Source organism: Artemia sp. Qi Xiang Cuo, chromosome 7 (assembly GCF_049724085.1).
Source record: "Artemia sp. Qi Xiang Cuo chromosome 7, ASM4972408v1, whole genome shotgun sequence".
Classification (NCBI taxonomy): Eukaryota; Metazoa; Arthropoda; class Branchiopoda; order Anostraca; family Artemiidae; genus Artemia; species Artemia sp. Qi Xiang Cuo.
This window is the reverse complement of record NC_142800.1, coordinates 36,728,618-36,872,796: the sequence shown is the minus strand read 5'-3', so window position 1 is coordinate 36,872,796 and position 144,179 is coordinate 36,728,618. Positions and strand designations below refer to the sequence as shown.

Here is a 144,179-nt window from a genome sequence, read left to right as displayed (position 1 = left end):
CAGGACTGTTACTGGTGAGGGCAGAAGACCCTAGCGAGTGGAAGGAGGGGACGAAAATTCAGCAGATTCAACTCATTTGCAAGTAGATATATAATGTAAAATGTGTTTGTGGTTTTCTGTATGTACTGAAACATTAAAATGTATGCAAAATGACGGCTATAGACTCTAAAAATATGAAAAATTTGGACCAAAAAGATAGAATCAGGATACCAGGCATGGAAAAGCTGCTCGTCTGAGCATCCAAATAAAGCAAGGGTTGATGGTCTGAGCTAGCCATAAGTATTATGTATGAGAGGTTTCTTTACTTTATGGTTGAAGGATTTTAGCTCTTAAACTGTCCAGAAGCTATTTAATAATGGAGAATAAAATAAATCATATACGATGTTTACCTTTTACCAATCACATTAGAACTGGAGTAATACAATTAAAGTAAAGAAGTGACCAAACATAAAAAAAAGCGTTAAAAATAACTTGTTAGTAAGAAAAATTGTCATTTATAGCTGATTCAGAAATAGTAATTATTATCCCGATTACTTTTAATAGTAAAATGCTATCTCGAAAAAACATTAATGGGATTTTCAAGACATAGCCTGAAACCCCAAAAAATGGCATTGGATTGTAACAAAAATTAAAGCATTTATCAGAGGCAAAGCTATAGCGTTGCCTATAGTAAAGGTCATGCGGCTCCAATTTATTATTATTATTTTTTTTTCCCAGAGGCAATTCATATGGAAGGGGTCGTCGTAAAACTTCAAAGGGGGCTCATTCAATTGGAAGTCGAAAGTTCTAGTGCCTTTTTTAAGGGTCAAAAGTAATTGGAAGGCAACGAACACCCATTCCACGCCCACCATTTCCCCAAACATATCCAATCAAAATTTTGAGATAGCCATTTTGTTCTACGCAGTTGATTTCCAGATAGAAATTATGTTTTTGAGGAGAAAACTCCCCCCTCAGCCCTCAAGGCAAGAGTTGTAAGTTATGCCCTGGGGGCACATGAGCTTTTTATACAAAGCTTGTCGTAGAAACTTCAAAAAGGGCTCATTCGATTGGAAATTGAAAGGGCTAGTGCCCTTTTTAATACTCGTAAGTGATTGGAGGGCAACTAACCTCCCTCTCACGCCCACCATTTCCCTGAACACATCCAATCAAAATTTTGAGATAGACATTTTGTTCAAAGGTTTTTATTGTTCTATGTAGTTGATTTTCAGATAGAAATTATGTTTTGAGAAGGACACTCCTCCCACAGTCCTCAGGGCAAGGGTTGTAAGTTATGCCCTGGGGGCATATAAGCTTTTTATAAAAAGCTTTGTCGTAGAAACTTCAAAAAGGGCTCATTCGATTGGAAATTCAAAGGGCTAGTGCCCTTTTTAATGGTCGAAAGTGATTGGAAGGCAACTAACACCCCTTCAACTCCCCCCATTTCCCAAAACACATCCAATCAAAATTTGAAATAGCCATTTTATTCAACGTAGTTGAAAGTTCTGGAAATTATATCTTTGAGCATGACACTCCCCCCAAGGTCTTCAGGGCAAGGGTTATAAGTTATGCCCTGGGGACATATAGGGTCTTATGGAAGGAAAGCTCGTATAAACTTCAGAGAGGGCTCATTTGATTGGAAACTGAAAGTTCTAGTTCACTTTTAATAGTCAAAAGAGATCCCATGGCAACTAGTCCCCCCCCACGGATTCTTTTTCCAAATCCATCCGATGAAAATTTTGGGGTAGATATTTTGTTAAAAAAAATAGTTCAAAGGTTGTATAAAAAAAAACTCCGGTGTTAATAGAGCCCCCCATGGCCCGGGGGATGGCGTTCTAAGTTATGCCCTGAGGGCATGTATCGCTCTTTTGAAAAGGATGCTCGTATAAACTTCATAGAGGGCTCACTTGATTGGAAATTGAAAGTTCTAGTTCACTTTTTAAGAGTCAAGAGATTTAAGGGAAACTATCCCCCCCACGCCCTTTTTCCCCAATTTTATCCACTACAAATTTTGAGATAACCAGTTTTTAAAAAGCTGTTAAAAAATAAGATAACAAAACTCCGGTGTCAACACAACTCCCCAGGGCCCAGGGGGTAGGCGTTCTAAGTGTTGACCTGGGGGCGTGTATGGTTCTTATGAAAAGAATTCTCGTATAAACTTCAGAGAGGGATCATTTGATTGGAAATTTAAAGTTCTAGTTCACTTTTTAAGAGTCAAAAGATATATGAGGGCAACTAGCCCCCCCCCCCCGACACACACACCGTTTTTTCCCCAAGCCTATCCGATAAAATTCTTAAAACAGCCATTTCATTAAAAATAATTCAAAACTATGGTAAGAAAAACTCCTGTGTCGACGCAACCCCCCAGGGCCCGGAGGCAGGCGTTGCAAGTAATGCTCTGGGGGCATATATGGTTTTTATGCAAGGGATGCTCGTATAAACTTCGGAGAGGGTTCATTTGATTGGAAATTGAAAGTTCTCGCTCACTTTTTAAAAGTCCAAAGAGATCGGAGGGCAACTAGCCACCCCACCCTCCACGCCCTAATTGCATCAGATAAAAATTCTGAGATGGACATTTTGTTAAAAATAGTTGAAAGTTCTTATAACAAACACTCCGGTGTCGATACAGGTGTCGCCTACCCTCAGACCCCACATGGCCCAAGGGCAGGCGTTGTAAGTTATGCCCTGGGGGCATATATGGGTGTTATGGAAGGGACGCTCGATTAAACTTCATAGAGGGCTCATTTGATTTGAAATTGAAAGCTCTAGTTCATTTTTTAAGAATAAAAAGTGATCGGAGGGCAGCTAGCCCTCCCCCCCCCAAAAAAAAAAAACTTGATTAATTTTTTTCCCAGAGGCACTTCATATAAAAGGAGTCGTCGTATAAAATTCAAAGGGGGCAAACTTTTTTCAATTTGATATTGTTACTTTGATACCAGTTTTGATACTTTGATGAAAATTTGATTTTTTTTTAAAGTTTGATTTTGAAAAAAGGAATTTTTAAAAACTTAAAACTTTTTGCAATCAAAAACGAACAAAAATTAATTTAAGAAAAACTTTCCGAAAAATAAGTTTTTTCAAAAAAAAGTAAAGGTCATTTTAAACTGAAGCTCAGCAGATACAAATACCTTTCAAAATTCAAACTCAAAACGACCAGAAATTACTATTAAAGAATAAAAGAGACCCAAAACGAACAGAAATTAAATAAACAATCATAGGGAAAAACATACAACAAGTAATAATATAAATAAATAAATAGATCTTAAAGCGAGTAATGCTTAGATTGAATATAAGAATTTCAAAATGGCCATTTCATAAAAATAATTCAAAGGTCAGATATGAAAAACTCCTGTGTCGACGCAACCCCCCAGTGCCCGGAGGCAGGCGTTGTAAGTAATGCTCTGGGGGCATATATCGTTTTTATGTAAGGGATACTCGCATAAAATTCGGAGAGGGTTCATTTGATTGGAAATTGAAGGTTGTCGTTCACTTTTAAGAGTCAAAAGAGATCGGAGGGCAACTAGCGCCCCCCCTCCATGCCCTAAATGCATCAGATAAAAATTGTGCGATAGACATTTTGTTAAAAATAGTTCAAAGTTCAGATAACGAAAACTCCGGTGTCGACACAGCCCCTCGGGCCCCAGGGTAGGCGCTGTAAGTTATGCCCTGGGAGCATATATGGTTGTTATGGTAGGGATACTCGTAGAAACTTCATAGTGGGCTCATTTGATTGGAAATTGAAAGTTGTAATTCATTTTTTAAGAGTAAAAAGTGATCGGAGGGCAGCTAGCCTCCCCCCCCCACATTCCATTTATCTTTTCCCAGATGCACTTCCTATAGAAGGGGTCGTCGTATAAACTTCAAAGGGAGCTCATTTCAAAGAGGGCAAAGTTTTTTAACTTTGATATTGTTACTTTGATACCAGTTTTGATACTTTGGTGAACATTTGATTTTTTTTTAAGTTTGATTTTAAAATAAGGAATTTTTAAAAGCTTTAAACTTTTGCAATAAAAAACGAACCAAAATTAATTAAAAAACTTTCCGAAAATAAGTTCTTCAAAGAAAAGTAAAGGCTATTTTAAACTGAAGCTCAGCAGATACTAATAACTGTTAAAATTCAAACTCAAAATGACCAGAAATTACTGTTAAAGAATAACTGAAACCCAAAATGAACAGAAATTAAATAAACAATCACAGGAAAAAACTTACAACAAGTAATAACATAAATGAATAAATAGATCTTAAAGCGAGTAATGCTTATATTGAATATGAAAATCAAGCTTAAAAGGAATGGGGGGCAACTAGGCCCCCTCCCGAGCTCATTTTTTTCCCAAAGTCACCCGACCAAAATTTGGAGATAGCCATTTTGTTCAGCATGGTCAAAAATATGATATTTATGTCTTTTAGGATGACTTAATCCCCGAAGTCCCCGGGGGAGGGCTGAAAGTTACGAACTTTACCCAATGTTAACATATAGTATTGGTTATTGGGAAGTATACAGACATTTTAAGGGGGAATTTTTCTGGTAGTGGGGGGGGTATGTTGGAGGATCTTTCCATGGAGGAAGTTTTCATGTAGGAAGGGACATTGCTGTGAAGGGGGCGCCAGATTTCCCAGCATTATTTAAAAAAAAGATCAGAAATTATATAAAAAAACAAGTTTTTCAACTGAAAGTAAGAAGCAACATCAAAACTTAAAACGAACAGAAAATGTAACGCATATGAGTAGGGTCGCTCCCTAGTCAATACCTTACTCTTTAAGCCAAAGATTTTCTAGTACTTTCATAAAAGCTATTTATTCTAATTAACGGCCTTTGTGATTAAGAGGTCATTTTTGAAGAATTGGAACAAAATTCGAACTTTAGAGTAAAGAGCAAGGTATTGACTAGGGGACAAACCCCCTAATATACGTATTAAAATATATGGATATAGAAGTTCGTTACGTAAGTTAATTCGTAAGTTACGTATATTTATTACTAATAAAAACGTTCGTAAATAAAATTAAACAATTTTGAGAAAGCCATTTAACCAAATAAAAGTAAAATTAATATACCAATTTTGTTTTAATTATTCATGTACGGTGAGCCAAAATCAAAACCTGCATTAATTCAAATTTTCAAAAATTAATTAAAAAGACAAGTTTTTTTAACTGAAAGTAAGGAGCGAAGTTAAAACTTAAAACGAACATAAATTATTCCGTATATGAAAGGGGCTGTGCCCTCCTCAACGCCTCGCTCTTTACGCTAAAGTTTGGACTTTCTCACAAATCTGTTTTCTTCTAAAATTATAAAAAAAACTTTAGCGTAAACAGCGAGGCGTTGAGGAGGGCACAGCCCCTTTCATATACGGAATAATTTCTGTTTGGTTTAAGTTTTAACATTCCTCCTTACTTTCAGTTTAAAAAAAAATTGTTTTTTATTTAATCGTTATTAAGTACAAAAGAAAATATTTGTAATAAAATTGGTTTCCAGTAAAACGCCAATGACGCAGTAGGTTTTAGACTTTTACAGTGAGAAAAGGAGGCTATACCCAAACTCTTGTTCATAGTGATTTTTGTTCGTTTGAAGCTTGATTTGCATATTCAATTTAAGTTTCAATCGGTTTAAGATTTATTTTTTCATTTACATTAATATCTATTGTATGTTTGTTTACATTGATTGTTTGTTTAGTTTCTGTTAGTTTTAAATTTTATTTATCCTTCAATAGGTAAACATTTTTTTTCGTTTTAAGCTTGATTTTCATTTTCAAGTATGTTTTTTCCTATGATTGTTTATTTAATTTCTGTTCGTTTTGGGTTTCATTTATTCTTTAATAGTAATTTCTGGTCGTTTTAAGTTTGAATTTTAACAGGTATTTGTATCTTCTGAGCTTAAGTTTAAAATTGCCTTTACTTTTCTTTTAAAAACTTATTTTTCAGAATGTTTCTTTAATTAATATATTAAAAGAACCTACTCATCATGATGATTCTAAATATGTCAAATGTATTAAGATAATAAACAATTTAATTTATTAAACTTTGAAAGGTGATAAGCCTGGGAATATTGGCATGATAGGGATGAAACACCCTCAAAAAAGAGAGAAGTCTTGTGAAAATTACATCATCAAGTTAATAATATCAGGAAACCATCCAAAAAAGGTTATGGGTCATGGTCTGAAAAATAGAAATTTCATATTTTTCCCGAGACGTATGATTGTGGGTGCTTGTTCATTAGTTTTTTTTTTTTTTTTTTTTTTTTTTTTTTTTTTTAGAAAAGTAAACGGGGCTCGTGATAACCCATTATGTAAGTCTTTCATCATAAATCAGTAATTATTTGGAAAAAATCTAACAGATTCAGTGATTTTAATACTATTTCTTCTATATCCTTAACCATTGAAAATGAAACGAATTTGTAGGAAATTGACAGTGAAGGATTTTTTTTTTGCCAGTTAACAGTCCCTAATGTCTGGCACTTAAAATTTTACGCCCCGTTCTATTGGGTCTAGTCAAGTGGTAGGGGTAATATTCTCCATAGAAAATACTCAAAATAAAGCCAAGACCCTTTTTTGACCTGAAGAAGTAGCCCCCCCTCTTATATTACCAGTTTTGCCCTCGCCCAAAAAGTTTCTTGTTGGAACCTTAGGTGTGTCAAATATACCAGTGGCACCAGTAGGGGGCTTCGGGATATAGATTATTCCTTCCCGAAATGTGAAATTCATACTAACTTTTTTGTATTAATAAACTGGTTGTGGAAATACCTCACACGTGTCTAGAACCCACAACCCCTTTCCCCCTCTCTGAGACCCTTTCAAATGTAATTTGAATCCTATGTTCTCCCTGTCACAGCTGCGAGGTCCTTTGAGAAGTTAATTTTATTATTGTGTTGACTTTATTCACGTGATTAATTTTTCTATTGTCAACAGCTCGGTAGTAGCTTAAAGAGTCTTAATATTTTTTCAGTCTTGAAGAAAATGAAGCAGATGCCCTCCAAGAAACCGTGGAAAGCGTAATTTATTCGGCCGAAAAAAACAACTGCTCAATTTTTCATTGTGACGATGACGAAAGGCAGACCAACCAACAAGTAATATCCCCTCGGTGATAATCGCCACCTCAAGTCCATTATATTGTTTATATTTATTTATCTCTCGTATATAATTAACTTAAATATAATATAAAGCCATTAGTTTTCCGTAATCTGGCTAATTTCTTCATGCTCAGGTAAAAATTATTAAAAAAAGGAAAGCCAGTGATATGGAGGTGAGGAAGTAATTGAAAAGCTTAAATTACCAAGGACAGTGAAAATGAAGATTGACTGTTTGAATTGGCTATTTGTAAATTTACACAGCCATATATACATTAAAATAGAAAAAATTAGGGGTTTATTTTTTAATTGAAAAGACCTCCATATGCAGTTATACAGGTTTGATAGTAGCGGATGCCAATTTAAAAAACAGAAACAAGGATGAAAAAACCGTAAAAAATAAGCTAAAAACATATTGCATCGAACAGCTTAAGAAGGTATAGCTTTCTTTTAAAAGTGTAGTTGATTTTGGGAATCAACTTATTGTTGATGTTTGAATTTTTAAAGACACAAGACTTTGTCAGATTTAACCAATTAATTTTGATTTTTTGTTACAATGGTTTAAGTGGCAACTCTGATAAAAGAGTGGTACTGTCCTAAAAATTTCATAGTATTGGAAACAACCAGAAGAAAAACCTGAAAAAACTTAAAAATTAAGAAGAGAAAAGCGTAGAAAATACTTTTATTTCTATATCCTTTCCCCTTTAAAATTGCGCCTGTCAACTTTGCTGTCAATTTTGATGTAATGTAAATTTTGTAAATTTTAAATGTAAATTTTGGAATTTTGGTGGCCGCAGCAAAGATTGAATCAGGGCCCATAGTGATGAAAAACATTATAAATATGTTGTGGCAGAAAGTTTTTAGCTTTATAAAATTGTCACTTTAATACTTTTTCAAGTGTGACAACTACCACTCGGATACAAATTCTTAATGATCTCTGAAACTCATTTCCCAGGGTTAAGAAACATGAAATTAGGGGATATAGAGTTTATCTATTCAGGCAGGAAGGATGGGGTGTACAGACAGGGCATAGAGGTCATGATAAAAAAGAAGTCTTAGGAAGCTATAGTTGCTTACTTTATGACCAAATGTCATAGGTATCAGTCATAGTAGTATAGACATCTGTAGAACTGAGTGATGGACAGATTAGTCCTCAGGTAAATTTTAAATACAGAATCAGGAACAAATAGACAGGATCTCAGGTAGAAATATATTTTTGCTTTTTTCATAGGGGACTTTAATGCCCAAACTGGTACAAATAAGGATACATGGTGTCCTAGCCCTAACGAATTTGGTGTAGGGATGGAAAATCGTAACGGTAATAGACCCTGTAATTTGGTAGGCACAAAAGTTATGATATATGCTCATTAAGTAACGAATAAGTAAACATGGCACGCTGATGATGGTAACATGGTGAAGCATAATGATCACGCTATTACATAATATATATAATACATAATATATATGTATTATATATATATATATATATATATATATATATATATATATATATATATATATATATATAATATATATATATATATATATATATATATATATATATATATATATATATATATGCATATATATATATATATATATATATATATATATATATATATATATATATATATATATATATATATATATATATATATATATATATATATATATATATATATATATATATATATATATATATATATATATGCGGTCCAGAATCTTGGAAATCGCATGTTTGAAAATGAGAGGACTAAGAACGCTCCCTTGCCCCACCCCTCTTTTGATTTTGGCGGGATCTGATGTTCTATCTTTCCATTTGGCAGAAACTATTGAATTTTCGTACCAGAATTTCAATGTTTTCACTATGCTCGTACTTACACCACTCAGCAGTAGAGCATTCATGGCTTGCAAATGGTTGACGCTGTCGAACACTTTTGAAATATCTATAGTACACATATAGAGAGGCGACTTGTTTCTCTCATGAGTCCATAAGTATGTTAGCAAGAAGGCGATGAGCCTCTGGACAACCGAGACCTTTCTGGAATCCAAGTTGATTATCCCCGAAATCTCCAGTATCCAGCTCGGAGAAGATCACATACTCAAACACTTTCCTCAGGATGCAAAAGACTGTTATGGGTCTGTAAGATCTACAGTCATTGGGATCTTTTCCTTTCTTGGCGATAGAAGTGATGACTCCTTTCAGGAAACTATTTGGTACAAAACCCCTGGTGATGCACATCTGGAAGATAAGCTGAAGGTGCCATATGTCCCATTATTTCCTTTGGAAAGTGCCTTTTTGACCGCGATTTTGATCTTTTTCAGGGATATGGGAACAACACAGCGCTGTCCCGAGAAGCGCGCAAGCCAGCTTGTGATTTCCTTTTCATACTGGTTGGTTATGGCAAGATTCTCGTCTCCGTATACCGAAGTATAGTAAGAGTGCCAGTCATGCAGTGTCAGAGAAGTATTAGGTGCACGGTCGTCCGGTCTAATTATACTTCGCCATGATTTCTTGTTCTCAGTGAACTGTTGCCCGATAATACGGTATTTTTTCATCTCAGCTTTGTATTTGCGTTTTGTACTCCGTTTTAGCTCGAATACAGTCCTGCGTAACGGTCTTCCGCAAGCAATCCAAATGTTTAGCCACATTTTAGCACGTCGTTTAGCCGTCTGGAGTTCGATGGATTCGGACCACATCGGTTTCTCTGTCCCAATTTTGACTCTTCTTGTAGGAACCGCTTTCGATTCGGCAGCTTTCAGAGCGTGTATAACTTGATGATAGTAAGTGTTGAGTTCAATAGAGGCTGCCATGTTGGAAGGACCAGTACAGAGTAGATGAAACAGAACTTTTATGCAACTAAGGACCGAAGCAACAGTGGCAATATATAGGGCAATATTACACTTGTGCCAGTTTTGCTTGTAGACCCACCTTCTGGAACAGGCGTTATTAGTGCTCTGTGCTGAATGAAAGTGGAAAGAAATTCCGGCATGGTCACTAATCGGATCGTCAGTACATACTGTAACTGGGAGACCAGGGATGGATGTGGACGAAAGCACATGGTCAATATTTGACGTATGACCACTAGTATGGGTGTACGTAAAATCCAGTGACTTCGGTCAGATATTGTAAGAGGTTTGGAGGCAGTTTAGATAGATATCAGACAGGATATGGTCCTTGGTAGGGTCGCAGTTGAGGTCCCCAGCTATTAGCCACTTACTCCCACTACGCTCAAGAGACTCCAAATGTCGTTCGAGGGCATCTGCTGCTTTTGCGAATTTCGCTAGAGAAACAGCATTATTGTAGTTAGAAAGCATGTTTACTTTGATGAACTCGATTCCCTCAGCAGAGACACATAATGGATTACTGCTTCTAATCGAAGGCTTACCCAATAGTTCCTTCCTAGCGTATATTGCCAGGCCTCCGGACGGACGCCCTGCCGTAGATCTTGCTTGTTGTATGAAGACATCGTGAGACCGGGATCTGTTTAAGAAGTTTGTATTCAGTCCAGAAAGCATATGCTCCTGAATAAACATTACGTCATAAATCTGGAGAAAATCGTCTGTGGCCTTTTCTTTATTGCGACAACCATTGATATTCAGACTAAGAGCTTTAAGAGACCTATTCATTGCTTACTCTTGTTTTTCAGAATCTCTCTTAATTTAGGGCATGTTAGGCTGAAGCAGACATGAGATCCTTCGCAAGAAATGCATTTGGGTCTTCGTTGCATGGCGTGTCTTTGTTACTAGTGTGAAGTCCAGCACATCTAGAGCATCTGGGACTGTTCTTGCAGTTTTAAATGAGATGGTCGTAGCTTTGACATCTGAAACATCTTCTTGGGGTTTCCTTGTACTTCTTTACGCGAAAAAAGTTGTGTCCAAGCTTAATTCCATTAGAGATGGCAAAGTACAGGGTAAGTTTATTTTTGAGTCATTCTTACCGTTTCCCTTTGTCGGAAACGGAGAGCTTCCTCTACAAGGCCTAGATTATACTTTTCAAGTTCATTAGCATCCACATCAATAGAAAGTCCTCTTATTGCGCCAAACGATTTTTCTTCCCTCAGTTTGCACTTTATGCTGTTTTGGCTGCCATTTGGCAATTTTGCAAAAAGGACGCTAGGGGCCTCACTACAAAAAGCTTTGGCTTTTACAACGTCACTGAATTTGACTTGAAGCTTATTATTTCTCAGTTGCCTGACCCCTTGTATGCCATCTTCAGACTGCAGTTGACCAAATGTTTGTAGTCTAGTCAGGGGGTCCATACATGGAGCGTCTTCGACGATTACAGTACAAATCGGTTGCTCGTTGTTTGTTGCTGCAGTAGCGCCAATGTCTGGGGAGGCAGTCAATTTAACACCAATCGTATACTGCTTGACCACAGACATAGAGCTCTTCAGCTTCCGTATTTCTCCTAGCAGGATAGAGAAATTGCTCTCGGGGACCTGTGCGACTTGGGAAGGATGAGTGATGACAAAAGTTGGAAGTCGGATGTTGTTCCGGTCGCATTCAGGTAGCAAATCCAGGATTTCTGAAGTCGCTGAATCTTTTGTTCGGCTTTTCGTAGCTTGAGAGGCTCTTGCAGGGAATGTTATCTGAATTAGATCCAATTTAGCGTCACGTAATGCTGTTAACTCGAAGAAATCGCAAGTCATTTTCAACAGCAACGCTAGATCCAGCTTTCTGTTTGACTGGGGAAAGTTCAGAATTTGGTTGAGATGTAAATTCGTCTGTGTCATTTTCAGCGCCGATAAGGAAGGAAAGCGTAGGTTTTTGCTACCTATTTCCAATATTTTAAGGGAGACCCCACTCCCGGCAGGTACGACGGCACTTGCAACAAGAAACCTCCCCTCTTCTGCTTGCTTATTCGGGAAATCGGCACTGTCGTCTTTTACTTTTGGGCTTTGGACTTTTGTACATTCACTACAGCACGTGGCAACACTGCACTGTAAAATTCGGGCACACCTTCAAAAGTTTAAAAATCAGCTCTGACAACACTGCTCAGTGGAGTAGCCATTTTGTTTGAAATGAAAAATCCAGGAATGAGACGAGATGGAGGTTTGCAGTCGGGATTTTTATCACAGTCGATTCACTGAATTTTAGGGATTCGATTGGTATCTGATTCATGCGAAATCGGTAGCTTTTGCCGTTGAAACAATATTATTTCGCAAGGCTAAGTGTAAATGTTTGATGAGGATAATGCCTTCTGCTTATTTAGAAATATTTCCTTTTTTTGAAAGGCAAAAATACTTGAATGCGTCTTCTTTCCTGAAACATTGTTATGCGAGATTTAAACTTAAGTATGGAGTGAAGGATTGAAAGAGCAACAGTTCTCTTTGTTCTTACCCCTCCCAGGAAGTTCCAACGGGCTTTACGTTCTTTATTATTATCTTTTTCTACTCCGTTCGTGGAAGGCCTGCATTTCTTTTGCAGTGTTTCAGATCTATATTTGACCAATGTCAATACAGTGAATTCCAACATTTTAGCCTTAGTTCGCATTCTTACCTATCATCATATTCTTTCAAACCGTTTTTAACTGCGAGAAACACCATGTGTCTTCACTATTTTACTTTTTATATCTTTACTGCACCCACAATCTTCACTAAAATATTGCTCCCCACGTATGTGGAGCTATGCACTTGATCAATTTTCCTGTTACCTAACATCAGCTCTTCACCATCATTTATTCTTAATCTAAAGGGTTTGTTCTTCAAAACATTAATTTTCAACCTATTCTTACACCTTTGACTCTCAAAACCTCCAGAAATTTATTTGTTTCGCAATCATTTTTATGTAAGTCACTCAGATGCATAGTCTAAATCTACGTGAGTTTTAACTTCCCATTTGATGTCACGGATCTCCCAAAACCTTCATTGGGTTCAATAGGACTAAGTCCGACAAAATAATCAGAATGAACAGAGAAAGGATAATTAATAACTAATAAGAGGATAACAAACTAGAAAACGACAGGCATGTTTTTTCGCAATAAAAGAGAAATGATCAAAACTAGCGAGGGTTTAATTAAAAAAAAATAATGCATAAGGGGTCATATTTTCCAGAAAGTGGCCTTTTTTACACATTAAAGTGTCCCAATGTTACCCAAGGTAAAGAAAAAAAGAGTAAAAAAAAAACGCTTAAAGTGTTCCCTTGCCAATTCTGCACCTAACCGATTCATACCTAAACACTGAAGGAGTGCTTGAAAAACTCTGAAACCTTGCAATAATAATCAACGTAAGCTTAGTTGCAACGGAGTTTCAGCTTCAATTATTAATTTCATTCACAAACTGAAATGGAAATGGTTACCATTTGGTCACCTTAGGATAAAAAAGATTCATTTCACTTAATATGGAAGTTAATAAAATAGTTTTGGTCTCCATTCAGAGACAACCGTACCTTACATTTAACGCAGAGAATTCGCCTAGTTTCACCCCTTGCATATTTTTCGTACCGGCAGCGTTCCTTTTCGACTGTGCCGGGTATATGGCCGGGTATATGCGCTGTTAAAGCGCACCAATTCTGACGGCATGCCAGCTTTTGTAGTTTTGTTTTTCGCTTTGTAGAAGCACTGACAGACGGTCGACCAGCACAAGGACTATTGACTACTCTTGACACTATCAAGGATCTGCAAATATCCATCTTGAATTACATCAAGGATATATGCTGTCTACCCAGGTCTTTGCACTCTCGTCTATGTAGAAGCCATGCGTTGTTCACAGCTAAGTCACGGAAATAATAGACGATCCGCATGTACCATCTCTTATACCGTATGTCAGTGCGGTAGAGCTCCAGAAGCATATCAGACAAGTCTACGTCACCTATTATCTTGTTGTACTCACGGACAACATTTGGGCGATCTACCTCGATATGGCTACGAGTACATCCCAAACTTGACACTGGTTGACTGGAGCTACGGCACAGTACGATGAAGCCAGATGCATCGGTTTATTGTCAAACCACTTCACAATGGGCACTTCCGTTTGCATCTCAAGCCTATAATCATAGCTTCCAAACCCTTTCTTTTAAAATGATGCATCACTTTCCAAAATTGCACCTTTCATACGATTAATCCTTATCGTCCCACATGATTCAACCCCGTGATTAGTGCGAAAGGCGTGAATAAGGTCAACAGATGTGTTAACATTGTCAAAATACAGCTTGAAATTCATTCCCCGTGGCACATTGTCGATCAGTCGAAAGGCAACGTCAGCACCATTCCCAAAGGACTAGCCGGAACTGAGCCTTTTCTTTTGTAGATTTCTAGGTCATAGACAATCCCACTACCAACCGCTCTCGTAAACACATTTACATCCCAAGAATAAGGCTTGTCTTTCAAGTACTGTTTGAAACTTAGCGGACCCTTGAAGGGAATCATCCGTTCGTCTACACTTTGTCTCTCCTCAGGCGGTATACTTTTCAGATTTTCCCTGAGCTCGTCATACATTGGTCTGATTTTGTGCAGCTTATCATAACCAGTTTGACCAGATGGCACTGGAAAGCTACGGTCATTGATATGAAAAAAAAACCGCCGAATCGTCAAAAATCTATCACGGCTCATAGCCTCTGTGATTGGAGCGTATTTAAAAGCGCGCTCCCATTACATCCTCATAGCTGGTAGCTTTACAATACTCATAAGCTTCTGTACTCCAAGGAACCGGTTCATTTTATGCTGGGGCAATCAGCTGACTGCGTTTGTTTTCTTCGTTGCACGCAGATTGGTTTGGTCAACTAATCCAGCAACCAAGCTATCCATGATGAAAGTTCTGAATAAATCAATGGGTAAGTGAATTTCTGTCGCTTTTGGGAGGGAAGCTTTTCAGGCGATATCACAGGGCTCAATCTCCTTTATTAACCACATATATTCTTTTGTGGCATCTTGATTTTTCCTTGATGCGGTGGGAACGGTTGAAGAAGAATTAGGTGACGAGCTTGTCGATTGGATGGGAGACAAAAATCTACTCTGCTCACAGATCAACTGACGACTTACGGTGCCATCTAGGAGAGTTAAAGGTTTCGTAACACGATGGGCTGAACCTGTGCTATCTGACGGTCTTAAGTTCGAAAGCGGTATCTGAACTACAAGAGACACTAGGTACATGGAAAGAACGGTTACCATATGGTTACCTACGGCATGAAAGGGCTAAGGAACCTAGACCAGCCATTCTTGTCATTCTTGTCTACGATATTGCAAAGCCATTTGTCAAAAATGCTATGATAAGTACAATTTTTACGGCAACGTCCCAAAAAATAGTTGGTGGAATTTGAAGATTAAATTGGTTTTTGGGGAAAATGCTGATTTGAGAGGAGAGTTTAAAGATAAAGGAAACACAGTTTTCTTTCAGGGAAATTTTGACAATTTTTGAGAAAATCCCATGATCCTGAAAATTTTGGGATAGTTGAAACACTGGGTTTGACCCTCAAAAGAAGGTGCAGTCAAGTTTAATCCTTTATCTGACAAGAATTTTAGGACTATTTTCATATGCACAGATCTCAACAAGTTTCTTGAACATTGTGCCGGATACATTGCTGCTACACGGGAGTGTCCCTTATCATTTTCTAAATCAATGAATCTAGGGGACTGGAAAAATAGTTTTCACTAGTTCTTGTAGAGTTGTTAGTAATAGTAGTAGTAGTAGTATTTTTTTTTCCTAAGATTTGTCCTGGCAAACAAATTACAAATAAATTCTTTTTCTTTTTTTTCATCAGGGTGAAACGGGGTATTTTGGAGGGCTATGAGATTACAGACTTCCCCTATCCCAAGAAAAATGGTTGAAATTCTAGAAAAACAGAGAGAACACGACTAAATCATAAAAATCTAGAGTCTACGGGGGATACAGCCAAAGGATCCTGCTTCGACTATTTTCCTATTTCTTCCATTGTCTGATACTATACAATTTTGGTTATTCGGCTATGCAACACCCCGTACTAGCATTTACGACCAATTACAAAAATAATTACGTTCCCTATGGTGACACCATGCGTCCCTAATAATTACGTCGCCTATGTAATCACACTATGGTTTTAATTCTGTATAATCTGACTAAGTTAGAAGAAAAAGAAAAAAAAATCTAAACCTTCGTGGTAAGGAACTGTAAGTAAGGAGGGAATCGGGCCGATAGTAACCAAAACTTTGAAAAATTGAATTTTTAAAGCATTTGATGCCTCAAAATGATTTTTTTATGCTGATTGATCTCAAAAACTTTTTTCCAGGAATTACATTTTCAAAGAAAAGTAAAATGCTAAATTAAATCAAAAATAAGCAGAAATAAAGTCAAATAATTTTGCAGGCGTAAAACTACTAAAAACTAAGCTTAAATAAATCAATGAAACCCAGAATGAACAGAAATCAAACAGTTCTTGGTGACGAACTGTAAAAGTAAGGAGCGACCCGACTCAATTGTAACCGAAACTGCAAAAACGGGATTTTGATACCAATGGATACATCAAAAGAATCAAATTTTAATGCTGATTTCAAATATATAAGTTTCATCAAGTTTAGTCCTACCCATTAAAAGTTACGCGCCTGAAATTTTTTTGGTGATTTTCGAAAAAAGGGGGAAAGACCCCCTAAAATTTGTAGAACCTTAATGAAAATAACACCATTGGATTCAGCGGATTAGAGAACCCTATTGTAGATGTTTCAAGCTCCTATCTGCAAAAATGTAGGTATTTTTTTTGCCAGAAGAAAGATCACAGATGTGTGTTTATTTGTTTTTTGTTTGTTTTTTTCCCCAGGGGTGATCGTATCGACCCAATTGTCCTAGAATACCGAGGGAGGGCTTATTCGAGCCTAAATTAAAAGTTCTAGTGCTATTTTTAAGTGACCAAAAATGGAGGGCAACTAGGCCCCCTCCCACGGTCATTTTTTTCCCAAAGTCGCCCGATCAAAATTTTGAGATAGCCATTTTGTTCAGCATGGTCAAAAATATGATATTTATGTCTTTTAGGATCACTGAATCCTCCGAAGTCCCCGGGGGAGGGCTGAAATTTATGAACTTTACAATATGTTAACATATAATATTGGTTATTGGGAAGTATACAGACGTTTTCAGGGGGCATTTTTTATGGTAGGGGGGGAGGGATGGAATGGATCGGGGGTTCTGTGGGAGGATCTTTACATGAAGGAAGTTTTCATGGGGGAAGGGACATTGCTATGAAGGGGGTGCCGGATTTCCCAGCGTTATTTAAATAAAAGATCAGAAATTAAATTAAAAAAAAAGTTTTTCAACTGAAAGTATGGAGCAACATCAAAACTTAAAACAAACAGAAAATATTACGTATATGATTGGGTTCGCCCCCGAGTCAATACCTCGCTCTTTGAGCCAAACATTTTTTAGCGCTTTCATAGAAGCTATTTATTCTAATTAACGGCCTGTGTGATTAAGGGTCATTTTTACAGAATTGGAACAAAATTCAAACTTTAGTGTAAAGAGCGAGGTATTGACTAGGGGGCGAACCCCTAATATACGTATTAAAAATATATGAATATAGAAGTTCGTTACTTAGAAGTTAAATCGTAAATTAGTTAAATTTATTACAAATGAAAACGTTCGTAAATAAAATTAAACAACGTTTGAGAAAGCCATTTAACCAAATAAAAGTAAAATTAATCTGCAAATTTGGTGTTGATTATTCATGTACGGGTGATCCAAAATAAAAACCTGCATTAATTCAAAAACGTTCAAAAATTAAATAAAAAAAACAAGTTTTTTTTAAATGAAAGTTAGGAGCAACGTTAAAACTTAAAACAAACAGAGATTATTCCGTATATGAAAGGGGCTGTCCCCTCCTCAGCGCCTTGCTCTTTACGCTAAAGTTTGACTTTCCCACAACACTATTTTTTTAAACAATAAAAAACTTTAGCGTAAAGAGCGAAGCGTTGAGGAGAGGACAGCCTCTTTCATATACGGAATAATTTCTGTTCGTTTTAAGTTTTAACGTCGCTCCTTACTTTCAGTTAGAAAAACTTGTCTTTTTTATACAATTTTGCAATAAATAACCAAGTCAAACTCAAAACGAGTTGAAACTAAGATAAGTGGGGATGAGACAAAACAACCATCTCAAGATTTTTTTTTGATGTTTTGGAGAAATAATGGGCTTGTGTGGAGGGCTACTTAGGCTCAATTTTTTTTTTTACTCTTGAAGAGGGCACAAGAACTTCTCCTTTCCAATCGAATGAGCTTCTTTAAAAGTTTCTATGGTAGCACTGCACTGCCTATGAAATTGCTTATATGCTCTTTTGAAGACCTTGTTCATAGTTTTGCCAGTTTGTTTTTACCCTCCCCTCCAAGAAACGTTCACAAAGAGTTTCACCTTAATACCCTTAGTCCTAAGGTTAGAAGACCATGGGAAGAAAAGAAGGATAACAACATACGGAATTATCTCTTTTCGTTTTAAGTTTTACTGTTGCTCCTTACTTTCAGTTGAAAAAACTTTTATTTAGTCTAAATGCAGATATGAAAAAAAAAGCAAAATTAATGCAAATTTGAATGCCATAGTTACCTTTTTTTAAATATCTATTGCATCTTTCGAACAGAAGATTATTTTACCGACGGCTGCTTTATTAAGGAAACTATATGCCAAGCATTGATTTGGAGCGTAATATAGATAATTTATATTATGCTGATTTTTGTTCTATAGGGTCTCCTAATATATTTTCAAAAAGTTTACATAAAACAAAAAGATCTGAAAATAATGCACGGCTTTCCAAAGCATTACAGATGACAGTTTAAGAACAAAAATACAGGTTTGTTCTCCATGAATGACAGCAGCCCCCCCCCTCATTAAATGGGGGGAAATATATTACATAAGTTACTATTGAAAAATCAAATAAAAACATTATATGAAAACTAACCTTTCCAACTTAAAGTAAAGAATGACGGCATAACTTAAATGCGCCAAAAGTACTTTAAGTGATCCGAGCTTACTCAGCCCCTTGCTTGTAGCGTTACCTGTAGTTTAGTTAAAACCAACCCAAATCAACAAATGATAGACTGTTAAATGCAAATTCATCGATTTTCAAAACATATAACTGTTTTCGTGTTTTTCAGAGAACTAAGGACAAAATCCAATTTTTCTTTAAAGTGACGCGTTGACGCTACAATTTGGGATTGAGGTGGTAGCAGTCCCCTCCCTTTCGAGATCATTGCTGTTCCTTTCAGTGTTTCCGTCTATTTTCAATCTTGTTAGAAAAACTCATTGTTTTTCTGAGTTGACACTTTGGAATACTCCGAAATGGACACTTCGGAATAAGTCTGACCGAGGTTGGTAGTCTTTTAAGCCACTCACTCATAATTGTCGACACTGTTGTTTTTCAATTAAATAAAATATCATTCTGTTTCAAAATAATATTTGAAGTGGAATAAAAATCATAGAAAACATGGGTGTATCCAGTATTTTTCTTCGGGGTGGGGAGGGTTCCAAATATTTTAAAAAACGTATAAAAATATGTGTATATGCATATTCTTTGCGGCTTTACGAGTCGGACAAACATTTCAGAGAGGGGGGGGGGGTCGGTTCAAACCCGGAAAACCCCTCCCAATAGATACAGCCCTGATGGGGAGCATCACAAAATTTTTAAATGCCGTCGGTTTACCATATTGGCGTTTCCGGTAGCATCATTAAAATATGGATATTGACGTTGCTACACTCTTGGACAGCTGCTATCAAAGGCCAGATCTATGGAATGAAAATTGTGATACTACCCAAGCCTATTTGTTGTTTAAGCTTTAGTCGGTGAGCCAAAAACAATTGATTGACTTAATCTTTTCCATGGAATGACTATTGGATACTTTAATGAAACCTCTGAAACTATTATAGGACTTGTATCTTCATAGCCTAAAGATAGATTATATGTTTTCATACTTGCCGCAACTCAGCCTAAATGGGTTGTATCCATGACAGAGGTATCCAGTTCGAAAGCCCACCCCCTGTCTGGAAAATAGAAAATATACTTTTTTGGCAATGTAATGTACAAAAGTCTTTTGAATGCCTCTTTTAGTAGTTCCCTGACTTGCACTGATGAGACTTGTTGATTGTCTCGAGGCCGTAACAATTATGAGTATTTCAATTGCACAAAAGTGTTGACATAGAACGTCACGACGTTGAAAGACAACTATCTAATCATTATTATTTTTAGTATTCTGTTCTAGATGATTCCAACTTCTAATCCCCCTATGAAGCACAGAAAACGTCGACCGGGTCAAAACAATCATTGGAGTATTAATTTCTCCAGAGAATCAAGTGTTGTAATTGTTGATCATGGATTTCAAATTAACTTTACTGTCAGAACATGAAAGATTTGTACCATGTTGAAGTAAAAAACACAAATAAAAGTTTATATGACTCTTGTAGTCCAGAAGTTGGCAGTATCGTTACTTACTCGTAGACGTTCCGTACTGAAACCCGGGGTTGCAGGCCAACTAACAAACGAACAGCGTTATTTTGAAGAACTCGTACATGTCAGACAATGGAAGCAAATTTACCAAGCCAAACGCTACTACGATACAGAATATGTGGATAGACAAGGGAAAAATAAAGGAGGCGTAGGACATATCTAGGGAAAAGTTGCCTAAGTTTTCTCATTATACCTAGGTTACGAGACAAAATTTTACCCACAGACTGTGCCTGGCACTTGAATGATAGAATATCATCCACATAAACTCATAGTTCCTTATTCGATAAACATACTTTAAAATCCGACAATGCGTTGCAATTTCTTGAATCTAAGGCTAAAAAACAGGGAGATTAGGAAAAAATGACAAATTTGAAGTACCGAGATTAATCTTAAGCCTATTTACCCTCAACCAGATTCGAAGTTTCTGTGGGAATACACTATTTAAACAAATCATGAAACCATTGGATGAGATAACAAGAAATGAATTACCATCCATGGACCATGACTCTTCATGGCACGTGGCACTCTGTGGCTTGTGCGACTCCTTGCTCTATGGATCTCCTTACCCATGGATCATCAGTTCATCACAGTCCAGGGTAGTCCAAACCCATTGTGATAGCCCCATAGCAGTTTATGACTCCGTGGCACTCTGTGCCCGGCTCATGCATCCCTGTGGCACCTGTCATAATCACTTAAGCGTTTTCAGACATTTTTCATATAAATCATGCTTTAAATTATTGCTTTGTGCTTTTTACAAGTCAATTATATGACCCCCTAAGCATTTTCACACATTTTGTGAAACATAAAAACACTTTTAACTCCATTTTTTTAAGTTTTCACAAGCCAACGCCTCATGATATTCCATGGCAAATTTCCGGCCTGTGGCACTCTGTGGCTGGCCCATGTCAACCTGTGGCAACTATTATCATTCCTAAGGTATTTTCAGATATTTTTTTATAAAAAGGATACCTAAACTCCAATGTTCTGTTTTTGCAAGCCATCCCCTCAGGGGACTCCAAGGTAGTTCATGCCCCAGCTGCACTATGTGGCTGGCCTGTGGCACCGTTTGGAACTTGTCATGGAGACAGCTCTTTTTTTAACCAGGATTAGGCTTCCCTGATTGCATGGCACATATTTAAAAGAGACAGATGGTCAGACACACAGGCAAAAGGAGAAAGAGAGAGACAAACACACGCATATACAGAGACACAGAGAGACAGACACAGAGAAAGACGGTCAGACCCACAGGCACACACAAAGAGAGAGAGAAAGAAACACACGCATACATAGACACACAAAGGCAGGCGCAGAGACTGATGGTCAGACACACAGGCACAGAGAGAGAGAGAGAGACAAACACACGTACACAGAAACATGCAGAGACAGACATAGAGACAGAGCGTCAGACACAAAGGCACAAAGAGAGAGAGAGAGAGAGAGAGAGAGAGAGAAAGAGAGAGGGGAGAGAGAGAGAGAGAGACAGAGAAAAATACTGAAAGACAGACAGAAACACATTCACAAACACACAAAGACAGACAAACAGACGGTCAGACACACAGGTAAACACAGAGAGAGATGAGAGAGAGAGAGAGAGAGAGAGAGAGAGAGAGAGAGAGAGAGAGAGAGAGAGAAAACGACAACAAAAACACACAGAGACAGGCAAACAGATGGTCAGACACACAGGCACACTGGAAGAAAGAAAGAGAGGAAGAAAAACAAACAGAAAGAGACACACCCAGAGACAAACAAACAGATGGTCAGACCCACAGGCACAAAGAGAGAGTGAGAGAGAGAGGGGAAAAAAGAGAAAGAGACAGAGAAAGAGAGAGAGAGACAGAGAGAGACAGACAAACAGACGGTCAGACACACAGGCACAAAGAGAGAGAGAGAGAGAGAGAGAGAGAGAGAGAGAGAGAGAGAGAGAGAGAGAGAGAGAGAGGGAGAGAGACAGAGACAGACAGAGACAGACAAACAAACGATCAGACACACAGGCAAAGACACAGAGAGAAAGAGAGAGAGAGAGAGGGGGAGAGAGAGAAAGAAAGAGAGAGGGATATAGAGAGAAACAGAAACACAGAAACGCACACAGGGACAGACAGAGAGATACAAACAGACGGTCAGACACAAAGGTACACAGTGAGAGCGAGACAAAAACACACACATTGACACGGAGACAGACACAGATAAACAGACTGTCGGACACAAAGGCACACAAACGGATAGGGAGAGAGGGGGGGGGGAGAGAGAGAGAGAGAGAGAGAGAGAGAGAGAGAGAGAGAGAGAGAGAGAGAGAGAGAGAGAGAGAGAGAGAGTCAGAAACATAAACACCAAGAGACAGACAACACAGAGACAGGCAAAGAGACGGTCAGAAACACAAACACCAAGAGACAGACAACACAGAGACGGTCAGACACACAGGCATACATAGAGAGAGAGAGACAAAAATGCACAAAAACACACAGAGAGAGACAGCCAGACGCACAGGCACACACAGAGAGAGACATACATGCATGTACACACACACAAGCACAAACACACAGAGACACACACGTACACTACTACTACTACTACTACTACTAATAACTCACCGCAACCCCAAGCTGCCTCAGGCCAACACAGCTACGACCAGTCTTCCTCCGTCCCATTCTATTCAAAGCCTCCCTTTTTACACCCTCCCAGGAAGTTCCCATTTCCCTTAAATATTTCTTTATGGCGTCCTCCCACCCAAGACGAGGAGGACCTGCTTTCTGTTTAGCTTTCTGTTTGGCCGAAAAGGACAATCTTCGGCAATATGTGATCCTTCATCTGCAGAACGTGCCCTAGCCACTGCAACCTTTCTTTCACTATAACCCTAGAAAGCGGTATTGAACCACACTTTTCGTACAGCCTACTGTTTGAAATACGGTCAGTAAGCTGGGTACCCAGAACAATCCAAAATCAATTTCTCTTGAAAACATCTAACAAATCTCTGTTTTTCGGCGCGCCCATGCTTCAGAGCGATTTTTGACCACTGTCATCACTGCAGCTTCTAATATTCCAATCTTTGTTTGCAGCTTATCTTCCTATTCTTCCAAACTTTTTTAGGTGTAAAAAAACCCCCTGAGCATTGGCTATTCTACTTTTAACATCTTCATTGCTCCCATCGTCTTTACTAATAATACCATCAAGGTAAGTGAAGCTGTCCACCTGATCAATCTTTTCGTTACCCAATGTCACCTTTTCATCTTCACTTATTCCTAGCCTTAGTGACTTAATCTTTTGTCTACAACAATTTGTCTACAGCATCTCTTAGTCTAAAAAGTATCATATTACTAAATAATTTGCTACCTACAGAGACCAGACTAATGCCTCGATAATTACGACACTCACTCTTACTACCTTTCTTATAAATTGGCTTAATTAAGGTTTTCCTAAAATCGTTAGGTAATTCCCCTTTTTCAAAAATCATATTCATAATCTTCAGTAACTTATTTCTAACCTCAGAGCCACCATATTTAAGAAACTCATTTACCACACTATCGGGCACCTAGAACCTTATTATTCTTTGATGCTTTAGTACTGTCTGTAATTATTTCCAAAATTCTTCCAGTGAAGGTATCACAAACTGTTTCGCTTTCCTCTATATATTTTCCTGCAACTCTATCTTTGTTTGGCAAATTCTCAAAATGTTCTGCTCATCTCTCTTTAACTCTTTCCTTGTCACTAACTGTGTTCATATCTTTAACTGGGACAAGTCCGTATTAACTACTCCCTCTCAATTTATTAACATGCCAGTACAATATTTTACTATTATGCCGTCTAGCTGCATCTTCCAGATCCTTGGCAATTTTATCCATGGCCTCCACTTCACGCCTCCTTAGTTCATATTTTAATGCTTTCTCCACTTTCTTTACATTCCTTTTGTTTTCATATGATCTATCACTCAGATAATTTTGTACAAGCCCCTTCTCCTCTCTATTAAACATAAAGCTTTTTTACTAATATTCCTAGCTGCAGTCCAAGCTTTCTTCCCTGAGACACCTGCAGAAACTTCACAAATTATTTTTCTAAAATTATTCCAACCATCTTCCACATTGTCCAATTTTAAACTCTCAAGTTTAGTATTAAACTGTTTCTAGAAAGTTTCTCGCAAAAGCTCATTCTGGGGTCTACCAACATCATAACTTCCCGGGCTGTTGCTACCCTTCTGAAATTCCAGCTTTAAATTAACCCTTGACACTACTAGATGGTGGTCTTTACTTTTAACATCAATAACAACACTCCTATATAGCCTACCCTAGTATCTTGTGTTGTTCTTGCCGGTCTTCGGTTTACTATATTAAAATCAATAAGGTTTACTGCTTTACCATCACGTGAATACCATGTTAAATTATGGACCATTTTATGACCAAACACCGTATTGGCTATAACTAGATTGTTATACCTACAAAATTGCAAAAAGTCTGTATCCATTACTGTTTTCTTTTCCTACACCAAATTTACCTAGGCTAGGATACATTCTATCCCCAATTCTACAGACCTGGGCATTAAAATCTCCTAGTAAAAATATCATATTTCTACCTGGGACCCTGTCTATTTACTCCTATAGCTGTAAGTAAAATTCATCTGATCAGTACTATCTCCGTCAGTCGGCTCTACAGGGGCATATACTACTATAACTGATACCCTGAATTTTTAGTCGTAAAATGAGCTATTAGTATTCTATTATTAATACCTTCCCAGTCTAAGCAAGACTTGGCAGCTTTTTTATTCATCATGGGCCCTACTCCCTGTCTTTGTACCCCATCCTTCCTGCCTGAGTAAACAAATTCTATATCGCCTAATTTCATGCTTCCTACCCCTGGGATATGAGTTTCTGAAACTCCAAATAAGTCCAATTGGAATGGTCTGAATTCGTTAGTCAAAATGTCGATACAATAGTCATTTCTTAACATCGTAACATTCCAAGTTCCATTTTCATGTTCTTCCAACCATTGAAATTATTTTGGCTTCAGGAAAAGCAATGATCCCGGATACCAGTGCAGGACGGAGATCACATATCTTCTCAAGTCTACACCGAAGTGCTTAAGCCGGCTAGAACCGGACAGCAAGAAGTCCCTGGGACCTCCAGCATGAAAGGAGGCTTTGTGCAATCCTGAGCCCATATTGGTCACAATATGGTTTTCAGCACTTGGCGATTCTCTTCTATCAACAAGATTCGAAATCCTGCACAGACAGTCTCAAGCCTATTACCTCCGAATCATTATATATTCATGCCTACAAATATTATGCTGTTATGAGGAGGCAGCCCATAGTAGATAAACTAGCTAAGAAGAAGTTTTTTCATTCCGAAAACGCCCGTCAAAACAGACCAAGCCCAGAAGAATTGCCCATTAATCAGAATCCCATGTGAATGCTGTGTCGTTTACTAGGCTATACTTTCCTCGAGGGGCACTACTCCTCAAGTGAGATTAGAGTTGACCGCAAGGTCCCCAGTCTTGCAGGTACCCCTAAAGGGTCGAGGCAGCCCTTTGCAGAAGCCGTTGTTCATGGATCTGGATCTTACGCCTGCCGAAGTTGTCCTCCTATAGAGGATCCTCCCGTGATAGTGTTCTGCGTCACCATGCAATTTAACCCATTACTAAAAGAAAGTTTGTAACTCATCGGACATGTGGACAGGTCGGTGGATACTATTGAGTGTACATTTGAGGGGCCTTCTTCCTCCTCCACCTGTATTTATAGCCCTGGCGAGGTTGCCCAAGTTTCTATTATGGACCCCCAGGGACAAGGTCCCCCTTGGTCCTTGCCTCCTATGGAGGACCCTGCATATCGGTAGGGCGTTCCCCTATCGCCACCTGAGGACACACTGAGTGAGAGGCTCTGATCAGAGAAAGAGAGAGAGAGAGAGAGAGAGAGAGAGAGAGAGAGAGAGAGAGAGAGAGAGAAACACCCAGAGACAGACAAACAGACGGTCAAACACACAGGCACACACACAGAGATAGACAGATAGAGAGAGAGAGAGAGATAGAAACACACACAAAGAGACAGACAAAGAGACGGCCAGACACACAGGCACATAGAGAAAGAGAGACAGACAAAAACGTACACACATAATTTCAAACACACAGAGAGAAACACGCACAGACACACACACAAACATACAGTCAAACACACAGGTCCAGAGAGAGAGAGAGAGAGAGAGAGAGAGAGAGAGAGAGAGAGAGAGAGAGAGAGAGAGAGAGAGAGAGAGAGAGAGAGAGAGAGAAACACCCAGAGACAGACATACAGACGGTCAAACACACAGGCACACACACAGAGATAGACAGATAGAGAGAGAGAGAGATAGAGACAGAAACACACACAAAGAGACAGACACAGAGACAGACAAAGAGACGGTCAGACACACAGGCACATAGAGAAAGAGAGACGGACAAAAACGTACACACATAATTTCAAACACACAGAAACAAACACGCACAGACACACACACAAACATACAGTCAAACACACAGGTCCAGAGAGAGAGAGAGACAGAGAGAGAGAGAGGGGGAGAGAGAGAATGTGTTCGAGAGAGAGAGAGAGAGAGAGAGAGAGAGAGAGAGAGAGAGAGAGAGAGAGAGAGAGAGAAACACACAGAGACACACACACAGACGGTCAAACACACAGGCACACACACAGAGATAGACAGATAGAGAGAGAGAGAGAGAGAGAGAGAGAGAGAGAGAGAGAGAGAGAGAGAGAGAGAGAGAGAGAGAGAGAGAGAGAGAGAGAGACACAGAGAGAGAGAGAGAGAGTGAGAGAGAGAGACAGAAACACACACAAAGAGACAGACACAGAGACACACAAAGAGACGGCCAGACACACAGGCACATAGAGAAAGAGAGACAGACAAAAACGTACACACATAATTTCAAACACACAGAGACAAACACGCACAGACACACACACAAACATACAGTCAAACACACAGGCCCAGAGAGAGAGGGAGAGAGAGAATGTGTTCGAGAGAGAGAGAGACAGAGAGAGAGAGAGAGAGAGAGAGACAAAGAGAGAGAGAGAGAGAGAGAGAGAGAGAGAGAGAGAGAGAGAGAGAGAGAGAGAGAGAGAGATACACACACAAGCACACACAGAGACTGACAAAAAGACGGTCAGAAACACAGAGAGAGCGAGACATAAACACACACAAACAGACAGAGAGACAAACACAGTTACAGACACAAAGGCACAGAGAGAGAGAGAGAGAGATAGAGTGAGAGAGGGAGAGAGAGAGAGAGAGAGAGAGAGAGAGAGAGTGAGAGAGAGAGACAGAAACACACACAAAGAGACAGACACAGAGACACACAAAGAGACGGCCAGACACACAGGCACATAGAGAAAGAGAGACAGACAAAAACGTACACACATAATTTCAAACACACAGAGACAAACACGCACAGACACACACACAAACATACAGTCAAACACACAGGCCCAGAGAGAGAGACAGAGAGAGAGAGAGACAGAGAGAGAGAATGTGTTCGAGAGAGAGAGAGACAGAGAGAGAGAGAGAGAGACAGAGAGAGAGAGAGAGAAAGAGAGAGAGAGATACACACACAAGCACACACAGAGACTGACAAAAAGACGGTCAGAAACACAGAGAGAGCGAGACAGAAACACACACAAACAGACAGAGAGACAAACACAGTTACAGACACAAAGGCACAGAGAGAGAGAGAGAGAGAGAGAGAGAGAGAGAAAGATATATATATATATATATATATATATATATATATATATATATATATATATATATATATATATATATATATATATATATATATGTATATATATGCCAGGGCCCGGCACTTGGCTGCCATTTTGGACATGGCAGGCTTCTGTATATGGATTCTCAATGTCACTTGTCTTCTAACCGCAGACAATTTGAGACAATTTGCTGTTTTTTTATATTGCGGTCTTTCCAAAAGATATTTAATTATTAAAGCAAGTCCGATTTCTAACAACGATATCTACTTTGCTTCAAACTTTTGGTTTTGTTTTTAAGGTTTATGAATTGTTGTAGTCCCTTTTTAAAATACATACAAATATTTTTGCCATTACAAGCCGCCGGGCCCTGGCAATTGGCACGCTTCTATATTGTCGCTTGTCTTTTAACCGCAGACAGTTTGCTGTCTTTTGATACTGTACTTTTCAAAGATATTTGATTATTAAAGGAAGGCCGTTTTATAACAACGGTATCTACTAAGCTTCAAACTTTTGGTTTTCTTTTGAAGGTTTTTAAATTGTTGTAATCCACGTTAAAATATATACAAATAATTTTGCAATTACCAGCCACCGGGCCCCTGCACTTGGCACACTTCTATATATAGATTTTCACTGTCACTTGTTTTCTAACAGCAGACAATTTGCCGTCTTTTCATATTGTAGTCTTTTCAAAGATATTTGATCATTAAAGCAAATCTGATTTTTAACAGCGATATCTATTAAGCTTCAAACTTTTTTTTAAGGTTTTCGAATTTTTTTAACCCCTTGTTAAAATACATACAAATATTTTTGCAACAACCAGTTTTTTGCTCTTTACGCAATTTAATGTCTTTTCATTCTGAATCTTTTCAAAGATATTTGACTATTAAATATATCCAATTTCTAACAACGATTTCAACGAATCGTTGTGATTTCAACAACGATTTCAAACTTTTAATTTTTTTTTTTTAAGGTTTTTGAATTGTTGTAATCCCTTGTTAAAATATATACATGTCTATATACTTTTGCAATTACCATTTTTTTGCTCTTTATGCAATTTAATGTCTTTTCATACTGTTTTTTGTTCAAAGATGTTTGATTATTGAAGCTAGTCCGATTTCTAATAACAATATGTACTTAGCTTAAAACTTTTAGTTTTCGTTTTTAAGGTTTTTGAATTGTTGTAATATTTTGTCAAAATAGAGAATCGTCATTTGTAGGCCTAATAGTTGCAAATCAATAATTGCATCATTTTTTGTAATAATATATATTCCCTTTTAAACTTTCCCACTAGATACGTGCAACTTCGTCAAAGGGATATATTATCGTCAGTATCATTGAGTTTGTTTTTGTTCTCAAGAAAAAAAAATGATAATTTTTCAACTAGGGAAAATTTGAAAAAAAGGAAGGTTGTCATTTTGATTTCAAAACCAAATTTTGTAGTTTTCATTTACTAGAATGGCTGGGATTAAATATAGAAGAAAGGGGATTGTAGACCTCCGGCTAAGGGTATTTAACCATGAAGATTTTCGACCTTGATATGTTTCCCAACCTTTCCACTTCAGAAATTGCACTAAAAAGGGCGATATTTTTATGTCACAGGCAATTTAAGATGTATTTTTCAAGACAAATTTATAAAAAGCCCGTAAGTATAAGCAGAAGCTTTTAAAGGATCTATTAAACATTTGTCTACGATCTTAAAGTAGTAAGCTAGCAACGGCGGAAGCAAAAGAAAAAAGAGGAAACGTATCACTGCTACCCATGTAAAAAAGTCATTTCCTTGTTCTTCGTCAAAAGTCGTTTCATATGGCATTATGTCTTTTGTTTCCTAAAATGGTGCAAAAATACTTTTGTTAAATTTTTATGGAAGCCTCTACCAATGTCCTTTGACCACTAGTTCGATGTCGATGCCCTTGGGAAAAAAAAGGAGACGCAGCAAATGTGAATCTCCTTGCTCTTCAAGGTAGTGCACCGTAGGCCTTCATTTTAGTGGTTTCGAGAATGGCAATTCAATGGTGCACATTTTTACCTGAATTAGGCTGCAAATTTGATCGCTTTGAAGTTATCAAAAAAGCCTTCTCATAATTCATTATATACAGAAAAATGGTTGTTTACACACTTTGACTGCAATTCCACTATACTTTACCCCCCCCCCTCCTAATGTACAAATGTAGCCCAAATTATATGAACAATGTATGATTTGAACTACGTGTTTGCAAATTAGGGAGGGTTGGAGGCAAAGTGTACTGGAATGGCAGCCACAATGTGAAAACTACAATTTTTGTAGTAATGAATTGTATGAAGAAAGAAATGGGTACTTGTACGTTATATCCTACACACGAAAGAAGTTAAGTTTGATTAACGCTAATGAAATAAAATAATTTGAAAATATAATAGTTTAGAAACAAATTTGGGCTATTTGTTTGCACATTAGGGAGTTGGGTGGGGGGTAAAGCATAGCATATATTAAATACGTAACCTAACCTAACCTAGGTACTTTCCCCCACCCTACACCCCCCCAAAAAAAGTTTAAATATTTTAAACGCAATAATAAATCATGCTTTGCGATCCATTTATCCATTGCAAATACCCGTTTGACTGGTTTCCTGTAGTATTTCTTTGTAGAGTCTATAGCGCTGTTTAGGATATAAAGCACAAGTACCAAGAAATGTTTTCTTCACATTTTTACTTCTCAATAGCCCCAATTCCAGGCTTTAACCATTCTGTAGTAACCTTTTTTTGAATTTTAGCTACAATGGCTCGTGGATGCAATGGGTTGCAGCTACTACAGCAACCATGATCCGGAACACACGCTGGTTTGCAGCTGTTCCTAGCACTAAGTACTACTAAGAGATAGCAGATGGTTGAACAAGTGTATCACTCTTTAATGTCCTGGAGGAGTCTATTTCGAGCCATGAATGACCCAGCCAACGGCCATGACGACGAAATCAACTGAAAAGTCGGCTTTGATGGTATTAAGTCAAGACTTGATCTGAATCTCGATATTAGCAAATTCTCATTCTGAATGAACCTTTAACAAGCAATGCCAGAATTAAGTCAATCTATGGGTGGTCCGTGTGACTTCTGACATATTATTCAGTCTTCCCTTTCCATCCTCATCAAAATAGCAATGGTGACATGTCGATTTGATCAACCGTAAACTTGACCCTTAATTGAAATTGACAGGTTGACTTGCGAAGAAAGGCAGTTTATTCATAAGCTTTCTTCTGTTTCTCATATCTATCTACGGGCTGTTATACCGGTGTCCTTGACGCAACTATTTTCATATTAGCAGCCCTGATCAGGTTTTAGTTAATAGTCGATTTCTGAGTTGTATTCCGGAATGGGTCGGATTGAAAGTGTTCAGGCTTTTACTAGCTTACTTTTGGTAAGTCTATTTGATAAATTAATTCATTTGGTATCAAAACTTAGCTCAGTGTTTTAGATCATTTATCTAAAGTATGCACTATTGTAAATAGTCCAAAATAATCTAACAGTTTCAAACCATGTGCGTTTTTATAACAGATTAGAACACTTTTTTTTCCAGAAAAGTAAAAAAACAACTCAATGGAGTACAAACAATAATGACTACCACTCATTATTATTATTATTTTTTTGGTAGTACCTTGTAATTCAATTTTTCTCTCTTTCGCACAGCTACTTTTACAAAGTTTCTACTTCTGGCCTTTCAATACCATATATTCTTATTCTTTTTTGTTTTTGTTATTATTGATCCGAAGACGGTTTTTATTTGTATAAAAGAATAAGCAAAGTAGAACACAAATCTCAACGTGGATTAAATACCCAAGTGTTATATTGCAAAAGCTTCTGATGTTTAAATATTTATGGCAAACTTTTCTACTGATGCAATGCTTGTCTTGTTTGTTGAAAACTTTCAAAGGGAAAATCTTTACGAAGAATGCATAATTTGTTTAAAAAAAAGATATATTATTTTCTAAAAAAAAATATTGTTAAATATCTTTTTGGGAAATAACTATGCTACATATTCTTAACAGCAATACAGTGAGTTCACAGGTAGCCTATAAACTTAGCATATTCTTCAATTTGATTTTTTTTATGTTGGGGGGGGGGGTGGCATTTTCTGGTGTGCCAAATTTCAAAGATACAATTAACAAGCGAATTATGAAACGAAGTATAACTGGCAGAATAGTACCAGGGATTCGGGCCTAAAAACCCTCTATACTTTCTTGCCCGTTTCTGATTTGGATCAATTCCTGATGTATTTTTTTTATCATTTTTTTTATAGAAAGTCTTCTTTTAGTTTTTAACACTGCAGAACCATTGAATGATAATGGTTCGAACGAATGGTAATGGAACCTGTAATAAACGATACTTAAAGGATATTATTCACCCGTAATGTGTGATATGCTAAACAACAAAAATTATAAAATAATCAAGGAGGCACACTTGTGCCTCTATAAAGAGGCGACCCACCACAATGTTAAGCGATTTCATGTCCTAGAGGTCGCAGAGAGACGGCGGTTATCGCATTTTGTAGCCCAAGCTCAAACTAAGAAACTTGCAAAATTTCATTCTCCTCCGACTTTATCTTCATGGGGTAAACTGGGCCGGAAGTTTGGACCCTCCCACCACAGCCCCCCTTTAACGTTGTGCGATTGGGCTGAAATTTAGAGGTTAAGCTTTCCTAGGGCCCGGGAGCTTATCCTCGAAATTTCAGCTCAATCCGATCACTCCTTCCCTGTTTTCAAAAAACCAAATATAGCCACTTAAAATTCATTTCTTTTTTTTTTCTTAGCCGCGCCTACAGGCCACAGTTGGCAACGGTTCCGGTTGAATGAGGACTCATTCGAAGCAGAATTCGACCTGTTAGGGCCTTTTGATATTTTCAGACCGAAAAAATTATCCCCCGAATTTACATTTACGAAAAACCTTAGTTTTTTTCAAATAATACAGATAAACAGGTTAGACCTGCTTTGTTATGAAAATATCTGCGCGTCAATTTTCATAACAAAGCATGTCTAACCTGTTTATGTGTATTATTTGAAAAAAACTACGTTTTCTAAAGAGTTAAAGAGGCTGAGTTACAAGGTCAACCCTTAAAACGTATAGGAATTAGGAGGCACAGTTGGGGGGGCTGTTAAAGAGGCTGAGTCACAAGTTCGAACCTTAAAACGTACAGGGATTAGGAGGCACCCTGTACGACGTGATTTGAGTATTCAGGAATTAAAAGCCTTAACACAAGAATGTTCAAGAGCGGGGGGTTTGGGGGCGGCAGCCCCCCAACTTCAACTCCTGACACGATCAGCTAACAGTTAGTCAAGCAATAATAAGTAATAAACTGTACAAAAACGTGCAGAAATTATTTGAAAAAAACTACGTTTTCTAAAGAGTTAAAGAGGCTGAGTTACAAGGTCGAACCTTAAAACGTACAGGGATTAGGAGGCACAGTTGGGGGCTTCCGCCCCCAAACCCCCGCTTTCGCAGCCTTTGAATAAAAAAAGTTTTTTAAACTGAAAGTAAGGAGCGACATTAAATCTTAAAACGAACAGAAATTATTCCGTATATGAAAGAGGCTGTGCCCTCCTCAACGCCTCGCTCTTTACGCTAAAGTTTTTATTGTTTAAAAAAAGAGTTGTGAGAAAGTCAAACTTTAGCGTAAAGAGCGAGGCGTTGAGGAGGGCACAGCCTCTTTCATATACGGAATAATTTCTGTTCGTTTTAAGATTTAATGTCGCTCCTTACTTTCAGTTTAAAAAACTTTTTTTTGTATTTAAAGGCTGCGAAAGCGGGGGTTTGGGGGCGGCAGCCCCCCAACTGTGCCCCCTAATCCCTGTACGTTTTAAGGTTCGACCTTGTAACTCAGCCTCTTTAACTCTTTGGAAAACGTAGTTTTTTTTCAAATAATATATAAAATGGATTATAATAATGAACAGCGAATAAAGGACAACGGGTATAGCAGCCAAAACTCTGAGAACAGAAGTTTCAAAACTGTATATGCCATGTAAATCAGCTTTCTGTGCTGATTCCAAGTATATGACATTATTGAGTCTAGGTCTAGAGGTACCCATTCGAGGTGTTTGCATACAACAGAGAGGAGGAAGGGGAGGAGCCCAGGAGCAGTCCAGTTTCCTGGAACACACTGCTAGAAACACAAAAGTTTCACCCCAAACATGTTATCAGTAGGCTATGTATTAAATTAATATATTTTATTAATTTTCGAAAAAGAGGAAAACATCCAGAAAAATGAGTAATTTCCGGATGAAAGTTAAATCCTCGAATTCAATGTCTGGGAACTCTAAAAGAAATTCACCTTTCTATCAACAAAAAAGTGAAATCTCATATTTTTTTCCCGACAAAGATGGTTATATAGGCAAGCTTTGTTGTGCTTTTGTCGTTGTTGTTGTTATTTTTTATTTGGTAGAAAGAAAAAAGTGGTCCAGTGAGGTAATAGAAAGCAAGAAATGGACTATTTCGAACGAAATTTTGATATGCAATGTTACTATTCAGTAATATGAAAGATCGTAGCATATTAAAATGCCTTTTTTGGCGATATTTTGCCCCGAAATGGTGATTTTAGTCAAAATATAGCTAAACATAACCAAGTGGAATTCTGAATAGTCATGGCGTTATCATCATCTAAAGCGCTAAATAAAGTTCTCCGGTTTTCAAGTATATGCTATGAAAGAATCGTAAATTTGGTCTTTGGACTTTTGGGAAGTTCTTATAAATTGAACGGTGTTTATGCACAATGATTTGAAGACTTCATTAGTTCAATGGAATACGCAGTAGCGCAAACTTTCAAAAACACGCCGTTATCTTAAGGAGATGTTGAGATTATACGTGAAACACGAATTCAAAGATACGACCCCCTCGGTAGCCCTACAAGCACTCGTTGAGTCCAGGAAATTAGCCATCACTCGCTCATACATTTCCCCATCAATTTTGTTGAGAACCCGTTGAATTAGTCGTTTGAGGTCCAACAGATTACCGGGTCTGTTTTGGTAAACTCAAGGCTTAATGTAGTCAGAGGCAGCGCTATAGCGTTGCCTATAGTAAAGGCCATACGGCTCCAATGTTTTATTATTATTTTTCCCAGAGGCACTTCATATGGAATGGGTCGTCGTAGAAACTTCAAAGGGGGCTCAATCAATTGGAAATCGAGAGTTCTTGTGCCCTTTTTAATAGTCGAAAGTTGTTGGTGGGAAACAAGCCCCCCCCCCCACGCCCATCATTCCCCCAAACACATCCAATCAAAATTTTGAGATAACTATTTTTTTCAGCGTAGTTGTACAGTATATTTTTGAGGAGGACACTCCCCCACAACCCTCAGGGCAAGGGTTTTAAGTTATGCCCTGGGGGCATATAAGCTTTTCTATAGAGAGTGTTGTCGTAGAAACTTCAAAACAGGCTCATTCTACTGGAAATTCAAAGAGCTAGTGCCCTTTATACTAGTCGAAAGTTATTGGAGGGCAACTAACCCCCCCCCCACGCCCATCATTTCCCCAAACACAGCCAATCAAAATTTTGAGATAGCCATTTTGTTCAGCGTAGTTGATTTCCACGTAGAAAATATGTTTTTGAGGAGGACACTCCCCCGCAACCGTCCGGGCAAGGGTTTTAGGTTATGCTCTAGGGGCATATAAGGTTTTTTATAGAACGCGTTGGCGTAGAATCTTCAAAAAAGGCTTATTCGATTGGAAATTCAATGGGCTAGTGCCCTTTTTAATAGTCGAAATTGATTGGAGGGCAATTAACCACCCCCCCCACGCCCATCATTCCCTCAAACACATCCAATCAAAATTTTGAGATAGCCATTTTGTTCAGCGTAGTTGATTTCCAGATAGAAAATATGTTTTTGAGGAGGACATTCCCCCACAACCCTCAAGGCAAGGGTTTTAAGTTATACCCTGGAGGCATATAAGGTTTTTATAGAAAGCGGTCACTCCCCGGAGGACGCTCCCCCACAACCCTCAGGGCAAGGGTTTTAAGTTATGCTCTGGGGGCATATAAGGTTTTTATAGAACGCGTTGGCGTAGAATCTTCAAAAAAGGCTTATTCGATTGGAAATTCAATGGGCTAGTGCCCTTTTTAATAGTCGAAAGTGATTGGAGGGCGACTAGCCCCCCCCCCCACGCCCATCATTTCCTCAAACACATCCAATCGAAATTTTGAGATAGCCATTTTGTTCAGCGTAGTTGATTTCCAGTTAGAAAATGTGTTTTTGAGGAGGACAGTCCCCCACAACCCTCAAGGCAAGGGTTTTAAGTTATACCCTGGAGGCATATAAGGTTTTTATAGAACGCGGTGTTGTAGAAACTTCAAAAAAGGTTCATTCGACTGGAAATTCAAAGGGCTAGTGCCCTTTTTAATAGTCGAAAGTGATTTGAGGGCAATTAACCACCCTCTCACGCCCACCTTTTCCCCAAACACATCCAATCCAAATTTTGAGACAACCATTTCATTAAACGTAGTTTTAAGTTCTGGAAATTAGGTCTTTGAGGAAATTAGGGCAAGGGTTATAAGTTATGCCCTGGGGGATTATAAGGTTTTGTATAGACAACGTTGTCGTAGAAACTTCAGAAAGGGCTCATTCGATTGGAAATTTAAATGGCTAGTTCCCTTTTTAATACTAGAAAGTGATTCTAAGGCAACTGACACCCCCTCGACTCCCAGCCCTAGCATGTCCCCAAACACATCCTATCAAAATTTTGGTATAGCCATTTTTTTCAACGTAGTTGAAAGTTCTGGAAATTATATTTTTGAGCAGGACACTCCCCCCCCCCCACAGTCTTCAGGGGCAAGGGTTATAAGTTATGTCCTGGGGGCATATATGCTTCTTATGGAAGGAATGCTCGTATAAACTTCAAAGAGGGCTCATTTGATTGGAAATTGAAAGTTCTAGCTCACTTTTATGCGTCCAAAGATATTTGAGGGTAACCAGCTCCCCCTCCCCCCAAAACCCTTTTTTCCCAAATGCATCCAATAAAAATTATAAGATATCTATCTTGTTAAAAATAGCTCCAAGATCCCGTAACAAAAATGCCCGTATCGAAACAATCCAGCAGGGCCCTAGGACATGCGTTGCAAGTTATTCCATGGGTGAATATACAATTCTTATGGGAGGGATGCTTATATTAACTTCAGAGAGGGCTCTTTTGATTGGAAATTGAAAGTTCTAGTTCAGTTTTTTAAGAGTTAAAAGAGATTGGAGGGCACCTAGCCCCCCCCCCCCCTCCACGCCCTTTTTTCCTCAAACCCATACGACAAAAACTTTGAGATAGCTTTTTTTAAAAATAGTTCAAAGACCATATAACGGGAAACTCAGGGGTCAACACAGCCCCCCCGGGCCTGAGGGCAGGTGTTGTAAGTTATGCCCTTGGGGAATATATGATTCTTATTGAAGGGATGCTCGTAAAAAATTCAGAGATGGCTTATTTGGTTGGAAATTGAAAATTCTAGTTAAGTTTTTTCGATTCAATAGAGATTGAAGGGCAACTATCCCCCCCCACGTCCCCTTTTCCTCAAATGCATGCAATAAAAAATTTGAGATAGGCATTAAGTTAAAATTTCTCAAAAATCGGATAACAAAAACTCAGGTGTCATCACAACCCCCCAGGGCCCTTGGGCCGGTGTTGTAAGTTATGCCTCTGGGGCATATATTGTTCGTATGAAAGGGATGCTCGTATAAACTTCAGAGAGGGCTCATTTGATTGGATATTGAAAGTTCGAGCTCACTTTTTAATGGTCAAAAGAGATCCGAGGGCAGCTATCCCCCAACCCATCTGATGAAAATTTTGAGATAAGCATCTTGTTAAAAATAGTTCAAAGGTCAGATAAGAAAAAATCCGGTGTCAATAGAACTCCCCCAGGGTACAGGCGAACGCGTTCTAAGTCATGCCCTAAGAACATGCATGGTTCTTATGAAAGGGATGCTCGTATAAACTTCATAGTGGGCTCATTTAATTGGAAATTGAGAGTTCTAGTACACTTTTTAAGAGTCAAGAGAGTTAAACTAGCCCCCGCCCACGCTCTTTTCCCCCCAAACCCGTCCCCTACAAATTTTGAGATAGCCAGTGTTTTGGAAATTGTTCAAAAATAAGATAACAAAAACACCCGCCAGAGCCCAGGGGATAGGCGTTGTAAGTGTTGTCCTGGGGGCGTATATGCTTCTTATGAAAGGGATGTTCGTATAAACTTCAGGGGGGGGACTCACTTGATTGGAAATTGAAAGTTCTAGTTCAATTTTTAAGAGTCAAAAGATATCCGAGTGCAACTGGCCCCCCCCCACACCCTTTTTCCCAAGCCCATCTGATAAAGTTTTTATAATAGCTATTTCATTAAAAATAGTTCAAAAGTCAGGTAAGAAAAATTCCTGTGTCGACGGAACCCGCCAGGGCCCGGAGGCAGGCGTTATCAGTAATGTTCTAGGGGCATATATGGTTCTTATGGAAGGGATACTCGTATAAACTTCAGAGAGGGCTCATTTGATTTAAAATTGAAAGTTCTTGTTCAATTTTTAAGAGTCAAAAGAGATCAGAGGGGAACTAGCCCCCCCTCCTCCACGCCCTAAATGCATCAGATAAAAATTTTGAGATAGATATTCTGTTTAAAACTGTTCAATGGTTAGATAAAAAAAAACTCAAGTGTCAACGCAGCCCCCCAGGGCCCGGGGGTCGGCGTTGTAAGTTATGCCCTGGGGGCATATATGGTTGTTATGGAAGGGATACTCGTATAAAATTCCTAGAGGGCTCATTTGATTGGAAATTGAAAGTTGTAATTCACTTTTTAAGAGTAAAAACTAATCGGACGACAGCTAGCCTCCCCCACACTCCATTTATTTTTTTCCCATAGGCACTTCATATAGAAGGGGTCGTCATATAAACTTCAAATGGGGATCATTTGATTGGAAATCGAGAGTTCTAGTGCCATTTTTATGAGTCAAAAGTGATCAGAGAGCAACTAGCCCCCCAAGCCCTTTTTCCCAAATACATCTGATAAGAAATTTGAGGTTGCCTTTTGTGACAAATAGTTGAAAGATTATATAACAAAAATACTTTTATGTATAGTAATATTATTAAAAACAGTTCAAAGATCAGATAATAAAAACTCCTTTGTCAACACACCCCCCCAGGGCCGGGGAAGGCGTTATAAGTATTGCTCTGGGGGCAAATATGGGTCTTATGGAAAGTATGCTCGTATAAACTTCAGAGAGGGTTCATTTGAATGGAAATTAAAAGTTTTAGTTCGTTTTCTCAGAGCGAAAAAAGATCAGAGGGCGATTAGCCCCTCCCGTATACGATGGATAAACCCATCCGATAAAAATTTCAGGTGACCATTTTGTTAAAAATAGTTCAACCATTGGATATTAAAACTCCAGGGTCGACACAACCCCCCCCCCCCTCTCCCCCGTGGCCCAGGGATAGGCGTTGTAAGTTATACTCTGGGGATATATATGGTTCTTATAGAAGGGATACTCGTATAAACTTCAGAGAGGGCTCATTTGATTGAAAATAGAAAGTTCTAGTTCACTTTTAAAGATTAAAAAAAGACCGAAGCTTAATATAGTCCCCCATCCTCTTTATCCCCAAACCCATCCGATAAAAATTTTGAGATAGCAATTTTGTTAAAAATATTTCAAACACCAGATAATAAAAACTCAAAAGCTCCGAGGTTGACACAAACCCATTTTTTCACTCTGATACCATTTTTGACTCTGATGAACATTTGATTTTTTTTAAAGTTTGATATTAAAATAGTGAATTTTCAAAAACCTGAATTTTATTCAATAAAAAACGACCAAAAATTAATTAAAAAACTTTCCGAGAAAATGGCTTTCTAATAATAGTAGTGGCAATTTTAAGCCTAACCTCTGCGGGCGCAAATAAACTTTAAGACACGCATTCGACATGGTCTTACGTCGCTATTAGAAGCCACCTTAGACCCAATCCGAACAGAAATTAAATAAAAAGCCAAATCAAAAGCATACGAAAAGCAGCAAGATAAATGAAAAAATAGATCATAAAGCGAGTAATGCTTAGATTGAATATGAGTGTCAAGCTTAAAATGAAAAAAAATATTTTCTTATTGAGTATAAATGAAACTTCAAACGAACAGAAATTAATTAAACAATCAATGCAAGCAAACATACAATAAATATTAACCTAAATTAATAAATAAATCTTAAAACGAGTGAAACTTAAATTGAATATGCAAATCAAGCTTGAAACGAATAAAAATCACCACAAACAAGAGTTTGGGTATGACCTCGTTCTCTCACTGTAAAAGTCTAAAACCTGCTGCGTCATTGGCGCTTTACTGAAAACTATATGTGCCTTGAACAGTCTTGGAAAGTATAAACAACATCAAATTGAATATTTGATGTATAATGATACTAATTGTTGAAAGATCCATCAGTTGTAGAATTTGTTTCACTGTAATTGTATTTTTATTTTCAATACTGTAAGAACTGGAAAAGAAAATATTCGTAATATAATCCGTTTTCAGTTAAGCGCCAATGACGCAGTAGGCTTTTGGTTTTTATTTACAGTTATGAAAGGAGGCAGTATCCAAACACTTGTCTGTAGGAAAACTATCTTCGTCTTTAACAACTTTGAAAAGAGCTAATAAACTAAACTGAATATTTGATGTATAATAATATTAATTGCTGAAAGCTCGTCAGTTCAAAATTTTACTATAATTTTAATGTTTATTTTCAATATTAAGCACAAAAGATGATATTTGTAATAAAATTGGTTTTCAGTAAAGCACCAAGGACGCAGCAGGTTTTAGACTTTTACAGTGAGAGGAGGTCATACCTAAACTCTTGTTTGTGGTGATTTTTATTCGTTTCAAGCTTGTTTTGCATATTCAATATAAGTTTCACTCGTTTTAAGATTTATTTATTAATTTACACTAATATCTATTGTATATTTGTTTGCATTGATTGTTTATTTAATTTCTGTTCGTTTTAAGTTTCATTTATACTTCAATAGGACTTTTTTTTCATTTTAAGCTTGATACTCATATTCAATCTAAGTATTACTCGCTTTAAGATCTATTTTATTCATTTATATTATTACTTGTTGTATGTTTTTGCTATGATTGATTAGTTAATTTCTGTTCGTTTTGGGTTTAATTTATTCTTTAATAGTAATTTCTGGTGATTTTGAGTTTGAGTTTTAAAAGGAATTTGTATCTGCTGAGCTTAAGTTTAAAAAGGCCTTTACTTTTCTTTGAAAAACTTATTTTTCGGAAAGTTTTTTTTTTAATTAATGCCATAGGAAAAAGTCACATTCGATGCTTTGAAGCTGTCTCCAGCACCTCCACACCTTCATTCCCCTGAAACACGCCACTTGATACTTAATCATACAAGGATTTGCATTCTGTAGGATTAGAGAACAACAATGGCCCCTCAAAAACCCCACCAACAGATTATGAGTGGCAAGGCAGGCAAGCTGTATCTTATTTGAACCAAATCGTACAAGAGTTCAAGCTGTATGATCTTTGAACCAAAGTAGATCCATTATCCGGCTTTTCAAGTCGGTTTTCTTTTTCAGGCCCCCTTTGTATATTGAGCATTATACTGTGGTTCGGCATTCTTCAGGGATCGATTTATATGATCATTGAACCAAAGTCGATCAAAGATCCGGCTTTTCAAGTCGTTGTTCTTTTTTAGGCACCCTTTGTATATTGATCATTATACTGTGGTTCGGTATTCTTCAGGGATCGATTTGTATGATCGTTGAACCAAAGTAGATCCATGATCCGGCTTTTCAAGTCGTTGTTCTTTTTTAGGCACCCTTTGTATATTGATCATTATACTGTGGTTCGGTATTCTTCAGGGATCGATTTGTACGATCGTTGAACCAAAGTAGATCCATGATCAGGCTTTTCAAGTCGCTGTTCTTTTTTAGGCACCCATTGTATATTGATCATTATACTGTGGTTCGGTATTCTTCAGGGATCGATTTGTATGATCGTTGAACCAAAGTAGATCCATGATCTGGCTTTTCAAGTCGCTGTTCTTTTTTAGGCACCCTTTGTATATTGATCATTATACTGTGGTTCGGTATTCTTCAGGGATCGATTTGTATGATCGTTGAACCAAAGTAGATCAAAGATCTGGCTTTTCAAGTCGGTGTTCTTTTTTAGGCACCCTTTGTATATTGATCAATATACTGTGGTTCGGTATTCTTCAGGGATCGATTTGTATGATCGTTGAACCAAAGTCGATCAAAGATCCGGCTTTTCAAGTCGGTGTTCTTTTTTAGGCACCCTTTATATTGAGCATTATACTGTGGTTGGGCATTCTTCAGGGATCGATTTGTATGATCGTTGAACCAAAGTAGATCCATGATCCGGCTTTTCAAGTCGCTGTTATTTTTTAGGCACCCTTTGTATATTGATCATTATAATGTGGTTCGGGATTCTTCAGGGATCGATTTGTACGATCGTTGAACCAAAGTAGATCCATGATCCGGCTTTTCAAGTCGCTGTTATTTTTTAGGCACCCGTTGTATATTGATCATTATAATGTGGTTCGGTATTCTTCAGGGATCAATTTGTAGGATCGTTGAACTAAAGTCGATCAAAGATCCGACTTTTTAAGTCGGTGTTCTTTTTTAGGCACCCTTTATATTGAGCATTATACTGTGGTTGGGCATTTTTCAGGGATCGATTTTTCTTGCATGCCGAAGCTTCTGTATCAGAGAAAGAAGGTACTCTTCTTTAGGTTTTACTTTTTCCCTATTGTACCTAACTCAACCCCTCCTCTAATAACGATGGCCCTACCCTAACATGGCACCGAGTTTGGCCTTAACTTCATAATATCGGGTGCCTAGCAGAGTGCTAGACATTCTAACATTGGGATGAAGCATGTATAATTCTAATAGTACCCATCAAAAAACTTATTACCATGAACTGCTTGATGTAAAAGGTAAGTCCAGTGATTCTTAAGATTTGATTCTTAGGTAAGTCAATTGATTCTTAAGAATCACACAAGATTAATAAATTCTGCAAGAAAAATTCAACCTAAGTAAAAGTTTGTCTCGTTTAAGCTCTCCCTAGAAAATGTAAAACGAAGAAATAAAATAATAAGCCAAATGGAATTTCAAACCCGAAATTGAATATCGGTCAAGAGAGTCCAAAAGAGTTCAGCTCTGATGATTGATTAACACTGGTTACGACTCATAAATATCCAAGAGAAAAAAAAATAAAAAAATCAAACAGTTCGTGGTAACGAACTGTAAGTAAGGAGTGACCCGGCTCAATGGTAACCGAAACTCTAGAAAACGGTATTTTGATACAAATAGATACATCAAAAGAATTAGATTTTAATGCTGATTTCAAATATATAAGTTTCATCACGTTTAGTCCTACCCATCAAAAGTTACGCGCTTGAGAATATTTGGCTGATTTTCGAAAAAAGGGGAAAAGTTCCCATAAAACTTATAGAACTTTAATGAAAATCACACCATCGTATTCAGCGTATCAGAGAACCCTACTGTAGAGGTTTCAAACTTCTATCTACAAAAATGTGGAATTTTGCATTTTTTGCCAGAAGAAAGATCACGGGTGCGTGTTTATTTGTTTTTTTTGTTGTTTTTTTTCCAGGGGTGATCGTATCCACCCAGTACTCCTAGAATATCATGGGAGGGCTCATTAGAATGACAATTAAAAGTTATAGTGCCCTTTTTAAGCGACCAAAAAAGGGGGGGGCAACTAGGCCCCCTCCCGCGCTCATTTCTTCCCCAAAGTCACCCGATCAAAATTTTGAGATAGCCATTTTGTTCAACATGCTCGAAAATATTATAAGTATGTCTTTTAGGATGACTTAATACCCCGAAGCTCCCGGGGGGAGGGCTGAAACTTATGAACTTTACCCAATGTTAAAATATAGTATTGGTTATTTGGAAGTATACAGACGTTTTCAGGGGAGGTTTTTTCTGGTAGTGGGGGGGGTTGATCGGGGGTTATGTGGGAGGGTCTTTACATGAAGGAAGTTTTGCATGGAGGAAGGGACATTGCTATGAAGGGGATGCCGGACATCCCAGCATTATTTAAAAAAAGATCAGAAATTAAATATAAAAAAACAAGTTTTTCAACTGCAACAGCAGCTACATCAAAACTTTAAACGAATATTAAATATTACATATATGATTTGGTTCGCCCCCTAGTCAATTTTTTAGTACTTTCATAAGAGTTATTTATTCTAATTAACGGCCTTTGTGATTAAGCGGTAATTTTTAAAGAATTGGAACAAAATTCGAACTTAAGCTTAAAGAGCAAGGCATTGACTAGGGGGCGAACCCCCTAATATATACGTATTAAAAATATATGAATATAGAAGTTCGTTACTTAAATTAATTCGTAAGTTGAGTATATTTACTACTAATATAAACGTTCGTAAATAAAATAAATCAAATTTATAGAAAGCCAATTAACCAAATAAAAGTAAAATTGATATTCAAATTTTGTTTTAATTATTCATATACGGTTAACCAAAATCCAAAGCTGCATCAATTAAAAAATGTTCAAAAATTAAATTAAAAAAAAAAGTTTTTTTAACTGAAAGTAAGGAACGACGTTAAAACTTAAAACGAACAGAAATTATTCCTTATATGAAAGGGGCTGTCCCCTCCTCAACTCCTCGCTCTTTACGCTAAAGTTTGACTTTCTCACAGCTCTATTTTTTTAAACAATAAAAACTTTAGCGTAAAGAGCGAGGCGTTAAGGAGGGGACAGCCCCTTTCCTATAAGAAATAATTTCTGTTCGTTTTAAGTTTTAACGTCATTCCTTACTTTCAGTTAAAAAAAACCTTCTTTTTTTTATTTAATACTTAAAGGTTCGGATCAAATCCTATAGATTTTTACTGGATTTGAACTTGGGTCTAGTTTTTGATTGCTAAATTGTTTTTACTTATGCGATTTTCGTGGGGGTTGAGGATTTTGGTGTCTGACATAGTATAGATTTTTTTATGATAGTTGATATTTTTTAGTTAAAATTTGCCTCGGCTAGATTGGGTTTTTCTCGGTAGAATTTTCCTCGGTCCAAGTTTTTGCCGAACTGTATAACGCAGATCGGAGTTTTATGCCAATTTAGTTTGTGTAAAACAGTAGATTGGAATGAAGATTGAAATGGCATTTATTAATATTTTGATCAAATTTTTCTCAGCAGGTTATGCCATTCCCACTGAGCTGCCGTGCATTAGGAAGCCCGGCGTTAACACAAATTTCGTCTCACGGTGGTGGAGAAGCAGTTGACCGCCAAAAGCTAAAAATATATAACATATCTTTCGGATTTTTTTTTTTTTTTTACCGAATTTCGAGGCAATGTTTTCTGTCTTCAACCGACACCGCGCCCATGCCAATAGATTCGAAATTGCTGTATAAGCTTCAAAAAAAAAACATTCTAAACATTTTCAGGCCCATTGAGGTGATGGTTTATACCCTAAGAGCTGGCAAATCCTGCCCAAAATTTACCTTGCAGAGCATTGTCATAAACATCGCAAGGGTTGCAGAACTCTTAAAATAAATGAATTGTACTCAAGAAACGGCTGCACAATACATGAAAAATCGCCGTAAATATTTGATCATCGTACTCCAGATGCTTCCATAATACTTCTATATTTTTCATGAAACTTTTTACCGAGCACAAGGGCTATGAGGATCCGCAGTTACGAGCAGGATTCGTCAAATTCCCCTCCCCCCTACGTTTGAAAATGCCCTTATCGTTTTTTATTGGAAAATGCCCGTTTTCGATATTTACATAAAGAAATAAAAAAATTACACCCTCTCAGATTTAAAGAAATACAGAGGCCTACCCTCCCTACATTTTTGGTAATTGATGCCCTGGATTGCGATTGTCTTAGCTAATGGACTACAATCAATAAAAGCTGTAGTCAATAAAAGCAATCAAAGAAGCGTGTTGCTTAACCATGCCTACCTCTGAAATTAAATTGGATTATACGCTTATTGTATGCCTGTCTGCTTCAAATTCCTAATGACACCTTATCAGTAGCCTACAATAAAACCCCGCCGCTTAAGACTACTTATGTTTGAAAAATGGACTTGAGATCCTGTCAAAACTGCCAGTAGGTTGTAACTTTAGTTTTAAAACAGTGTATTACTTATGCAATATTATATTCATTTTAGCTTTAAAATGTCATGACTCCAATTTTTATTCAAAATTCTTTTTTATTTCTTTTTGCTACAACCCAAATAAAAAGCAACCCAAGAAACCCAGTTATTCATACGGGGTGCTGCCATAGATTTATAATTTTAAAATTATAATACGTATAATTTTAATAATACGTCTGTGGGTGCTGCAATAACTTAGTGACGTATGGAAATATCTATATGGCAAAGTCCTTCCATGAGAAAATTGATACGAGGAAGCGTTTCGAAAGTCTATCAAATATTATTTATTTTGATACCAGACTTTATAGATATATGTATTTCAGGCATGAAGGGAGAGGTCTTAGTGCCCATGTCTCTCCATCAGTGGCGGATCCAGGGGGGTGCTTCCCCCCAACGTAGTTTAAAGTGGTTTAATGCACTTATTTAATGCAAGTTTGCGTTAATTAAACTTGCTCATAACGCAAGTCTATTGGATCAATTTTTCCCCCCTCCCTAAAAAAGTCCTGGATCCACCCCTGCTCTCCAAGAATCTCAAAGGTTTTCTTTTTAGTGTCTTATATTGTCCATTAAGTATGTTGTTGTTATGATTTTTTCAAGTTGTCCCCGTTCCCGCCCCTCCCTCAAAACAGAAATTTGCTTTTGTGCTTACTATATTTTTTTATCGTGCTATATTAAAAGAGAAGAAAATGAAAAAATGGAAAAAAAGCAAATCAGAAAATGAAAAAATTAAGATTAAAGTCCCTTTAAGATTCCAGCTGATTTTTGAGATGTGAATTTTTAGGTAGGTAGTGTTTTGTGGTACTTATCTGTTATAGCGCCTATATTAAATTCTTCATCTAAGTAGAACCTGTTTCTCTGATTAATCCTAGTAAAATATCACAAAATATGATGAAAATATAATACTTTAGAAACAAATTTGGGCTATATATTTGCACATTAGGGGGGTGGGGGTAAAGTTTAGCGGGTCTGCTTTCAAAATGCGTTAGGTATAATTATCCTGCATATTATGAAGTAACAATTGTTTTCTTACTTCACGCTGCCCAAATACTTTACCCCCCCCCCCTAATGTGTAAATATATAGCCCAAATTATATATTTCCCGTCTGTTCTGTCACTTCTTTTTGTCTTGTCTCAAGCTAAGCTGAAAGAAGTTAACGAAGAAACCGGTTCTACAGTGTGTCAATGGATGAAGAACTCAACATAGGCGCTATAACAGATAATTACCTTTTTAGTTTTCAGTAATATTTTAGAAGGACTATCTATAATCACTGGTGCTTACGCATTATCCAGAACAGACTGAAGGAGTTGAGTTAGTTTAATCATGATGAGATATACCAAAATATAATGAAAATAAAATACTTCAGTAACAAAATTATGGAAACTACAACAAAGAATTATGGAAAGCAGGTTGCCTAAAACGCATTCATTAAACACCTAACCTAACCACCTCTATATATTAAATATTTAATTAAGATATACCTGCATCGTAGTATATTTCACGAAAGGTAAGCTAATTATAATCAAATACGAGGGAAAATCCGGTTTACTCATATCAATAAAAGCAAACTGCCCGAGTGTGTTCTGGATAATACGTAAGTGCCTAATCATTTAATTTTTGTACAGGACTTTGTTTCCTGGATTTCTAGCATTTAGTTTTGATCTCTCTGGCAATAGTATTATTGCATACAAATTAAAACAGCACGATCGCAAATGATCACGCATGCAACAATACATTATAAGAAGTTTTCATATATGCAATATTAAATTAACTTAAGCGGCAGATTAATTATGGACTAATTATATGGTGAAATTACGCCACACTACGATAATGCTAATCTTATTTGACTGCTAAAAGCTGGCCTATATAGACTTATTTTTTTAGAACAACAGAAGTATAGATATGGATGCAGTGATGCACTAGTCAATCCAACAAACTAGTTTACAAATTAAGAAATTAACTCCACTAAAAATCGACTTTTCTTTAACAATCAGAGTAGTTTCATCATAATTATTGCTAGAAAGGATTTGCTCTTTGAGTGTACGGTTCTACTGGTCAGGATTATTGTGACTTAAATAGGAACGAAAAGTCCGCAAATATTTTAGCTAAGAAAATTCTATTTTACAAAGTCTCAAATAAAAAAAACAAGTTTTTCAACTGAAAGTAAGGAGAAACATTCAAGCATAGAACAAAGAGAAATTATAATTAGAATTAATTAAAAAAAATTTCCACAAAACAAGTTTTTCAAAGAAAAGTAAAGAGCTCTATTAAGCCAAGTATAGGCAAAAATAAATTCAAATAATTTTCCAAGCGTAACACTGCCACAAATCACAATCGATAAATAAATGAAACTGAAAACGAACAAAAACTACAATAAATAGCAGTCAAACTCAAAACGAGCAAAAATTAACATGAGTAGGGCTGTTAACCCCCGTCCCTTTTCAAAACCAGAACACAATTTGCGCTTTACTGAAAAACCTGACCAAGGATTGTCGGTTTAATGGGCATAGGCTATACTGATATTTATTCCTTAAATTTTTGATAATTTTTTATTTATGAAAGTAAGAAAAGTGAAAACTTTTCAAACATATTTTGTTTTCAGTAAAGCGCAAATTGGGTTCTGGTCTTGAGAAGACATGTGGGTTATCAGCCCTACTCATGTCAATTTTTGCTCGTTTTGAATTTGACTCGGCTATTTATTGTAATTTCTGTTCGTTTTGCCTAAATATTCCTTAAAAGCCTCAAGTAACTACCCTTAACTCGTGCAGTAGCAATAGTTGTAGTAGCATTAGTAGCAGTATGCGCATAGCAACTTTGGTTTCTTCAACATTCTGATGCGTCTGCTTGACAACTTGTGTGAGCATAGTGTGTTTTAATTTAGTTCCATCCAGTTTTTATGTATCCCAAATTTTTCGTCTCAATATCCTTAGTTTTAATAGTAGTAGTAGATGTATAATTAATTGTATTAGCCTAAGCTTTAGTGGCAGTTGTAGTAGTAGAGCAGCAGCATTAGGTTGCAAATATTTTCTTTTGGTTAGTTCAACATCCCTCACAACAAGCCCTGTTAGTTTCAACTTCACACACCAAATTGTTCCTAAGATATTGCTGTTACACCCTTTTGACAACCTGTATGCAGAGGGTGTTCTGATTCAGTTCATCTTCCCCCTCAAAATGTCTTGAAAATTTCACCTTCATGCCTTTAGGCATAGTTGTAATAGTAGTCACAGTAGTAGTACTGATATTACTAGCAATAGCATTGAATAGCGGTAGTAGGCCTACTACTAGCAGCAGCAGTATTACTCTATTTCGTTGTGGTCGGTTGAACATCCCTCTCATCAAGTCCTGGAAGTTTCAGTTTAATACTATTAACCATTGCTATGACATTACCGATATGGCCTTTTGATAACCTTTATGTCCATAGACTTCTTGAAATTTTCAGCTCAATGCTCTTAGCCCTATAAGCAGTTGCAATAGAAGTAGTAGTAGTAGTAGTAAATGTAGCAGTAACAGTAGCATTATCAGTAGTGTGCACTTATTGCTTCTAGGTCACATGATGTTCCCCTTTAAGTATTCTGATGAAGTTTCAGCTTAAGACCTAAATCAATTTTTGGGATGCACTCTTTTTACAATGTGCATGCACAAAGCGTCTTTTGATTTAGTTCAAATTTACCCTTAATACTGTAAATGGAGTATTGTGATACTGTAGTAGTAGTGGTGGTATATCATTTCCTGAATTTTCCAAATTAATATACTCAGTTATTCCTGTGTTGTACCCTTTTGACAATTCATATACACATAACATGTTTTGATTTAGTTCAACACTCCCCTCAACATTCTCTGAAATGCTCACCGGAATACCCTTCATCTTCTTGTAAAGATCAAACATGCATACCTTTCTCAATAACATTTACTATGTCTAAACAATGAGTGAATTGCCGAACTTAAAGCCCGTGTCCTGAGGACTTTGGAGGGTTGTCATCCCCAAAAACATAATTACTGGACCTTTCAACAATGCTGAACAAAATATCTCTCTTAAAATTACGATCGGATATGTTTTGGGGAATGATAGGCTTGAGGGGGGTTGACGTCCCTCCATTCACTAATGACTCTTAAAAAAGGCGGGAGATTCTGTCCAACCCAGAGACCTTATTAAATGAGCTTTGGACTATTTTTGAACAAATCGCCATTTCAAAATGTTTATCGTATGCATTTGTAAAAAATAAAACGTAGGGGGGGGGGCTACCCCCGATCACTTTGATTCTTAAAAAGGGAACAAGAACATCTGATTTCCAACCAAATGATTCTTCTCCGGAGTTTATACGACCATCCTATCCATAATAACCTTATATGCCCTCGGGGAATAACTTATAACCCTTACGTTGAGGGCTCTGAGGGGAGGGGGGTCACCCTCAAAGACATAATTTCTAGACCTTGTAACTACGCTGAACAAAATGGCCATCTTAAAATTTTGATTAGATGTATTTTGGGAATTGATGGGCACTGGGGGGCTTGTTGCCCTCCAATCAATTTTGAGTATTAAAAAGGCCCTTTCAATTTCCAATCGAATGAGCCTGTTTTGAAGTTTCTACGACAACAAATGACCATCTCAAGATTTCTATCAGAAGCATTTTGGGAAAATATGAGCTGTGGGGGGGTTATCCGCCCTCCGATCACTTTGAATCTTAAAAAGGGTACTAAAACTTCTGATTACCAATCCAGTGAGCCCCTCCGATGTTTATACGACCACCCTTTCTATAAAAATCGTATATGCCCCAGGGCAAAACTTACAAGTCTTGCCTAGACGGTGGTGGATGGGGGCGGGGGGTTGTCATCCTCAAAGACATCATTTCCGGATCTTTAACTACGCTGAGCAAAATGGTTATCTCAAAATTTTGATTGGAGGTGCTTGGGGAAATGGTAGGCGTGCGAGGGGGGTTATTTCCCCTCCAATCACTTTTGACTATTAAAAGGGGCACTAGCTCTTCAATTTCCAATGGGCCTTTTTCGAAGTTTCTACGAAAACAAATAGTTTTACTTCTGATGGCGGTCACTGTATATGTGACCAAAATATCTGGTGTTTTTTGTGAATTTCTATACACTGTCTATTAAAAAGGATTTTATCCCTATTTTGAACTTTTATTTTATGGTCATTACAATATTTCTATAAGTTTTATTTCTTTAAAATACGAGGTGTGGGGGGGTATCCACCCTAAGATCACTCTGAATCTTAAAAAGGGCACTAGAACTTCTGATTACTAATCCTATGAGCCCCCTCCGAAGTTTATACGATCACCTTTTCTATATAAACCTTATATGCACCCAGGGCATAACTTACAACCCATGCCCTGAGGGCTGTGTGAGGGGTAATTGGTAGTCGTCCACAAAGATATAATTTTCGAACCTTTCAACTGCGTTGAACAAAATGGCTATCTCAAAATTTTGATTAGATGTGTTTGGGGAAATGGTGGGCGTGAGAGCGGTGTTAGTTGCCCTCCAATCACCTTCGGCTATTAAAAACCGCACTAGCCCTTTCTATTTCCAATCGAATGAGGCTTTTTTGAAGTTTCCACGACAACTCTTTCGATACGAAGTGTCTTGGTCTAAACCCCCTCCCCCCCCAAAAAAAAACAAAACAAACAATAATGATAATACATTGTGCCCACATCGCTCATTACTTAGGAAGCTCTATTGCGCTGTCTATTATAAAAAGCTTTTTTTAAGATTCTAGGAAAAAACCTTAGCGGAAAGAGCCTTTGTATTGAGGAGGGAGCAACACCCCTAGTATACCTAATAATGTCTGTTCGTTTAAAAAAAAATTATGTTACTCCTTACTTTCAGTTGAAAAAACTTGTTGTTTTTTAAATTTAATTTCTGATCATTTTTTAAATAATGCCGGCAGCTCCCTCTCTATAGAAAATCCCCTTCCCCGCTAAAACTATCGAAATATTCTCTCACATAACCCCCCCCTCACATTACAACCCCCCCCCCCCACATAAATCTCCCCCCAAAAATGTCTGTATATTTCCCAATAGTCAATACTACGAGCATATGTAAAAAATGACAAAGTCCATAGCCTGCGACCCTTCCCACGCAGACTGTGGGGGATCAAATCACCCTCAAAGACATAGTTATGTCATCTTTCGACTACGCTGAACAAAATGAGTTTCACAAAATTTTGATCAGACGACTTTGGCGAAAAGGGGGATGGGAGGGGGGCTGGTTGTCCTCAAAAATATTTTTGGTAACTGAAAAAGGGCACTAAAATTTTTGATTTGCGATTAAATGAGCCCTCTCCTGATCTTCTATGATCACTGGCGCGAGATGATGACCCCTGGGAAAAAAAAGATAAATAAGCACATCCGTGATCTTGCTTCTCGCAAAAAAAAGAAGCAAAATTCCACATTTTTGTATCTAGGATCTTCAAACCTCTACGGCAGGGTTCTCTGACATGATGAATCTGATGGTATGATTTTCATTAGGATCACTTGATGTTTTGGGAGTGTTTCCCCCTTTTTCAAAAATTTTCCCAGGGTAACAGTAAACTTGATGAATTTTATATATTCTCAGTAAGCATTAAAATTCGATCCTTCTTCAAACAGTTTGTTCCCACGAACTGTTTGATAGGATATATTTTGAAAAAAATGATTCTGTGTGCCCAGGGGCGGATCTAGGATTCTTTTAGGGGGGAGGGGCGCAAAATAGGTTGATCCGAAAAAAAATTTAAGGGGGGGGTGCAAAATAGATTGATCCGATAAACTTGCGTTTGGAGCAAGTTTAGTTAACGCGAACTGGAGTTAATTAAGTAAATTACACTACTTTAGACTACGCTAGGGGGCGCACCCCCTCCCCCCTGGATCAGCCACTGTGTGTGCCTGCCCCTTGCTTGAGGTCCCAGAAAATAGTAGGCATACTAAATAATGTATTACCTCTTAAAATACGCATTGACATATCTTTGTCCAGCAGCAATTTGAATTTACCGCTTAATTTTAATGAGGTTACGTGAACTCCTTTTCTAAAAGGGTTTTATGTTGTTTTAACATTTTGCGCCTTGTATATCAGTTCTAGATTTCAAACAAAAACGAGTTCTGAAGGAAGATTTAAAAAGTGAGATAGGAGAGCAAACAAAAACTTGAACAACTATTAAATGATCTAGAAGTGAGATACTAAAAAGTGAGATTCGAAGAGCAAAAAAGCTTGAACACTATTAAATATTCTAGAATTACTTTTGAATTATCCATTGAAACTAAAATGGGGAAAATACAGCAAATTAAAGTTATATAACGACAATTGATATTATATTATGCGTATAACTAGCGTAACTAATATGTATTGTTTATTGAAATTTTGTAAAGGAATAATGTAGGTTTTTCTTTTCCTTTTGTTTCCCTTTTATTTGAGAATTATGATTTCATTAATACATAACTGGCACGTTCGTAGGAACTTATTTCGGGGAAGCACATCTTCAAATAAGTCAGAAGAAGTAGATGATTTGTACAGAAAATTAATAAAATCGTAGAATATTGAGATTATTTGGGAACAGGGGTGTCGTTTGGGGGTGGCAAGGGGGAGGCAGTTGCTCCCCCAATAATGGGGAGAAAAAATCTTATACATCCCATGCCCTTTGACTATCCATATATGGACCCCTCTTGACCATCCCCCAATAAAAATTCTGGAGATTTGCCTCTGTTTGGGAATACCGACCGGAAGTCTCTTCCCCTCTCCTCCAGCGAAGTACCTCCTTGATAATCACATTTTATATATGTAGAAATTGATGAATTAATAATATAAGGAAGGGGAGAAAGCGCTGGCATAGAATATAAGGAAGAGGCGAGTTAATATTTCTATTAACCCGTTCAGACCTGAACCAAAAAGGAGTTGCGTAAAAATTCTGAAAATAGCAGAGAGTGATCCTGGAGGTTCAGCTAGAACATATTTATTAAAAAAAAAAATTATTTCATTCCAAATCCAAACTGTGAATGGTTACCATATGGTCACGTCAGGTATATACAGATACTATTTTAGGTGAAAATTTGTGAAACAGTTGCGATCTGAGTTCAAACACAGTCGAATTTTACACTTTGAACACATGATTCGACTGGTTCCACCCCTAACGCACTTCTCATAGCGACACCTTCCCTTTTCAGTCAGATCCGGAAAATGCGAGGTCTGGTCAAACCTCATTGATTCCGAAGGCATCCCGTCTCGCGAGGTAGACGTATTGCGCTTCGTCACTAATAAGGATGGTCTTCCAACTCGAGGACTTTGAGATACGCCAGTAAGAACCAGCCCACGAGCAATTTCCATTTTAAAGTACAGTAGAGACATATGCTGAACATTGGTCTGCTTACACTGCCGGCGGTGTATCAGCCAAGCGTCGTTCACAGCCATGTCAAAGAAGTAGTACACAATCCTCATATATCATTTCTTCCAGCAAATGTCTGTCCTGTAAAGCTCTAGGAACAGGTCAGCAAGATCCACACCCCCCATGGATTTGTTGTAGTCAAGGACGATTTGGTGGTGATCAACTTCGACGTATTTCCGTGTTGTGCCATCCCACTTCTGGCACTTATCAATTGAGGTGACTGCACAGTATGACGAAGTTAAATGGACTGGTTTGTTGTCATACCATTTTACTACCGATACTTCTGAATGTCTTTCAAAACGGAAGTCCACTGACCCTCGTCCATTCTTCTTCATGTTGGCGTCGGTATCTAGAACAGCGCCCCACATTCTGTTGCTGCGTATCGTACCACATGACCCGATGCCATATTCAACCCTAAGCTTGTGAATGAGATTGATTCCCGTATGGAAGTTATCAAACAACACCTAGAAGTTCATGAACCCTTGCAGATTATCTGAAAACCATAGAACAGTGTCAATGCTTTGATCATGTTTAAAAATTTCAAAAGATACTTTCCCTGTCCGTCTCTATCTGTCACAAACTATTCTGTTGATGCCAGATTTCGTGAAAACCTTTACACCCCACGAGTGAGGCTTGTCTTTCAAGTACTGTCGAAATCCAATTCTTCCTTTGAACGGGATCATCTGTTCGTCAATACTTTGGATCTCTTCAGGGTCTATTTTGTTCAGATTCTCCCTGAATGCGTCGTATAGTCTTCTGATCTTGAACAGTTTATCATGACCAGCCTCCTCTTTCGGTATCATTAAGGTGTCATGGCAAATGTGGAAGAAAGATCTCAAGCTGATGAACCTATCTCTGCTCATGGTATCAGCCACCGGGGAATATCGTATTCCATTCTCCCAGTACATTTTCATAGCCGGAAGTTTGAGAATGCTCATTAGCATTTGAACTCCAAGAAATCTGTGCAGCTCTTCAAGAGAAAGTTTCAGAACAAGATTCATCTTCCTCATGGCATTCAGGTTCGTTTGGTCCACAATGTTTGAAAGAATGTCTTCTGTGATAAACATTCGGAAGAGATCAAGGGGCGTTTGTACCTCGTCATAGTGTGGCATAGAACCCTTCCAGGTAATATCTCGAGATTCGGGCTCCGTTTTTATCCACTTGTATTGCTTTGCCTCCTTTGCTACCTTCTTTTTTGCTACTGGTTTTGCCGTGATCTGAGGAGCATCAGTTGGAGTTACTAGACCGACCACTGCTTGGGAAGGAGCGTTTGTCTTAGCTATTGCAAGGACAAAGGGTTCAGCAGGTGCAATAACTGTTGCTGACTGCATTGCAGAAGAAGTTGCCACTGGTGCTGATGATGTGCTTGAAGGACTGTTTGACGCTGCTGTGTCATTCAAGCCCGGGAGAGGCGAATCGAATTGATCCTTGTCATCGCCATTGTCTAACTCGAACCTGCCAAGCATTGATAAAGGGATGTCGTCTGTGTGGTCAATATCCTCTTCATCACTTCTGTCTTCATTGCCAAAACAGTTGAGAGAACGTAGAGTTGAAATTCTTGATCTGGATTGTCTGGTGCCCAGTATGGGTAGTCGTCGTCGGACAAGATATCTAGATCTAAATCACAATCATGTATGAATAAAAGCCTTGCTGCTTCTTCTGCAGTAATTTTCTTGGTAGCTCTTTTACTTCTTTCCTTGATCAGTCTCTCTTCCAAGGGCTTAGGACCATGACCTCTCATGGAGTCAGAGCTCGTGCTTGGACCAGCTGAAATGAAATTCAAGGTAAGTGCATCACTTAATAATAATAATATAATGCAATAATATAGGCCATTGGCCTCTACACTTGCTTGAGGCATCACACAAAATAGCTCTTTTACCCTTGTTACCAGTAAAAAGGAGGGACAGAAAGAAAATGTGCCTATTCCTGATCATAAAAAGGACTTGCTGCCTCGTTTGCTGTACAAATCTGCCTAGGTGGGGTTTGGCAATGAATGCCTGACGTGACCATTTGGTAACCGATCGTTAGCAACCTTGTTTGGGGCTAAACTACAGCTCATAGTTAGACTAGTTATATCTCGTTCGAAATATCGCATTCTTAGCTAAAAAATAGTATAATAATTAGGCTCTTAACTTGCCATAAACATCCAGGTCATCGAGTTCAAAATCTGTACCTTTCCTCTTTTTCGACATTTCATTTTTTGTCTAAACTTGGACGGTCGCTCGACCGCTCGGGTAAAACCTTGAGGGATAATAAATTCAAACGCGATAGAGCCAAGCAAGCGCTATCTAGTGGAAAAGAAATCACGGTTGTAACTTTGTCGAGTCGAGAGAAAAAAATAGGGGGTGAGGGGTATCCGTATGGTGACCACAGGCATGAAAGCGTTAAATGTTCTTACTCTAGACGACCCAATAACTCTTTATAAATACAGTCTGGTTCACTCTGTAAAGGATTTTATGTTGGTTGTATTTGTTTGAAGAGTTTGAAAACTATACATTTTTTAAAACCCATAAGTATTCAGAAAAACAATGTTCCCATTTGCAGAGTCCAATGTGGGAGCCATCTTGGATATTACAAAATAGATGCCGTGCAACACATTTTTGCAACATGTCCATTAATTATACAAACAGCATCACCTATGTGTAGATGCGCTATACACAAAGGCAAGGAGGCCACAATCATAATCGTGTGCTTTATTTTGGAGGGGGTTGGGATAAAAGCTGAGCTATCTTCAAACCATAGTCAGATGTGAAAGAACTCGAACTCGTAAAATTTAGGGGGTGGTTCCCCAGCTACTCCCTTATATATGGGCCGGTCTAAAGGGGCCGCCAACTCACAGGTACTTCTTTATCTTCTTCTTTTTCAACTTCTTTACATCCAAGCTTCCTTTCTGCGGAAAGTCAGATCTGTTATATGATACGATTCGGGCCCATGATTTTTTACTATGGACATAAACAATAGTTTTGGTGTAGGCATTATGGCCTAATTTGAAGATGTAGCAGACAATGACATAAAACAGCTGTTTACTGACAAAACCACACCCTGCTCTGATATTTTTTCTGTTTACCTAAAAAGGTCACTTGAAACAGAAGTCCGTTCTAGGGAGTCTCTTCCCGATATTGTTGAACAACTGGTCTTCTGCTATCACTTCTTGAAAAAAGAAATTACCCTTCTTCTCAAGAAAAAATTGCGAAAAATGGTTTGTTTATGGACGGTCAAAATCCTCGTAAACAAGGATTTTCAGACATGTTGAATTCGGTGGTGTTAGATTTATTACGCTACTGGTGCATTATGCGGGCACCACGAAGAAGTCAAGTTTGGTTAATGCTAATGAAATAAAATAAAATAGTATGTACATATAATAGTTTAGAAACAAATTTGCGTTATATATTTGCACATTAGGGGGGGAGTAAATCATAGCATATGCTAAATACGTAACCTAAACTAACCTAGGTACCTTTCCCCCTCCTAAACCCCAAAAACAATCGTTTAAATATTGAGAAACCACGCTTTGCCATCAATTTATATAGCAAATCACCCGTTGTCTGCTAATGAAATAGCAATTTGACGTGTTTCGTGGCTGTTTTCTTTGATACAGTATATAGCGATGCCTGCATAATGCACTAGTACCTTTATAACTAATACGCCGTCTTATCGCGTATTCTCCCCCTTTCTAAAATTATGCTAAGTTTCTTATGCTAATAAATCTTGATTGGTAGCATTCTACTTCTTAAATTTACAGGTTTGTAAACTTATAGGGTCGCCCTATTCAAATTCGTCAAGGAGGGGCCTTTTTAACCATTCCACCATTCAATTGGCATCTCTATTTTTGTAGACGAAAACAGTTGCGCATGCATTATGAATGACAAGTCCTAATTGATTTATACGGGTAAAACGAATTCTACACCTTGGTAACTTATGCACAAATTGTTGCCGTCATCCTTTCCTTTATCAGTCTCCTTAATAGTAGATAGAAGATGGTTAGTAGTGACCCCATCTTCTTTTCCTTTCAAATCAATATCCATTCCAACATTGTAAGTGGGTATCCTACTAAGATCAATAAGAACAATAGAATAATCTTCTATAGCCTTGTTAGCACCATCCGTCTCATTTACGTTATAATTTTATTTAAATTTTGGAAAATATGGTCCAAATTGGGGGAACTAACCCACACCAAAAACTACTGTGCATTAAACATAGTAAAAAATCATGAGCATAAATACATTACATAACTTTACTTAGAAAGGATACATAGGGGTTGGGCTATGCCCCCTAGATTTAAAAAGTACTGTTAGAGTGTTTTCGTTAACAATTTTTTTTTTAATATCTTCGCGGAAAAATAAAAAAAGGACTAATTGCCACCCCTTTTGATTTTGAAAAATACACATCGTCCCCCCCGCTAAATTTTCCCTTGACACCACTGATTTGACGTTACCGTTATTTGCCAATTAATACAACTCGCTACAAGCCGAGGGGTTAGCACGCTAGACTTAAAATCCTTTTTCCATGAGGAAAGGGGTTCGAGTCCTGGTGCCGCTGGTTATTTAGTTTTGAATTGAGATCACTGCCGTGACTCTGTAAGCTTAGCCAAAGTCGATCAAGCTCTAAATGGATACCTGAAGAAAGCTGGGGAAGGCAAACAGGAAGGGAGTGCGAAAGCACAGGATGGCTGCCTCCAAATACACTTCCTGGCTGAAGGGCCGTGCAACGGAGATCAGCACTGCCGGTAGGGACTGTAAAGTCCAATGCCGTATTCTTTATCGTCGTTTTACCTTTCACTACACCAATTAAGGCCTCAGTTTTGGCATCACTTGGTCGACCTAAGTGATTTTTTTGCCCAGACCAGCAAGTGATACTGAGCAAATACCGTTTTATGGAAATGTAAACACAACTTTCTTACAACCTTCCTTTACAACTTCCTTATTTTGAAGATTGATTATTTATGTTTCCTTTAAAAGGAAAGACTCCAAGGTTTCCAAGGATTTAACTTACGTTAATTATTCTGTAAGTTAACAGTTTCAAAAACAACGACAAGAGGACATGACAAACTAAATCGCTCAATCCTCTTCTCTTCTCTTTTTTACGTTTCAAACAGTTCGTGGTAACGAACTGTAAGTAAGGAGCGACCCGGTTCAATGGTAACCGAAACTCTAAAAAACGGGATTTTGATACCAATAGATACATCAAAAGAATCAGATTTTAATTCTGATTTCAAATATATAAGTTTCATTAAGTTTAATCTTACCCATCAAAAGTTACGTGCCTGAGAAAATTTGGCTGATTTTCGAAAAAAGGGGGAAAGATCCCCTAAAAGTTATAAGACCTTAATGAAAATTCCACCATCATATTCAGCGTATCAGAGAACCCTACTGTAGAGGTTTCAAGCTCCTATCTACAAAAATGTGGAATTTTCCATTTTTTGCCAGAAGAAAGATCACGGATGCGTGTTTATTTGTTTGTTTGTTTGTTGTTTTTTGTTTTTTTTTCCCCAGGGGTGATCGTATCGACCCAGTGGTCCTAGAATATCGTGGGAGGGCTCATTCGAAAGGAAATTAAAAGTTCTAGTGCCCTTTTTAAGTGACCAAAAAATGGAGGGCACCAAGGCCCCCTCCCACGCTCATTTTTTTCCCAAAGTCACCCGATCAAAATTTTGAGATAGCCATTTTGTTCAGCATGGTCGAAAATATGATAAAAATGTCTTTTAGGATGACTTGATCCCCCAAAGTCCCCTGGGGGTGGTATTAAATTTATTTTATTTAATATTTTTTATAATATTTTTTTTTTTATGGGTTTTTATACTTCCTTTTTGTGTGGATTTTTTTTCGGGTTGGTGGGGGAAGGAGAGGGTCGGGGGCTAGATAGAAAGATCTTTCCATGAAGGAAGTTTTCATGGGGGAAGGGACATTGCTATGAAGGGGGCGCCGGATTTCCCAGCATTATTAAAGAAAAAGATCAGGAATTAAATAAAAAAGAACAAGTTTTTCAACTGATCAACTGATTGTGATTAAGAGGTCATTTTTAAAGAACTGGAAAAAAAATTCGAACTATAGTTTAAAGAGCAGGGTATTGACTAGGGGGTGAACCCCCTAATATACGTGTTAAAAATTTATGAATATAGAAGTTCGTTACGTAAGTTAATTCTAAGTTACGTATATTTATTACTAATAAAAACTTTCGTAAATAAAATTAAACAAGTTTCGAGAAAGCAATTTAACCAAATATAATATGCAAATTTTGTTTTAATTATTCATGTACGGTGAGCCAAAATCAAAACCTGCATTAATTCAAAAACGTTCAAAAATTAAATAAAAAAAACAAGTTTTTTTAACTGAAAGTAAGGAACGACGTTAAAACTTAAAACGAACAGAAATTATTCCGTATATGAAGGGGGCTGTCCCCCTCCTCAACGCCTCGCTCTGTACGCTAAAGTTTGACTTTCTCACAACTCTATTTTTTTAAACAATAAAAAAACTTTAGCGTAAAGAGCAAGGCGTTGAGGAGGGGGACAGCCCCCTTCATATACGGAATAATTTCTGTTCGTTTTAAGTTTTAACGTCGTTCCTTACTTTCAGTTAAAAAAACTTGTTTTTTTTATTTAATCACGATAAAAACCCAACGCAGAACATTAATGTGCGATAACCATGTGTATGTGCCGTTTAAAAACATAACTTGGCTAAAATTATATCTTTTTTCAGTAAATTCTGATCCAAAGTTGAAACGTAAAGTTTTTTTTTCAAAATTAATGGTCAAAATAGCCAGCAAGGGGTAAAGAAAGCACAATGTTTCAATTCTGTCTATGAATTTATTTTATAAAATCTTATATTAAACATTCTTAGAGATCAGTTGTAGGATAGACAATAATAAACTTAATAAAACAAAACAAACAACGAAACGAAATTTTAGTGACTGTAAATTGTTACAAGCTAAGTCGCCAAGAGGAGGGGATAAAAAGAGGCCGGAGCCTTATATGGCCTGGGAGGGTTTGGATGAAAACTGTATATAGTTCCCTGTGGAGAAATGGGGCCAAGAATCATGTAAACTGTGCCATTAGCTCTTAAAGCCAGTGGCACTAATTGGAGACAGGGGGAGCAGCTGTCCCCTCTCTATAATTTGAAAAAATCTCTTTTTTTCTTCATTTTTTTAATCAAATTGTATCTTTATTGCTGTGTCTTCAATAAAAAAATAAAAAAAAAAAAATCCTTGCTCTCCTCTACGTTTTCATAAACTGGTGGCATTGCATGAAAGCTTTCAGTGCAACTGCACTTAAGTATCTACAGTGAAAAGCGACTCCAAAGGTGTGACTTAATTGTCCTGTGATTTATTTTAGCTGGATGATATAAAAGTTTTTTTTCAATGGATGGTTTTCCTTGACTTTTATTCTACTTTCAGGTTTTTGTGTCTTTTGTCAATGGGTCACCCAGCATAGGAGATTCCCAGCCGAGCAGAAAAGAGCAAGTCACCAAGGCAAGTAATTTATACAAATCGTGAGTTATGTTAATATTTATTTAAGATTGAATGATAAGAAACTAAAAGAATTCAGTTTAAAACTGTGGACGGCATTCCATCTGAACACTTTCTTCACTCAAGCCCAAATTTGGCCCAGATCTGAGTCAAACTACGGCTTGAGTCTTGACTTAAGTTCATCCTCAAAATATGTATATATCCATGAAACGTGTTCTTCTATTGTAGAAATGACCCCCATTCCCCGGAAATGCATTAATGCGTTCATAGACCATTTTGGGTTTGTAGGTAACAACTAGTTTAAAATAGAAAGACTAAAAACTTTGCCAGTGCAATTGATGCCACACAGTGGTGTATTTTTTTTCCTGAAAATACTGCGAAATCTATGTACAATTTACGATGGGCGTAACCAGTGATGCCAGGTGTATGACTTTAGATTGCGCACCAAGGGAAGCGAAATTGCGCCATCGTCGCATTTTCGCTATATACTTTTTGGGTGGGGTTCGAAATTCAGGGAAAATTAGATCTTGCGGGGATGAGTTAAAAAAAAAAAAAAAAGGAATCAGAGACAATATTAACAGATAGTGTGAATTTTGCTTCTCAGAATACTAGAACTCAAAATTGGTAGGATTCAGTCTTCATTGCTTCATTGACAGATTTCGGCACCATATTCTGAAATCTGAAACATTGAAGCATTTTTTACTCATTACATGCGCTTTTGTGGTTGAAATTTTCTCTTCTCAGTCTCTGGCTTGACAAGAATGATATATTCCTTAGTTCTCGGGTATGTCAGACAATTGAATAAAAAAGGGAATTAAAAAATACTTGCCAATATCTAAGGTGGTATTTTACATTACTTTCTGGCTAATATGCTGAATTATTCCCTATCAACAATAGAAATTGTGATTAAAGAACTAAAAAAAGAAATGGGTACTCAGTATACTGGTCTTGCAATATAGATAAGTTATACAAAAACGTGGAAGTTAAAGGTGAATTTGACAAAGATGACTAATAGATAGGATTTTCTAATGTGGAACTAAAGAGAAGCATGATTCTTGAAGGTCACATCTCTCCAAAACGTCATTTAGGTAAGTGACATCAAAGTTTACTTCTTTATACTATGTTTTTATGACATTGCAATTCTAAGCTGCAAAAAGATATAAATTCTCAAACTTAGTTATGAGAACAAAATGTTTTTTAGCTTTCAAAATATAAATTAGAACGACCAAGTCAAAGATAAGAAATTAGACCAGCCGTTACTAATGCAGCTATCTATAAAATTGCAGGCTAAGATAGGGAATAATTTAAAATTTAGGTCGTCATGGAGTCTGGAATGCGATATGAGAATCCCTACGGGGTTCTGAAAATTCCACCTGTCTTTATAGACAGATTCCTGAATCTGTCACTAGAAGTTGTCAGTAAACAACAAAGTATAATCACCTACGGAACAAGTACTGACAAAACCTATCCTCTCCACACAAAAAAAGTGACCCTTTGTCCGCGTCTCCGGAGACGATTCCATACCTATGCGAACCTGGCAACTACATACCGTAGTTACACAATTCAATTCAACTTAGGAGAATAGATTGGCTTATTGGCTCGGACTGATTAAGTAGTACAGCATTTTGCGTCTAGAGGCGCTGAGGTACGCGGGGTCACTTTTGGAGAGTTCTTTCAGTACTTGTTCCGTAGGTGATTATACTTTGGTAAACAATAGACTAAAATTTTGAGTTTTGTCATTGTTATTACTACTACTACTACTAACAAACTCACCGCAGCACCAAGCTGCCTGAGGCCAACACAGCTGCGCACGCTCCTCCTCTACCCCAATCTATTCAAAGCCTCCCTTTTTACACCCGCCCACGAAAGTAGTAAGAGTATATAAGATTCTAAATACACATACAATTAGACATATAAGATTCTAAATACACATGAAAAAAATACATGGAATTGCGCAAGGAAAACCCACGCGTGTGTCATTACACTTACACGTGAACATTTTAAAAAGCTGGCAAGGTTTTTGTTATTGATAAGGATTGCACAAGAAATTTCATAAGAATGTGCGTCGTAACTTCACGTGGATTTTTTTTTTTTTTTTTTTTTTTTTTAAGTTGGCATGGTATAAAGTGGTCCAACATGTTTTGGGAGCATAGTAGAAATTATGTAACTCAATCCAAGTGGTTTTTGAGTCAACATCCATTTTTTAAGAACCAATAATAGACATTAGTGCTTGCTCAATATACGCTAACTCGAGTAGTGATTGGTTAAAAATAAAAGGAATGGTTTTTTATTCGTCCTTGAAATTTCGTATGAAATGTTAATTCGTTAGGATTTAATTTTCATTACGGTTTGGTATATTCTAGATAATACACCGAATATTATTAACTTTGGAACAATGGATCCGTCAATTTTCAATGTGAGTACAGCTTACTGAATTTCTTAATTTATTTCCAAATAAAAATCATTTTACCAGTAAATTCAAATTTCAGGGGCATAGGCCCCCCTCCCCTCCAACCATACAAACCCAAACAATAAGATAAGTATACTCGTTAGAAAACGCAAAGTACGAACTTTTTTCTATTATGTAAACAAAAACCCATCCCCCACTGCTCTGTTTACGAGCATAATCATGTAGTTTTATTTATCTCGTTCAAAATGTTCCATTTCCCAATTGTGTATTTAAGATATTTCGTCTTTTTCCGGTCTAAAACCGCATGTGTTTATAATTAGTGAAAAGGGGTCTTTTTGGAGCGAAACTTCACACGACTTATCGCATAGATTAATGCAACATGTCTTTGTGATTCAACACACATTCACAAATAGATTGTAAAAAAGGACAATCAGCCAGTTATGTAAATATGTAAATGAAGCGTTGACATCAATGAGTGAAACTTGATATTTATGTTATTTTTCTTGTGGAGTGTAATTAAGAATACTGTTCTGTATGGTCTGTTGTTTTTTTTTGTTTATAATAAAATAATTATTATTATACATATACTGATAATTAGTAATCAAAATGTTAATATTATTTGATTTATTAAAAATTTTGTTCTGGCTTTGGGAAGGTATATGGGTTTTGCGCCCAATTTATTTTAATTCCTGCTCGTTTTGAGTTTGACTCGGTTATTTATTGTAATTTGTTTTCGGTTTGGGTTTCATTTATTTATAGATGCTGATTAGTGGCAGTTTCACGCTTGGTAGATTATTTGATTTTATTTTTGCTCATTTTTTGTTTAATGGAGTTCTTTACTTTTCTTTGAAAAATTTATTTTGTAGAAAAAGTTTTTTTAATTAATTACATATAGTATTGGTTATTGGGAAGCATAAAGACGTTTTCAGGGGGGATTTTTTCTAGGGTGAGGGGTTGGGGGTTAGGTGGGAGGATCTTTCCATGGAGGGCGCTCTGGATTTCCCAGCATTATTTAAAAAGCGATCGGAAATTAAATAAAAAAAAAGATTTCAGCTGATAGTAAGGAGCAACATTAAAACTTAAAACGAACAGAAATTATTACCTATATGAGGGGGTTTGCCCCCCTGGTCAGAACCTTGCTCTTTAAGATAAAATTTTTTGTGTAGTACTTTCAAAAGAGCTATTTATTCTAATTAAATGCCACTGGTGATTTAGGGTTCATTCTTGAAGAATTGGAACAAAGTTCAAACTATAGCGCAAAGAGCGAGGTACTGACGAGGGGGCAAACCCCCATATATACGTAATAAATTATGTTTGTTTTAAGTTTTAATGTTGCTCCTTACTTTCAGTTGAAAAGAATTGTTTTTTTATATAATGTTAATTAAGATTTACGCGCAGTAAGTGTATTGTATTTATTTATTATTTTGAAGTTATGTTTTACGTGTAAAAAAATGTGCCACCTGCATGAGCGCAGAAAAATTTACTGAGAGGAAAAGAGGGGTTCATGGGTGTACCAATGCTTTTTTTTTACTTTGTTTTACCCCAAAATTTCACTTTAGAAGCTTTTTTAAATATTTCTAAAGCACGACAAATAACAGAATTATCTTTAGAGCACTATTTATCTGTAAAAGAGGGGTCATTATTTCCATGATAAATTTCTATTCTTTTTTTTAAAGGAGGAGGAAAATTCATACATTAATTCCCCCCTGAAAAGAGACCAAGATGGGGCCATACCATATTGATAGAAGCTGCAAGACTATCCATCATGAGATTTGCGAGCTCTATTACAAGTTCTCTGGACCAGCCGGAACCATCTGCTGCCAGTGTTAGCCTTGCACAAACTTCTATGTAACCGGGCAGAAAATTCAAGAGTGACTGGATGCTTTCTCATAATGCGTCAGTCTTGTCTACTCAAGATTGTAAGGGGGTCCCCCTTCATGCTGTGCCAGGGGCTTCAGGCATACAAGTGCAGTCTGAATTTGTAAATGTATGTATTTTACCTCTACCTTATACGTAATTATTTGCTTAAAAAAAATGCTAAGAGGAATTGAGTTTTGTGGATGATATGGAAAAATGGTACGTGTTGAATATTAATATAAACTGACGACTAAGAAAAATACTTCACTATTAGTAAAACTTTTGTGTTTTTCTGAACTTTCTTAAGTTGGAGTGACTATTAAGTCTAAATAATTCTAGGAGGAATTGAGTTTTGTGGATGGTATGGAAAAATGGTACTTATTAAATATTCTGTTAAACATATGAGTAGAAAAATGCTTCACTATAAATAGGGCTATTACTTCTTTCTGGACTTTCTGTGTTGGGGTTAACTATTTAGTTTAAGTAATTCTAGAAGGAATTGAGTTTAGTGGGTGGTACGTAAAAATAATGCGTGTTAAATGTTCGGGTAAAAATACGACTTAGAAACGCTTCACTATAAATAAGGCTATTATGTTTTTCTGAACTTTCTGTGGCGGGGGTAGCTATTTACCTTAAATAATGCTAGGAGGAATTGAGTTTTGTGGGTGGTATGGAAAAATGGTACGTATTAAATATTTAGATAAACATACGAGTAGAAAAATGCTTCACTATAAATAAGGCTATTACATCTTTCTGAACTTTCTAGGGCGGGGGTAACTATTTAGTTTAAATAATTCTAGGAGGAATTGAGTTTAGTGGATGGTACGGAAAAATAGTACGTGTTAAATATTCGGGTAAACATACGAGTAGAAAAATGCTTCACTATAGATAAGGGTATTACATCTTTCTGAACTTTCTGTGGGAGGCGGGGGGTAAGTATTTAGTTTAAATACTTCTAGGAGGAATTGAGTTTTGTGGCTGATGTGGAAAAATGGTAGGTGTCAAATATTCAGGTAAACACACGAATAGAAATGAACATGATTTTCCAACTTTATGAAATAATGCTTATTGCACATAGAAAATAGACCTTTTTTCTATAGATTAATGAAATAGCAGTGCCATGGAGCCATGAAACATCAAAATTTACTGGACCTGAACCAATTCTAGCACCACCAATGGAGTTTAGAGACGAACCTCCATTAGTTCTAGACAATATGGAGTGACATAGGGGTTTTCTTAATGATTTTTTTTGGGGAAATGGCTAACCTAAACAACATAAACTATGACACGGACTTGTTGGAGGACCCGGAGTAGGCGGATAGATCTAGGCTTGAGCATTTAGGGGATGTTACTAGTGTATCTGAACCGGGTCCTCATAAAGAAATCCCATCCCAGGACAATACAGGCTGGCTCGATCAGCTGTCCCCAAACACCTTGGAATACGTACTAACAGGCCTAGGGGACTTCATGCCATCTCCATCCATTGCAATTGAACAGACTGGGGGTGATGCTATTGACAATTCTATGTCATCCCCCACCATACCGCTTAATGATATACCTATTGCTAGTAATAGTAGCAGTAATCTAGCAACAATAACACAAGTATCCCCTCTTCTAGATTTTTTTCTATCTAACTCCGCCTTGCATCACACAAAGGTCTACAGCGCCAATTTCGGTGACCCCTTCAACTCTCTCATGTCGGGGTATATAATAACAGATCCCTCGGTCATTACACATTTATATAATAATAATATTCGCGACGTTCTTCAACCACCAAGGGGGGTAGGCTGAAGGAGCGACAGTTTTAAAGCTTCAATGCAACTAAAAATATTTTTTTTAAATGACAATTCTGGAGAAAAACATTCGAAATACTTTCACAAAGAGAAGTTGGCAACCCACCCGCATTTATCAAATTATGGGGAGGTTTTTCTCAATTGGGCTAATAGTACTCAAAGTAAGTGGGAAAATTATAACGAGGGGGGTAGTGGGTCTGTTCTTTTATTTACTGAAAGCTTTAATGCTAATATTTGTAGATTCAAAAAGGATTTTATTGTAAGAGGTGGGCATAGGGAAAGGGCTGTAGTTTTAAAATATCATTCAGTTTTAGAGGGAGGTCGGGGGATAAAACGAATCTTTTTCGATACGAGGTTACAGTGTTTCAAGTATGCATTTTTAATTGCTGCATACAGACCTCTCCGCAATAATGCCACTAAGAAAAAGTTGGATGAAATGGCAGTTAATGGTTGGGAGGGTTCAAAGTTCCCCAAAGTAGATTTTAATTGTTTAAATGGTCAATTTCCCGTGACACTAAAAGGAATAGATATTTTGGAGCGGGCTAATGCACATTTAAAGATTGGTGTCACGGTGTTAAAGGTAAAGCATCCCATGAAATACTGTAAATTTCCTGGATGCCAGGTTGCGGAGACGGTGAGCAGAAAAAGGCTGATCTCACACTTTAAAATTCTCCAAAAAAAACTCTTACAGAGCAATAAGATCACTTTAGACTGTAAATTGAATCTGACAGACGTGTACGATTCGTCAAATCCAAATCATGTTTAAATAAACAAGGTCACTGGGGTCTCTTACGCTCACGCGCAACGAGATTCCAATAATACCATACAAGTGCTGGATGTAGTTGAGATGTTGGGCAGCGAAGACTTCATGCGCTTGGCATTGGTCAGTCTAATCAAAACAGCGAACGGTGCAATTTCGCGCCTTCGTTATACAAACTATCCTATGCTTTTATCACCAGATGACATAACGGCTATTAAAAATCGTAAAATATGTTGGGTTTGCAAGGGACAACTTGTTGCTGGTGGTGGGAATGGGGGGAGGAGGAAGGTGATCGACAACGATCATTTGTGGCAGAAAATTATATCCGGAGGGAATAACTTTAGAGGGGTAGCACATCAGTCATACAATTTAAACGTTAGACAGCAATATTTCGTACCTGCTTTTATACACAATTCCAATTACGATTTAAAATTTATTTTACCGGCGTTGGGCCGAATTGCCAAGGGCGGAGTTGTAGATCACGCATGGATAGATGGTTCTTTTTTATATAATATCATACCCAAATCGTCGTAAAAGCCACTACTGCTAAAATGCACTCGGAAAACAGCAGACAATAGTAACACGCGCCTTAATAGATTATTTTTCGTACTAATTCAGTTTTTTTCCTAAGTTTGAAAGTTAGCCGTTACAGGTGTAGAGAAGCGACAATTTTAAAAGTTTCCCCCTCCTCACACAGTAATTATCTGGTGATGATATGTATGATTTACTAACTTGTAAGGGCAAATATCCATATTTATTACAACTCGGCCTCGAGGCTAGATGAGGTGTCATTACCGCCCATCGAAGCTTTTTACAATTCTCTTACTGAGAGTGAGTGCACCACTAGCGACTACGAATTTGCTAAGAGGGTTTGGGCAAAGGGTGGATGTAAAAATGGGTGGGATTATTGTAAACTTTACTTGGCCAGTGACGTACTCACTCTTCTTTCACTCTTCTCACTCTTCATTGTGTGCAAAAATACGGATAAAATCTATGGGGAATTTGGGTTGGATTTAGGTTATTATTTTTCCACTCCACATTTGGTGATGGACTTGATACTTAAAATCAGCAAAGAAGAAATAGGTCTGATCACCGATGTTGATCAGCATATTTTTGTATAGAGATCAATGAGCGGTGGGTATGTTTTTCACAGAGATCGTATCATAAAAACTGATCCTACTGGACAGCACACCAATGAAAACTCAGACACAAATTTTTTGGATATGAATTATCTTTACCCGTCGGCAATTTCTCCCTACTGTTCGCCGTGTTGCAACTATAAATGGCTTGAAAATCCTTGTGCTTCGAATTTCCCCGACATTGCCAGTGTTGAGGAGAATGGGGGACAGGGATGGTTTTTTGAAATTGACGGTGAAATACCCATGGAAATCCATGACTCGGTAAAATACTTTGTTTTTAATTTATCATTAGTAGAGGATGGGAGTATGCACTGGGTACCTTCAAAACAAAAACTAATTGCCGACCTCAACCCGAAACAGAATATCGTCGTTCATCAAGTGCCACTGATGTGGCTCGTGTCCAGTGGTTTGTAGGTCATAAAAATTCATAGAGTCCTCCAATTTGAACAAAAGCCCAGCATGAAAACATTCATTGACACCATTGTTAGTAAACGTTCACAAGTGAAAAATAAAGTCGAAAAAGAAGTCTGAAAACTTATTTTGAACTCAGCTTTCGGTAAAATGTGCGAAAGCGTACGAAACAGAAGTCGATGTGACATTGTAACCAACGCCACAGATTGTGCTCAAATCATTGCAGATCCAAACTTCACATCGTTCACAATCATAGACTCTGATATGGTGCTCCTACACCATAAGAAAAGAAACAGTGTTTTAAATAAAAATATTTCAGGCGGGAGTGAAATAACGGAAACATTCGAGAAAATCATATTGTCGTTGTATTACAACGTATGCAATATTCAGTGACCGATTAAAGGACAAGTTCATAGGAATTACGGGAACACTTAATCACCCCTGTTAAAAGTCCAAACTGAACACCTATTGAGAGATTTGAAAAATAGCAAGTACGTTAGCTCACGAATGGACTACACTAATTGGGATGAATCCCGCTATCCAGAGCTAGTGAAACGCCAGGCCCCAAATCAATTGTTAATGCTAAAATCTTAAACGGGTAGCGATCTGATATCCAGTTGTGTGTTTCCTGGGCCGAAGGTATACTGTGTGGAAACGCACAACAAGGATATCAAACAAGTTTGGAAGGGGGTACCTACACACTTTATAAAAAATAATTACGATGTGAGTGTCTATAAAAACTCTGTGGAACGTAGTTTAGTGCCAAGAGAGAAAGTCATGGTGATTCGCTCTTTACAATTTAAAAACTACACAGATAGAGTTGTGAAAAACACCTTGTCGGCCATATCAGACAATATCTTTGTACTTGAGGATGGTGTTAAGTAACTAGCATACGTACATTTTTTAGTTACCGACCTAGTTGAATTTGTGGAGTACAGAAAACAGCTCAGTCTAGAAAAATCACCTTAAATTCATTTAAAAAAAAAGTACAAACTGTGTGGGAGGTTTTTTTTGGGTAATTAAGGGTTTTTTTTTAATTCTTTTTTCTATATCACAAACAATTTTCTATGTGTGTGTGTGTGTGTGTGCAAGGCAGATCAATTTCCACTATTTAATGCCCCCGGGCCCGCCACAGTGGGCCCCCCACTTCCCGGCCCCGCGGCGCTTCCCGGCCCGCCGCAGCGGTCCCCCGGCCGCCACAGCGGCCGCCCCCGGGGGGTGTGGGGGGGGATCCCATACCAAATGCTGTAAATAAAAGTGATATTATTTCAAGTGCATTATTCTAATAAAAATGTTGTATTTTTTTCCTATAAATAAATAAAAAAAAGTGTATTTATTTAAGTGTTTTTTCTAGTGCCTATGTAAATGTTGTATTTTTTATTATAAATAAATTAAAAAAGAGTGTATTTTTTCATGTTTAATGTGCTTCCAATGTAGTATTTTTTAAGTATTGTTACTTTTTTATGCGTATAATAAAAGAAAATATGATTCTTTATTCGTCTTCTTCTTCTCATTATTATTCTTGAACGGAGTAGTAGTAGTAGGGAAATTATTTAGTCATTAGACAGCCATAGTCTACAGTTAGTTGTCTAGGTGAACTGTTGAAGGGACAATGTATCAATTTAAAACACTATTCAGATCATGTCTACAGGGGCCTTTAATGTCAGGCAAAACAACACTCTTAACTAAAATACTTGAAAATTGTGCAACAAGGTTTTTAGAAAAGGCGAAAAAAATCTAATCCTACTGCATTATTTGGCAAAAATCTTATAATAAAATAAAAGCAATTGGCATGGCGGGACTGGTACAGATACAATTCATACAGGGACCTGATGATTTCTCCATTATTGAACCAAACTCTTGGCTGATCACTAACGATCTGGGTGAATCTATTTAACAATGGTCCCAGGAAATGCTACAACTGTTCACTGTTCGCTCTCATCATGAACAGCTTTCCGTTACTCTGGTTCTACACAATCTCTTTCTTCAGAGCAAATGTATGTGAACACTTGCATTGAATTGCACCTACTATATAAAATACACAGTCGTTCGTGATTCTAGCTCTCTAATAACCCTCAATAAATACATCACTCCAGGCGCTACCCAATTTAGTTTCTCAGCGTACAATCAGGCACCTAATAAAACCTACGGCTACATCCTATTGTGTCTTAATCAAAATACACCCGAGGATCTGCGTGTAGTCACAGATATTTTCGACAATGAAATTACAGTATATCTCCCCGTGAACACTAAAAAGACCTATTAGTTGCTATCATGACACTGAAGAAACTACATGGAAACAGACAATTGTTTTCAGTTCTAAGCACTTCAAAACCCTCGCTTAGGAAAGCCATACTCAAACATGGTATTGACAATGATTTCATTAATCTAATATCTGAACTTTGTTTAATTTTGACGGAGGGCAATGTTCAACTGCCAGAAGTAGTTAAGCAACAGGCAAATGAACATCGTTCCATTGTACGTACATTGGCCTCTAAAAAGAAAGGAAAGAATTTTAAAAGGAAACGACTTCTTCAGGCGGGCGTTAACTTTTTCACACTTTTAATGCTAATACTTTAAGGACTCGAAAATCGCTTTCCCTAGAGAGAGAATGGACAAACCCTATAAATTAACTCTGATAGAACTCATTCTTTCACCCGTGGAACACTTTGAGAATTATCTGAGTAAAGTCATCTATAACGAAAATTTTGAGGATGATAAAAAACTACTTTTACTTCAAGATGCACCTCGCCGAGTGGACAAACATAAGCCCTATCGGACAAGGACCAATGGTATTGATCACAAAAAAGAATCATCTCCTCAGGATTCTTCTGCTGGAACACAATTAAAGAAGGAGGAATTGGATTCAATTGTATTGAAAACTGTAGATCTAATGCCCCACTCATATCGTGAACAAAGTAAACGACTCCTAACTTATCTCATGGAAAGTGTTCAAGATCAAGATTCAAGTTGAGAGCAATGGGAGAGGGATTAAAATTCAGGGCAAGAGCTATAATCTGATTGATTTAATCTATGATATGGTTACAAATCGTAAAGGACTATTATCATTTGACGCTCATCTATACAACTTTCTAAATACATTAAACTTCCCCAAAAGTCTTATTAGCAATAGACAAATTCTAAAAAAATTAAATGAACATGCATCAACAACAACACCATTAAAATATGATCATGAAGAAGAAGAAGAAGATTTTAAATCAATCTTGGAGAATACTGGCACACCTAGTGGAAACTTAACAATGGTGGCAAGGAAAAAATAAATACATATCATGTAACCACTATCATCTACAATTTTCATACAAGAGGGTTGAGGGCATTACTCTACTTGTTTATGCTCAAAATGGTTGAAGTTCTGAAAAGTGCTTATATAAATATTGGTGAAGCAGGGAGTTTAAGTTCAACCACCACTCTTTCTAAAGTCACTGGTATTCACGCTAAAATTGTACAAGACTACCTACAAAATGAATCAAGCTACACTCTGCATAGAAATCATAGACTTCGTGCTAATCAATATCAAAAAACTAAAGCCTTTTACCCATTGCATATAATGCAAGCAGATCTCCTGACTCTATAAGAGGTTCACCAACGTCACAATACACCGTGCTAGTACATTCTACTTGCAATCAGTGTTTATAGTCGTTATGCATATGCAATTCCATTGCTATCAAAGGGAGGCGTTGAAGTTGATCAGGCCATTGAAAGTATTCTCGAACAGGATTCATATAAAAAAAATCAAACGGATCGCGGTAGTGAATTTGTTAATCCCTATGTTGCAAAAGTACTAGTGAAATATAATACACTGATCTATCTTAGTCATAGCCCTATAAAGGCTGCATTGGCCAAACGATTGATAAGAACTATTCGACTTTTAATTTCAAGATATTGTACATTGAAAAATACACCGGTTTTTATTCATGATTTAGATAAAATCATGTTGATTTATAATCAACGACCTCATCGATCATTGTCCAACTCAACCCCAACGGAAGTTCATCATTCTGATCATGATACAATTGACACCTTTCTTAAACAGAATTCCAGTGAAACGAATGTCAAGAAAAAAATAAATTCAATGTTGGCGATACTGTTCGAATTAATAGAACAACTAATGTTTTTGAAAAGGGGACTTACTTGTGGTCCACAGAACTTTTTAAAGAGGCAAAAATCCTAGACACTAAACCCATAACTTATCGCCTGCGAGATACCAAAGATGAAGAGATTCTCGGCGGCTTTTATGACTATGAACTACAAAAAGTGAAAAATAATAGTGAAATCTATCAAATTGAAAATATATTAAAGACACGTACTCGCAAGGGTAAGAAACAGCTGATTGTCCTTTTTTACAATCTATTTGTGAATGTGTGTTGAATCAGAAAGACATGTTGTATTAATCTTTGCGATAAGTCGTGTGAAGTTTCGCTCCAAAAAGACCCTTTTCACTAATTATAAACACATGCGGTTTTAGACCGGAAAAAGACGAAATATCTTAAATACACAATTGGAAATGAAACATTTTGAACGAGATAAGTAAAACTACAGAATTATGTTCGTAAACAGAGCTGAAGGGGATTGGTTTTTGTTTACATAATAGAAAAAGAGCGTACTTTGCATTTTCTAACGAGTATGCTTATACTATTTTATGGGTTTGTATTGTTGGAGGGGAGGGGGGGCCTATGCCCCTGAAATTTGAGTGTACTGGTAAAGTGATTTTTATTTGGAAATAAATTAAGAAATTTAGTAATCTGTAATCATATTGACACTTGACGGATTCATTGCTTCAATGTTAATAATATTCGGTGTATTATCTAGAATATATCAAATCATAATGAAAATTAAATCGTAAGGTATCAACATTTTATACGAAATCTCAAGGATGAATAAAAAACCAGTTCTTTTATTTTTAACCAATGACTACTCGAGTTACCGTATATTGAGCAAGCACCAATGTCTATGATTGGTTCTTAAAAAATGGATGTTGGCTCGAAAAACACTCTGGTTGAGTTACATAATTTTGACTATGCTCCCAAAACATGTTGGACCACTGCCAACTTAAAAAAAAAAAAAATTATCCACGTGAAGTTACGAGGCACATTCTTATGAAATTTCTTGTGCAATTCTTATCAATAACAAAAACCTTGCCAGCTTTTTAAAATGTTCACGTGTAAGTGCAATGACACACGCTTGGGTTTTCCTTGCGCAATTCAATGTACTTTTTTCATGTGTATTTAGAATCTTATATGTCTAATTGTATGTGTATTTAGAATCTTATATACTCTTACTACTCACGAAGTTCCCATTTCCTTTAAATCTTTTTTTATGACGTCCTCCCACCCCAGACGAGAATACCCTGCTTTCCGTTGAGCCCTAAACGGATTGCCGAAAAGAACAATGTTCGGTAGTATTTTCTCTCCCATTTGCAAACCGTGTCCTAACCGTCTTAAACTGTCATTCATCATGACCATAGAAATCCAAGTTGGACAACATTTTTCGTATAGCATATTTTTTCAAATATGGTCAGTTAGCCAGATGCTCAGAACAATATTTGAGCAATTTCTCTGGAAAACATCTAGCAAATCTTCATCCACTTTTCGGAGCGTCCATGCTTCAGAGCCATATTTGACCACTGTCATCACTGTAGCTTCTAATATTCTAATCTTGGTTTGCAGACTTATCTTCCTATTCTTCCAGACTTTTTTTCACTGCGAAAAAACACCCTGAGCCTTGGCTATTCTATATTTAACATCTTCTCTGCTCCCACCATCAGTAGGGTAAGAGGTACCATTTCTACGAGACATATAGCAATCTCCATGTTATTTGCGTACGCCCCCGTACCAAACAGGTTTTTCTGGTAGAACCTTATACTTTGCAAACGCCCCCGTACCAAACAGGTTTTTCTGGTAGAACCTTATACTTTACGTACGCCCCCGTACCAAACAGGTTGGGTATAATCTGTTTTGGTTCAAGTTTTTCTGACACAATTAACTGAATTTCTATTTCATGATATACAAGTTTTTTTTAGGTTAAATCCGTGGTCATTCATCTGTAAGTTGATTAGTAGGTTTTTTTTTTAACTTGGCTCATAGGTTTTTAAACCTATTACTACGAACGCTACATGCATTTCATTTTTGGAACTAGGAGCGAGATTGTGTGATGCTATCAGACTGGTTTCGTTTCATGGGTTCATTAATAGAACGACTAATGTTTTTGAAAAGGGTAATTACTTCTTTAGTTTACGAGATTTGCGAATTTTTTGCGAAAAGGTATTTGCGTAAAGGTATTGCGATGGTTAAGAATGCCTCATGGGTAATTAAAGAATGGGATGATTGCATCAACAATACAAAGAATATGCTCAGATACTTAATAGATTTGACGCCTACAAGAGACATTGGTAGAAGGTATTAAATAGATTAATTGAAAAGTAACGATAGAATGACATTGTGACTTGACCTAGCTTTACCTCGCCTATGTGGTCTGTATAATACACAAGTGATGATTTGCACAGTGTTGTCAATTTTAAATAGTTTAGAAATAAAAAAAATTAACAAGAAATGTCTGAAAAGTGTTTTGAGGGAGTTGAGTTGCACGAGGGTTCAGTTACATGCGGATTCAGTTACACGGGGATTAGTTAAATGGGGTCGAGTAGCACGGAGGTTCAGTTGTACAGGGTTTCGGTTATACAGGGGTTCAGTTACATGAGGGGGTTCAGTTGTACGGGGTTTCGGTTATACAGGGGTTCAGTTATTTTTTCTGATTTTGTGTGTTTTCGCAAGGAAATAACTGGTCTTTTAGCAAACTTAGCCATAGCTACCTGAAACTCTGCATAAATATCTTCATTTTTAATCTAATTGCATAGCTACTAAAGGAACATTGAACATTTTTTCTGATTTTGTGTGACCACCCGACACCCCAAAGACTCCTGAGCCTCCATTATAATACTTTTTAAGGCTTTATTATATCTTTTCAGAACAAATTATTATTTTAGGGAATTATTTCGGTGAAACAGTTAGAGACATTTTAAGAGGGTTGTGAGGTCCCTTACCACAACCCCAAAGGGCTCCGATCCCCCCACCCTAACCCCGAAGGAAGCCCCCGGACAGCAAAGGTTCTCTGGACCCCCAAAGGACCCCCGGCGCCCCGATGCCTCCTGAGTCCCCCATTATAATACTTTTTAAGGCTTTATTATATCTTTTCAGAACAAATTATTATTTTAGGGAATTATTTCGGTGAAACTCTGTGGTCGTTATAATACACAAGTTCCATTTGAACGGTGTTGTGAGGTCCCTTACCACAACCCCAAAGGGCTACGATGCCCCCACCCCAACCCCGAAGGAAGCCCCCGGACAGCAAAGGTTCTCTGGACCCCCAAAGGACCCCCGGCGCCCCGATGCCTCCTGAGTCCCCCATTATAATACTTTTTAAGGCTTTATTATATCTTTTCAGAACAAATTATTATTTTAGGCAATTATTTCGGTGAAACAGTTAGAGACATTTTAAGAGATGATTTTAGAAAAGGACTTGAGGGTGAAACTCTGTGGTCGTTATAATACACAAGTTCCATTTGAACGGTGTTGTGAGGTCCCTTACCAGAACCCCAAAGGGCTCCGATGCCCCCCCCCCAACCCCGAAGGAAGCCCCCGGACAGCAAAGGTTCTCTGGACCCCTAAAGGACCCCCGGCGCCCCGATGCCTCCTGAGTCCCCCATTATAATACTTTTTAAGGCTTTATTATATCTTTTCAGAACAAATTATTATTTTAGGGAATTATTTCGGTGAAACTCTGTGGTCGTTATAATACACATGTTCCATTTGAACGGTGTTGTGAGGTCCCTTACCACAACCCCAAAGGGCTCCGATCACCCCACCCCAACCCCGAAGGAAGCCTCCGGACAGCAAAGGTTCTCTGGACCCCCAAAGGACCCCCGGTGCCCCGATGCCTCCTGAGTCCCCCATTATAATACTTTTTAAGGCTTTATTATTTCTTTTCAGAACAAATTATTATTTTAGGGAATTATTTCGGTGAAACAGTTAGAGACATTTTAAGAGGGTTGTGAGGTCACTTAACACAACCCTAAAGGGCTCCGATACCCCCCCCCCAACCCCGAAGGAAGCCCCCGGACAGCAAAGGTTCTCTGGACCCCCAAAGGACCCCCGGCGCCCCGATGCCTCCTGAGTCCCCCATTATAATACTTTTTAAGGCTTTATTATATCTTTTCAGAACAAATTATTATTTTAGGGAATTATTTCGGTGAAACTCTGTGGTCATTATAATACACAAGTTCCATTTGAACGGTGTTGTGAGGTCCCTTACCACAACCCCAAAGGACTCCCATCCCCCCACCCCAACCCCGAAGGAAGCCCCCGGACAGCAAAGGTTCTCTGGACCCCCAAAGGACCCCCGGCGCCCCGATGCCTCCTGAGTCCCCCATTATAATACTTTTTAAGGCTTTATTATATCTTTTAAGAACAAATTATTATTTTAGGCAATTATTTAGGTGAAACAGTTAGAGACATTTTAAGAGATGATTTTAGAAAAGGACTTGAGGGTGAAACTCTGTGGTCGTTATAATACACAAGTTCCATTTGAACGGTGTTGTGAGGTCCCTTACCAGAACCCCAAAGGGCTCCGATCCCCCCCCCCCCACCCCGAAAGAAGCCCCCGGACAGCAAAGGTTCTCTGGACCCCCAAAGGACCCCCGGCGCCCCGATGCCTCCTGAGTCCCCCATTATAATACTTTTTAAGGCTTTATTATATCTTTTCAGAACAAATTATTATTTTAGGGAATTATTTCGGTGAGACAGTTAGAGACATTTTAAGAGGGTTGTGAGGTCCCTTACCACAACCCCAAAGGGATCCGATCCCCCCACCCCAACCCCGAAGGAAGCCCCCGGACAGCAAAGGTTCTCTGAACCCCCAAAGGCCCCCCGGCGCCCCGATGCCTCCTGAGTCCCCCATTATAATACTTTTTAAGGCTTTATTATATCTTTTCAGAACAAATTATTATTTTAGGGAATTATTTCGGTGAAACTCTGTGGTCGTTATAATTCACAAGTTCCATTTGAACGGTGTTGTGAGGTCCCTTACTACAACCCCAAAGGGCTCCGATCCCCCCACCCCAACCCCGAAGGAAGCCCCGGGAAAGCAAAGGTTCTCTGGACCCCAAAAGGACCCCCGGCGCCCTGATGCCTCCTGAGTCCCCCATTATAATACTTTTTAAGGCTTTATTATATCTTTTCAGAACAAATTATTATTTTAGGGAATTATTTCGGTGAAACTCTGTGGTCGTTATAATACACAAGTTCCATTTGAACGGTGTTGTGAGGTCCCTTACCAGAACCCCAAAAGGCTCCGATCCCCCCACCCCAACCCCAAAGGAAGCCCCCGGACAGCAAAGGTTCTCTGGACCCCCATAGGACCCCCGGCGCCCCGATTACTCCTGATTCACCAATTATATTTATTTTTAAGGATTTATTATATCTTGTCAGAACAAATTATTATTTTAGGGAATTATTTCGGTGAAACAGTTAGAGACATTTTAAGAGATGATTTTAGAAAAGGACTTGAGGGTGAAACTCTGTGGTCGTTATAATACACAAGTTCCATTTGAACTGTGTTGTGAGGTCCCTTACCACAACCCCAAAGGGCTCCGATCCCCCCACCCCAACCCCGATGGAAGCCCCCAGACAGCAAAGGTTCTCTGGACCCCCAAAGGACCCCCGGCGCCCCGATGCCTCCTGTGTCCCCCATTATAATACTTTTTAAGGCTTTATTATATCTTTTCAGAACAAATTATTATTTTAGGCAATTATTTCGGTGAAACAGTTAGACATTTTAAGAGATGATTTTAGAAAAGGACTTGAGGGTGAAACTCTGTGGTCGTTATTATACACAAGTTCCATTTGAACGGTGTTGTGAGGTCCCTTACCAGAACCCCAAAGGGCTCCGATGCCCCCACCCCAACCCCCAAGGAAGCCACCGGACAGCAAAGGTTCTCTGGACCCCCAAAGGACCCCCGGAGCCCCGATGCCTCCTGAGTCCCCCATTATAATACTTTTTAAGGCTTTATTATTTCTTTTCAGAACAAATTATTATTTTAGGGAATTATTTCGGTGAAACAGTTAGAGACATTTTAAGAGGGTTGTGAGGTCCCTTAACACAACCCCAAAGGGCTCCGATACCCCCCCCCCCACCCCGAAGGAAGCCCCCGGAAAGCAAAGGTTCTCTGGACCCCACCAGGACTCCCGGCGCCCCGATGCCTCCTGAGTCCCCCATTATAATACTGTTTAAGGCTTTATTATATCTTTTCAGAACAAATTATTATTTTAGGGAATTATTTCGGTGAAACTCTGTGGTCGTTATAATACACAAGTTCCATTTGAACGGTGTTGTGAGGTCCCTTACCACAACCCCAAAGGACTCCGATCCCCCACCCCCACCCCCAAGGAAGCCCCCGGACAGCAAAGGTTCTCTGGACCCCCCAAGGACCCCCGGCGCCCCGATGCCTCCAGAGTCCCCCATTATAATACTTTTTAAGGCTTTATTATATCTTTTCAGAACAAAATATTATTTTAGGCAATTATTTCGGTGAAACAGTTAGAGACATTTTAAGAGATGATTTTAGAAAAGGACTTGAGGGTGAAACTCTGTGGTCGTTATAATACAGAAGTTCCATTTGAACGGTGTTGTGAGGTCCCTTACCAGAACCCCAAAGGGCTCCGATCCCCCCCCCCCAACCCCGAAGGAAGCCCCCGGACAGCAAAGGTTCTCTGGACCCCCAAAGGACCCCCGGCGCCCCGATGCCTCCTGAGTCCCCCATTATAATACTTTTTAAGGCTTTATTATATCTTTTCAGAACAAATTATTATTTTAGGGAATTATTTCGGTGAGACAGTTAGAGACATTTTAAGAGGGTTGTGAGGTCCCTTACCACAACCCCAAAGGGATCCGATCCCCCCCCCCCCACCCCGAAGGAAGCCCCCGGACAGCAAAGGTTCTCTGAACCCCCAAAGGACCCCCGGCGCCCCGATGCCTCCTGAGTCCCCCATTATAATACTTTTTAAGGCTTTATTATATCTTTTCAGAACAAATTATTATTTTAGGGAATTATTTCGGTGAAACTCTGTGGTCGTTATAATTCACAAGTTCCATTTGAACGGTGTTGTGAGGTCCCTTACTACAACCCCAAAGGGCTCCGATCCCCCCCCCCCAACCCCGAAGGAAGCCCCCGGACATCAAAGGTTCTCTGGACCCCCAAAGGACCCCCGGCGCCCTGATGCCTCCTGAGTCCCCCATTATAATACTTTTTAAGGCTTTATTATATCTTTTCAGAACAAATTATTATTTTAGGGAATTATTTCGCTGAAACAGTTAGAGACATTTTAAGAGATGATTTTAGAAGAGGACTTGAGGGTGAAACTCTGTGGTCGTTATAATACACAAGCTCCATTTGAACAGTGTTGTGAGGTCCCCTTACCGCAACCCCAAGTTGCTCCGATCCCCCACCCCAACCCCGAAGGAACCCCCCGGTCCTCAAAGGTTCTCTAGGCTCCCAAAGGGGCTCCCGGCGCCCCAAAGACTCCCGAGCCTCCATTATAATACTTTTAAAGGCTTTATTATATCTTTTCAGAACAAATTATTATTTTAGGGAATTATTTCGGTGAAACAGGCCCTCATAGGTGTTTGTTGTCTGAAACCTATAGTTTGGGATGAATAGTTTGCTATTTTAAGCTTTTCTGAGCTAAGGTTTCTTAGTATTTCATAGGTGTGTGTTGTCTGAAACTTATGATTTGAGGTATGTAATTTGCTATTTCCGACTTTTGATAACCAGATTTCTTAGTCTTTCGTAGGTATGTGGTGTCTGAAACCTATGATTTGGGATGTGTGGGTTGCTATTTTTTGACTTTTCTGAGCTGGATTTCTTAGCCTTTCGTAGGTGTGTGTTGACTGAAACCTATGATTTGGGAATGAGTGGTTTGCTATTTTTGACTTTTATGAGTTAGATTTCTTAGAATTTCATAGGTGTGTGCTTTCAGAAAATTATGGTTTGGGAGGTGTAGTTTGCTTTTTGGACTTTTCAGAGCTAGGATTCTTAGTCCCTCATAAGTGTTTGTTGTCTGAAACTTCTAGTTTGGGATGAGTAGTTGGATATTTCAGACTTTTCTGAGCTAAGGTTTCTTAGTATTTCGTAGGTGAAGCTTCCACGTCCGTTTTAAGTTCACCAAGGCATAAAAAATTTAAAGTTCAGTTCTAATTTTTCCATAGAAGATAGGAAAAGTTATACTATTATTGTGATTATTTTCTATGAAGATAGAAAGTTTTACTTTAATTCTAAATTTTCTTAAATTCAGTTCCGACTTTTCTCAAAGAGATGAGAAAATTTAAAGTTCAATTCAAAATTTTCTCAACGAAGTCAAGGAAAGTTCAAGTTCCCTACTGAATTTTACCAAAGAACACAATTCAATTCTAATATATCCAGAGAAAATAAAAATCTTCCACTTAAGTTCTTTATTTCACAAAGACATAAAGAAATTTAAAGTTGAATTCTAAATTTTTCAGTGGAAGATAGAAAAAGTAATACCATACTTGTGAATATTTTCACGGAAGATAAAAAGTTCTAGTTCAATTTTAAATTTTCTCAATGAAGTGAAGAAAAGTTCAAGTTCCCTACTGAATTTTACCAAAGAACACAATTCAATTTTAATTTATCCAGAGAAAATAAAAATCTTCCACTTAAGTTCTTTATTTCACAAAGACATAAAGAAATTTAAAGTTCAATTCTAAATTTTTCAGTGGAAGATAGAAAAAGTAATACCATACTTGTGAATATTGTCCCGGAAGATAAAAGGTTCTAGTTCAATTTAAAATTTTCTCAACGAAGTGAAGAAGAATTCAAGTTCTCTTCTGAAATCTACCAAAGAACACAATTCAATTCTAATTTCTCCAGAGAAAATAAAAATCATCCACATAAGTTCTTTATTTCACAAAGACATAAAGAAATTCAAAGTTCAATTATAAATTTTTCGGTGGAAGATAGAAAAAGTAATACCATACTTGTGAATATTTTCACAGAAGATAAAAAAGTTCTAGTTCAATTTAAAATTTTCTCAATGAAGTGAAGAAAAGTTCAAGTTCTCTACTGAATTTTACCAAAGAACACAGTTCAATTATAATGTCTCCAGATAGAACAAAAATCTTCCACTAAAGATCTTTATTTTACAAAGACATAAAGAAATTTAGAGTTCAATTCTAAATTCTTTGATGGAAGATAGGAAAAGTAATACCATACTTGTGAATATTTTTCCGGACGAGAAAAAGTTCTAGTTCAATTCAAAATTTTCTCAACGGAGTGAAGAAGAATTCAAGTTCTCTTCTGAATTTTACCAGAGAACAAAATTCAATTATAATTTCTCCAGAGAAAATAAAATTCTTCCACTTCTGTTTTTTATTTCAAAAAGACATAAAGAAATTTAAAGTTCAATTCTAAATTTTACGGTGAAAGATAGAAAAAGTAATACCATACTTGTGAATATTTTCCCGGAAGATAAAAAAGTTCTAGTTCAATTTAAAATTTTCTCAACGAAGTGAAGAAAGTTCAAGTTCTCTACTGAATTTTACCAAAGAACACAATTCAATTCTAATTTCTCCGGAGAAAACAAAAATCTTCCACTTAAGTTCTTTATTTTACAAAGACATAAAGAAATTCAAAGTTCAATTCTAAATTTTTCGATGGAAGATAGAAAAAGTAATACCATACTTGTGAATATTTTCCCGGAAGATAAAAAGTTCTAGTTCAATTCAAAATTTTCTCAATGAAGTGAAGAAGAATTCAAGTTCTCTTCTGAATTTTACCAAAGAACACAATTCAATTCTAATTTCACCAGAGAAAATAAAAATCTTCCACTTAAGTTCTTTATTTCACAAAGACATAAAGAAATTTAAAGTTCAATTCTAAATTTTTTGGTGGAAGATAGAAAAAGTAATACCATACCTGTGAATATTTTCTCGAAGAGATGAAAAATTTTAAATACTGTTCCAATTTTTTCACAGGAGATAAAAAAGTTCAAGTTCTCTTTGGAGTTTTACCAAAGAACACAATTCAATTCTTATTTATCCAGAGAAAATAAAAATCTTCCACTTAAGTTCTTTATTTCACAAAGACATAAAGAAATTTAAAGTTCAATTCTAAATTTTTCGGTGGAAGATAGAAAAAGTAATACCATACTTGTGAATATTTTCACGGAAGATAAAAAAGTTCTAGTTCAATTTAAAATTTTCTCAACGAAGTGAAGAAAAGTTCAAGTTCTCTACTGAATTTTACCAAAGAACACAATTCAATTCCAATATCTCCGGAGAAAACAAAAATCTTCCACCTAAGTTCTTTATTTTACAAAGGCATAAAGAAATTTAGAGTTCAATTCTAAATTTTTCGATGGAAGATAGAAAAAGTAATACCATACTTGTGAAAATTTTCCCGGAAGATAAAAAGTTCTAGTTCAATTCAAAATTTTCTCAACGAAGTGAAGAAGAATTCAAGTTCTCTTCTGAATTTTACCAAAGAACACAATTCAATTCTAATTTCACCAGAGAAAATAAAAATCTTCCGATTCGCCTCATGGATAAACAAAAAAGTCATTTCATTCAAGAAATTATGACAAAATTCTAAATAAGTAACAAATCCTTTCTTGAAGTTACCTCATGGATACACAACGCTTTATTGTTTTCATGATTTAGATACACGATGTAGAAATTTAATTCAAGAAATTAAAAGAAGAAGGAAAGTAAGTAACAAACTATTTCTTGATTTTCATCTCTTGGATAAAAAAAAAAGATATTTCATTCAATAAATTATGACAAAATTCAAAGTAAGTAAAAGATTCATTCTTCAATTCGTCGTTTACATACACAATACAGAAATTTCATTCTATGGGACCTCTACACGTGATTAAACACGTTTTGAAACTACATGCTATTTGCTTGCCTTTTCTTGGCACCTTTCCAAACGAGCGGGGATTCCCCACTGGTTCCTACACATTGCAAAAAAAAGTGACGTCTCTGACACGACACACAAACAGAGTCATAGTGAGAGAGATATCCAAAAAGTTGGGTTAATCTAGGTTCACTTAGAGTGGCGCGCCACTCTAAGTGAACCTAGATTAACCCAACTTTTTGGATTTCTCTCTCACTATGACTCTGTGTGTGTGTCGTGTCAAAGACGTCACTTTTTTTTGCAAATCATACACATCCCAATCACATCCCAAATCATAGGTTTCAGACACCACATACCTACGAAAGACTAAGAAATCTGGTTATGAAAAGTCGGAAATAGCAAATTACATACCTCAAATCATAAGTTTCAGACAACACACAACTATGAAATACTAAGAAAACTTATCTCAGAAAAGCTTGAAATATCAAACTATTCATCCCAAACTATAGTTTTAAGACAACAACCACCTATGAGGGAATGTTTCACCGAAATAATTCCCTAAAATAATAATTTGTTCTGAAAAGATATAATAAAGCCTTAAAAGGTATTATAATGGAGTCTCGGGAGTCTGTGGGGCGCCGGGGGCTCCTTTGGGAGCCTAGAGAACCTTTGAGGACCGGGGGGTTCCTTCGGGGTTGGGGTGGGGGATCGGAGCCCTCTGGGGTTGCGGCAAGGAGACCTCACAACACTGTTCAAATGGAACTTGTGTATTATAACGACCACAGAGTTTCACCCTCAAGTCCTCTTCTAAAATCATCTCTTAAAATGTCTCTAACTGTTTCACCGAAATAATTCCCTAAAATAATAATTTGTTCTGAAAAGATATAATAAAGTCTTAAAAAGTATTATAATGGGGGACTCAGGAGGCATCGGGGCGCCGGGGGTCCTTTGGGGGTCCAGAGAACCTTTGCTGTCGGGAGGCTTCCTGCGGGGTGGGGGGGGGGGCATCGGAGCCCTTTGGGGTTGTGTTAATGGACCTCACAACACCGTTCAAATGTAACTTGTTTATTATAACGACCACAGAGTTTCACCGAAATAATTCCCTAAAATAATAATTTGTTCTGAAAAGATATAATAAAGCCTTAAAAAGTATTATAATGGGGGACTCAGGAGGCATCGGGGCGCCGGGGGTCCTTTGGGGGTCCAGAGAACCTTTGCTGTCCGGGGGCTTCCTTCGGGGTGGGGGGGGGGGGCTCGGAGCCCTTTGGGGTTGTGGTAAGGGACTTCACAACCCTCTTAAAATGTCTCTAACTGTTTCACCGAAATAATTCCCTAAAATAATAATTTGTTCTGAAAAGATATAATAAAGCCTTAAAAAGTATTATCATGGGGGACTCAGGAGGCATCGGGGCCGGGGGTCCTTTGGGGGTCCAGAGAACCTTGGCTGGCGGGGGGCTGCGTGGGGGGGTGGGGTGGGGGTATCGGAGCCGTTTGGGGTTGTGGTAAGGGACCTCACAACACCGTTCAAATGGAACTTGTGTATTATAACGACCACAGAGTTTCACCCTCAAGTCCTTTTCTAAAAACATCTCTTAAAATGTCTCTAACTGTTTCACCGAAATAATTGCCTAAAATAATAATTTGTTCTGAAAAGATATAATAAAGCCTTAAAAGGTATTATAATGGGGGACTCAGGAGTCATCGGGGCGCCGGGGGTCCTTTGGGGGTCCAGAGAACCTTTGCTGTCCGGGGGCTTCCTTCGGGGTTGGGGGGGGGGGATCGGAGCCCTTTGGGGTTGTGGTAAGGGACCTCACAAAACAGTTCAAATTTAACTTGTGTATTATAACGACCACAGAGTTTCACCGAAATAATTCCCTAAAATAATAATTTGTTCTGAAAAGATATAATAAAGCCTTAAAAAGTATTATAATGGGGGACTCAGGAGGCATCGGGGCGCCGGGGGTTCTTTGGGGGTCCAGAGAACCTTTGCTGTCCGGGGGCTTCCTTCGGGGTTGGGGTGGGGGGATCGGAGCCCTTTGGGGTTGTGGTAAGGGACCTCACAACCCTCTTAAAATGTCTCTAACTGTTTCACCGAAATAATTCCCTTAAATAATAATTTGTTCTGAAAAGATATAATAAAGCCTTAAAAAGTATTATCATGGGGGACTCAGGAGGCATCGGGGCGCCGGGGGTCCTTTGGGGGTCCAGAGAACCTTTGCTGTCCGGGGGCTTCCTTCGGGGTTGGGGTAGGGCGATCGGAGCCCTTTGGGGTTCTGGTAAGGGACCTCACAACACCGTTCAGATGGAACTTGTGTATTATAACGACCACAGAGTTTCACCCTCAAGTCCTTTTCTAAAATCATCTCTTAAAATGTCTCTAACTGTTTCACCGAAATAATTGCCTAAAATAATAATTTGTTCTGAAAATATATAATAAAGCCTTAAAAAGTATTATAATGGGGGACTCAGGAGGCATCGGGGCGCCGGGGGTCCTTAGGGGGTCCAGAGAACCTTTGCTGTCCGGGGGCTTCCTTCGGGGTTGGGGTGGGGGGATCGGAGCCCTTTGGGGTTGTGGTAAGGGACCTCAGAACACCGTTCAAATGCAACTTGTGTATTATAACGACCACAGAGTTTCACCGAAATAATTCCCTAAAATAATAATTTGTTCTGAAAAGATATAATAAAGCCTTAAAAAGTATTATAATGGGGGACTCAGGAGGCATCGGGGCGCCGGGGGTCCTTTGGGGGTCCAGAGAACCTTTGCTGTCCGGGGGCTTCCTTCGGGGTTGGGGGGGGGGGATCGGAGCCCTTTGGGGTTGTGGTAAGGGACCTCAAAACCCTCTTAAAATGTCTCTAACTTTTTCACCGAAATAATTCCCTAAAATAATAATTTGTTCTGAAAAGATATAATAAAGCCTTAAAAAGTATTATAATGGAGGCTCAGGAGTCTTTGGGGTGCCGGGTGGTCACACAAAATCTGAAAAAATGTTCAAAGTTCCTTTAGTAGCTATGCAATTAGATTAAAAATGAAGATATTTATGCAGAGTTTCAGGTAGCTATGGCTAAGTTTGCTAAAAGACCAGTTATTTTCTTGCGAAAACACACAAAATCAGAAAAAATCACAAAAGAAGAAAAAACTGAACCCCCCATGTAACTGCACCCCTGTATAACCGAAACCCCGTACAACTGAACCCCCCCATGTAACTGAACACCTGTATAACCGAAACCCTGTACAACTGAACCTCCGTGCTACTCGCCCCCATTTAACTAATCCCCGTGTAACTGAATCCGCATGTAACTGAACCCTCGTGCAACTCAACTCCCTCAAAACACTTTTCAGCCATTTCTTGTTAATTTTTTTTATTTCTAAAATATTTAAAATTGACAACACTGTGCAAATCATCACTTGTGTATTATACAGACCACATCGGCGAGGTAAAGCTAGGTCAAGTCACAATGTCATTCTATCGTTACTTTTCAATTAATCTATTGAATACCTTCTACCAATGTCTCTTGTAGGCGTCAAATCTATTAAGTATCTGAGCATATTCTTTGTATTGTTGATGCAAGCATCCCATTCTTTAATTACCCGTGAGACATTCTTAACCAACGCAATACCTTTAGGCAAATACCTTTTCGCAAAAAATTCGCAAATCTCGTAAACTAAAGAAGTAATTACCCTTTTCAAAAACATTAGTCCTTCTATTAATGAACCCATGAAACGAAACCTGTCTGATAGCATCACACAATCTCGCTCCTAGTTCCAAAAATGGAATGCATGTAGCGTTCGTAGTAATAGGTTTAAATACCTATTAGCCAAGTTTTAAAAAAAAACCTACTAATCAACTTACAGATGAATGACCGCGGATTTAACCTAAAAAAAACTTGTATATCATGAAATAGAAATTCAGTTAATTGTGTCAGAAAAACTTGAACCAAAACAGATTAGACCCAACCTGTTTGGTACGGGGGCGTACGCAAAGTATAAGGTTCTACCAGAAAAACCTGTTTGGTACGGGGGCGTACGCAAAGTATAAGGTTCTACCAGAAAAACCTGTTTGGTACGGGGGCGTACGCAAATAACATGGAGATTGCTATATGTCTCGTAGAAATGGTACCTCTTACCCTACTACCATCTTTACTAATAATACTACCAAGGTAAGTGGAGCTGCCCACCTGATCAATCTTTTCATTACCCAACGTAACATTTTCATCTTCACTTATTCCTAGCATTAGTGACTTGTTCTTCCTAAAATTAATTTTCAAACCAATTCTAGAACCTTGAACCCAGTAAACCTCTTAAATTACGTGCATTTTGTTCGGACTTTCATCTAGGATGCTTAAATCATCAGCATAATACAAGTCCAGGAGAATTTTTCCTCCCCACTTGATTCCGTGGTCTCCCATTGCCTTTCTTGTGCTCCTTAAAATAAAGGCAAAATGCTCCCACTTTGCGCCGAATTTTTTTGAGATGCGCGAAATCGGCGCAATGCCCCAATAAAAAAAATAAGTGCGCAATCAACTCAAAAAGTGCCCAGATGCGCAGCACCTGGCAACTATGGCGTAAACGAACATTTGATAGATTCATTTTAACGGTTGTAACTTATGTAGCCGATAGTGTTGCCAAAGCGCACAGTATTCGCGCAGGGAACTTCGAGGCTTCAAAATTGTAGTTGTAGGACTCGATTTACCAGATAATCTTGGATAATTTGTTAATGCCTTTTTTGGAATTAAGCAGCTACTACTACTACTACTAACAACTCACCGCAGCACCAAGCTGCCTGAGGCCAGCAAAGCTACGCCAGCTTCTCCTCCATCCCAATTGATTCAAAGCCTCCCTATTTACACCCTCCCACGAAGTTCCCATTTCCTTTAAATCTTTCTTTATGACGTCCTCCCACCCTAGACGAGGACGACCTGCTTTTCGATTAGCCCTAGATGGTTGGCCGAAAAGAACAATCTTCGGCAATCTGTCATCCTTCATCCGCACAACGTGCCCTAGCCACCTCAACCTTTCTTTCATTAAAGCTCTAGAGAGCGGTATTGAACCATATTTTTTGTACAACCTATTGTTTGAAATACCGTCAGTCAGCCGGGTACCCAGAACAATCCTTAAACAATTTCTCTGGAAAACATCTAGCAAATCTTCATCCGCTTTTCAAAGCGCCCATGCTTCAGTGCCATATTTGACAAATTTTTAAAACTTAAGATCGCTCTATCTCCGCTTACCGTCTCCACAGCCTGGTATCCATGACGTTTACAGTGTTTCATGTGATGCTTTAAATCAGAGTGAAATATGACGAGACATGGTGGAAAGTAAAAGTACGTACGCCAACGTCCCGTTGGGCCCTCAATAGGAACGTCCTAAGATCCAGACTCGGATTGAAATGGTCAAATAAATCTAAGTCTGCTGATTGTATGAACAGATACCCTACCCAATATTCTGCTTATTTAAATGAATGATCTCCCACCGGAAAAAATACACCCTTCTTACCGGAACGCTGGCCCTCTTCAAATTCTGGTTCATACTGTAACAGTGTGACACCAATCTTTAAATGTGCATTAGTCCACTCAAAAATATCGATTCCTTTTATTGTCATGGAATATTGATCATTTAAAAAATTAAAATTTACTTTGGAGACCTTTGAACCCTCCTTACCATTAACTGCCATTTTATCCAACTTTTTCTTAGATGCATCATCACGCAAAGGTCTGTATTCTGCAATTAAAAATGCATACTTGAAACACTGCAGCCTCGTATCGAAATAGATTCGTTGTATCCCCCTACACCCCTCTAAATCTGAATGATATTTTAATTCAATACCCCTCTCCCTATGCCCACCTCTTACAATAAAATCCTTTTTAAACCTACATATATTAACATTTAAACTTCCAATAAATAAAACCACAGATCCACTACCCCCCTCGTTATAATTTTCCCACTTACTTTGAATACTATTAGCCCAATTTAGAAAAACCTCCCCCTAATTTTACAAATGCGGGTGAAATGCCAACATCTCTGTGTGCAAGTATTTCGAATAAATCTCAACTGCACTTTCATTTAAAAAAAATATTTTTAGTACTATTGATGCTTTTGAATTGACCCCCACTCCCCACAGTCTAATTTCTTGTTCAAGAATGGCTCGAATCTTATCAGTGTATGAATGTTTAATGGCCATGGGATCGGTTATTATATCCCCTGGCACTAAAGAGTTGAAGGGTTCACCAACTTTGGCGCTGTAGACCAATGTGTGGTGCTAGTCAAAGTTGGACAAAAAAATACCGGAAAGGGGATTCTGTTGTTGTTGTATTATTTCTAATATCTATATAATTAAGTGAAATGGCGGAGGGTGACGGGGAATTGTCAATAACACCACCACTCCCAGTCTGCTCAATCACATTGGTTGGATATGGCATGAGGCAGTCCTCTAGTACATATTCCAAGGTGTTTGGGGACAATTGATCAAGCTAGCCTATATTGTCATGTGATGGAATTTTATTACGAGGACTCAGTTCAGATGCACTAGTAACATCACCTAAATGTTCACGCATAAAACTATCTGTCCAGTCTGGATCCTCAAGCATGTCAATATCACAGCTTAAGTCGTCTAGGCTACCCATTTCCCCAAAAACATCAGTAAGAAGCCCCCTATGCCACTCCATATCCTCTAGAACTAGTGTAGCTTCATCACTGAACTCCGTTGGTGGTGGCAGAATTGGCCCTGTAAATACACTTGCTTCATCACTCAATGGTGTCGGTGGTGCATTATCTTAAATATGCTGAAAAAAAAGTTTAATTTCTTATGTATAATAACCACTATTTTTATAAAGCCTAAGAGCTTGTCAATTTTTCATATTAGTAATCCCACCCCCTTATCAATGAGTATAGGACGAAAAAAAAAGTTACATTCCCATAAGTAATTCATTACTTCGCGATAACACGTTAAAAATATATATTGTCTTTTTCAGGAAATTTAACGTTTACTACTAGAAGGATAATTTAGAACAATAGAACTATATATAATAATCGTTGTTTTATTCATAAAATATTCAACATAAAAACGCAATTTTTTGGTCTAACTCTCTCGCTTGACCCTCGTCAATAAAACGCTCAATGAAATTTGAGAATCCTGCAACCGATGCAGTATGCTGTATGAACACTTGCTCCTCAGCTTCGGTTAATTGACACGAATCCCATACGTCGATTGGTGGTGTAACTCTCTCAACAATCCGAATTTTCCTATGTCTTTTGGCAACGGATTTGTTTGAAGTTGTGGACGTAGTTGACCTGGACTAAATAAATCGTTGTAAGAGAGAAGAACTTTTTTTCTCTCCATCCATATCAACAATTAAAGTGCAATTAAAATGCTGGATGGTCCTTTTTAGAGCCCTCCTGGGAGAAACCCTTGGGAACTGGGAGCTTCCTTTGAGGTAGGAGGATCGATGCTCTTTCGAGTTGGGATATCGGACTTCACAACACTGTTCAAATAGAACAGCCTCAAATTCTTTCTCGAAAACATCTTTTAAAATGTCTCTACCTGTTTCAACGAAATAATTGCTTGAAATGAGTTCGCCCAAATGAGGTTTCTTGACAACGCAGTGAATACATAATTGGAGATTATTAAAAACACCTTCTTCCTGTGTTAATATATATCTTACCGGAGATAGACTTCCTGTTACAAGAACCTCACTTAAAATTCAAATAATACCTATCGAGCGGATTAAAATTCAGGTGTAGCGATGGGAGATTTTGATAAGCGCCGGATATGCGCAAAAGCTTATTGCGGAAACACATCCCAGTTTAAGAATGATTGTTAACTGTAAAATAGCGAATTGTCTGTTTTCATATAGTTAGTTTGTTTAAAGGAATATTGGATTATTGCATTAGAAAACGTCTTGGTTAGAAGAGAAGTTACAAGGTAAGGTTTTTTTTAGAAATGCATGATAAGCCATTTCAGTGTTATAAGCATTCCTTTACATACTAATAATTTGGTTAATGAAAGAAAATGAAATAGGACTATTATAGAATAGCTTAGAAACAAATTTAAGTTCTACTCATCAAGATCCACGCCCCTGAGAAAATTTACCATATTTTTCAAAATAGGGAAAGAAAAAATTATATGTATATGCTTACAGATTCTGACTGGACTTCTACACCTGAAGTCCCTGGGAAAAAATGAAGGGGGTCAAGCTTACGATCTTGAGTTGGCTGAGCTGAGGCTTTATGAGAAGCAGTCACTTCTCTTTTCATTTTCCTTCCAGCTTGCGTAGAGCTAACACTGGCATGAGAGGGCCCTGGCACTATAAGTTGGGTCGTCGTTGGCTTGTCCAGATCGTGTGTAATTCTACCAGCATATTTGATAATAGATGGCCTTGCGGCTTGCATTAATGTAGCTTCGCTCCATCTTGGTTTCTTTTCAAAAGGGGGGACGTATCCTCTTCCTTAAAAAAAAGGCAAAATTTAGCATGAAAAAAACAACCCCCTTTTACCATTTTGTTGGATAAATGCCTAAGAGGTCAAATTTTGCCCTCCTCTTGTTTAAATGCAAAAAGTTTATTGTCCATTAAGGCGTGATGCATATAATGGCTTAAAGGTGCTCCTATTATTAATTTCTTTACCTTCCTTCTTCTTACTGTTAAAAAAAATGAACAAAAATTATATCGTATGTGAGAGGGTTCTCCCCCAAGTAATTACCTTGCTCTTTAACCAAAAATTTTTTTTAGTGCTTTCAAAAGAGCTATCCCTTCTAATTACACTGCATGTATGATTAAAGGGTTTGTGAATCAAAATTTTTTTTAACTTTTAACGTAAAGAGTGTGGTATTGACTAAGGGGAGAACCCTCCCCCTCATATACGTAATAGAAAAAAAAGCAATACAAAAACAAGCGATACGGCTCAATAGTAGTCCAAACTTTTAAAAACGGAATTTTGATGTCAATAAATGTATCAAAAGAATGTGTTTATAATGCTGATTCTAAATATATAAATTTTATTAAGTTTAGTATTACTCATCAAAGGCTAAGAGCCTGAGAAAATTTACCCGATTTTTTAAAGAGGGGGGAAATATCCCCTACAAGTGACAGAATTTTAATGAAAATCACACCGTCAGATTCAGCGTATCAGAAAACCCTATTACATAGGTTTCAAGCTCATATCTGCAAAAATCTGCAACTTTGTATTTTTTGCCAGAAGGAAAATATACGAATATAGAAGTTAGTTACGTAAGTTAATTTGTAAAGACATCCATTTAGCAAAAGAAAAGTAAAATTTTTATGCAAATAAAAGCTGCATTAACTAAAAAACGATCAGAAATTAAATAAAAAAAAAACAAGTTTTTTAAACTGAAAGTAAGGAGCGACATTAAAACTTAAAACGAACAGAAATTATTCCCTCTGTGAAAGGGACTGTCCCCCCCTCAATGCCTCGTTCTTTACGCTAAAGTTTGACCCTGTCTCACAACTTTATTTTTTAAAACAATAAAAAACTTTAGCGTAAAGAGCGAATCCTTATGATGATGATTTCAAATATATAGGTTTCATCAAGTTTAGTTAGACCGCGCAAAAGTTTTGTACAAGAGAGTTATTCTCTTCTTTTTCGAAAAAAGGGGGAAGCAAACCCAAAGACTCATATAAGTTTAATGAAAATGGCATCGTCAGATTTGGCAAATCCTGGACGCCTCCTGTTGAAGTTAAAAGATCATATATAAAAAAATATATCAGTGTTTATTTTTTGCAAAAAGAAAGATAACGGATGCATGTTTAGACCTACTTGTTAATTTTTTTTGTTGTTTTTTTTTCCTGGGGTGATCGTATCGACCCAGTAGTCCTAGAATATCCCGGGGGGCTCACTCGAACGGAAATTCTTTAAAACTTTAGCGTAAAGAGCGAATCCTTATGATGATGATTTAAAATATATCAGTTTCATCAAGTTTAGCTATACAGGTCAAAAGTTACGCGCCTGAGAAAAATTTGCCTTGTTTTCGAAAAAAGGGGGAAACACCCTCTAAAACTCATTGAACTTTAATGAAAATCACACCATCAGATTTAGCAAATCAGAGAACCCTACTATAGAAGTTAAAAGCTCCTATCTGCAAAACTGTGGAATTTTGTATTTTTTGCCAGAAGAAAGATCACGGATGCATTTTTAAACCTACTTGTTAATTTTTTTTGTTGTTTTTTTTTTTCCTGGGGTGATCGTATCGACCCAGTAGTCGTAGAATATCCCGGGGGGCTCACTCGAAAGGAAATTAAAAGTTCTAGTGTCCTTTTTAAGTGACCAAAAAAAATGGAGGGCAATTAGGCCCCCTCCCACGCTAATTTTTCTCAAAGTCATCCGCCGCGACATCGGAATTAGACAAACCCCGTTTATAGCAAGAGCCTGTGAAATTTTACTCCCAAAACTCTCACTCTCTTTGTAACACGCAAGCTTTTCATTCAAACCAGAAAAAAAATACAACCTGTTTTAAAAAGCTTGTTTCTGAATGATAAAGAACTGTTTTTCAAAACAATTAAAACTTGTAAACATACCTATGGAGGAGAGATTTTATTTACATAATAGAAAAAAGCGTGCTTTGCCGTTTCTATCGAATATACTCGTCATATTCTTAAGATTTTGTATTGTTGGAGGGGAGGGGGGCTAAGTCCCTCTGAAATTTGAATTTACTAGTAAAACATTTTTCTTTAATTTTTTTTTTTGCAAATAAAAGAATTAAAAGTGTACTCACATTGAAATTTGACGAATCCATTGTTTTCAAAGTTAATAATATATAGTGTACTATAAACAATGTCTTAAAACATAATGAAAATTAGAATGCACTGTATGGCCATTATATCGGGTTTTTTTAATTGAGTACACTATAGCTTGGCAAGTTTTTTAAAAAACTGACTAATCAAGTTATCATATGGAGTAACCACCAGCTTTCTCTAATCGATTGACACACAAAAAATGAGAGTCATATTAGAAAACCTGTCCGCCGAGGCATTTCGGGTTCATAGTAATAGGTAACTGGCCCTGGTAACCCAATGTACCGGTTAAACTACACGCATATTCATGCCTCAGGCGTAGGTTTCCTTGTCCCCTTTCAACGAATTGGGCGCTTACTACTGTTGTCAGCCCTAATAATGTTAATTTTTGCTTGTTTTGAGTTTGACTAGGCTATATATTATAATTTCTGTTCGTTTTGAGTTTCATTTAATTGTTGATAGTGATTTGTGGTAGTCTTACGCTTGGAAGATTATTTGACTTTATTTCTGCCCGTTTTTGGCTTAATAGAGATCTTTAGTTTTCTTTGAAAACTTATTCTGTGGAATTTTTTTTTAAATTAATACAAATATAAGACACCGTCATTCAGCCATGGGGGGCTGCCCCCCCCCTTATGGGTGCCCATGAGACCTATTGATGGGGGTGATTTCGGTTATCCCTTCAGAAAAAAGTGATCGACCATCTAACCTTTCACTCTGAAAACTATACTAAAACAAAATCAACAGGAAACATAAGTATAAACTCCATTATGAGTTGTTTCGTTGTTTCAGTCGCCGGTGAAAAGCTGTGATGTGGTGGCATATTTTGTTTTTAAAGCTATAATCAAAGTCAATCCGGGTTGAACGAGAATGGTAACTAATTTCTTAAAAAAAATAACGATTAACAGACTTTCACATGATAATAACATATGAACTATACAAAAAATCGAAATGATGAGCTTTTTAATGCTTTAAAAATCTCAACTATTTCAGATTTCCAATTCCAATTGGTCTTGCACCTAAATGTTGACTTACTTCTTCTAATGTATTGAATGCATTGCTGAAAACGCCGAAGAAGAAAATTCAGCATTCTAACCTCAACATAACATAAGGATAAATGCCCAAGAATGACAAATAAATCTTTTGACCAACGAGTAATACATTTTTCCTGAAGGTAAATTGATTGATGGCATATTTACTCAATGTCATTATACATATGTATGCGATGTACTTGAAATTGAGCTTTAACAGTTTTAACAAAACAATTAAAACAGGTGAAAGTTGTTTTGTTACAAGATTCTTGTTTACTATTTCAGGCTTTCAATCAACATGTTTTACTAGACAAAATTTTCGCCAAAATGGATGCATCGCAGAGAAAGCTTTTAAATGGAATGCAGAAAGCTGACTTTCAGAAAGCAATAGGTGGCCCTTGTGGACAGTCTCTCCTGTGTAATGCTCTTCTTGATTCCACTGACGAAACAAAGTTAAACCAAATTGAGAAGCGAGCAACTCTTTTCATTCAAATGTAAGTAAGACAGCAACCTTGTAGAAGGAAGAGAAGGTTCGCATTTGTCCGTATCAAACAGTTCGTGGAGATGAACTGTAAGCAAGGAGCGACCCGGCTCAATAGTAACCGAAACTCTAAAAAACGGAACTTCATATCAATAGATATATCAAAAGAATGGGATTATCATGCTGATTCAAAGTATATAAGTTTCATTAAGTTTCGTTTTAGCTGTCAAAAGCTGAGAGCATGAGAAAATTTGCCTCTTTTTCGGAAAAAGAGAAAAACACCCCTAAAAATAATAGAATCTTAATGAAAATCATGCCATCAGATTCAGCACAACAGAGAACCCTACTGTAGAGGTTTCTAGCACCTATCTGCAAAAATATGAATTTTGTATTTTTTGCCTGAAGAAAGATCACGGATATTTACTTTTCAAGGTTTATTTGTTTCTTTTGTGGTTTTTCCAGGGGTGATTGTATCGATTTAATGGTCTTAAAACATCGGGAGAGGGCTCATTCGAACGGAAATTATAAGTTCCAGTAGCCGTTGTAATGTACCAAAAAGATTGGGGGGCAACCAGCCCCCCACCCACCCCCTTGTTTCCTCGAAATCCTCTAATAAAAATTTTGAGATAGTCATTTTGTTCAGCATAGTTGAAAAGCCCATTAGCCATGCCTTTAGGGATAACATTACCCACCACAGCCCCTGGGGAAAGGTCTTTCAGTTATAAAATATGCCCATTGTTTACGTACAGTATTTGTTATTGGGAAGTGTGCATACATTTTTCGACTGGGGGGAAACCAATTTTCTGTGGGGGGATTTTACACGGGAAGAATTTTCCATGGGAGGGGGGAGAAGTTTTCAGGGGGTGAATTTTTTAGGGGAAATTCGCCACTGGGGTAAAATTATATTCCTATACGAAATTCTTCTTATGTCTTGGTTTTTCTATGCCGACTCCATTTTACGCGTGGAGATGTTAAGGGTAATTATCCGGGGTAAATTTTTGCCAGGATTGAATTTTCTAGAGGATATATCCGTGGCGAGGAGGGATTTTTTTCTGGAGGTGGCGCCAGATTTCCAGGAATTATTTCAAAAACGATCAAAATTTAAATAAAAACAAGTTTTTTCAACTGATTTTTTTAAGTTATAGTAAGAATCATGCTGAATATGAGCCAAGCTTCCGCCACCCTTAATACCCCAACTTTTAGATCAAATATCATATTTGTACATTTCTTCAGGGACGGGTATTTTACTAACTATATATTTCATAAAGCAAAAGCTTCCCTCAAGCTTCAATAGCAGTGAATTTATTTGATGGCAGTGCCTTGTTAGGGACGGCCTAGCCTACGGACAGGGGCGTAGCTCCAGCATTTTTATTGGGGGGCAAGAGGGGGTCCACATCTAGATAGTCAATGGGCATCCTTTAGGGGAAATCAGTGGTGGTTCTGACCACTTCAATTTACTTATACTTACAGTAACAGTAAGTATTAAGTATTATTATATAAGTATGACAGTAAGTGACTTGCTGCCAACTACGACCTCTACTTTATTTTAATAGAGATAAAATTTTAAAAACTATAAAGTGATTATAAATTTTAGATTATTTATTTCAAATTTACACCCCTAGAATTTCTTCGCCCTGGGCGAGTGCCTCTTCAACCCCTTAAGACCACCTGTAAGGAAAAGGGCGCTAGAAAACTTGTCGAAAACGCAACCCTAAAGGTGTTTCAAAGATGTCTGAGAGTTCTGATGATTCTGTTCTGAATTTTCTCCCGTTTGTCTAAGGGAAAATCAAGTCTCTTTGTTGAAAGGGGCCATCGCGAACATGAGCCAAGGCATTGAAAACATTAGGCGGATAGATTTCCCCCCACCCCTGTGGAAACTATCCTCTGTGGAAAATCTCCCTGGAAATTTTCCTTGCATTTGGAATAGCGACAGTATTTTTAATTAAAGTATTCAAATAAACTGGCTGAATTAGTAACTTACTCATTGAGCATTGTTTGATCACGAATATCCAGAAAATTTGAACAATTTTTGGCAGCATTGTGATAAAAACCTTTTATTAATTAAAACTTACCAGGGACGCCAATCGGATGGGAAAAATTGACACTTAGAGTTTGAAAATTACCTTCCCCTTGTATTTTTGTTAAAAAAAAAAAAAAAAAAATGAAATCTAGAAAAATAACACAAAGTTTTTTTTTGTGTAAATCAGGGTATGGGCGGTATACATTTCCAGAAGAGGGGGGGCTGAATATTTTGTTTGTCTAAAATTCCTGTCACCAAGCGAAGCTTTGTCTCCTAGTGCTACATATTAAAACTGATAGCAATAGATAAACGGTATGGATTGGTACTGCTTATTTGTGAGCATAAAATTTATAAACTGTGAAAAAAAACATACATATATTGTTTGGATTCACTTTATCCTAGTTGAAGCAGACATTTTGTACAGCATGCTGATGCAAAGATAAATGTCACACAAATAGCCCTGGCGTTACGTGAAATGCAACTAATAACAGTAATAATATATGAATCTAAAACGCAAGGAATAGGACGTTATCAGCGCTCACTTGGCGTTAGGATTACAAATAAGAAAATTTGGAGCTATATTAGAGATTTTATTTAAATATTAAAAAATTAAAACAATTAAATGATTTCTGGACGTGGTCCCTCCACCCCCGACTAACTTCTATGACTAATGCTACAATCGATTTGACCTATCTAGCTACAGTACACATGTTATTATAAAAAGCACTAAGTTTTATTTTGTTTTTTGATGATTTCTTTTCGTGTTCTTCAATGAAAAATTTCTGGTTTTCAGTTTTTTCTTGTTTTTCAGTGATTGCATGTCTGTCCTATTTGCAGATAAAGAGGGTGTAGTCTTATTTATTTGTGAAAGTTTTAAAACAAGAAAATCTTATATTGAACTGATAGATTTTAGGAAGTAGAAGACCCTTACCCATCAGGGGAAACAATCTAACTTGAGCAAACGTGGCAAAACGGGAAGTATAGTAAATTTTCGCAATCTTACCAGTAAATAGGCTCATCTATTTATTAGATGATAAGGTTTCGAAGGCGGTATATTTGTATAAATATTAATGTAGAAGACATTAGGAAGTGCAACCCCTTTTTTTTTTTTTTTTTCGTTTTTTATATTAAGAACAAGGATGGATTAATGGTGGAAAGATGTAGCAAGGAAATGTTTAAGGGAAATGGGAACTTCTTGGGAGGTTGGAAAGAGGGGAGCTTTGAACAGATTGGGATGGAGGAGGAGCGTGCCTACCTATGTTGGCCTCAGGTGGCTTTGTGCTGCAGTGAGTTACTAGTTGTAGTAGTAGCAGTCCTTTGTTAAGATATTTTCAGTTCTTTGTGGGTTTTAACGTCATTTCTTTAATTTCATTTTGAAAAAAAATTTTTTTTTTTTTTTTTTTAATATTGTCTTAGGGAATATCCACTCATGCTTCTGTGCAGCTAATCATATGAATACATTCTTTCATGTTACACTCAAAATATAAGAAGAAGGGAATTGTCCCCTGACAACACCCTTTTCATACCATAATTTTTGCCCAAAGTTCATTTGCACTAAGAGTTCATTTGAACTCTTAGTTCATTTGCACTAAGATCTTACATCTAAGATCTCACATCTTTCTGCAAAGATTTCCGTTCTTTAAACTCATCTTTGTTCTAAGATCTTACAGCTCATTGATGTTAGCAAAAAGTGTGAAAGACGCCATCTTTCTGCCATATAGAACAATGATGAGAGAACTTTGATGATATACTCATCATTGTTCTTAGACCGCTGATCAGAGCAGAATGATGAAAGACGTTTGCAAAAGAACGCCATAAGATGTAAGATCTTAGTGCTAAGATTTCACTTTTAAGCGTTCTTTGTCAAAAGATGTAAGATCTTAGCACATAGATGAGTAAAAGAACGGCCCTAATATATCCTCATTGTGAAGAGGGATAAAGGAAAAATGATCCCTTCACCTGCCTTGATCGGAAGGACATATTGCAGAAATGTTTTAGGCAAGAGGTCCCCCTTCCTGCAAAAATTGTTCTTTCATGACATAGCAAAAGTTTTTACGAAAAAGTTTGAAAAAGTTTTTCAAGGTTTCTTTTGATTCTCACCAAAGGACAACGGGGTCTTCAATTTGCTTTGAGCCACCCCTCTCCTGACATTTCTAAACAGTTGATTCGATACGATGGCTTCCGGGAAAAAGAAAAAAAAATAACTAAAGAATAGAAATCCATCTTTGGCCCCCCTTTTCGAGAAAAATATGAGATATCGTATTTTGGCAGACGGGAGCTTTAAAAAAAAAACTCCCAGGATTGTGAAACATGTTGAATGTATGATGCAATTTTCGTCCAGATTGTATCATTATTAGGAATGTTTCGCTATTTTTCTGGGATTGCACAATGTTTCTGTGCTAGTAATATACGCATATTTAAAATCAACGAATTTTCCATACTTGTAATCGGCGTAAAAAGAAGATTTTTTTCAATGTATTGCTGCAAAAATTCGTGCTTTCAGTGTTCAGTTATAATTGGCTTGGATCTGCTTCTTACCTATAATTCATTACCAACTAGTAATCACAGCATTTGATTAGTTCCAATGACCTTCTGGTGCTGCAAAAGAAGTAATTCAGTCCCATAAATCTCTGTCCACTTGACTCTTTTAGCTTATTTACTACCTCTATTGCCCCTTCAATATACACGAGCCTATCAAGGTATTATTGGCTATTGGGGAAATTTAAATTGGTTTCTTGGCAACCAAAATTATTGTCTTATAACTTTGGGCGGTAAAGAGGCCACCTGTGCGTACGATGGACGTTGTGTGATCAGGAGGATATGTCAGGACAAACAAAACTTTTTATCGATGTTTTGTAGAACTGTTTTAATAGATAGCTCTGTCCATAGAATGAAGCACGGGAGGAGATGGTTCGGTTTTGAAACTTCAGATCCCTCCCTCTCCCAAAATGTGGAAGATTATAACAAAGCACAGTGACTAAAAAAAGAAAATAGTTTACTTATATAATTGAATCTTCACCTATCAAAATGGCTTGTCCCCTTTTTCTCACTCCCTGTCAAGTTCGTCGATGTGACCCTGGAATGGCCTCCCTTTTGCTAGATGTGGTTGTAAATACTAACAATTCATTAAAGCCAAGATGTTGTAAAATATAACAAGTTTTTTGTTTCGTCACGTGTAATATTCCAAAGACAAAAATACTTTCTATTTTAATAACTATTGTTATACAGATAATCATGGCAATTATGGTTTAAAAATTACAGGACACAACTACTATAACCAAACTGGTATGAAGGTTGGTGCGTAATTGCATATCTTTTAAAATTCCCCTTCTCTAATTTTCATCTAAGTAGTCATTATTGCAGTGGCTGAACGATCCTAAACTTAGCCCAGCATCTTAGCTACAGCTCAATCAGTTCAATCAGGGAACTGTTCAATCAGTTGAATCAGTGAACTGTATATCTCGAGGGGGCGAGGCCCCTCGAGATATCATGACTTTTCTTGGTTTTCTGAAGTTTTCTATACTTACTACGCATTTTATTTGTTTTGGCTATTTTCAAAATTATAAACATTTCCCATTATAAAGTCTGGATCCGGGAGAAAACAAATCTTACATGCATACCTCATTTTACCATTCCTGTAATGCGTCTTTAATTCTATACTTCCATCCTTTAGTGTATTTTCAAGAGTGTAATTTTGTTTGAAATAGACTAAAGCTCAATTAACTGTGCCTCCGGGGAGAATATGGCCCCCGCAATCCCTGTGGCAAGGGCTGTAAGTTAAGTAGCTTGCCCATTGCTTACGTATAGGGTTTGCTATTGGGAAAAGAAAGCATTTTTCTGTTACCTAGTAAAAACCCATTTATTGGTAAAAAAAATTGTTGCTACAAACCTTTCTTACTACTACTCCTGCTAATAACTCACTGCAGAACCAATCCACCTGAGGCCAGCACAGCAACGCACGCTCCTCCTCCGTCCCAATCTATACAAAGCCTCCCTCTTTACATCCTCCAAAGAAGCTTCCATTTTCTTTAAATCTGTTCTTACGACATCCTCCCACCTCATCCGGTGACGACTTGCTTTTGGTTTGCCTATATACGGTTGTCCGACAAGGACCATCTTTGGTACTGTGTCATACTTGGTCTGCAAAACTCGTCCTATCCATCTCACCTTTCTCTAATTATAGCCCTGGAAAGTAGGATTGAAACACATTTTTCGTACACCATACTATTCGACATACGGTCAGTCAGTCGGGTACCAATAACAATCCGTAGGAAAATTTCTCTGGAAAATATCTTGACAAACCCCCCTCCGTCTTCCGAAGCGTACACGCCTCAGAACCATACTGGATCACTGTAGCTTACAATATTCTTAAGAAACACTCTGGGCCTTGGGTATTCTACTTTTAACATCTTTACTGCATCCACCATCCTTACTAATAATACTACCTATGTAAGTGAAGCTGTCCACTTGATCCATTTTCTCGTTACCCAACGTCACCTTTTGATCTTCATTTATTCCTAGTCCTAGCGACTTAGTCTTCTTAACATTAATTTTCAAATCTGTTCTTGCACCCTTAACTCTTAAAACTTCTTTCATTTTGCTAACTTTTTCATCCAGGATGCGTAAATCATCAGCATAATCTAAGTCTAGGACAGCTTCCAATATTCTTGGTTCGCAGACTCAAATAAATCTACTAGGCACTTGATCTGCTAGACTGGCTCCAGCAAAGTATATCTTAATTATAAACAGGAGCTACGTCATGGGTGCCGGCAGGGGGGGGGCATGGCCTCCCCTGGAAATTTGGGACCATAAAGTAATTACAATAAAACCAAAGGAAAGAGAGTAGAATGGGGAAAAACCATGGAAAAAATGTGTGCTGCCCCATTGTTGGCTGCCTGCCAATAGATTTTGACCCTTAATAAGAAAAATATATGTTCTAATTTGTAACTGTAACGGTGGCCCCTTTCCAGTTTTCCACAAACATTTTTCTGTATGATTTGCAGTTATTAATACACAACTGTATTTGCAGTTATTAATACACAAGAAAGTTCGTATAATTATAGAAAACACAAGGAAAACAACTTAATAAGGGGCAATTTCGGTAAAAATGTGCCGTGAACTTTTGCTTGCATTGCAAGAGTACCCATGAGCTGATATATGAAGCCACTATAATAAGAAATGTTTCCCTTGAACGGAATGCTGGGAATTTTGTATGTTCTTCCCCTTGAACGGAAGTAGTATCCCCGTAGGCACTTTAAGCGGCCCAATGGCAGATTAACATGGGATTTCAAGCGGCCTATTAGGGGTGTACAAGTGGAGCTCCTAGTCCCTCGCAGCTGGGCAATGCGGTCACCTGTTTCCAGCTGGGCAAGATTCCCACGACACACCCTCAGGGTTGCCAACTGGACATATTTTATGTCCAAAGGACATATTTCTATGTGCCTGGACATAATGACATAATAGGGCAAAAAATGGACATGTTTTGACATCTGGGACATAAAGTAGGCACATTTTCCAAAGTTATTACGTAAATCAAATTACTTTCATAAGAAAATGACACGCATCACCAAAAGAGTGCTAAGACATATCAACTTATTTTTTAAGCTCTGTATTTATTTTCCAGGGTTGCTTGCTCTTCTCCAAACCAAACTTTCTGGAAAGGCCTTCAAAATTATTTCACCTGTAAATGGTATTTTTGCCCAGATTTTTTATTGGCACGGTCAATATATAGGAACAAGTTATCACCTTTTTCATATTATCTTACTTCCGACTTACGAACGTCGCACAAGAAGCTCAATGGATAGATAACAAAATCAAAACTTTCGATTGTTGGTGGTCTGAAACAAAAACTAAAGCCAAGTTGTGAAACACCCGGGGTACACTCTTTCAGTTTGAAAATTTTCATCACGGGACAGGAGCTGAGAGAAACTTAAGTAAGTAAAAATATAGTGTTAGGTGATATAGCTCTTGAATATATATATATATATATATATATATATATATATATATATATATATATATATATATATATATATATATATATATATATATATATATATATATATATATATATATATATATATATATATATATATATATATATATATATATATATATATATATATATATATATATATATATATATATATATATATATATATATATATATATATATATATATATATATATATATATATATATATATATATATATATATATATATATATATATATATATATATATATATATATATATATATATATATATACATATATATATGTATATATATATATATATATATATATATATATATATTTACATCATAAATACAATTTACATCCCCCCTTAATGTGCAAATATATACCCTGAATTAGAATAGGGTGGGGGGGTAAAATTCATATCCGACAAAAATGATTCTTCTATTTGGAAAGAGCATAAAAAAAAGAATCGAGTGATATGTTTACGTTATTCGTATGTCAATAATATGAACTGCGAAAAAATTACCGATGGGTCTCCATGTCTGGTTTGCTTATACAGCATATAGCGGTGGGTACCGCATAATGCATAAGTACCTATATATACATATAGTAGGAAATATATATAGTATACATAAATACTGTATATATTTACTTAGTTTATAATACTATAAAGTATTATGTATAGTATAAGCCTAAAATTGAGGCTATTGAAGAGGAGATATGTTAATAAGACAGTTCCTATTTTTATAATATGCAAAAATTGTAGTTATCAAACTTTGAAATTGATTTCGCTATACTTACCTCCCAGCCCCTCTAATATGCAGGCGTATAGATAGACGAATTGTATTATTCCCATATGTTTCCCCGTTTCTTGTTTTCATCAGCATTTATTTGATTTACGGTTATACTAGTTGAATAAAGAGTGATGCATGGCAAAATGTATAGAAAATAATTAATTTTTACTATATTTTTCCTGATTAAGGGAAAGCATAGTGGAATCACTTTACATATATATATATATATATATATATATATATATATATATATATATATATATATATATATATATATATATATATATATATATATATATATATATATATATACCATTGGTGGCCAATAATGGGGTCTAATTTCTATATCATATTTGCAATCCTTTCTTAGGATATCATATGTATTTTTGAGAATACAGTCGACAAGAGCCACTTCACACGCACAGTCGAATTTGATGGAGGGGGAGAGTTTCGTCCAAAAATAACTTGTTTTATTCAAATCATTGTAGCGTAGGTGGGAGACGTTGGAAATAATTGTGACGAACAAATCATTGGTCATTGTTAATGTCTCCGCTACCGATTTAATAATCAAAATCAGAGCTATGTCCTGTCCCACAAACAAATAACTGCTTATTGCCACTGTGAGTACGAGTTTTTAATATCTTTTCAATATGATAAATTTAACTAGTGTTTCTAACTTTTCGTTGTTCATAGTCATAGAAACCGCAGAGAATCTCTTCCTCTTTGGTGTCTCGTAGTCAATAAGTAATGGGTTTGGTGTCTTGGATTTTTGCCGCTTTAAAAAGTTCAGTAGGCCATAAATAATTGCCCTTTTCAAAAAAATTAGTTGTTCTATTAATTCGAACAGTATCACCAACATATAATTTTTTCTTCACAATTGTTTCTTTTGAATACTGTCCTAGAAAAGCGTCAATTGCGTTACGGTCTGCAAGGTACGAATTCGGCGGGATAAAGTGTGAACATGGTTGTCGAACTTGTGGACTAAACGTCAACAAGATTTTTTCTCACTCATTCAAAAGCGTAGGCATATCTTTCACTGTACCGTATATTGTCATTAAAATTTAAAAAGTTCATGTCAGTCTTTCAGCTTAAGAATCTTATCAAGAACTATGACTATGGTAGAGCATTACATTGTATTTCATTAGCAATTTTTCGACATGTGGATTGGATGACAAAATTTTAAGTAACCTTGCGACAGCACCCGTGGGGAATCCCCGTTTGTAACCTAACGACAGCACACACCTTATGCAGTGACGGTTCACATATCTCATGTAAGGACGGCGCACATCTTACGTAATGACAGTGTACCATCTGTCACATAATACTTATTTGACATTTCATTTTTTCGTCAAAACCTTCAAGCCATTTGTTCATTCTTTTAACTTGATGACGGAACAGAGTTTATGTAAGATCAGCACAGGTTGCGTAATGACGGCGCACATGTTGCGTAATGGCAGCACGCACATCACTGTCTCATAATAATCCTTTGACTTTTTGAATTTCACCGAAACGTACAACGCGTTGTTTTTTCTTTCTTTTTCTCAAAGCGTTTTTTTCCCTTTTTTTTGCTTTAGTTCTTTGTCCTTGTTGGGACTCGAAAGGTCAATTTCCTTCCAATGAAATAGCGCCCCAAGCAACAGGAATAAACTGCTATTCCCAGTATTCTGTATCGAGAACTACATTCTTCGTGCTGACATTTTATGTCAAAACGACAAACAAAAATAAAACATGAAAAAGCTTATAAAGAATAAAGTATAAGCAAAAAAGCATGCATTAAAGAAAAACTTTCCCTCCCCCTCAACCTCCTAGGAATCATTTCCAGGGCAATTTTGACTAAGGCTATGCTAGCACTTGGGGATTTTAAACAATGATCTACCATATTTTACATTTGTTTCATATTTTTAATATTTTATAGGGCTTATGGCCCGAAGTCTGATAGTTTTAAGATATTATTTTAATATTTTTCGTTATTTTCCCCGGGTTTAATAGATCCAAGACTTACAAATTTCAAAAACGAGAGCGGAATGGCACTGCGACACCGTTTTCACACACATCTAGGGGCAATTTTTACTAAGGCTATGTTAGCACTTGTTAATTTTAAACAACTATTTACCATATTTTAACATTTGTTTCATATTTTAATATTTTCTAGGGCTTAAGGGACCAATGTTTTGAGAGTTTTAAGATCTTATTTTAATATTTTTCGTTATTTTCCTCGGGTTTAATAGATCCAAGTCTTACAAAATTCAAACACGAGAGCGGAATGGCACTGCAACACCGTTTTCACACACATTTAGGGGCAATTTTGATTAAGCGTATGCTAGCACTTGAGGATTTTAAACAATTATTTACTATATTTAAATATTTGTTCGGATTTTTAATGTTTTCTAGGGCTTAGGAGACTTTTTTTTTAGATTTTTAAGATATAAGTGTTATTTTTTCGTTATTTTCCTCGGGTTTAATAGATCCAAGGCTTAAATTTCCACACCACTTTGGCATTACACGCCTACCACCCATGTGGCATACCCTCTCATCACCGCCTAGGACATTTTCAACCTTGTCACTCCGAAAGTAAGTCCACAATGACACAACACCACAATGCCACACTATTACTGCTCTGTGACACCCCCTTCATCACTGACAAGACATTTTCAGACATTTCATGTTAAAAATTATACTTTAATCCATTAATTCAAGTTTTTCATGAGACAAGCCTATCATGATTGTCCACAAAACACACCCACACCCTAACAGCTTTACACACCTGCCCCTCCGTCATCTACGTGGCAAACCTCCTCATCACCCACTAGGACATTTTCAACCTTTTCCCTTCGAAAATAAGCTTGTAAATGCAAATTAAACACCATATTTTTGTTGAAAAGTGGAACTCGGCATTTCATTGCTAGGACGTGCTAGAACCCTATCATAATAAATTCCAAATCCCTCCCTACCACCATGGCATTACACGCCTACCATCCACGTGGCATATCCCCTCATTACCTCCTAGGACATTTTCAACCTTTTCATCTTGGAAATAAGCTTCTGAATCTGAATCAAAGACTATGTTTTCTTGAAAAAAGGAACTTGATTTCCTTAGAAGCAACAAGTTTTTTCTTGATTATCAAATCAAATTGATTATCAAATTGATCATGGACGTAACATGTTTTTTCTTAATAGTCGCAAATTTTTTCTAATAACAGCAAGTTTTTCCGTCAAAGATAACAAACTTTTCTTTGAAGTAACATCTTCTTTTGAATAGTAACAAAATTTTTCTTGGATGCAATAGCTTTTTATGAATAGTAACAAGTAATAAGTAACACGTAATAAGTTTTTCTTAATACTAACCAAATTTTTACTCAATACTAACAAAATTTTTCATACAAGTAACATGTTCTTTTGAATAGAAACAAAATTTTTCTTGGATGTAATAGGTTTTTCTGAATAGTAACACATTTTTTCGTTAGAAGTGACAAGTTATTTCTTAATGCTACCAAAAGTTTTACTTAAAACTAATAAAATATTTCGTAGAAGTAGCATGTTCTTCTTAATAGTAACAATTTTTTTTAATAGTAGCAAGTTTTCTCTCAAAGGTAAAAAATTTCTCTTAGAAGTAACAATTTTCTGTTAGTGGTAAAAAGTTTTCTCTTAGAAGTAGCTCTTGACACTAGAAAATTTTTCCTTAGAAGTAACAAGTTTTTCTTATTACTAAAAAAGGTTTTACTCAATGCTAACAAAATCTTTCATAGAAGTAACATGTTCTTTTGAACACTAACAAATTTATTTTTGGATGTAATAGGTTTTTGTGAATAGTAACAAATGTTTTTCAATAGAAGCAATTTTTCCGTCAAAGGTAACAAATTTCTTTTAAAAGTAACCATTTTCCGTCAATGGTAACACATTTTTCATAGAAGTAGCAACTTTTTCCACAGAAATTTTAATATCGCCCCCCTAATGCTTCTTGTTAAATACAAAAGTTTGGTCTTAACCAGAAATCATGCCTACAAAGTGAGACTTCTGTCTCTTCACTGAGAAAACTCAGGAGAGAACTTGAACCATTTTTCCCTTCGCTGAGAAAATTCCTAACTAAAGTGGAACTCTTTCTTCTTTAGGAAAACTCCGAACTGAACGGTAATTTTTTCCCTTCTTTGGAAAAAGTTTAGAGTTGAAGTTTAACTTTTTGTCTTTTCATTGGAAAAAAATTCACAGTTGAACATTAGCAATTATCTCACCTATGGAAAAATTCAGAAGAGAACTTGAACTTTTTCTTGACTTCTTTGAGAGAACTCAGAATTAAAATGGAACTTTCATTCTTCTTTGAAAAATTTCAGAATCGAAGTAAAACTTTTTTTTATCTTCTACCGAAAATTAAGAAGAGGAGTGAAACTTCTTTTTTTCATTGAGATTATTCAGATTTGAACTGGAACGATTTCTATTCTTTGGAATTTCTCCAAAGAATTTGGAATAAAAATGTAACTATTTTTCTCTTTCTCTTCCTTAAGAAAATTCAGAAGAGAACTTCAACTTTTTTTTCTCTTCTTTGAGAAAATTTCGAGCTTTAGTGGATCTTCTTCTTCTTTAGGAAAACTAAAAACTGAACAGTATTTTTTCTCTCTTCTTTGGAAAAATGCGGAATCGAACTTTTTAATTCTTCACTTCTTTGATCAGTTCAAAAGAATACTTGAACTTTTTCCTCTTTGAAAATTTCAGAACTGAAGTGTAACTTTGGTTAACTACATTAAGTTAACTACGTTTAAGTTAGGTTCATTTAATTTACGTTAGCATGACCTTATTAGATTTTTCTGAATAGTATGTTTTTTTCAATAGTAGCAATTTTTTTCGTCAAAGGTAACAAACTTCTTTTAGAAGTAAAAATGTTCCGTCAATGGTAACAAATTTTTCTTAGAAGTAGCAACCTTTTTTCCACGGAAATTCTAAAATGCCCCCCCCCCCCCCAAATACTTTTTATAGAATACAAAAGTTCAGTCATAACCCTAGATCATTCCTACAAAATGAGACGTCTTTCTTATCACTGAGAAAGTTCAGTAAACAACTTTTTTCTTTTCCTTAAGAAAATTCCGAACTAAAGTGGGACTTTTTTTCTGTAGGAAAAACTCAGAACTGAAGGTTAACTTTTTTTTCCTCCTTCGGAAAAAATTCAGGCTCGAAGTTTCACATTTTTTGTTTGTTCTTTGGAAAAAATTCACAATTGAACATCAACATTTTTTATTTAATGGAAAAATTCAGAAGAGAACTTCAACTTTTTTCTTCACTTCTTTGAGAAAACTCAGAATTGAAGTGGATTTTTCACTCTTCTTTCGAAAAAAAATCAGACTTGAAGCATAACTTTTTCTATCTTCTACCGAAAAATCAGAAGGGAAGTGAGACTTCTTTTACTTCATTGAGAAAATTCAGATTTGAACTGGAACTATTTCTATTCTTTGGAAAAATTTGGAATCTAAATGTAACGCTGTTTTCTCTTCCTTAAAAAAATTCAGAAGAGAACTTGAACTTTTTTTCTCTTGTTCGAAAAAATTCCGAAATTAAGTGGAACTTCTTCTTCCTTACAGAGGGGGAGTCAAATAATGGCACTATGGGGTGAATTCCTTGGAATGTCACGTTGTAGCAATGAAATGCCGAGTTCTGCTTGTCAATAAAAATATAGTGTTTAATTTAGATTTACATGCTTAATTTTGGAGTGAAAAGGTTTAAAATATCCTAGGAGGTGATGAGGGGTGTGCCACATGGATGACGGAGGGGCAGATGTGGGAAGCTGTGAGGATGTGGGGGTGTTTAGTGGAGCATCATAATAGGCTTATCTCGTGAAAAACTTGAATCAATTGATTGAAGCGTAAATTTTAATATGTAATGTCATAACATGTCTTAGGAATTATGAAAGGGGTGTCACAGAGTAGTAATAGTGTGGCTTTGTGGCGTGAATTGCTTGGAGTGTCAAGTTCTAGCAATGAAACGCCGATTTCCGCTGTTCAAATAAAGAAAGTGTTTAATTTAGATTCACAAGCTTATTTTCGGAGTGAAAAGGTTCAAAATGTACTAGGGGGTGATGAGGGGGTATGCCACGTGGATGGTAGGCGTATAATGCGATGGTGGTGTTGAGTGTTTTGGAGGTTATTATGTTAGGGTTTGGCTTACGAAAACTTGACTCCATGGATTGAAGTATAATCTTTAACATACAATGCCTGAAAAACGTCTTGAAGGTGATGGGGCGGTGTCAGAGGGTGTCACAGTGCAGTAGTTGTGTGGCACTGTGGTGTGAATTGTGTAGAGTGTCACTTTCTAGCAATACAATGTCGTGTTCCAATGATCAAATAAAGAAAGTGTTTAATTTCGATCCTCAACCTTATTTTCAGACTGAAAAGGTGGGAAACGTCCTAGGGGATGATGAGAAGGTGGGACACGTGGATGGTAGTGTGGTGGCTGGGTGTCTTTTTTGTGCCTATTATGCAAGGCTAGGCTTGCAAAAAAACTTGAATCAATAGATTGAAAACATAATCGAAAATAATTGCTTAAAACCCTCAATTGCTAGCATATCCATAGTCCATAGCATATCCAGGTTGAATTTTGTAAGCCCTGGATCTATTAAACGCGACGAAAATAATGAAAAATATTAAAATAATATCATAAAAATTCTCAAAACAGTAGTCCCATAAGGCCTAAAAAATATTAAAAATATGAAAAAAATGTTAAGATACGGTAAATAATTGTTTAAAATCCTCAAGTGCTAGCACACCCTTAGTCAAAATTGCCCCTAGATGCGTGTGAAAATGGTATTTCAGTGCAACTCTAGTCTCCAGGTTGAATTTGTTAGCACTGGATCTATTAAACCCAAGGAAAATAATGAAAAATATAAAAACTATTAAAATAATATCATAAAAACTCTCAGATCTCGGGCCATAAGCCTTAGAAAATATTAAAAATATGAAACAAATGTTGAAATATGGTAAGTAATTGTTTACAATCCTCAAGCGCTCAATACCCTTAGTCAAAATTGCCCCTAGATTTGTGTGAAAATACTATTAAAGAATAAATGAAACCCAAAACGAAAAGAAATTAAACAAACAATCATCGCAAAAACATACAACAAGGAATGATAAAAATGAATAAATAGATCTTAAAGCGAGTAATGCTTAGATTGAATATGAAAATCAAGCTTTAAACGAAAAAAAAATGTTATTGAAGTATAAATGAAAATTAAAACGAACAGAAATTAAATAAATACCCAATGCAAACAAACATATAATAGATACTAATGTAAATGAGTAAATAAATCCTAAAACGAGTGAAAATTAAATTGAATATGCAAATCAAGCTTGAAACGAATAAAAATCATTACAAACAAGAGTTTGGGTATGACCTCCTTCTCTCACTGTAAAAGTCTAAAACGGATTGCGTAATTGGCGCTTTACTGAAAACTGTATGCGTCTTGGAAAGTATAAACAACATCAAATTGAATATTGGATGCATAATGATATTAATTGTTGAAAGATCCATCAGTTCAAGAATTTATTTCACTGTACTTAATATTGAAAATAAACGTTAAAATTATAGTAACATTTTGAACTGATGAGCTTTCAGCAGTTAATATCATTATACATCGAATATTCAGTTTAATTTATTAGCTCTTTTTAAAGTTGTTCAAGACGAATATAGTTTCACTACGAACAAGTGTTTGGATACTCCCTTCTTTCCTAACTGTAACTAAAAACCAAAAGCCTACTGCGTGATTGGCGCTTCACTTAAAACGAATTATATTACAAATATTTTCTTTTTCAGTTCTTACAGCATTGAAAATAAAATAAAATTATAGTGAAATAAATTCCTGAACTGATGGATCTTTCAACAATTAATATCATTATGCATCAAACATTCAATTTGATGTTGTTTATACTTTCCAAGACGCATACAGTTTTCAGTAAAACGCCAATGACGCAATACGTTTTAGACTTTTACAGTGAGAGAAGGAGGTCATACCCAAACTTTTGTTTGTATTGATTTTTGTTCGTTTCAAGCTTGATTTGCTTATTCAATTTAAGTTTCACTCGTTTTAAGATTTATTTATTAATTTACATTAATATCTATTGTATGTTTGTTTGCATTGATTGTTTATTTAATTTCTGTTCGTTTTAAGTTTCAATTATAGTTTCGTTTTAAGAAATTAGTTTTTTCGTTTTAAGCTTGATTTTTGTATTCAATCTAAGCATTACTCGCATTTAGATCTATTTATTCATTTATGTTATTACTTGTTGTATGTTTTTGCTATGATTGTTTATATAATCTCTGTTCGTTTTGGGTTTCATTTATTCTTAAATGGTAATTTCTGGTCGTTTTGAGTTTGAATTTAAAAGGTATTTGTATCTGCTGAGCTTAAGTTTAAAATGGCCTTTACTTTTCTTTGAAAAACTTATTTTTCGGAAATTTTTTTTTAATTAATTTTTGTTTTAACTGTATAGAGGAACATTTTAATTGATTCCTACTCCCACTTGATGCTTTTCAATCAATTAGCTTCTCAAGGTTTTAAATAGATTGCAAATTCGTCCCCTTCGGGGTAAAGTCTTAGTTTAGTGCCCTAAACCACCTAAACTGTCACCAAACCACCACTGCTATTTTGTGTCTGCCCTCTCCCTGGAAAATTTTTCTGCCGGCGCCCTTGAGCTACGTAGACACATCAGGTCAGACAAATCCTTGGGATTGAAAGACTGATGGGATGCAAGTTTGAACGCCGTTTAAGATTCAAAAAGTCAACGGAACTCTTTCTTCAGAAATGCTCTTTTTTAGTGTTAAAAGCACTTGCTGACAGTAATTACAACAGTTTTTGGTTTAATAGCATGCATAAAATTAAATCCTGACCAGAAAAAATAACAACAATAACATTTATAATCATTATTAAATTTGACGTGCAAAAATAAACAGTAAATCCACGTGACTGTTTTGTCTAAGGTGTGGCTTTTTATTTTGCTTTTTCTCTTACAGGTTAGATAAAGGTGAGGCGAAGGGTCTGTATCACATGCTTCGAGATGTTATTTCAGCAGCAAGGAAGAAAGACTGCTCTAGATTTACATGTGAACAAGGATTACGTCCATCTTAGATGACATACATTTGTTTATTTATTTTTGTATATCTTATCTAAAAAAAAAAGACTTATGAACGAACTGGCTTTGATTTCATTTTCAACTTCATCAATAGAATCTGAAGTGATTCACAGAATTGTGTCTTCATAGATTTGTTTTCAAATGGTGTTGATACGGTGCCGTTGATACGTACTTGCCTTAAAAAGTGTTGTAAGCTATATTACTTATGGTAAAGTAGTTTAATATTTAAATTCCGAATCAATATAATGCAGTCAAACAGGTCGCCACTCTATTACAGTCTTGCGTATTATTTTCACCCATTTGTCGAAAAAAAAATCATATTACTTAATGTAAATAATAGGTCAACTTAGTTTCAAAAATTGACGCACTTCAAGTTTCCATCCTCTAGTTTTTGTAGTTAAAACATATAATTAAATAAACACATATTTGAGCAGAATAATAATGTATAAGTGCATGCCAGATCTTTGGACGGGTTTCGGGTGGAAGGGGAAGAAGTAAAGAGAATCATGGAACCGAATGGGCTTAGATTTGCATAGCTAAATGGAGCATATAGGATTGTCTAGTGATTGTTTTCCTTCTACTTTTAATTGACCTTAAAAACCTACAAAATTTAATATAACTTAAGGTCTAATAAAATTTAGATACTAAAGTCATTCTTAATCGTAAGTGAATATATGAATCAGCTTATTTGGAGAATAAGATCAGATCACACATTAGCATTAAACATCAGATGCAACGCTATAGCGTTGGCAAAAGTAAAGAGCCATTAGGCTTCAGTATATTTTTTTCCCAGAGCCACATCATATGGAAGGGCTGGTCGTAAAAAAATCGGAGTTGGCTAACTCGATTAAAAATTGAAATCTGAGTGCCCTCTGTGATGCTCAAAAGTGATCAAGGGGCAACCAGCCCTCCTCCTACGCCCTTTTTAGCTGCCCTCTTCCCGAAGACATCTGATCAAAATTTGAAGATAGCCGTTTTGTTCAAAATAGGCTAAAGGTCAATTAATTATGCCTTCGGGAAGGATATGGCGCCATAGTCTCTATGACAAGGCCTGTAAGTTATTCAAGTTGTCAATTGTTTGCATATATTAATGAATATTATGATAAAATAATTTGGTACTTAAAACAAGCAGAGGCGACTGCTGTTCCTCTAGAAAAGATTAAAGTTAAAACTAGAAAACCAGAATGGGTTTTGGACCCAGATTTAAAAGTTGTAAAGAATAGAGCTAAGTTTTGGCTACGAATATGGGTGTCAAGGAAAGTACCAAGTGTGCATATAAAAACGTTTACGGCGGTCTAGGGTTTCTGGTTTTGATTTTCCTGCTTCGAAAAAGGAGTGGTCTCATGTTCTGAATTCGGATAAGCTTAGTAGTGAGTTTTCTGAAAGTCCTACAGCAGTTCATACTTGGGTGTCATGATATAATGATATTTTTGACAAGGTGAACCGGGAAGTTGAAAAGCTTTTTAATAATTTTCTTGAGTCGTGTTTGCCTAGTCGTATTTCTCAGAGTAACGTATTACCGGTTTCTACTGTTGATATCGGTCAAGCTATTAAGAACGTGCAATCTAGCTCTGTCGATCAAGACGAATTTCTTCTTATCATCTGAAAGTAGTTTGCCCGACTTTGATAGCTCACCTTCAGCTACTGTTTCAGATGTGTTTATCTACTTATATAGTTCCCGCCAGTTTTCTGTGGCACAGTCACCTCGGTTTTGAAGCGTGGAAAAAATTCGTCAGAGTTTAGTTCATATTGACCAATTATTGTTTCGTGTAATCTTACCAAAATTTTTGAATATATTCTCCCTTTCATTTCAGAAAATGTTAATTTTGGTGAAAAACAGTTTGGCTTTCAAAAAAGGCTGGGATGTCAGCACGCCCATCGTGTTCTATCTTCCCTCCTGTTGCAATCTGCTAATAATAAATCTCATCTTCATATCTGTGCTGTTGATCTTTCGAATGCTTTCGATAGTATAGTCCAATCACACGCACTCTATTCACTTTTATATAATAATATTAACCTTTCTATGGTTGTTTTGTTACGGTACTGGTATTCTAACTCTTTTATTCGGGTAAAATGTAATAGAGTAGTATCTGATTCAAAGGGTTTTCTTCGGCGTGAGGTCCGTCAAGGTGGTGTGCTTTCTCCAACTATTTTTAAGTTATGTATTGCTCCTATCCTTTCATCTTTGCTTTCGACTTTCATTTCTGATGGAATTGATGTCTCGTATCTCGCTTATGCGGACGATGTACTCCTTGTTAGTCGTTCTAGGGCTGAGCTCTCACATTCTGTCAGCTGGATCTCAGACTAGTTCAGACGGATTGGGCTTATGCTGAACGTTGATAAGTACGAATATATTTTGTTCAATTCGAGCGCGAGTCTCCCTCTTAACTGTGGTTTTTCCTCTATTCCCTGTGTCTCTTCTTTTCGGTGGCTTGGTCTTCACATTGCTAATATTCTCAAAAAACTTCGGGCTCTGACAGTTGCTAATGCTAAGAAAAAAATTCAGATTCTAAATTCAAAATTGTTGCAAACAGAGCGAGGTACAATAGAAAAGTGCTTGGGAAATTATATTCTTCCTTTTGTGATTATTCTGCTCTATTTTTATCCGGGTTTCTTCCAATTCTGAAGCCTAAAGACCTCAAATCTCTCCGGACTTATTATTTTAAATTTTCTTGGTATTTTTTGTGCCTCCCTCCGTGGTTCCGGAACCAGCTTCTAATATCGCAGTTTTGCCTCCCTGATTTGCGGGAAAAAGTGACTGCTTGCGGGAAAGCTGTCGGAATCTGTAGGTCTTACTGCGCACCATAATTTACGTCGTTTTGTGTAAATAATTGTTAAATGTGCAAGTTTACTTTTTTGTTTTTGATGTTCTCCACTTCTTTTTGTTCATAGTGGGTAATAAATGAATTACTTTCATAGGCAACGCAATCGCGCTGCCTAAGTACAGAACGATGTTGGCACAATGTATTATTGTTATATTTATTTCCATACCAGGGCACATTGTATCGAAGGAATTGTCTTAGAAACTTTGAAAAGGGCTCATTCGGTTTGAAATTGCAGTTGCTTGTGCCCTTTTTAATAGTCGAAAGTGATTGGAAGGCAATTAACACCCATTCCACGCCCACCATTTCCCCAAACACATCCAATCATAATTTTGAGATAGCCATTTTGTTCAGCGTAGCTGATGTCCAGATAGAAAATATGTTTTTGAGGAGAACACTCCCCCCCCCCAACCCTCCGGGCAGGGGTTTTAAGTTATGCCCTGGGGGCATATAAGAACGATGTTGGGACAATGTATTATTTATTATTTTTTCCTTTAGACCATGGCACTTCGCATCGAAGAAGTTGTCGTAGAAACTTTGAAAAGGGCTCATTCAATTGGAAATTGGAGTCGATTGTGCCCTTTTTAATAGTCGAAAGTGATTGGAAGGCCACTAACACCCCTTCCACGCCCACCATTTCCCGAAACAAATCCAATCAAAATTTAGAAGTAGCGATTTTGTTCAGCGTAGTTGATTTTTAGATAGAAATTATGTTTTTGAGGAGGACACTCCCCCACAGCCCTCAGGGCAAGGGTTCCAAGTTTTGCCTTGGGGGCATATAAGGTCCTTATAGAAAGCGTTGTCGTAGAAACTTCAAAAAAGGTTCATTCGATTGGGAATTCAAAGGGCTAGTGCCCTTTCTAATTGTCGAAAGTGATCGGAGAGCAACCAACCCCCTTCTCACGCCCACCTTTTCCCCAAACACATCCAATCGAAATTTTACGATAGTCATTTTGTTCAACGTAGTTGAAAGTTCTGGAAATTACGTCTTTGAGAATGAACCCCCCCCCCACATTCCTCTAGGCAAGGGTTGTAAGTTACGCCCTTGGGGTATATAACGTTTTTATAGAAAGCAATGTCGTAGAAACTTCAAAAAGGGCTCATTCGATCGGAAATTGAAATGGCTAGTGCTCTTTTTAATAGTCGAAAGTGATTGGAAGGCATCTAACACCCCTTCCACGCCCACTATTTCCCCAAACACACCCAATCAAAATTTTGAGATAGTCATTTTGTTCAACGTAGTTGAAAGTTCTGGAAATTATACCTTTGAGCAGGACAATTATACCTGAAGAGCAAGGGCAAGGTTTATAAGTTATGCCCTGGGGGTATATAGGGTTTTCATTGAAAGTTTCGTCGTAAAAACTTGAAAAAGGGCTCATTCGATTGGAAATTCAAAGGGCTAATGCCATTTTTAATAGTTGAAAGTGATTGGAGGGCAACCAACCCCCCCCCCTTCGCCTACCATTTATCCAAACAAATCCAATCAAAATTTTGAGATAGCCATTTTGATCAATGTTGTTGTAAGTTCTGGAAATTAGGTCTTTGAGGATGACAACCCCTCCCCCTCTGAGCCCTTAGGGGAAGTTTTATAAGTAATGCCCAAGGTGAATATAAGGTTTTTATTGAAAGCTTTGTCGTAGAAACTTGAAAAAGGGTGCAATCAATTGGAAATTCAAAGGCCTAGTGCCCTTTTTAGTGCCCTTTATCAAATTATGTTCTGGCATTGGGAAGGCATAGGGGTTTTGAGCCCTGCTCATGTTAATTTTTGCTCGTCTTGAGTTTGACTGGGTTATTTATTGTAATTTCTGTTCGTTTTGGATTTCATTTATTTATCGATGCTGATTTATGGTAGTTTCACGCTTGGTAGATTATTCGATTTTATTTTTTGCTCATTTTTGGTTTAATGGAGTGCTTTACTTTTCTTTGAAAAACTTATTTTGTGGAAAATTATTTTTAATTAATTATTATTATAGGGTTGAAGTTTGCTATTGGGAAAAAGGGTCATGTTTGATCCCGGGTCTCCAAAACGACTTCGGATATTGAGGCAGAACTTACTCGCCGATGCCATTGGCTTAGATCGCTAGACAAGCTTGTCTAGCGATGGTTCATTCGAAAATTAAATAAAAAAAACAAGTTTTTTTAACTGAAAGTAAGGAACGACGTTAAAACCTGAAACGAACAGAAATTATTCCATATATGAAAGGGGCTGTCCCCTCCTCAATACCTCGCTCTTTACGCTAAAGTTATTCATTGTCTTAAAAAATAAAGTTGTGTGACAGATTCAAACTTTAGCGTAAAGAGCGAGGCATTGAGGAGGGGACAGCCCCTTTCATATACGGAATAATTTCTGTTCGTTTTAAGTTTTAAAGTCGTTCCCTAATTTCAGTTAAAAAAACTTGTTTTTTTATTTAGTTTTTTAACGTTTTTGAATTAATGCAGGTTTTGATTTTGGATCACCGTACATGAATAATTAAAAAAAAATTTCCATATTAATTTTACTTTTATTTGGTTAAATGACTTTCTCGAAACTTGTTTAATTTTATTTACGAACGTTTTTATTAGTAATAAATATACGTAACTTACGAATTAACTTACGTAACGAATTTCTATATTCATAGATTTTTAATACGTATGTTAGGGGGTTCGCCCCCTAGTCAATACCTTGCTCTTTAAGCTAAAGTTCGAATTTTTTTTTCCAATTCTTTAAAAATGACCCTTAATCAAAATCAGTTGATCAGTTGAAATCAGTTGAAAAACTTGTTGTTTTTTTTTTTACTTAATTTCTGATCTTTTTCTTTAATAATGCTGGGAAATCCGGCACCCTCTTGATAGCAATGTCTCTTCCCCCATGAAAACTTCCTTCATGGAAAGATCCTCCCATATAACTCCCGCCCCCCTCCACCTACCAGAAAAAATCCCCCCTGAAAACGTCTGTATACTTCCCAATAACCAATACTAGCCTATATGTTAACATTGGGTAAAGTTCATAACTTTCAGCCCCCCCCCTGAGACTTCGGGGGATTAAGTCATCCTAAAAGACATTGTTATCATATTTTCGACCATGCTGAACAAAATGGCTATCTCAAAATTTTGATCGGGTGACTTTGGGAAAAAAATGAGCTAGGGAGGGGGCCTAGTTGCCCTCCATCTTTTTGGTCACTTAAAAAGGGCACTAGAACTTTTAATTTCCGTCCCAATGAGCTCTACCACGATATTCTAGGGCCATTGGGTCAATACGATCACCCCTGGGAAAAAAAAACAAAAAAAACACGCATCCGTGAGTAGTAAGCTAGAACGCACTCCGGCCAGTGATTGCGTAATATGCCTTACCACGGTCCAGTTACCTATTACTATGAACGGTGCATGCCTTAGAAGACAGGTTTTCTAATGTGACACTCATTTTTTTGAATGCACTCCAGCCAGTGATTGCGTAATATGCCTTACCAGGGTCAGTCACCTATTACAATGAACGATACTTACCTTACCAGACGGGTTTTCTAAGGTGACACTCATTTTTTGGAGGTCAAACAGAGAGAGAGTGATGGACACACTAACTACTTGATTAGTAGTTGGATTCGGATATAAGGAGTAATTTTCATTGTAGTTCTTATTAGTAGGAGAATTGAATTCAGAGAGAGAATAGTTTATTTGAGGAGATATTAGTGGAGAAAAAAAATGAGTGGTGCATTTACACTATTGGAGATTAATGATGGAACCGACAGCAGCAGCAGCAACGATATACGAGTACCCAATGTAGCTGTGGAAATAACCGCTGGCTGTAGACTGTGTCTTGAATGGGACATTATGTATGCGAGATACGTGATATCATTAAGCAAGTTTAAGCAGGAGGAGCAACTATGTTTTACTTGAAAAGTGAATATTCTCCATATAAATAAACTTCGGTCAGCATTAGATGTCCTATCGAAATATATTGATGAGAACAAAAATGCATCAGTGAATATAATTATTATTGTAACTATGTTCAATAAAATTGTTTCTAAATCAATGGTATTTTTCTTTCTTTCTATAGAAGACTAGCGTATATTTTCTAGAGTGCAAAAAGAAATTCTGATGAGTCTAAAGTTGGTTGTTAGAGAGTTAGGACTCTAAAAAAATGGATAGATTCGAGAAAGAGCGAATCATGCGGAATCTAGTTCTTATGGGCAAATGTTTGATTCTAGATGATGATTTTCTAGAGTTGTCTATTCAAAGGAGGATATTTCCTCGGGGAATGCTTGTTGATATAATGAAAACTGATTCTCCATCATTAGACTATTGTTTGAAGCTTCTACGTCGTGGTCCAAAGGCATTTACACAATTTATTGATATATTGATCACGACACGGCAAAATGATATTGTGGATATGATTTTAAACAATAGTTTAGAAATTTAGGACTTTTTTCATGAAAAAGATGGTGCTCAAGGATGATCTACTCCTCTCTCTCTCTATCTCAGACAATTTTTGTTGTTGCTAGTTCAGTTTCATTGTGATAGTGACAGTGTCAACACAAGACAAAGTGTTCCATACATATCCGGTATGTATGTACTCACTGGGCAGTTGGTCATCCTCATGTGAGAATTGCACAATGATTGAGGAGTATGATGAAAATTGTAGATTATGCAACACGTGTAAATTGTATAGAGGATATGCTGTACAAATTAATGGTTGTAATTCCTGTCTTGAGGAGGTATGTGACTCTCATCCTAGAGATCACCTATGCTCCAATTGTCATTATGATAAATGTAAGCAGTGGGAGAATACATATTCCAGTATGATTGGAAAGAATCCTGACCGTGATTTTAGTTTATTATTACGAGATTGGTATCGTCGTGGTTTTAGATTGTTCTGGGAGGAGGAACCGGGTCAACGATTCAACTGCTGGAACAACAAAAGAATATGGTTTCTACGTCATCGTTGTGAAGACACTGGGTGTTATGATTATAAGCCCACTGATTTTTTTATTTGGCTCTGACGGAATGTGATTCGACACTTGAGGAAACTGTTTGTGAAATTGCTTCAAATAAGCAAATTGAAACATATGAATTCTATAGAATGAATGAGAATAGTATCATTGACTATACAAAGAGATATGACAAGAGTGAAGTCACACTCTACTGTAGAAAATGTGACCCTGACATTGCACTACATCAGGATCAGTACACTGTGAATTCAAATAATCTACCTGCGCTAGTTGTTGTTGACAAATACCTAGTAGTGGATTAAATCTAAAGAGTAGAAAAGTCGTTTTATCATGTATATAATTTTTTTTTTTTTATTAATAAACAATTTCAAATAAATATTTATAATAATTTTTTCTTATTGCACTAAAATAAAAATTAAATACACTTTTAATTATATTCTACAATAGAAAGTCGTTAAATTGAGGTAAGTCAACGTAGATGTCGAGAAACTGCTTGTAGGTGTAGCCACGACATCTGAACATGAAAAAGAGTAGTGTATGAAAGCCACATGTCTTAGTTGCTAAATCCTGTACTCTTCGTTGATTTTGAATAATAATCTTTCCCCTGCTTTCAATAAAGTTGCTCATGTATGGTGCGTAGAATTTATACGAAAGGCCAAGAGGGTAAAAAAATTCAATATTCTTCGCTGTTTGAAAGATTCAAAGCCAATGACCGGTCGTCAAAGTCGATGGACTGCTATTAACAATGATTATAGTATTTTTAACACTTGAAATTTTTTCTATGAAGTCCAAAGGTATGCACTAGAACTTGTGCCGGGACATGTATGGATCCATACTAAATACGTTGATTATTTGGTTTGTGTTCATGGTGCTAGGTCTAGTAGAACACTGCCGTCGGGGGTGATTTCCCAATAGGTTTCAAATTGACTCAGTGATATTAGCGTAATACTCTCGGTCAGAGCATTGGCAAATGTACACTCTAAACGTACATTTCCTGTTCGTACTATGGTCATATCCTGTGTGCCAGACAAATCCAAAACAATAACCCCATGATTTTTTTAAAAGATTGAATCGGTTATTCCAATTTCAAATAGTTGAGAATCATGATCTAGGGAATGCACAGTCAACTTGTACAGAGTTTTATAGGATGTTTTGTCAAATGTATGAGTGTATAGTGGAATACCACTCACTTTGCAAACAAGACTAGATAGATCGAAAAAATTAAAATCGTGGGGTGATTCAGTCAAGGATCCAACGGCACTGCCAATTTTCACAAAGGCCAAAGCCGATTTTGATGGGATTTCTCTATTGATAAATGATGAATCACTATAGCTACAAGATTCATTGGCAATGTGACGCTGATTGGTGATTGTATGGGGAACCAGAATTTTAACTCTATCGCAAATCGCTCTTAGCTTTTCCACTGCCAATGCAACAGAGCTCATAACCTGCTGTTTTCGGACATGGAGAATTGCTGAATTGATAATGACATTTGCATCGGATGCTGGGATATATTGAATATCTCATGATTTAATTTTCCAACTAGATGATACTCTTGGGTCACTGCAGTAGTCTACTCACCGTCAGTATCAACACCTGATCGATATTCATAGCCTAATGATTGTCCTCTCAACTCCTTGTAAGCCTTTGGTGTCATCAGCATAAATTGTATGTAGCTTGCATAGTTTGATAAATTATTGCTAGCGCTCACCAATGTTCCATTAATAAACACATTAATTTTTTTGAATAGATTGTGTAGAATACAGTTATCATGAGAGAGACCATCGCCGACATTTGGAGTTGTATTATCTGACTTTTTCATCACCACATCCTTTAAATCAATAAATGTTGACGACAAATCAATGAAATAGTCTTCATTGGAAAATATCTGAAATTGTATATTTTCTGATAGGGGTTGTTGGGGGTGAAACTGCTCATAGTAGCCTTACTTGACACTGACATCAACATTTTCAGCATTGAATAGATTCAATGAGGAACTGATTGATGGATATGATTCCTTGTGAGGGAGATAAGTCATCTTAAGAGAAGAAATCCTTCTTTGATCTAACAATCTTTTTCTTCTTCTTCTTCTGCTTATTAGTCTTTCTTGTTTTATTCCTCAAAGTCCTTGTTGATGTCCTTGGATTCCTGCCTGGGTGGAGACTGATGAATGAAGGACGCGAACGCAAACTTTTCAATCCCTCCCCATCTTGTCGAGATTTTAGTTGCTCACCAACGGCTCTTGCTGAAGATCTAATATTTTCCTTAACACTCTCCTTGAAATTCTTGCCCGACCCCTAGTCCTGTAGTGTGGAAGCAGCAAAATGTGATGCAGCAGGTACAAGATATTTTCTTGCAAGGGGTAGTGCAGAACGAAATAGCTAGCAAACCAGTTACCAAGACCATAGCCAGACATTGTAGTACGCCCCTTGTAGTACGCCCATTCCCTATTTGACGTGGACTCAAAGCACCAACATAACAATCGATATCGGGACAGACTAATAGAATTCCCCTATTGCTAATTTTAGATGATTTTACTGTTGTTGGCAATGGGTCGAAAATGACAATCAATCAATTCTAAGCCTTTTGTTATTGCTAGATAATCACCGAAATAACTTCTTAGTGTTAACTGACAGAGTTCCAAATAAAAAGTGCTTACAGGAACATACTTAAGATTCTTTAAATTACAGTAATGAACAAGGTCATTATTTGTTTTTCGCTCAAGAACACGCAGAAGGGAGAAATTTAAATTGCTGACACTTGATGTTTCTACAAAGGATTTAAATTCAAATATGCAAGAGTCTGAGGCAAAACCAGGTGGATATAATCTCCAAAAATAACTTGATTCACCCCGTAAACGGTGTCAGCATTTTTCCCATTGATCATATTCTGTTTAAAGCCAAGAATATCTATCAGATTATCATCGAGAATAATTATTTCAATGTCAAGAGGTGAGGTAATGTAAAACCTATCATGTTCCAATAAATAATTAAAATGGAATTTACCATTCCTACGATATGAGATTTTTCTATTGATTGCACGACACAAATCCCTCATATTATCATATTCAATATATTTCAATTTGGCAATTGGATATTCACTAGATTTAAGTGCTTCAACCCATTCATAGTCGACATACTTCAACCCTTTCATAGTCCAATCGAGTGGTATAACTTTTATATCATACACACGATCCTTTCTCAGGATGTCATAGGTATTTTTGAGAATACAGTCGACAAGAGCCACTTCATATGCACCGTCAAATTTGATGGCAGGAGAGAGTTTTGTCCAAAAATCACTTGTCGTATTCAAGTCAGTGTAAAGAGGATCGGAAACGTTGGACATGAAAGTCACATAGAAATCCTTGGGCATTGTCAATATCTTCAACACCGATCCAAGAATCAAAATCAGAGTTGTATCCTAGCCAGCGAACAAGTAACTGTTTCTTACCCCTACGAGTACGTGTCTTTAATATCTTTTCAATTTGATAGATTTCACTAGCATTTTTAACTTTTTGCAGTTCATAGTCATAAAAACCGCCGTGAACCTCTTCATGTTTGGTATCGACCAGACGATAAGTTATGGGTTTAGTGTCTAGGATTTTTGCCACTTTAAAAAGTTCGGTGGACCACAAGTAATTCTCCTTTTCAAAAACATTAGTTGTTCTATTAATTCGAACAGTATCACCAACATAGAATTTGTTTTTCTTCTTCTTGACAGCCGATTCATTGGAATACTGTTTAAGAAAGGTGTCAATTGTATCATGATCAGAATGATGAACTTTCGTTGGCCTAGAGTTGGATAATGATCGTTGAGGTTGTTGATTATAAATCAACATGATTGTATCAAGATCATGAATAAAAACCGATGTATTTTTTAATGTACAATATCTTGAAATTAAAAGTTGAATAGTTCTTATCAATCATTCAGCCAATTCAGCCTCTATAGGACTGTGACTATGATCCAGCAGTTCCCTATGTTTCTATTGTACTTTTTCAACATGGGGGTTAATACATTCACTACCGAGACCCATTTGAATTTTTTTTATACAAATCCTGTTCAAGAATAATTTCTAAGGCCTGAGCATCTTCAACTCCCCTCTTTGATTGCAATGGAATTGCATATGTATAGCGACTATAAACACTGATTGCAAGTAGAATGTACTTGTACGGTGTATTGTGACGTCTTTGAAGCTCATCTAGAGTCAGGAGATCTGCTTGCATTATATGCAATGGGTAAAAGGCTTTAGTTTTTCGATATTGATTGGCACGAAGTCTATGATTTCTATGCAGAGTGTAACTTGATTCATTTTGTAGATAGTCTTGTATACTTTTAGTGTGAACACCAGTGACTTTGGAAAGAGTGGTGGGGGAACTTAAACTCCCCGTCTCACCAATATTTTCATAAACACCTTTCAGAACTTCAACCATTTTGAACGTAAACACGTTGTGTAACGACCACTACCCTTTTGTATACAGGCTGTTGGTGGTGATTGCGATGGTGACGTTGACTTGATACGTCTTTAATTCAGTCTAGCTAGCATCGGAGGATAGTATTGTCCAAAATCTCTTAAAAATATGCTTCTTAAACTTCATATTTTAATGATCTCAAGGCTGTTGATGCTGATAATGATGATGATGATGCATGTTCATTAAATTTTTTTATAATTTGTCTAATGCCAATAAGATTTTTGGGGAAGTTTAGTGTATTTAGAAAGTTGTATAGATGAGTGTCAAATGATAATAGTCCTTTACGATTTGTAACCCTATCATAGATTAAATCAAGTAGATTATAGCTCTTGCTCTGAATTATAATCCCTGTCCCATTGCTCTCAACTTGAATGTGATCTTGACCACTTTCCAAGAGATAGGCTAGGAGTCGTTTACTTTGTTCACGATATGAGTGGGGCATTAGATTTCCAATTTTCGATACAATTGAATCCAATTCCTCCTTTTTCAAGTGTGTTCCAGCAGCATCAGAATCCTGAGGAGATGATTCTTTTTTGGGATCACCAGCAGCAGCAGTGGGCTTCGAGCGATTGGGCTTGTGTTTGTCCACTCGGCGAAGTGCATCTTGAAGTAAAAGCAGTTTTTTATCATCCTCAATATTTTCATTGTCAAGGAATTTACTCAGATTGTTCTCAAAGTGTTCGACGGGTGAGAGAGCGAGTTCTATTGGAGTCAATTTATAGGGTTTTGCCATTCTCTCTCTCTTTAGAGAAAACTGTTTACAAGTCCTGCAATTATTGGCAGTAAAAGTGGTAAAAAGCTACCGCCCGCCTGAAGAAGTCGTTTCCTTTTGAAATTTTTTCCTTTCTTTTTAGAGGCCAATGTACGTACAATGGAACGATGTTGCTTTGCCTGTTGCTTAACTACTTATGGCACTTGAACATTACCCACGGTCAAATTTAAACAAAGTTTGGATATTAGATTAATGAAATCATTGTGAATACCATGTTTGAGTATTGCTTTCCTGAGCGGAGGTTTTGAAGTGCTTAGAACTGAAAACAAATGCCTATTTTCATGTAGTTTCTTCAGTGTCATGATGGCAACTAAAAGGTCTTTTTACTGTTCACGGGGAGATATACTGTAATATCATTGTCAAAAAAATCTGTGACTACACGCAGATCCTCGGGTGTATTTTGATTAATATCCAATAGGATATAGCCGTGGGGTTTATTAGTTGCCTGATTGTATGCTGAGAGCAGAAATTTGGGGGCGCCTGTATAGATTTGTTTATTGAGAGTTATTAGCGAGCTAGAATCTCGAACAACTCTGTAGATGATATAGTAGGTGCAGTTCAATGCAAGTGTTCGCATACATTTGCTCTGATGAAAGAGATTGTGTAGAACCAGAGTAAATGAAATCTGTTCATGATGAGAGCGAACAGTGAACAGTTGTAGCATTTCCTGGGACCATTGTTCAATAGATTCAGCCAGATCGTCAATGATCAACCAAGAGTTTTGTTCAATAATGCTGAAAACATCAAGTCCCTGTATGAATTGTATCTGCACCAACCCCGTCGTGGCAGCAATTGCATTTATTTTATCATATGACTCCTGCCAAATGCTATAGCAATAGTAGATTTTTTTTGGATTTTCCACAAACATTTTAACACAATTTTTAATTATTTTAGTTAGGAGTGTTGTTTTGCCCGACATTGACGGTCCACACAGAAACGATCTGAATGGTGTTTTAAATTGATGCATGTTCACTTCAACAGTTCACCTAGACAACTAACTGTAGACTATGGCTGTCTAATGAATAAATAATACCACTATTACTACTACTCTGTTCAAGAATAATAATTAGAAGAAGAAGAGTAATAATATTTTTATTTATCATATACATAAAAAAGGTAACAATACCCTTAAAAAAAATACTACATTGAAAAAGACACATTAAATATGAAAAAAAAATACAATTATTTTTAATTTGTTTAAAATAAAAAAATACAACATTTACATAAGCACTAGAAAAAAAAACACTTAAATAACTACACTTTTTTTTTAAATTTATTTAAAAAAAAGTACAACATTTATTGGACTAATGCACTTGTGAAATAATATCATACAATTTTACTTACAACATTTTAAATTTTGGGGTCCCCCCTCCCCCCGGAGGGCAGCCTCTGTGGCGGCCGGGGCCGGGAAGCGCCGGGCGCCGGAAGCGGGGGCCCGCTGCGGCGGGCCCGGGCAGGAGCCGGCATTAAATACTGGAAATTGATCTGCCTTGCACACACACATACATTGAAAGTTGATTGTTTGTGAGAAAAAAAAAGAATTTAATAAAAAACACCTAATTACCCAAAAAATCCTCCCACCCAATTTATAATTTTTTTAATGAATTTAAGTTAATTTTTCTAGACCGAGTTGTTTTCTGTACTCTATACATTCAACTCGGTCTGAAATTAAATAATGCCCGTGTGGTAGTACCTTCACACCATCCTCAAATACATTGACTTTGTCCGATATGGCAGACATGGCGTTTTTATCAAATCTAAATTTGTAGTTTTTAAATTTTAAATAGCGAATAGCAATGACTTTCGCTCTTGGCAATAGAAAACGTTCAACAAAGTTTATATAAAAACAAAAGTCTAAATAATTTTTAACAAAGTGTGTCGTCACCCCCTTGCAAACGTGTTTGATATCCTTGCCGTGCGATTCCACACAGTATACCATCGGTTCAGGAAACACACCACTGGATATCAGATCACTACCCGTGTCAGATTGTAGTATTAACAATTGATTTGGGGCCTGGCGTCTCACTAGTTCTGAGTAGAGGGATTCGTCCCAATTAGTGTAGTCCATTCGTGAGCTAATGTACTCGCCATTTTCCACGTCATTCAATAGATTTTCAGTTTTGACTTTTAACAGGAGTGAAACAGTGTCCCCGTAATACACTTGAACTTGTCTATCAATCGGCTACTGTACCTTGCATACATTATAATAAAATGACAACATGAGTTTTTTGGATATTTCAGTTATTGCACTTCCACCTGCAATATTTTTATTTAATACAATGTTTCTTTTCTTGCGATGTAGGAGCACCATATTAGAGTCTATGATTGTGAACGATGTGAAGTTTGGATCCGCAATGATTCGAGCACAATCTTTGGGATTGGTTACAATGTCACATCGACTTCTGTGTCGTACGCTCTCGCAAATTTTACGAAAGCTTAGTTCAAAATGAGGTTATAGATTTCCTTCTCAACCTTTGCTTTCGCTTGTGAATGTTTACTGACAAAGGTTTCACTAAACGTTTTTATAAAAGGCTTTTGATCAAATTGGAGGCCTCTATGGATCTGTGACTTTGTAACCATTGGACACCATCCATTTCAATAGCAAATGATAAACAAGGATATTCTGTTTCGGGTTGAGATCGGCAATAAGTTTTTGTTTTGAAGGTACCCAGTTCATACTCCCATCCTCTGCTAAAGATAAATTGTAGGGACTCAGAGAGTCCCTACCCACCGGTTTATTTATGCACGGAAAAACAAAGTCTTTTACCGAGTCATGGATTTCCATGGGTATTTCACCGTCAATTTAAAAAAACCATCCCTGTGCTCCATTCTCCTCAAAACTGGTAATGTCGGGGACATTTGAAGCACAGGGAATGTTAACCCAATTATAATTGCCACACGGCAAATAGTAGTGAGACATTGCTCATGGGTAAAGAGAATTCATATCCAAAAAAACTGCCTCCGACTTTTCATCGGTGTGCTGTCCACTCGGATCAGTTGTCATGATACGATCCCCGTGAAAAACATACCCACCCCTCAATGATATCTCTACAAAAAGATGCTGATCCACAACGGCGATCAGACCAAATTCTTCTTTGCTGATTTGAAGTATCAAGTACATCACCAAATGGAGAGTGGAAAAAAAATAACAGAAATCCCACCCAAAGTCCCCAAAGATTTTATCCGTATTTTTGAACAAAATGTCCATAAGAGTGAGTAATTCACTGGCCAAGTAAAGTTTACAATAATCCCACTCATATTTAAATCCACCCTTTGCCCAAACCCTCTTAGCAAATTCGTAGTCGCTAGTGGTGCACTCACTCTCAGTAAGAGAATTGTTAAAAGCTTCAACGGGCAGTAGTGACACCTCATCTAGCCTCGAGCCAGAGTTGTAATGATCATATGGATATATACCCTTACACGTTAATAAATCATACATTTCATCATCGGGGAAGCGCTGTTTGAGGAGGGGGAAGCTATCAAAATTGTTACTTTTCTGCACCTTAATCAATTGACTTAAAGATTTGGGGAAGAAGCTGAGAGAGTCTAAAAAACAGATTTTATTCAGGCACGTGTTACCCTTGTCAACTGTTTTCCACATGAATTCTAGCAGCAGTAGCTTCTCCGATGATTTGGGTATAATATTATATGAAAAAGAACCATCTATCCATGCGTCATCTACAACTCCCCCCTTGGCAATGCGGGCCAACGCCGGAAGAACAAACTTTAAGTCGTAATTGGAATTGTGTATAAAAACAGGTACGAAATATTGTTGTCTAACGTTTAAATTGCATGATTGGTGTGCTACCCCTCTAGAGTTACTCGCTCCCGACGTACGTTCCTGCCGCACATGATCATGGTCGATCACCTTCCTCCTCCCCCCAGTCCCTACACCATCATCAAATTCTCCCTTGCAACCCAAACAAAGTTTACGATTTTTAATGGCCACTATGTCATCTGGTGATAGGAGTATAGGATAGTTTGTTTAACGAAGGCGCGAAATTATACCGTCCGCCGTTTTGATTAGACTTACCACGGCCAAGCACATGAAGTCTTCAGCTTCATTCAACATATCCACTACCTCCAACACTTTCATGGTATCATTAGAATCTCGTTGTGCGTGAGCGCAAGAGGCTCCTATGGCTTCATGTATTTTAACACGATTTGAATTTGACGGATCGCACACGTCTGTCAGCTTCGCTTCGCAGTCAAAAGCGATCTTAGTGCTCTGCAAGGGCGTGTTTTGGGCTATTTTCACGCTTAAAGATGCTCTATTTCAGATGAGCATCTCCATTCTTTGTTAACTATGACAATCGACGCGTCGCGTGTAACGCTTTAAATTTAAATCAGAGCAGTATCATGAGAGGCATGTCGGACAGAAGTAGACAAGACCACCTTACTTTATGACTTCCCATAGGCACCAAATAATATCCGTTAGCGGACCAAAATTACATATTCAATCTATTGCTATGGGTGGGGTGTATGTAAGCTATGCATAATATTCCACTGACTCAATTTAAGGAGCTTACACTAGAAATAATACACCCTTCTTGTCGGAACGCTGACCCTCTTCAAATTCTGGTTCATACTGTAACACCGTGACACCAATCTTTAAATGTGCATTAGCCCGCTCAAAAATATCTATTCCTTTTAGTGTCACGGGATATTGACCATTTAAACAATTTAAATTTACTTTGGGTAACTTTGAACCCTCCCTCGCATTAACTGTTATTCCATCCAACTTTTTACTAGATTCACCTTTTTGAAGTGGTCGATAGGAGTTAATTAAAAATGTATGCTTGAAACTCAGCAGCCTCCTATCGACATAGATTCGTTGTACCCCCTGACCCCGCTCAAACTCTGAACTATATGTTAATTCAATATTCCCCGCGCCCCCGTTTACGATAAAATCCTTTTTAAACCTAAATATGTTAACATTTAAACTTTCAATAAATAAAACCAGAGCTCCACTACCCCCCTCATTATAATTGTCCCACTTACTTTGAGTACTATTAGCCCAATTTAGAAAAACCTCCCCATAATTTGATAAATGCGGGTGTATTGCCAACATCTCTGTGTGCAAGTATTTCGAATACATCTCACCCGCACTTTCATTGAAAAAAAATATTTTTAGTGCTATTGATGATTTTAAACTGACCCCCACTCCCCACACCCCCATTTTTTGTTCAAGAATGGCTCGACTCTTATCAGTGTATGAATGTGTAATGGCCAGGGGACCTGTTATTATATCCCCTAACACTACAGAGTTGAAGGGGTCCCCGAATTGGGCCCTCTAGACCAATGAGTGATCCAAGGCAGAGTTGGAAAGAAAAAATTCCGGAAGAGGGGGTACTGTTGCTCTTGTATTACTACTAGTATCTATATCATTAAATGGAATGATGGGATGTGACAGGGAATTGTCAATAACACCACCACTACTCCCCCTCTGTTCAATCACATTGTGGGGATATGGCATGAGGTCCCCTAGTACATATTCCAAGGTGTTTGGGGATAATTGGTCGATCCAGTCTGTATTGTCCTCTGATGGAATTTTTTTATGAGAAACCAGTTCAGATGCACTAGTAAAATTACGTAAATGTTCACGCATAAAACTATCTGTCCACTCCGGATCCTCAAGCATGTCAATATCACAGCTTAAGTCATCTAGGCTAGCCATTTCCCCAAAAAAATCATTAAGGAACCCCCTATGCCACTCCATATTCTCTAGAACTAGTGTAGGTTCATCACTGAACTCCGGTGGTGGTGACAAAATTAGTCCTGTAAATACACTTGCTTCATCACTCAATGGTGTCGGTGGTGGTTCTATATAATTAACCTACAGATAATAAAAGTTTTATTTTTTATGTAAAATAATCAGTATTTTTATAAAGTTAATAAACAGTGTCAATTTCTCATAGTCATTGTCCCACCACCTGAGCAATTAAAAGAAGAAGAAAAAAAAAAGTTACATTGCTACATGTCTTTCATTATGACAACTGAACATGTTAAAAAAAAAATATATATATTGTTTTAGTCAGTAAAATGTAGTCGTATTCTTAGAAGGATAAGTTAGAACAAGAGAATGATAAAAAAAAAACTAATGGTTTTATTCCAAAAATTTTCAGAATAAAAATGCAAAATATGGGTCCAATTCTAGTGCTTGACCCTCTTCAATATAACTCTCAATGAATTTTTACCGTTGTTAGACCGAAGTAGTATGCTGTATGACCAATTGCTCTTCAGCTTCAGTTAATGGATACGAATCCCATATGTTAGCTGTTGGTTGTGTAACTCTCTCAACAATCCGAATTTTCCTCTGGCTTTTGGCAACGGATTTGTTTGAAGTTGTGGACTTAGTTGACCTAGACTAAATAAATCGTTGTAAGAGAGAGAAGAACTTTTTTTTCTCCATCCATATCGACAATTAAAGTGCAATTAAAATGCTGGATGCTCCTTTTTAGAGCCCCCTGGGAGGACCCTTGGGAACCGGGAGCTTCCTTCGAGGTAGCAGGATCAATGCCCTTTTGAGTTGGGATATCGCACTTCAAAACACTGTTCAAATAGAACAGCCTTAAATTCTTTCTCGAAAACACCTTTTAAAATGCCTCTAAGTGTTTCAATGACATGGGTTTACGCCGGATAATGTTTCTTGACAACACTGTGAAGACAAAATTGGAGAATGTTAAAAACCCGCTTCCTATGTGTTAATATATTTTATCTGAAATACACATCCTGTCACAAGAATACCACTTAAAATTCAAATTATATCTACCGAGCGGATTATAATTCAAATGTAGCGATGGTAGATTTTGATAAGTGTCGGATGTGCGCAAAAGCTTACTGCAAAACATACCCCAGTTTAAGAATGGTTGTCATCTGTGAAATAGCGAATTGTATGTTTTCATATAGTTAGTTTGTTTAAAGGAATATTGGATTATTGCATTAGAAAAACGTCTAGGTTAGAAGAGAAGTTACAAGGTAGGGTTTTTTTTTTAGAAATGTATGATAAGCTATTTCAGTGTTATAAGCATTCCATTATATATTGCTAATTTGGTTAATGAAATAAAATGTAATAGGGACATTATAGGATAGATTCGAAGCAAATTTAAGTTCGACTCATCAAAAGCCATGCGCCTGAGAAAATACTATATTTTGAAAATATTGAATGAAAAAATTATGTATATACTTACAAATTCTAACTGAGCTTCTACATCTGAACTCCTTGGGAAAACATGAAGGGGGTCAAGCTCACAATCTTGAGTAGGCTGAGCTGAGGCATTATGAGAAGCAGTCCATTATCTTTTCAACTCCCTTCCAGGTTGCTTAGTGTTAACACTAGCGTCAGAAGGCCCTGGTACTATAAGTTGGGTGGTCGTTGATTGGTTCAGATCGTGTGTAATTCTACCGGAATATTTGATAATCGATGGTGTTGCGGATTGAATTAATGTAGCTTCGCTCTGTCTCGGTTTATTTTCAAACGGGGGTTTTTTGAACGTGTCCTATTCATTTAGAAAAAAAAGGCAAAATTTAGCATTAAAAAAAACAACTCCCCTTTTTCCATTTTGTTGGATAAATGCTTAAGAGGTCAATTTTTGCCCTCCTCCTCTTGTTTAAATGCAAAAAGTTTATTGCTCATTAAGGCGTGATGCATATAATGGGTTAAATGTGCTCCTATTACTAATTTCTTACTGCTAAATAAAAACGAACAGAAATTATAATGTATGTGAGGGGGTTCTCCCCCAAGTCAATACCTCGCTCTTTACGCTACAATTTTGTTTTAGTGCTTTCAAAAGAGCTATCTATTCTAATTAAAACGGCCTTTGTGATTCAGGGGTGTGAATCAATTTTTTTTTTACTTTTAACGTAAAGTGTGTGGTATTGACTAAGGAGGGAACCCTCCCCCTAATACGCATAAGATCAGATACGTAATAGAAAAAAAAAACAATAAAAAAACAAGCGACACGTCTCGACAGTAATCAAGAATTGTAAAATCGGAATTTTTATGTTAATAATTGCATACAAAGAATGGGTTAATTGTGTTGAATCTAGATATATAAATTTTATTAAGTTTAGTATTAAACATCAAAGGCTACGAGCCTGAGAAAAATTTACCCGATTTTTTTTTTTTTTAAAGGAGTGGGGGGAAACACCCCCTACAAGTGAATGAATTTTAATGATCATCAAACCGTCATATTCAGCGTATCAGAAAACTCTATTACATAGGTTTCAAGCTCATATCTGCAAAAATCTGCAACTTTGTATTTTTTGCCAGAAGAAAAATACACGAATATAGAAGTTAGTTACGTAAGTTAATATGTAAAGCAAGCCATTTAACAAAAGAAAAGTAAATTTTTTATGCAAATAAAAGCTGCATTAACTAAAAAACGATCAGAAATTAAATAAAAAAAAACAAGTTTTTTAAACTGAAAGTAAGGAGCGACATTAAAACTTAAAACGAACAGAAATTATTCCCTATATGAAAGAGACTTCCCCCTCCTCATCACCTTGCTCTTTACTCTAAAGTCTGACCCTTTCTCAGAGATTAATTTTTTTTTAAACAATAAAAAACATTAGCGTATAGAGCGAATCATTATGATGATAATTTCAAATATATCAGTTTCATCAAGTTTAGCTATACCGGTCAAAAGTTACGCGCCTGAGACAAATTTGCCCTGTTTTCGAGACAGGGGGAAAAATCCTCTAAAACTCATAGAACTTTAATTAAAATTACACCATCAGAGAACCCTACTATATAATTTAAAAACTCCTATCTGGAGGCTCATTCTAACTGAAATTAAAATTTATAGTTTCCTTTTTAATTGACCCAAAAAAAAAAAAAAAAAAAATGGAGGGCAACTAGGCCCCCTCCCACGCTAATTTTTTCCCAAAGTCATCCGCCGTGACATCGGAATTAGACAAACCCCGTTTATAGTAAGAGCCTGTGGAATTTAACCCCCCCCCCAAAAAAAAACTCTCACACTCTTTGTAACACGCAAGCTTTTCATTCAAAGCAGAAAAATACATCATGTTAGGAAAAAGCTTGTTTCCGAATGTTAAAAAACTGTTTTTCAAAACAATTAATACTTGTAAACATACCTATGGAGGAGAGATTTTATTTACATAATAGAAAAAAGCGTGCTTTGACGTTTCTATCGAATATAGTCGTCATATTCTTAAGATTTTGTATTGTTGGAGGGGAGGGGGGCCAAGTCCCTGTGAAATTTGAATTTACTAGTAAAACGTTTTTCTTTAATTTTTTTTTTTGAAATAAATGAATGAAAAGTGTACTCACATTGAAAATTGACGAATCCATTGTTTTCAAAAGTTAAAAATATATGGTGTACTATAAACAATGTCTTAAAACATAATGAAAATTGGGATGCAGTGTACGGACATTATATCGGGTTTTTTAACCCGATTTTTAATTGAGTATATTATAGCTTGGCAAGTTTTTTAAAAAACCGACCAATCAAGTTATTATATTGACTAACCACCAAGCTTTCTCTAATCGACTGACACACAAAAAATGAATGTCATAATAGAAAACCTGTCTGCCAACCCATGTAGAGTTCATTGTAATAGGTCACTGGCCCGTGGTAAGGCATATTACGCAATCACTGGCCGGAGTGCATTCTAGCATACTACTTCCGTGATCTTTCTTCTGGCAAAAAAAATGGAAAATTCCACATTTTTGTAGACAGGTGCTTGAAACCTCTACAGTAGGGTTCTCTGATACGCTGAATATGATGATGTGATTTTCATTAAGGTTCTACAGCTTTGATCGGGTCTTTCCCCCTTTTTTCTAAAATCAGCCAAATTTTCTCAGGCGCGTAACTTTTGATGGGTAAGACTAAACGAGATGAAACTTATATGCTTGAAATCAGCATTAAAATATAATTCTTTTGATGTATGTATTGGTATCAAAATTCCGTTTTTCAGAGTTTCGGTTACCATTCAGCCCTGTCGCTCCTTACTTACAGTTCAATACCACGAACTGTTTGAAAGAGGAAAATCCGGATCTAAACTGACCACATTTACGTATCATTTACGTCAGTTTTGCTTCTTCTTTATTTTGCAGAGAAGTTCAAATGATAAAATATTATTGTCTTTGAACTTTTAGATAATATCATAATAATATCGCATAATATAATCTAGAAGTGGTTTAAATTTTAACTTAGTGGAATTAGCCCTCCCTATGCCTAAGTGCTTTGAGCTACCTCTGTAATTAGCACGGGCTTTTTGAAAATCTCCGACACAGCAAGACTTGAGTTGAATCCACAATGTTTTTCACTTGTATCCTGAAACCTTAAGCATATTCGATGCCTTAAAAATCATTTTGCCCTCAGCCTCGACTGAGCATCTCAGAGACAAAGGGCCTGTTAGTGAATTTCCCAGTACCACTGGGAAATCCCAAAGATTCCAAGATACTCAATTGATATTTCCTTTAACTTTTGATAAAAATTGGTGAGAGATCTTGAAAGTCTCGACAATTCGAAAAGCTAACGAGAGGTTGGTTTAAATATTGGTTCAGTATAATATTTAACTAATTGTCAAGCAAGGCAATGTACCTGAAACATAAATAATATACCCCCAGTGTCGACAAGGTTTTCAATTAAAGCGGGTAGCACCACAGGGAAGTCCCAAAGCTGTCAAATTGCTCAAATAATATATCCTTTTCGCTAATTTTAACGCTTTCCTAGCAGATAAGCTAGAACATATTTATGGACTGTCTTTTCCCGAACTTTAGAAACAAATTTTAATACGTTTAATCGAATTATGTTTCCTGCGCAAGGTATGGTATATTTTTTCTGCTCTCCTACAGTTTTAATACTTCAACGAAAGACGACAAATTTGCTATTATTCAATAGCTGTGATTGAGTTGTACCCATCTATCTCATTACACTTTTGAAATTTGGTGTACATGGTTTTTTTACATTGAAAATACGTTGAAATTAATTAAAAATGTCGAAAATAAGACGCTTTTCCTAAATTTTACATGAGTATAGGTCCTTTTCAAGAAAAAGTCAAAATAACACCATAATTCTGGCTCGGTGAAGGGATAGATCTGAAACTAATGAATCCAATGATATAAACGTCTTGTCCTTTTGATGCAAAAGGACAGGTCACACGAAATGACAGACAGCGTAATCAGGGCTCGTCAATCTGTGGAAATATAAGGCGGGCTGGATTTTTTTATAACAAAAATACGAACAAATTATTTTTTCAACATTTAACGGCGAAGCTATTTTAGGAATTATCAAACTGTGTATTTTTGTAAATATAGTAGAGTAAATTGTCCTTCTGTCCCCAATCGACACCCCTTAGCGTAATGACAAAGAACTCTTTGTTGAACAAAAAAAAAATAAGAATTTGGGATTTTTCCCTTTGGGTGTATTTTTTATGACTTTTCTCTTAAGTATTTTGTATACTTTTTTTAATTATTTGCTCCACTTATTCTTTTGTGCTTTACGACTTATTCTTTTTAGGAGACGAAAAAATATATAATTTTTATTTAGCAATGCAATATTGACAATTCCTATTGATAATTCAGCACAAGTGCTACAAAGAGATGGGTATTTAAAAATGAAGCATAAATACCCATTATAGTCACAAATAATGATGTGGCGTCTGCTCTTTGTTCATGGGTGTCTACTCTAAAATATAGACTGTAATGAAATAAACTTCATAAAATGGCCTGAAAGAGAGTGTTGACCAAGGACTCATAAGCAGTTAAATCAAATCCAGGTTCCAGTAATAGCTGCAGCCTAGTAAAGAGCGCATTAAAGTAACCAAAAGTTTAAAAGTACGTCTTTAAAAAAGAACTGCCTTGTGAGAAAAATGACAATCTTTGACTGATTCAGGATCCTTAACTATTATTTCGATTAATCTGAATTAGTCCCCGAAGCTGCGCCACGCCGACATGACGGCGGCGAATGTGTTATTTAGTATCGGTGGCGGCGCCGCCGATTTTAGACCGGCGGCGCTCCACGGCGCGCTGATTTTTCTGATTAAAAATAATAATAAAATTCTACTTCACCAAGCACGTTTAACCTCGATTTTAGTAAGGATTTTTAAATGGTTGGCTAAAACATACAAGAACAATATGACAAAACAGGAATTTGTTGGGCCGTGCGGAAAGTGTTTATGTTCACCGTTGATCAGACCAAGTAGAATTCTCATTTTTAGCCACTAGACCCAGGGAAACCTATGTTGTGTTTATGTTTAACATCGCAAAGTTCCTATAAAATCCCGAGTTTAGTCATTTCCTTCTTGTTAATGATTTGGGCTAATGTGTGTATAACTTTCAAAGTTTGAAGTTCAAGCATCTCCTGTTCATCAAATACATACGAAAAGGAAGTGAAAAAAACAACAACAAATAACAACATCGGAAAAACACAGTATACAAGTCAGATACAATGGCTTAACAACACCAACAATTTTAAATCAGCGGTTGCATCACTTCAGTTACAATTTATGTAACAAAAGTGAGTTTGTTCACTCTGCCTGGAGCCATTGATCTTTTTGCAGTCACTATCAGTCCTGTCGTGCTAAAAAGCCGTTTACCTTGGGCACTTGTGGCCGGTACTGCTAGAGCTTGACGAACGTAAACTGCCACTCGCGGGATCTGATACTAGCATTGGACCTTGGGGTCCCACAGAATGCCGCAAATAGGCTTCTTCTTTGTATCTGCTGAAATAAGTTGTTTTTATAAGGGAGAACAAACCTGCACCTTTACCATAGGGCTCCTGCGCCCTACACTACAGGAGGAACTAAACTGCACCTTTACCATAGGGCTCCTGCGCCCTACACTACAGGAGGAACTAAACTGCACCTTTACCCTCTTTTCTTATCAACACGGAATAACCCTACAAAATTCTTTTCTGAAAGAAGTGGTCAAGTTATGACGTTTCAAGTCAAAGTTTAAGGCTACTTCAACTTCAGTGTGCTCTGCTCACTGTGCAAAAAAAAATCCAATTCATTTCTATAGATATATTTCTATACTAACTCTAGATAATCTACCAAGCGGGAAACTACCACAAATCAGCATCGATAAATAAATGAAACCCAAAACGAACAGAAATTATAATAATTAAGCAAGTCAAACTCAAAACGAGCAAAAATTAACATAAGTTGGGCTCAAAACCTATATGCCTTCCCAAGGCCAGAATAAAATTTGCACTCTACTGAAAAAATATAAATGTTTTTACTTTTATAACTTTAATAAATCAAATAATATTAACATTTTGATTACTAAATATCAGTATATGTATACTAAACTGACAATGCATATTCAGTTGTATTTTTTTCAGTAAAGTGCAAATTATGTTCTGGCCTTGGGAAGGCATAGGGGTTTTGATCCCAACTTATGTTAATTTCCGCTCGTTTTGAGTTTGACTTGGTTATTTATTGTAAATTCTGTTCATTTCGGGTATTATTTATTTATCAATGCTGATTTGTGGTAGTTTCACTTTTGGTAGATTATACGATTTTAATTTTGCTCATTTTTTGCTAAATGGATTTCTTTGCTTTTCTTTGAAAAACTGATTTAGTGAAAACAGTTTTTTTTAATTAATTTCTGTCCATTTTATATGGGCATAGTCTTTTCAGGAATTAAGAAAATAATACATTAAATCTTTTCGTTTTTTTAGAATTTATATTTCGGCCTGCTATTTGTATGCTGGAAAAAAAATTCGGCATAATTTAACAACTTAGACCCTTTTCAAAATCTGGACACAAATAGTAGTGTTTAATTTAGTTTCATACCTCCTCTAGTTGACCTGAAATGGAAAACTTGATAACATTCGCAAAAAAATGTGTTTACTTTCTATGATAGCTTGGATACACTTACGCTATTTTGATTTGGTCAAATTTTAAGAGCAGAAGAGGCCCCGAAAGTTTGAACGTAATACCCTCAGTCGTTCTTGGGTGCTGCTGAGATGCCTTATTGGGAATTAGCATTAACACATTGTATTTTTATTTAATCTTAAGGCAACATATACTTTTTAAACATAAATGCCAATGTGAGGGTGGGGGTGGTAGGGGGATTAGTTTCCCTCCAATCACTTTTGACTATTAAAAAAGACATCGTTCCTTTCTATTTTCAATCAAATGAACCATTTTTGAAGTTCCTATGACAACTCCTTCAATACAAAGTGTCCTGCTCTAAACAACAACAACAAAAATTATACATTATACCCACATCGATCTTTAGTATAAAAATATCAAGCCTTCCAATCACTTTTGATTATTGAAAAGGGCACTAGGCTTTTCGATTTCCATTCGAATGATCCCTTTTTCAGTTTCTACGACAACGCTTTCTATAAACACTGTATATGCCCCCAGGGCAAAAATTACAACCCTTACCCTAAGGGCTGTGAGGGGGGTTGTCATCCTCTAAGACCTAATTTCCAGAACTTTCAACTACTTTAAACAAAATGGCTATCTCAAAATTTTGATTGGACGTGTTTCGGGAAATGGTGGGCGTGGAAGGGGTGTTAGTTTCCTTCCAATCATTTTCGACAATTAAAAAGGGCACAAGCCGCTCCAATCTAATTGAATGAGCCCTTTTCGAAGTTTCTACCACAACTTCTTCGATTTGAAGTGCCCTGGTCTAAAGGAAAAATTAATAAATAATACAGTGTGCCAACATCGTTCTTATATACCCCCAGGGCATAACTACAAAACCCTTGCCCTAAGGGTTATGGAGGAGTAACCTCCTCAAAAAACATATTTTTTCTCTGGAAATTAGTTACTCTGAACAAAATGGTTATCTTAAAATTTTGATTGGATATTTTTGGCGAAATGGTGGTCATGGAAGAGGTGATAGTTGCCTTCCGATCACTTTCGTCCATTGAAAAGGGCACAAGATATTCCAATTTCCAATCGAATGAGTCCTTTTTGAAGTTTCTACGACAATTCCTTCAACACGAAGTGCCCTGTTATGGGAAAAAAAAAAAATACATTGTGCCAACATTGTTCTTTACTTAGGCGGCTCGATTGCGCTGCCTATGATAACATCCTGAATTGCCTAATACTCTTTCACCTACCTCTTTTCATCTGAAAAATCAGAAAGAAAAATGAACAGAATTTTAAAGTGGAAGTTAAAATTTTTGTTTCAAGAAAAATTTCTTCTTCTCCTTCCTACGAACCGCTATACATGGCGAGCCCAAGCTGACAGTTTTTATATTTAGGAAACAGATTAGCCGGGATGACGGTTGAAGCCCGAAGGTCGATATCGATAACCAAAAAAGAGAGAAAAAAAAAAAAAAACGGCGGCGTATTAGTGACGCCGCCGCCGAGAGAATCAGCGGCGGCGTCATCGCGCTGATGCAAGCTCGGCGGCACGCCACCGTTTTTTTTCCGCAGCGCACCGCCGACTTTTCGGCGCGCTTTCGGGTTCTAATCTGAATAGTACAATGCTATTTTGTAAACAAATTTTGAGAAATTTTGAAAAAGAGTATTAAACACCTCGAAAATGACCCCAGATCGAAATGAAAAGTACACCATTAGGATCTCTATTGCTGAAAACTATGCATAGGAACTTTAACACACAAACCCCCCACCTTGAAAACACGGAAAATCCCTTTCTTGCATGGGTAACACTGATGTGTCCTCTTTTTTTTCTTCTGCTTCTTCTTTTTTTTTCT

At 37.0% G+C, this 144,179-nt stretch overlaps 2 protein-coding genes across 2 annotated transcripts in view; both read left to right on the top strand.

Moving 5' to 3' along the window:
- Positions 1 to 7,140, top strand: part of LOC148950226 (uncharacterized) — a 92,337-nt gene extending 85,197 nt beyond the window's left edge. The window contains exon 9 of the mRNA XM_089091517.1: positions 6,913 to 7,140. Within this exon, the coding sequence (XP_088947643.1) occupies positions 6,913 to 7,051 (139 nt within the window). The 3' untranslated portion in view covers positions 7,052 to 7,140. The remainder of the gene's footprint in view (positions 1 to 6,912) is intronic.
- A 24,259-nt stretch (positions 7,141 to 31,399) lies between these two features.
- Positions 31,400 to 115,601, top strand: LOC148950225 (uncharacterized). Its single transcript, XM_089091516.1, has 4 exons — positions 31,400 to 31,530; positions 62,011 to 62,085; positions 97,453 to 97,661; positions 115,429 to 115,601. Exons 1-4 carry the CDS (start codon positions 31,486 to 31,488, stop codon positions 115,541 to 115,543), a joined length of 444 nt encoding a protein of 147 aa, XP_088947642.1. The 5' UTR covers positions 31,400 to 31,485; the 3' UTR covers positions 115,544 to 115,601.
- Positions 115,602 to 144,179: the final 28,578 nt, after the last annotated feature.

Excerpts from the sequence above, each read along its gene's own strand:
- LOC148950225 (XM_089091516.1), top strand. The coding sequence starts at position 31,486 with ATGGGTCGGATTGAAAGTGTTCAGGCTTTTACTAGCTTACTTTTG. Across the intron at positions 62,086-97,452 it reads GAAAAGAGCAAGTCACCAAG|GCTTTCAATCAACATGTTTT; the intron begins GCAAGTAATTTA and ends TTACTATTTCAG. Across the intron at positions 97,662-115,428 it reads GCAACTCTTTTCATTCAAAT|GTTAGATAAAGGTGAGGCGA; the intron begins GTAAGTAAGACA and ends TTTCTCTTACAG.